General features: G+C 41.3%; 3 protein-coding genes, 1 long non-coding RNA gene and 3 pseudogenes across 11 annotated transcripts; 4 read left to right on the top strand and 3 right to left on the bottom strand.

Annotated features, from left to right (window-relative positions):
• Positions 1 to 49716: 49716 nt before the first annotated feature.
• On the bottom strand, positions 49717 to 58206 carry LOC143273004 (pregnancy-specific glycoprotein 22-like). Of its 2 annotated transcripts, XM_076570766.1 has the most exons (5): positions 57933 to 58206; positions 56076 to 56435; positions 52818 to 53171; positions 51256 to 51606; positions 49717 to 50217 (listed from the first exon to the last, which is right to left on the bottom strand). In XM_076570766.1, the coding sequence occupies exons 1-5, from the start codon at positions 57994 to 57996 to the stop codon at positions 49946 to 49948; spliced, it is 1401 nt and encodes a 466-aa protein (XP_076426881.1). In that variant the 5' UTR covers positions 57997 to 58206; the 3' UTR covers positions 49717 to 49945. The 2 variants fall into 2 exon arrangements, with proteins under 2 accessions (XP_076426881.1, XP_076426910.1); XM_076570795.1 differs by lacking the exon at positions 52818 to 53171 and having other exon boundaries at positions 57933 to 58205.
• Positions 58207 to 66423: 8217 nt separating this feature from the next.
• On the top strand, positions 66424 to 67176 carry LOC143270583 (golgin subfamily A member 7 pseudogene; annotated as a pseudogene).
• Positions 67177 to 85668: 18492 nt separating this feature from the next.
• Positions 85669 to 97737, bottom strand: LOC143272976 (pregnancy-specific glycoprotein 22-like). Of its 7 annotated transcripts, none has more exons than XR_013050718.1 (6): positions 97467 to 97736; positions 95897 to 96256; positions 94982 to 95335; positions 93422 to 93772; positions 92054 to 92382; positions 86728 to 86816 (listed from the first exon to the last, which is right to left on the bottom strand). XR_013050718.1 is itself a non-coding variant. In XM_076570565.1 (6 exons), the coding sequence occupies exons 1-5, from the start codon at positions 97528 to 97530 to the stop codon at positions 92111 to 92113; spliced, it is 1401 nt and encodes a 466-aa protein (XP_076426680.1). In that variant the 5' UTR covers positions 97531 to 97736; the 3' UTR covers positions 86728 to 86816; positions 92082 to 92110. The 7 variants fall into 7 exon arrangements, 6 of the variants coding, with proteins under 6 accessions (XP_076426744.1, XP_076426820.1, XP_076426680.1 ...); XM_076570565.1 differs by having other exon boundaries at positions 92082 to 92382; XM_076570592.1 differs by having other exon boundaries at positions 86734 to 86816; positions 92077 to 92382.
• A 2431-nt stretch (positions 97738 to 100168) lies between these two features.
• LOC143273299 (uncharacterized) lies at positions 100169 to 109941 on the top strand. Its single transcript, XR_013051266.1, has 3 exons — positions 100169 to 100376; positions 104077 to 104141; positions 109292 to 109941. It is a non-coding gene; the product is annotated as an uncharacterized LOC143273299 (long non-coding RNA).
• Positions 105024 to 107392, top strand: LOC143273238 (golgin subfamily A member 7 pseudogene; annotated as a pseudogene).
• An 8464-nt stretch (positions 109942 to 118405) lies between the features above and the next one.
• On the top strand, positions 118406 to 120813 carry LOC102916511 (heat shock protein HSP 90-alpha pseudogene; annotated as a pseudogene).
• Positions 120814 to 128156: 7343 nt separating this feature from the next.
• Positions 128157 to 142609, bottom strand: LOC143273023 (pregnancy-specific glycoprotein 22-like). The gene is made up of 5 exons (XM_076570847.1): positions 142324 to 142609; positions 140667 to 141026; positions 137436 to 137789; positions 135874 to 136224; positions 128157 to 134835 (listed from the first exon to the last, which is right to left on the bottom strand). Exons 1-5 carry the CDS (start codon positions 142385 to 142387, stop codon positions 134564 to 134566), a joined length of 1401 nt encoding a protein of 466 aa, XP_076426962.1. The 5' UTR covers positions 142388 to 142609; the 3' UTR covers positions 128157 to 134563.
• Positions 142610 to 144179: the final 1570 nt, after the last annotated feature.

The raw sequence follows: 144179 nt of genomic DNA, 5'->3' as shown, positions 1-144179 counted from the left end.
TACAGATTAGCAGAATAGTACTCATGTAGCATACACAATTACTTGATTTATCACTGGCACAACACACAAAAAATCCCACTGGACTCTTATGTGTGCACTGAGCCTGAATCTGAGATGTCCCCTGTCTTTATCACCCTGAGCCTGTCTAGCAAGGAGAAGTCCTCCCAGTCCATTCTAGCTCAATGCTGGCCCTGGTTTTATGTGCTTGGGCTAGAACAGAATTCCCTAGCCAGCCTAGGTATCTATGTGGTAAGTTGTGTCAATACCAATGAGTGGCTGAGTGTCCCAGCTCTAAGTGTAGGCAGTTATAGCCATGCAGAAACAGAAATTACTCACAAGTAGCATTCAGGCTAAATGGGTCATGTTGGGTGGCAGCCACTCAACTCATTTCCAGATTACACACTCATAGGATCCTGTGTCAGTTGTGACACTGAGTAAGTGAGAGTCCAGTTGCCCTCTGACAGTTTCAGCCTGTCACCTTCTGACAGGCTTTGACCATTTATCTTCCACAGGTAGGGTGCGTTCTGACACTCATGTATATGCTTTAAAACTACCATCTTCAACTTCCATGGGGTTAGAATTCTCACTTCTGACTCTGGCCTTGAGTAGCAGTGCTGTACAGACAACAGAATGATGATAACATGCTATGGGACCTCTGACCCTTGCAAAGGCCTCTTTCAACCATAGTTGGACTTTCTAACATCCACCCCCAATTCTTGTTCTTGCAGAACCAGGCAGAAGATTAATCAAAAGCAAATGCAGAGGGTTTGAGTTCTCAGAGATAGTGGGTCTCCTGTGCTGTGTGGGAGAAACAGTCTTTGCCATGTGTGCACTGAGCTGCAGAGCTTGGTAATATAGGCCTAGGATCTGGAGTCAGATGTCCATTGTCTCTTCTGGACCTCACTGACACACTGCCTGCCATGCAGCAAAAATTCTGTGTTCTTCTAACTGTACTAATGTCCACCAATGAACCTGGGCCAGTGCCCTCTGAGGCAATGATGTTTGAGGAAATCATACAGATAGGATAGAATAAGACTTCCTATTTAGCTTCCATGAGAAACACCCACAATCAGTCCTTAGGACTTGTATGTACAGAAATCTCACAAGTGAGACCAGGAGTGGGCCTGTAATTCTGCTAACTGAGTAGACTGGATTATAACATAAGCCAATCTTCCTAAGCGTCTGGACTGAGATGAGGTAGGGATCCCCAAAATCAAAGAATCAGTCAGAGAATGATCTAGGAGAGGGAAAATAATGGGTTAAAAATGAGCTTGAAATAGAACCATTCTCTTGGCCTGTGATGCTCTATCATGCACAGTTAACAGCCATAGCAAGACATTTCCTGAAATTCGCGCTGCTGTTTTTCTTCCTTCTTTCTTTCCTTTCATGTGTATAGATATTTTTCCTGAAAGTATGTCTGTAACCACAATTATGCCCCGTGCCCACAGAAGCAAGAAGAGGTCATTGGATACCCTGGAAATGGAATTACAGTTTGGTTATTATATCATGGGTGTGCTGAAAATAGAACTTGGGTCCTCTACAAGAGCTATCAGAGTTATTAACCATTGAGGCATCTCTCTATCACTTCTAGGTGAATGATTTAGAGGCAGATCTGACTGGTAGAATGTAGTGAGCAAGAACATGTGGGATCTCTGGCTAGAAGAGACTTTGGCAGATAGGGGTTAGAAATTCAGGACCCTAATTTTCTTCATATGACACCATTGTTACCAATACCCAGGACTTAAGGCCAATCTCAGAAAGTGTTACTTCTGAAAAGGGCACAACGAAGTAAGATGACAGACAGATGTTATGTTGTTTGAAATCAGTGACTTCCTCATCAGAGAGAGCCCTGTGTTAGATGCATGATCTACTGGAAGGATGAAAGAAAAGCTATATCCTTTCCTTTCTGTAGTAGTAACAGTTGAATGCCAGAAAACAAATGATTTCTTGTCCTGAAATTTTGTAGGAATTCTGCAGAGGCAGGTAGCTTAGATCTAAAGTCAAGTCAAACTATCCATTTGTTTTCACTTCCTGAAACAGACATTCACTCAAGCTGCTGATGACCAAGATTAACATCTATGAAAAACAGTTTCTCCCACTCCACAGACACCCAAGAAGGCCTTCAGGGGAAAAAAACTACATACATGGTTGTACACAGACAACTTTTCGGGCACCCATGGCCTGTGAGAAGCATATGTACATACTGGGGATCTGTGCCTCAGTTTCCTAGTAATAGCACTCATGGTGAATGAATATTGGTTGCCATGGAGATAAGGTAGCCTTAATGTGAACAAGGCTATGACACTGGAACAGGACAGCTGTCCAGATCAGCACCATCAGTTACTACTTCCTGCAAGGGAGAATTCACTAGACTTAATCCCTGTGGACACACAGTCATCAGGAGGAGCTATGCTCTGTCTCTTTCCTTGGGCTCTCAGATTTTCTTGTGAAGTCTCATAAGCCCATCAGAACAGTTGGCTAAGGGACTTGGCACTAGAGCATGTAGGCAGTCCATTCTGAGACTTAGAAGAAGATACCCAGTTGAGGAGTGGAATCCCAGGGACTGTATCAAATTCCTTGGAACTGGAGTTAGGTACCCTTGTGAAGCCGCTTCACATAGGGTCTGGAAACTAAACTCAGATCCACTGGAAGAATAGCTATTAAACACTGGGCCATATCTCCAGTCTTCCTTTCTCATTCTCTTCCTTTTTCCCTTTGTGCTTCCAGTCAAACCCTGAACTCACCTTCTAGATGCCTGTCTGCTTCTGGTGTATTGCAACTAGAGCTTTGGAAGAACAGAATACCCTTGCTGTTTTGGGATGTTCCAGTGCCTGGAAAAGACTCAGACACCTGTGGATGAATGAATGAATGAATAAATGATACAAAAGCACTGATTTAAAGGAATCTTGTTAGATAAGAAAATAGGTTAATGCTATAGTTTGACTTTTAATTTACAATTGCTTATGCAGGCATGTTAGATACATGTGTTAGATGATAGATAGATAGATAGATAGATAGATAGATAGATAGATAGATAGATAGATAGATAGACAGATAGATGAAAGAGAGAATATGTGTGTTTACTCATGCATATATCAGTGTATTGATGAGAAAAATTCATATATATAAATGTTAGATAACATGAGGAAGTTGGCTCTCTGTTTCCACCAAGTTGGATCTGGGATTGAAATCAACATGACAGCCTTAGTAGCAAGTGCCTCTGCCCACTGAGTGAGCCATTTTGGTTGTCAACCCTTCTCTAATTTTCATTTAGAGGGTGACCCTGACATATTGGAAACATCAGTCTTCAGAAAATAATGGCCAATGATAATAAATTTTGGGTGGAAATAATGTGTTTTCCTCTCCTTACTGTTTCCTGTTCACCAAGGGCTTCCTGATGTTGACCCTCTTCCTCTCTTTCCTCTTCCTTTGTACTCAAGAACAAACCCTTAGTCCCCACTCAAACACTGATCAGAGAAGACTCCAGTCATAATCTGACTTACCATCCACTGTCATGGAATGGTCTCTGCAACTTTGTGCTATGACACAGGTTTGCAGATTTATCCCAGGTTTCCACAGCCTTAGTCAGGCCACATCTTCTGCAACTTACTCTAGGCTCTCTGTGCTATGACTTGACTACTCTCAGTTTACAACACCTGGCTTTTCCATGATCCTTGTTATATACACTGCAATGTAGGAAACACATGATGTGAAACTTTCATCTTCCCCTATAAGGTTATAGAAGATCAGACTTTTCCTTTGTGGAGAAGACTGTTCAATGACATTGCCTAGAACCGGAGAGTGCTCTCAGAAGAGGCTCCTTAGATTCGCTCCATGATCAGTCTCATGGCAACTAGTCCTTGTTCTCTCACTCTCTATAGCTCTCTCTTATTTTCACTCCTTTTGAAAGCTTTTTAAAGTATTTTTTGAATTCTCTATGTGCTTATTGTATTTATACCATTATCATTCCTCAGTCTTGCCTTCTACTTCTTCTTCCTATGCCTTCCACTCTCTTTCCAATTCATGCTTCATCTGCAATCATTACCAACATCATCATCCTTATTACACATATATTTATTTATTTTTACTGTTAATGACATTTTATTCTTAGCTGGTTGAGATTTAAAATGTGGCTATTGGAAATCACATCACTTCTATTTTAGATCTGTATTACAGAATATTTACAGAATTAGCTTTGTAGAAATAAATTAATGGCTTTCTTATGATCTTTCAGGGTTTATTATATGTATTTCCAGTTATTTAATGAAGATTTTACACACACACACACATATATATATATATATATATATATATATATATATATATATCACCCAAAACTGGCTGAGTAAGTATTATTCTATGGAATTTGAAGGCTCCTGTATAGACCTAATACTGGCTTTTCTGTACTATATTTTTTTTTAGATAAATGAAGATTCTTTTTTTTACCAAGTGGATTTTATGTTAATGTAGTCCCTTTTTGGAACCCAGGACACTGATGGTCAATTCATCTAGTGGGAATGGTTTACATCAGGTTCTCTGAGAAAGCCTGTGTCAAAAAATAAGGTGGAGAACAATTGAGAAAGACCTATGACATCATGTAGCCTCCTTACCTGAACAAATATATGGACAAGTACACCCATCCACATGCATATGCACACAATCAATAGTCTGTACATGCATGCACAAACACAGAAATTTTAGAAAATGGAAACCTTCATAAAAAACTGGTAGAGAGGATGAATTCTTGATTGTCTAGCTACTAAAGTTGTGGGTGATCTAAATTCAAGGAAATGAAGTTAGATGCTGTGTGAGAAGCAGGCTATTAGCAATTTCTTCAAGTATGCATGAGAACTACCATGTAGGAAAAATATTGGCACAAAAGCCCCTGTATTAGGTTCCTTTGACAAAATAAGGAAATGATGGGGAATAGAAGTCTTATAAATGTGTGCCCTATAAAATCCTGGTTTTCTTTTCATTAATTGAAGGTGTTATAGTACAAGAAGTCTTTATACAGTATATCCTTATGGGAGTAAGGCTCAATGAGTTAAATAAGTTTTTGACAACATTCTACTTGGTGGTGTTAGATGAGTTAGAATAAGTTAGAATAGAACTTATTCAGTTCTGGGTGAGATATATATATATATATATATATATATATATATATATATATATATATATATATATATATATCCTGAAAGGTCACAAGAAAGCCATTAGTTTATTTCTACAAGGCTAATTCTCTAATTATTCTGTAGTACAGATCTAAAATAGAAGTGGTGTGATTTCCAATATTCACACTTTTAAATCCTAACCCACTAAGAATAAAATGCTATTAACAGTAAAAATAAATAAATATATGTGTAATAATGATGATGATGATGATGATGATAATCCCACAGGGGATTGAAAGATCTGAATGTGGATGTTTGATAAATATACACTTGACATAGTATTACAATAAAATGATTAACATCTATAATTTACCTGTGAATTCTATTCAAATATCTAGTGCTTCAAATTGACTCAACTACTTCAGTGACTAAGGTTTAGTTTCACTTATATTTACCTGAAAATAATATAGGATATTGTAAAAATGTCAGAAATATTTGATATTATTGTCAGACTTCAATAATCCCTTTGGATATGATATATAGAAATATACTAGGTTTATAATTTCTTTCAGGATTAATAAGATATAAATTTAATTGTCCTTCATGTTTTGCTGTAACAGTATTAATCTCTCTGAATAAGACAGAATTTAATTTTTATTCAATTTATTCATTTATCTTACATCCCAATGACAGTTTAATCCTTCCTCTCCTTCTATTCCCTCCCCCACCTCCACTCAGCACCCCCATCCACACCTCTGTTTCTGTTCAGAAAGAGCCCAGACTCCCATGGGTGTCATCAAAGCATGGTGTATCAAGTTAAGGTAGGACCAAGCTCCTTCCCTTGTATAAAAAATGGACAAGGCAACCCAGGATGAGGGATAGGATCTCAAAATCCAGCCAAAGCATTAGGGACAGTCCCTGCTCCCATTGCTAGTAGTCCCACAAGTGGACCAAAGAATACAATTGTCACACATATGTAGAGGTCCTAGGTTGGTCCCATGAAGGCTCCCTGGCTGTCAATCCAGACTTTGTGAGCTCCTGTGAGCACAGATTAGTTGGTTCTGGGGGTTTTCTTGAAGTGACCTTGACACCACTGACTCATGCATTCCTTCTTCCCTCACTTCAACAGCATTCCCTGAGCTAGGATCAGTCCTTGGCTGTGCATCTCTGTATTTGTTTCATTGAGTTACGGAATGAAAGCTCTCTCATGAAAATTGGGGTATTCACCAATCTGATCACTGAAGATGGCCAGTTCAGGCTACCTATCCACTATTGCTAGGAGTCTTAGCTAGGGTCAACCTTATAGATTCATGGTAATTTCCCTTGCATCAGGTTTTTACCTGATCACAAATGCCCCCCAAATCAAGGCATCTCTTTCACTAATCTCCCCCTTCATTCATCCCCCAAACCAATCCCTCATGTTTCAATCCCTACCCACTCCTAGTCTACCTGGGAGATCACTTCTATTTCCCTTTCACAGGGAAATCCATGCATCCCTTTGGGCCCTTCTTGTTACTTAGCCTCTCTGGGACTCTGGACTGTAGCATAGTTATCCTTTACTTTACACCTAATATCAACTTATGAGAGTACATACCATGTTTATGTTTCAGGATATAGGTTACTAAACTCAGGACATTTTTTCTGTTCCAATCATTTTTCTTAAATTTCTTGATGTCATTGTTTTTAACATCTGAGTAATACTTCATTGTGTAATTATGCAATATTTTCTTTTTCCATTCTTTCATTGAGGAGCATCTAGGTTGTTTTCAGATTCTGGCTATTATAAATAACAATGCTATAAACATACTTGAGAAAGTGTCCTTGAGTTATGATTGAGCATCTTTTGGGTATATTCCCAAAAGTAATATAGGTGGGTATTCCCAAATTTTTGACAAACTGCCACATTGATTTCCTATGTGGCTATACAAGTTTACATTCTCACTGGCAGTGGAGGAGTGTTCCCCTTGCTCCATGCTCACCAGCATTTCCTGCCATCAGTGTTATTGATCCTAGCCATTGTGACATGTGTAGGATGGAATCTCAGAATCATTTTGATTTGCATTTTACTGATGGCTAAGGAAGTTGAACATTTCTTTCAATGTCTCTGCCATTTGTAACCTCTGTTTAGTTGTGTACCTCATTTTTGATTGGATTATTTGTTGTTTTGATGTGTAGTTTCTTGAGTTCTTTATATATTTTGGAGATCAGCCTTCTGTCAGATATAGAGTTGGTGAAGATCTTTTCCTGTTCTGTAGGCTGCCTTTTTATCCTATTGAGTGTGTCCCCTGCCTTCACAAGCTTTTCAGTTTTATGAGATCCCATTTATTACAAATCTATCTCAGTGTCTGTGATACTAGTGGTCTATTCAGTGGGTTTTCTCCTATACCATGTTTTCAAGGTTACTTCCCACTTTCTCTTCTATCAGGTTCAGTGTAATGGGATTTATGTTGAGGTCTTTGATCCACTTGGACTTGATTTTTGTACAGAATGATAGATATGGATCTATTTGGATTCTTCTGTATGTCAACATCTAGTTATGCCAACAGCATTTTTGAAGATGCTTTCTTTTTTTCATTGTATGATTTTGGCTTCTTTGTGAAAAAGCAAGTATGCATAGGAGTGTGAATTTATATCTATGTCTTTGAATTGATTCTATTAAAATATGTGCCTGTTTTTAATGACAATACCATACTGTTTTAATATTATAGTTCTTTAGTAGAGCTTGAGATCAGGGATGGTGATATCTCTGGATATTCTTTTATTTTACAGGATTGTTTTAGTTCTCATGTTTGTGTATATGTGTTGTTATTTATCTATGTGAAGTTGAGTATTGTTCTTTCTAGGTCTGTAAGAATTATGTTGGAATTTTTATGTGCATTACATTGAATCTGTAGAATACTTTGGTAAGATGGTCATTTTTACTATGTTAATCCTACTGATTCATGAGCATGGGACATTATTCCATCTTCTGATAATTTCTTTCTCCAAAGACTTGAAGTCCTCATATAGGTGTTTCGATTGCTTGGTTAGAGTTGAACCAAAATATTTTATATTACTTGTGGTGACTGTGAATGGTGTTGTTTCCCTGATTTCTTTCTCAGCTTGTTTGTCATTTGTATATAGGAGGCTTCTGATTTATTTTTAGTTAATTTTGTATCCAGTCATATTATTCAAGAAACTAGATAGCAAAATACCAAACAATCCAATTTAAAAATGGGCTAGAGACCTAAACAGAGAAATCTTAACAGACGAATCTCAAATGGCCAAAAGACATTTAAGGAATTGCTCAACATCCTTAGTTATCAAGGAAATGCTAATCAAAACAACTCTAAGATACCATCTCACACCTGTCAGTATGGCTAAGATAAAAATACACTGAAGATAGCTTATGTTGGAAAGGATGTGAAGCAAGGGGAACACTCCTCCACTGTTGGTGGGAGTGCAAACTTGTACAGCCACTTTGGGAACCAGTGTGGTGGTTTCTCAAAAAATTGGGAATTAATCTTCTTCAAAATCCAGCTACACCACTCTTGGGCATATACCAAGGAATGCTCAATCATGCCACAAGGACACTTGCTCAACTATCTTCATAGCAGCATTATTCATAATAGCTAGAACCTGGAAACAACCTAGTTGCCCCTCAACCAAAGAATGAATAAAGACAATGTGGTACATATACACAATAGAGTAATATTTAGCTGTAAAAAATAGTGGCATCATGAAATTTGCAGGCGAAGGATGAAACTAGAAAATGTCATCCTGAGTGAAGCAACCTAGACTCAGAAAGACAAACATGGTATGTACTCACTCATAAGTGAATATAGTTGTAAAGCAAAGGATAATCAGACTGAAATCCACAGCTCCAAAGAAGCTAGGAAACAAAGAGGACCCTAAGAGGGACCCATGTATTGCCTTGGGAAGGGAAAACAGATGATATATCCCTGAATAAACTGGGGGGGGGGAATAGAGAGGAAGGGATGGCGAATAAGAACATGAGGGAACAGAATGGCAGACCTAGGGAAGGGGTAGAATGGGAGAGCAATAAAAGAGATATCTTGATAGAGTAAGAGATTATGAGGTAAGGGGTGCTAGGGAATTACTAGAAATCCACAAGGATGACCCCATCTTATACTGCTAGCAATAGTATAGAGGGTGCCTGAATTGGCCTACCCTGATCATCAGATTGGTGAATACCCTAACTGTCATCATAGAGCCTAATCCAGTAACTGATGGAAGCAGATTCAGAGATCCACAACCAAGCACCAAGCCAAGCTCTTGTAGTCCAGTCAAAAAAAGGGAAGAGGGATTTTATGAGCAAGAGGTGGGGGTCAAGATAATGATGGGAAATCTACAGAGACAACTGACCCAAGCTGGTGAAAACTCATGAAATTTAGACAAAGAGCAGTTTGTGTGGGACAAGACTAGGCCTTCTGCATATGGGAGATAATTGTGTATTTTGGTGTATTTGAGGGGTCCTTGGCATTGGGATCAAGATCTATCTCTAGTGCAGGAGCTGGCTTTCTGGAGCCCATTGCCTATGGTGGGATGCCTTGTTCAGCCTTGGTGCAGGTGGGAGGGGTTTGGTTGCCTCAACTGAATGTACCAAGCTTTTCTGACTCTCCAATGGAGGTCTTATCCTTCAGGGAATTCTTGAGTGTAGCTTCCTTGTCATATGTAGAAGACACAATGTCACAGAAGACATCCTGGTCCTATGACTCCTACAATCACTCCACCTCTTCTTCTGCAATGTTTGCTGAACTTCAATCAATGGGATTGTGATACAAATAAATAAATTGGGGCTTGATACCCTGTGGTGTCTGTTGTTCTATGCATTTAGACTAATTTTGAATTTCTTTACTGGTCTCTATCTATGCAAGTAGAGGATTCTTTGATGACAGTGAGAGCTACACTTCTCTGTGGGTATAAGGATTTGTGCTTAATATTTACTTAGAAATTGTAATAGTTTAGGAAAGTGGCCCATAGTATGTTCTCCTCTAGTATCCATGATGTTATTAGCCAATTTTAGTTGTCTTGGATTCCAATACCAGAAATAATTTTCCTCCTATCAAGCAGATTTTAAATCTAATTAAACAGCTGTTGGTTACCTTCAAGATAAGTGCCACTATTATAACTTAAGAGATATCTTGCCATACTGGTCATTGCTATGGTTTATAGGCATCGCAACTGAATAGGACTACTAATTGTTGCCACTTTGCATAGAAATTTCAAGTACTATAAGATCTATTATTCAGGGAGGAGACTTCTGGGTCAGATCCAGCTGGAATACTCAAAGCCATGTGTCCTATAAGTAAAGAGTATGTTCAAGAGTAAGGACCTATCTTCAAATTCTGGAAGACAACAAAGGGCAACAGTAGTACTATATATTGCATGGAGATTTTCTTGAACTAACCTGATCAACAATTTGAAAGCTGGTCTCTCACCATTGGTACATGGTTTCTATAAGTCAATGCTTCTTGGTGTAGTTATAAGTAGCATAACTACATATATAGGATGTAATTTTAGGTAAGCATAAAAAATATAAATCCCTATAACATTTCAAGCATCCTTAGTATTATTTATCCCTCTTCCAACCTGCTCCCTCTGAATTATACTCATCCCCTTCCCCAATTAAGATCCCTTCTTTTTCCATTACCCCTTCATATCATCTGTACCCTGCTTCTTGTACTTCCATTGTCTCTTTTAACTTTCCTACTTTATCTAGACATCTTGGTTATGTAAATCCATCTGAAGATTTAGAGATGGACACAATGAATGTAGAAGAACATATTGTTTTTCTTGGTCTCAGTTGCCTCAGCCAGTGTATTTGTTTGTTTCACTCATTTACCTGAAAATTTTATGATTTTGTATTTTTTACAGCTGAATAGTTTCACTGGACATATGCACCACATTTAACTGTAAACCACATAATCATCCCGATAGATATAGAAAAAGACTTTGACAAAATTTAACATGCCTTCTTCAAAAAAGTCCTGGAGAGAATAATGATGGGGGATCATACATCAATATAATAATAGTTACATATGACAAAGCCACAATCATCATTATCATCCAAAAGAGAGAAACACTACACAATCTTTAAAGCAGGAATAGAACAGGGATGTCAACAATCTCCATTCCTTTTCAATAAATTGCTGGAAGCACTGACTGGAACAATACAGACAGGCACACAAATAGAAAAAAAGAAGTTAAACTATCCCTATTTGCACCAAAGAAACTCATCCATGGGGCAATTAAAAGATTTAATGCCTATTGTTAAAATCAACACTGCTCTGGATGTCTTTAAGGACAGAACAGTTTCAGTAGATAAAACAAAAAAATTCAATATAGATCACAAAACTAATGTTTTGGCAAACTGCTCTAAATGATCAGAGACCAAAGGTAAAAATACAAATAAATGACATTGAAGGTGAAGGTTTAATAAGACACAGGAGAAAATGTAACCATAATTTCACCAAAATCTTGTCATCCAGATTGGTCTCTTCACGAGGACAATAGTCACCTTCAAAGTATAGGAACTTTATGTCAGGTAAAACAAGATGCAAGATTGATTGAGTGTATAGGCCCAGAAGGACAAATAGAAAAAATAAAGTCATATGTGACTAATAAAGCAATGAATTTATAGAGATATGGTTTGTTGTAGCAGTGGAAAACACAGATTAACATTCCACCAATCTCAGAATAAAACTATAAAATAAAGAACACTTCTGAGAAAAAATTAATAGGTATTATCATGAATAGTTACAGACTACCTAGATTGTTCATTAAGCCACACACAACAGCTGTTGGTCTTTCAAAGGTACCAACTGGCCTACCTTTAAAATGGTTAACTGACAAACCTGCCTGGGTGGAACAATGACCTTTGATGTAAGAAAAATTACAGGCACTAGGGCATGTGGTATAGAAGCAGGTAAATGCTCAACACATTGAAGAATCAAACAGTCCTTGGAATTCTTCTGTATTTGTCATAAAAAGAAATCTGAAAAATGGAGAATATTAACAGGTTTAAGAGTCTTAAATAAGGTGATCCAGCCAATGGGCTCTTTATACGCTGGAATTCCATTGCCTTCTTTATTACCTAAAGGATGGTCCATTATAGTGATTTATTTAAAAGACTGCTTTTTATTATACCTTTATAAGAATAGGATAAAGAAAATTTGCCTTCAAATTTCCTACTTATAATAATGCTCAACCTGTTCAAAGGTATCAGTGGAAAGTTCTTCCACAAGAACTGTTAACTGCCACCACCTTGTGTCAATATTTTGTAGAACGGCCATTAGAAATAACTCATAAACAATTTTATCAATCTAAAAATGATCACATGGATGATATCTTACTGTTTGATTCACATGTTGATGCCTTAGGGAAAATGTGTGATGAAGTAAACAGAATGTTGCCTTGGTGGAGATTACAATTTGCTCCTGAAAAAATACAAAGAGGAAAGTCTAACAATTATCTAGGATGTAATATAGGTATACAGTAAATTCAAACACAGAAAGTACAAATCAGAAGAAATCAATTACAAATTCTTAATGATTTTCAAAAATCATTGAGAAATATTAGCTAACTATAGCCCACAATTGGCTTAACTACTCAAGCGCTAGATAATTTATTTCAAACCTTACAAGGTGATAAGGACTGAAATAGTCCAAGAAAATAATCAGCTGAGTCTGAGAGTGAATTGACTCTGATAGAAAAGAAATTACAGAATGCACATGTGGATCACTTGGATCCAAAGCTTGATTATATTTTAATTATTTTGCATTCTACTCATTCTCCCACAGAGATTCTTATGAAGAGAGAATATAATACCTGAGAAAGGATATATTTAGCCAAAAAAATTAAATTAAATTAAAGTCCTATGAAGAAAAGGTTTCTGAATTGATTCTGAAAGGAAGTGGGACTTTGCCAATTAGCAGGAATAGATCCAGTAGAAATTATGGTACATTTTACTAATGCTAAAATTCCCTCATTATAGGAGAAAATTAACATTGCCAAAGAGCTTGCAATAATTATTGGAAGAGATTAACAACTAATATCCCAAAAGCAAGAGACTTCCATTTATATAAAGATGCTGCCTTGTATAGTAAAAAGGACACCAATTTCTGGAGCCCGTACATTCTATAATGACACAAATATATCAGGAAAGGCAGGATATACATCAGGAAAACTAAGTAAAGTGGCTCAAATCCCTTATGATTCAGTAAAAAAAAATCAGAGCTACATGACATTTTATGGTATTATTGGATTTTCCCAAGTACTTTAATACAGTTACTGACTCTCAATATGCAGAAAAACTTATTTTGCATATTGAAACTGCTGAACTGGTTCTAGATGATTCCAAATAACTTTACTATTTGTTTATCTTTAACAAGTAATCAGAAATAGAAATCATGTATTGCATATGACACATATCAGACCCCATATGGTTCTACCAGGCCCTCTAGCACTAGATAATGATGAAATTGTTCAACTATTAATATGAAATGTGCTAGAAGCTTCAGAATTTAGTATGAAATACCACGTTAACATTAATGGTTTGAAAAAAAGATTTTTCTATCACTTGGCAACAAGCCAAGGAAAATGTAAGGAAATGTCCTTCTTTTTCTTTATATAACCAAACCAAAATAGATTACACATTGTTTTATTAACTTTAAATTTTAAGTGCTAATGAGAAAGGAACAGCTGTAGAGAAACATTGGATAGTAGAAAACTTTTCTGAATTGAATCAGTCTATATATTTTAAAGATGTGTTGGCTTTAGATTGAAAAATGGGATATGTGTTACACTGGGTAGCGGTTTGTTTTGTTTCCATAGGAGAAAAAAAAATCTGTGGATATCATCAAGATTGATAACGATTAGATTTCAACCAGGGAGGCCTCCTAAATAAGCAAAAGCAAGACAGCTTGATCATTCAGTCCAAAACAAATTATAAAGATGAAAAAAATGCCTTTCAAATTATCAGGCATGAAAAAGTAAAAAATAATAATATTTTGAGTGATAATCTACCAGAAGCACACTTGCCTCACTGGAATGAAATAAAAAATTGGTTTTCTTAAACCATATGTCTTAATTCCATGCTAGAATGTTAGACTGTAGATTGCCATATGGCCCAAGCCATCTTGGACAACATCTTTTGAGTTTTCTTCTTAAATAAAGAGGATATTTCTGTTATTTGGCATTTAAAATACAGTTAAGGGAATTAGTGTGCTTTGAGTAAATTCAAAGAGGTACTGCAGTTCTAACTGGTTTTCTAAAGCTCTAAGTATTGTGGTGATTTGGAATGAAGATAAAATATTATATTTGAGCAGAGTGGTTGTATCCCATGCCTTTATCCCAGCAGAGACAGGTGGATTTTATGAGTTAGTTGTTGTCTAAATTCTAGAGTTATAGTGAACAAAGTGGTGGTGGCTTATGACTTTAATCCCACCACCCATGAACAAAACTCAGGTACAGCTCCTAATTCCTATGTTGGCACACTAGAGAAATCACATACAATATTTACACATTGTTATAAAAATTCTGTACAGGGTTAATAGAAAGGCAGTTAATTTCCAATGGTGACAACAAAAAGCAGCCTTTGTGACTGCCAGTAAGTTCTCTGTGCAAGCAACCCTGACCAATACTGAACAAGATGATACCCTAATTATGGATAGCGTATTTATTGGTGAATTGGCAACTGGGGACTCTTCATGTAGCAAAAAGGAATCCACCACAATTTGCCTTTTGGCTTCTATTGCAAATGCTTTCTATATACGGAGAATAAATATTATCTCTTTGAGAAACAAATCTGGACATTTCACAAAATAAAATGGAGAACCTTATACTCAGTCATTGCCAACGACCCTATGGTCATAAGGGTACCATTGGAATGATGGATTGGATCTGTTCGGAGGTGGAGACCTTCATGGGTTTAGCCATGGCAGGAAAGGCATTACAGTGAAACTGGTACCTATCTGAATTCCTTCACGAACAGGCTATGGTAACAAAGGGTTTTGTGCTTTTCTGCCCTGAGAAAATATCAGTTTCCCATAAACCTTATCCCTAAACTTCTCACCCCTCCCCCAAAAGAGGCATCTGTTGGACTGTATCAATGGAATGGTCACAACATTTGGCTAATGCAAGGTTTACTATGGTGCATAAACCACTGATGGAACCAAAACTAATGGAAAGAAGCAGCCCATAAACTTGGGGATGGAATTTCCATTAGTAAGGGGAAAAATCACAAAATCAGCACAGCACTATTGGTTATAAGACAAATAACTAGGAAAGAAAAAAAAAACTATCTTCTCCAATTCATGGTGTGTGTACAATGATAAAACTATATGGTCATCAAAATGGAAAATCAGTACCTAGCAGATAAATGGTCATGGGAGTCATGGATAGAAATGGCAAAACTTAACAAAGACATCAAATTTGATGTAATTCATTGAAATATTCAGGTCTTGCAGTTGGATTTTAGCTGGGCTCTCTTGGTGCCATAGTGCCCTTTCTGTTGTTGATTGTATTTTTACCCTGGTGTTTAGGCTTCTGGGTTTGAGATGATTAGATCTAGGACCCAATTTCTGAGTTTCCCTTTGTAGATTTTGTGTTTTGTTCCTTTGTTTCTATTTGCTCTTTGGTCTTCTAGTCTTTGTGGCATGGTTTTCTGGTCACTGGCATTACCTCTGACCAAGTTCAGAGCTTCTATCCAAGTTGAGAGATGGCCTTCTGTTGACTATCTTGGTGTTTGGTGCAGCAGAAGGTCTGTGTTCTTCTGACTTCAGCCTGAACTGAGGACAGGGACCAAGAGCATGGCAGTTGATATCCAGCAAAAGCTTGGGCTGTATGACAGATCTTTGGGAATAGAATCTCAGGAGTGGGGCTGTTCAGCCGGCAAGCAGGTCACCTACCTGTTCTGAGTATGTGGCCTGTGCCTCAAGATTCTGTTTTCTGTACAGGTGACTTTAGGCTGTGTCAAGGTGATGTTTAAGGTTAACTATGAAACTGCTTCAAACTGTTAATTCCTTGTCCTCCATAGAGAGAATCCATTGAAAGTTCCCTAATCTCCAAGTGAGTGTGTGTCTCTATTTGCCACAGTCATCACAATTGCTACTGTCCATTCAGAACCAGGGTACAGCTTAAGAACATCTTCACAGAATTTCATTTTTCCCACTCTGCAAATTCTGAGCCCAGGGACACTGTGATTTCTACCACAGATATTGTGAAGAGAGAGTTAATGAAAAAGCACCATCAAAACATAAGTTTCATCCTGTCTCAGGACAGGCCTCCCAGGCACAGTCAGCACCTGCTTCTTGTGGCTCCACTGGAATCAGAGCAGAAGTCAATCAACAGCTGAGACAAGACAGGATCTGGGAGCATTAGGGATAAAAGGACATGTCTATGGGTCAGAGTTTGCGTAATCCTTCTGTATCATGGTGATCATGAAAGCAAATTAAGGGGTCATGAAAACATGAATTTACTGAGAGAAAGATAAATCTACCTGACCTTAGTAAAGCTTCTTTACCTGGGAAGTTCTTCTCTCTTGGGAGGAACACACACTATACATTTCAACACCAGTCCAAGATCACCCAAGAGAAATAAGAGATACAAAGAAAGGAGGAAGAATCTTAGAAGGAATCTCATGAGAGGATTGGGATTTGTGTGTGCCCATGACACAGGCTGGGAATTAATTTCCATATCTATTCATAAAACCAAGGCTTTGCCCTAAACCTCAATGATGTCATTTCATGGATCCATTTCCTAAAACCTGTAGTTTTCTTCACTCTGCTGTTATTGATGCCAATGGTCGAGTTCTGGACAAGAGAAATATCTTCAATTATTAGTAGTGATGTTGGGAATAAGGTACTCTTGGCAGGATATCTTGGGCTCCCCACTGAGAAGACAAGAGTACTATGCAGGTAGGTAAAAAGCAACAAGGCAGAAGAGGTTAGAGTTTGATCCTGGATATAAATGAATACATGTGAGGGATATGATCAGGTCATCTTAACAGTCTGGAGCAAACAAAATACAACAGTATGTGATGTCAGCAGAGGAAAGGAGAAATCCTGGTCTATAGAATGTGATCCTATCTCTGGTATAACCTTAGTTGAGCAGGTCCCACCCATAACTGGGTGCAGATTAGTACAAAAGTATTCATGTAGCATGCAGGATCCCTGATCTATCTCCAGTGCAACACACAAAAATAACCCACTATACACTGTACAGTGTACATGTGTGCCCTGAGCCAAGTCTGAGATGCCCCAGTCTCCATCATCCTGAGCCTCTCTGGGTAGAAGAAGTCCCTCTTGCCAATTCTAGCATAATGCTGGGCATGGCTGCATGCGTTAGGGATAGGCAAGAATTCACAAGTCAGCCTAGGTGTCTGTGTGATGGGTCTGTGTCACAAACTTATGAAGAACCAAGTGTCCTGGATCTAGACATCTGCATTTAGGCAGTTGTATCCATGATGAAACAGAAATACTCACAGGTAATGTTCATGTTGAATGTGCCCCTTGGGTGGCATTCATTAAGTTCCCAGTTTTACACTCATGGAGTCCTGTGTAGGTTGTGGTTTTCATTAAAATGAGAGTCCAGTTGCCTTTTGGTAGCTTCAGCCTTTCACCTTCTGTGAGGCTTTGAACATGTGCATGCTTTAAGGCTACCATCCTGTGGGAGCCCATTCTCAGGTTCCTCGTGGCTTTACACAGCAGGTCCAAATAGAGGATGATCAGGACCACGGGCCTGAGTGCAGGTGTCTGAGATGGTCTGCATTTGGCTGTGCTGGGGGAGGAGGTCTTTCGCTCCACCCCTTGGTGTCTCTATAAAAACCCTGGGCCAGAGACAGTTGGGGCCCATTGGAATAGGTTCCAGGCCCTCTCAAGGCTATCCTTTATTTCTTTCTGTTTATCTCCACGATATTCTCTGCAATAAATCCTTCTATCTAATATTTTCTCCTGATCACACTCAAGAAAACTCTGGGGAATTGTGGGGGTGGGGGGTAAATGCCCCACACCATCCTTAACCTTCATTGGGTTAGAATTGCCACTTGTGATGGTGGCCTTTGGTAGCAGTGCTGTGCAGACAACAGAGAGAAGATGGCCCTCTGTGTGACCTCTGACACTTGCAAAGGCCTCTTTCAACCAGTGTTGGTCTTTATAACATCCACCCCCAATCCTTGTCCTTACATAACCAGGCAGAAGATGAATCTGAGTCAAATGTAGGGTGACTTGAGTGCTAAGAGATGGTGGGTCTCCTCTGCTGTGTAGAACAGTCTTTGCCATGTGTGAGCTGAGCTGCAGAGCTTGATGGTACAGACCGGATCTGGAGTCAGATGCCCATTGTCTCTCCTGAACCTAACTGACATGCCTTGCACCAAAGAGTGCTGTGTCCCTCCAGCTTTACTAATGTCCACTGCTGAGCCTGGGCCAGTACCCTCAAAAATACCAATGTTCGAGGAAATCCAACAGGTAGGACAGAATAAGGCTCTCCTTTGAGCTTCCCTGAGAATTACCCCTAGACTGTTCTCTGGACTTGTGTGTATAGAAATCTCAAACATGAGACCAGGAGTGGGCCTGCCATTCAGCTAAATTAACCCACTGGACCATAATATGGGCCAACCTTCCCAGGGGTTTCATGGTGATTGAGATGAGACACAGGTGCCCAAAAGACAAATGAGTCTCAGAATGATCTAGGAAATGGGCAAATAAGTGGTCCATGTGAGCTTGAAGAAAAACGATTGTCTTGGCCTGTAATGCTTTGTCTTTCACAACTAATGACCATAAAGAGATATTTCTTGATATAGGTTGCTGTTTTCTTTCTTTTCTTTTCTTTTCTCTTCCTTTTTATTTATTTTATTCATTTATTATGTCTGTCTGTCTGTCTTTCCATGTGTCTGGTTATTTTTACTGCATGTATATCTATGAGCCACAGGTATGCCTGGTATTCACAGTAGCCATAGGAGCCATTGGATCCTCTGGAACTGGAATTACAAATTGCTAAGGAACTGCTATGGTCTTCTTGGGAACAGAACCTCAGTTCTCTACAAGAGCAATCATTACTCAACCACTGAGCCAACTCTCCAGCACTCCCACATCGATATTTGCAGGGGTAAATAGTGCTATAGAAGGTAGAGGTGTATTTGGCAGAACTAGGATTTTCGACTTCAACATTTTCCATATGAGACCACTGTTACTCATACCAAGACCTAAGGCCAATCCCTGAAAGGATTACTTCTCTAATGAGTACAATGAGATATTAAGAGAGACAGATGCTGAAGTTGTTTGAAATAGTGATTTCCTTGGAAGAGAGAGCCCTGTTTTAGAAGCAGTGTCCATTGGAAGGAAGAAAGCAAGGCCTTGTCCTTTGCTTTTCTGCAGCAGTAGCAGCAGAATTCCAGATAACACATGATTTCCTGTTCAGCAGCCTGGTTGCAGAGTCCAGGAATTTTGCATAAATTCTCCTGAGGCAGGTAGTTTAGTTTCAGAGTCAAATCTAACTGTCCATTTGGTTTTGCTTCCTAGAACAGACATCCCCCCAAGTTTGCAATGACCAAGATTAACATCTCTGATAAAAACATCTCCTTGCCCTCCATAGAAACTTAGGTCTCCAGGGTGAAGATATATACATGGTTGTACACAGACAGCTTCTCTGTCACCAATGGACTGATCATTTCTGTCACCAATGAGGCAGATCTACACCCTGAGATTTCTGTGTTTCAGTTTTCCAGTGATGGCACCCATGGTGAATAAATGTTGCCATGGAAATAAGGTAGCCTCAATATGAACAAGGACCTGACATGGGAACAGAACAGCTGTATAGATCAGCACCATCTGTTACTAATTGCCTGCAGGAAAGCAATCCCTAAGCACAAGCAGTATTAGGAGAACCCAAGTCCTTCCCCTGACTGTCTTGTGAAGTCTCATAAGCCCACAAGAACCACTGGCTAATGGCCTGGGCAACAGTGCAGCTGAAACTCAGAAGGAGATGCCTACTTGACTACTGGGTACCCAGGGATTGTGTGGAATCCCCTGGAGTTGGAGTTGGGTGAGGTTGTGACTCCTCTTCACACAGGTGTTGGGAACTGAACTGAAGTCCTCCTCTGGAATATCAGCAAGTGTTATTAAACACTGGATCATCTACCAACCCCCGCTTCTCATTCTCTTCCTTGTTCCCTTTATGGGCACTGACACTTGAAAGTATCTCATGGTGGTAGATAACAAAATCAGGTAATAGAACAGCTTGACTTTTAGTTTACAGTTACTTTAGTAGTTTATGTATGTGTTTGAGACAGAGAGAGAGAGAGAGAGAGAGAGAGAGAGAGAGAGAGAGAGTATGTGTGTGTGTGTGTGTGTGTGTGTGTGTGTGTGTGTGTGTGTGTGTGTGTGTTTACTCATTCACACATCAATGTATGGGTAAGAAAATGCTACTGTATATATAAGGAGGATAAAGGACAGGAGGGAATTGGTTCTCCCATTAAACCAAGTTGAATCTGGGGCTTGAACTCAGCATGATAGGCTTGGAAGCAAGTGCCTTTACCCATTAGCTATTTTGGTGGCCCTCCTTGCTCTTATTTTTATCTAGAGGAAAACCCTGTCATAGTTGGGAACATCAATCTTCAGAAAATCATTGCCAATGATAATGAACTTTGACTAGAAAACAATCGGGTTCCCCCTCCCCTTACTGCTTCCAGTTCAGTAAGGGCTTCCTGCTACAGAACATCTGTCCCTCTCCATCCTCCCCCTTCAAGGCTGCAAGAACAAACCCTTAGTCCTGTCTCAAGATCCTCGAGGTCTTAGAAGAATTCAGCCATAATCTGAGATTCCATCCACTGGCAAGGCACGGTCCCCACAACTTTGTGTCAGGACACAAACCTGCAGCTTTAGGCCACGTTCCTACAGTTTTAATTAGAGCACATCTCCTGAAGCTCACTCTATGACACAGTGTAGGAGCTCTCTGTGCTGACTCATATACTCTCAGTTTACAATATCTGACTCCTCCATGTTCCATGTCACATACACTGCACTGAATTAAACAGCTGTTGTGAAACTCCTCTCTGTCCCTATAAAATTAGAGCTCACACCTTTCCAATGTTCTGGGGATTGTGAGAAGACTGCTCAATGATACTGCCCAGAAGTGGAGAGTGCTCACAGATGAGGCTCCTTGGACTCTCCCCATGATCAGTCTCACGGCAATTATTTCTTGTTCTCACACTCTCCCTCGGTTTCTCTTATTTTCATTGCTTCTTAAAGCTTTAACAAGTATTTTTTAGAATTTTATACACGCTTATTGTATTTACACCATTTTCATTCCACAGTCTCACCCTCTACCTCCTATGCCTTCCATTCTCTCTCTAATCCTTTTCTATGCCTTTTCTGTTATTATTATTATCATTATACATATATTTCTGTAATATTTTTAATATATGAATACAAACTATTGGGCCCATTTAGTGTTGCTCATGTGTATATGTGTTTATGGCTGATCATTTGGGATAAAATAATCTATCAGAGGCTCATCCATGGAGAACAGATTTTTCCTCTCTCAGTATTCATTAATTACTGTAGCTCTTTTTTATGGGTGCAGCTTTGAGAGATTTCCTCATTCACAATAGCATGTAAGTTGGTGATGTCATTGTTTTGGTCTTGTTTAGGGAGGCATATTGTTGACAATTCTTGATTCTAGCTTCTTTGTTATATATAGAAGACAAAAATCTCACAGTAGACATCTTGGTCCTTTAACTCTTACAACCTCTCTACCTCAACATTTGAGATGACTCCAGAGCTCCAAACAAGAGAATTGTGATACAGATAAATCACTGGGGCTAGATATCCTGTGATGTCTGTTGTTCTGCAAATTTGAACAAGTTTTGGAATTCTTTCCTGGCCTCTATCTTTGTAAATAGAGGCTTCTTTGATGACTATGGGAACTACACTTAGCTGTAGGTATAAGGATGTGTACTTCAATTTACTTAGAAATTATACTAGTTCAAGAAAGTAGCCATAGTATATCCTCCTCTAGGATCCATGACTTTACTAGCCAATTGAAATTTTCTGTAATTCCAATACCAGAAATGATTTCCCTCCTGTCTAGTGGATCTTACATCTAATTAGACAGTTGTTGGTTAAGTCCAAGATATAAATGCTACTCTTACAACTTTAGGTATATCTTCATATGCTGTTTATTGCTGAGGTTTGTAGATATCACAACTGATTAGGAATACTGATTGTTTCCCTCTGTTTCCAGCTTTCATAGAAATTTCAACTACTATAAGATCTATTTTTCAGGGAGAAAACATGTGTCAGATCCAGTTAGATACCTCAAAGCCTTGTGTTGTATTAGTGCAGCATGTCTTCCATAACAAGGACCTAGCTTCAATTTCTAGGAGGCTACCAAAGGCAACACCAGTAGTCTACATTGTTTGTGGATTCTCTTGGACACACCTGAACCAAAATTTGAAAGGATATTTCTCATCCATGGTTCTAGGTTACTATTTGTTGATGGCTCTTGGTGGGGAGCATTATCATCCCAACTAGCACAACTTCATTTAAATATATATGATACAATTTTAGGTAAACATAATATAATAAGATATGAGTCCCCATAACTTTTTAAATATCCTTAATGTTTTTTATCCTTCTTTCTCTATATGGCACTCATTCACCTTCACTTAACTCATTTCAGTTAAGAACTCCCCCTTTTCGATTCCTCATTTATAGCATCTATACAATGCTCCTCCTACCTCCATTGTTTCTGTTCACTTTCTCTGGCTTTCTTGGTTATTGAAATTGCAAATGTGAAAGAATATATGCCTTTCTTGATCTCAGTTAACTTAGTCATTATATTTTCTAGTTCCACTCATTTACCTACAAATTTTATGCTTTCTTTTTTTCTCACAACTGAATAATTTCACTGGTTATATGCACCACATTTAAACATAAACTACATAATCATCACAAAAGATATAGAAAAAGACTTTGACAAAATCTAAAATTCCTTCATGGAAAATGTCCTGGTGAGAGTAATGATGGGAGGAGAATACATCAATATGATACAGGTTATATATCATAAAGCCACATCAACATCATCCAAAAAGAGAAAAATCTTGACATAATCTTATTAAAACCAGGAACAGGACAGGGATGTCCACTGGTATTTGACAAAGATGCCAAATATGTACTAGAGAACAGACAACATCTTCAAGAAGTGCTGATGGGAACAGGGAATGTCCACATATAGAAGAATGCAATTGAGCCAATATTTGTCATGCTGCACATAAGTTGACTCCAAATGGATCATGGACCTCAATGTTAAATATGAAATTCTGAAAGTGCTAGAAGAAAAAATTGGCAGTGCCCTACATGATACAAGGTTATGAAAGGCCTTTCTGAACAGGACTCTATTTAACCCAGGAATTATGAAAACAATTGACAAGTGACACTTCATAGAAATAAAAAGTTTCTTGATATTAAAGAAAATAATCAATCAGCTTAAAAGAGAGTTCATCGAGTGGGAGAAAATGTTTTCAAGTTATGTGTCTCACAGAGGATCAATATGCAGAATATTTTTAAATATCTCAAAAAACTAATATACAAGAAAACAAGCAGCATGCTATGGTACCACTCTCCTTTAACCTCAGTACTCAGAAGGCAGAGATAGGAAGATCTCTGCCTTTGAGTCCAGTTTGGTCTAAATAGTGATTTCCAGGATAGGTAGAGCTATACAGAGAGACATATTATCTCCAAAACCAGAGAGAGAAACATAGTAAGGGAGAGAAAGGGAGAAAGAGAGAGAGGGGAAGAGATGGAGAGAGAAGAGAGAGAGAGAGAGAGAGAGAGAGAGAGAGAGAGAGAGAGAGAGAGAGAGAAGGAAGGAAGGAAGGAAGGAAGGAAGGAAGGAAGGAAGGAAGGAAGGAAGGAAGGAAGGAAGGAAAGAAACAACTGAGCAGTAGCTGAAGTTTTTCTGTGTGTGCCTGGCTCCCACAGCCAGGCAGTACCACAGCCACTCAGACCCAACTAAACACACAGAGGCTTATATTAATTAAAACTTCTTGGCCATTAGCTCGAGCTTACTACAGACTAGCTTTTACATTTAAACTCAGCCCATTTCTGTTAATCTATATGTCGCCACATGGCTATACCTGTGTGTCATTACATGCTTATCCTTGGATAGTGTGCTGGCATCTCCTGACTCAGCCTTCCTCTTCCCAGAATTTTCCTTGTCTGCTTGTTCCACCTATACTTCCTGCCTGGATACTGGCCAATCAGCATTTTATTAAGCCAGTGTACAAAAGCATTATTCCACAGCACTGAGTTTTAATATTGGCTATGGATCTAAACAGAGAGTTCTCAGAAGAAAAAAAAATAAAAATGACTAAGAACTATTTCTAGAAGTATTTATCATCCTCAGCAATTAGGGAAATATAAATTAAAACTACATTGAGATTTCACATTATCCCCATAAGAATGGCTAATAGCAAATGCTGATGGGGATGTTTAAAAATCAGTATGGAGAACTCTCCCCAAAACTAAAAACAAATCTACACATGATCCAACTACACTACTTCTGGCATTTGATCAAAGTACTTGACATCCTATTCCACAGATACATGCTCAGCCATGTTCATTGTTTCTCTATTCACAATAGCTAGAAAATAGAAACTGCTTAAATGTCCTTCAACCAACTAATATGATACAAAAATGTGGTATACATATGCAATGAAATAATATTCTGAGTCTTGATTCTGTGCCCTTAAGTTACCCATTATAGAAAAGTGAACCACCCACATTTTGTGTATTTGGCTCCAAGAAGAACATCCACCAGGCTCAAATATCGTGAGAAATGGCCAAATACTTGAGCACAAGTGAATTGAAGGGCTAGTCATCATGTTAATTGTGACTCCAGAAACTACAGAGTGAATCTAGGGAGAGTTTGTGGTATTTCCTGGTAATTCCTGGTCCAGAGTCAGAAATATTATGAATATAGAAGATGGGCAGACTCAGTGCTTCCAAAATATCATAGGAAAGTCTTGTCATTTTTCTCTTGAGGTCATGGGAGAGGACATCAGAACATCAGGTGCATGTGCACTTGATTGGTCTGTCTCTTGATCTAAGGATGCTAATTGCCTTACAAATGAGTAAGAAGAATATTATTTATGATCCAAATTGATGTGGTGTGTTTTGTGCTCTCAACTGAAGTCCCTGTGTTCTAGTTTTGATTCTGCTGTTGTGTAAACACTATGAAATAAGCAACATAGGGAGCAAAGAATTTATTTGCCTGATACATTGAGGTCAAATCTATCAATGAGTAAGACAGGGTAGAAATACAAGGCAGTCACCTGATGGAAGGAATTGAGGAATAAAGTTGCATACTATCTCTATGTATGTCATATCTCTGTCTCTTCCTCTCTTTCTGTATTTCTCTGTCTCTCTGCCCCTGCCCCTGGCTCAAACTTAGCTAGCTTACTTAGATGACCCAGGATCTCCTGCACAAGAATGGCACTGTCCACAGTTACCTTGGACAATTTACCTCCATCAGGACAATCAAGACAATCCCCCACAAACAATTCTGCAGACTGGCCTGATTAAAATAAAGATTCAGTTGAGACATGGGCTACACAAGGGTCACTTTATGCTATGTCAGTTTAATTCAAATTAGGACAAGAAAGGTAGGTTTATGGAATAAACAAAATGACCCCAAATGTAGAATCAATAACAGAATTTTGTCTTTAGACTGCCATGGTAACCTCCAAAAATACTACCCAAACTAAGGCTAAGAGCATACTCTAGAAGGCAGATGCTTCTGTGTCAAGCACAACAACCTAGATTCCAAGCAAGCAGTCACACATACTGAAAATCCACAATTACATTTGCATGTGTTAAGAGATTCTGAGTTGAATATATCACATTTCTCCATCACAGGTGGTAACCCTAAGTTTTGCCAGGCAGGAAAAGTCCCCTCATGTCATACTTGGCTCCTTGATGGACCTGAATGGATGTGCAAGAGAAAACACAGGATGATTTGGCAAACCTCGGTGTTGATATATGTGGTTTTATATCATGAAAACAGAAGGAACTGAGGAGTCTGTCTCTGGCCCTGTGTAATTACACACTTGTAGCCATGATGGAGTAAAAGTTACTCACATGCAACATTTGTGTTGACTAGGTCACATCATGTTGCACTCAGTGGGTCCCAGGTTATACACCCATAACATTTTGAGTCAGTCCTAATGACAATGAGAAAAGTGAGAGTTCTTTTGATCTCAGACAGCCTCAACCTGACACCTTCTGAGAGGCTCTGACCACTTATCCACCACAGGGTATGTTATACACTGAGACTTGGGCTTACATGTTAATGATACTGAGTCCTCACCTTCCACTGGGCTAGAGTTGTTGCTTGAGGTTGTGCGTATCAGTGCTGTGCAGACAACTGGAGGGATATTACTCTGTGTGGGACCTCTGACACTTACAAGGGCCTGATTCCATGAGTGTTGGCCTCTTACCTCCCTGCCAACCACAGTCTGAAGGAAATAAATGTGAAGATGAATCCCCAGCATATGCAGGAGGGTGTGAGTGATCAGAGATGGTGAGACCTCCTATGCTTTATGGGAAAAACACAGGCTATGTTACATGTGAGCTGAGCTACAGAGCTTGTTGGCAGACAGACCTCAGATGGCCATACAGCCCAAAGTACTTTTTCTCTCAAGATGCAGTGACCACCTCTGCTCAACATGGGTCAGTGTCCACAAAGGGTTTAATTTCTAAGCCTATCCTGCTTTTAGGTGGTGATGAGAGTTCCCATGTTGCTTCCCTGGGAATCCTCACAACCTGTCTTCAGGACTTGATGTGTGAATACAAACCTCAGCCAGGATATCAGGAAAAGGCCTATTTTCATCTCAGTTTTCCAGCTGGACCATAACATGAGACATTCTGTTTAGGCAGAACATGGTGACTGACATGAGCCACTGGTTACCTAAGGATTAAGCATGAATCAATAATTATCTAGGAATGTGAAGGATCCAGAAAGGCTTTCAGCAAAACCAACTTTTTACTCTTTGGTATCAATGTCTCTTCTTACATACACATGGACCATTTAGAGAGATTTTTTTTTGATGTTCAAACAGATACTATGTGAAGTGTAAAACTAAGGGCAATAACTTGTTGAAACTAGACTGATGGGCCAGATGTGTTTGACAGGAGTGCTGATTTTTTGTTGTATCCTAACATAAGGTGAAGATACCTGGTGCCCTCAAGTAAATGCCTCCACCAGCTTGGAGTATGTGTATGTATGGGAACTATTTACTTGCTATAGATTGATGTGTGAGAGTCCAGTGCACTGTGGATATTGCCATTTCTAGGCAGGTGGTCATAGGCTATACATGGAGAAGGTAACTAAGCAAACCAGGGAGAGTATCATTCCTGGAAGTATCATTCCTCCATGGTATCTACTTGACTTCCTGTTTGATGAAATAATGAAAAAATTAAGTAATAATATTTTACAAAATCAATGGATCAAAATTTGGTTGTTGAAAATGATTAACAATATTGACAAATTATAATTAGATTAACTTTATTTTTAAAGGTTAATATAATTAATACTAGAAGAGAAATATGACACCTCACAGTCAATTCTTTAGAATTCTAAGAATGTCATGAGCACTAAATAGTTATTTCCTAGCTGCTGAGTGACCCAGATGAAACAGACACATTCCAAGAAGCAAAAACCTACAGAGATAGAAGCATTAAGATACACAAACTTAATGCTATGAATAACTAAAAAGACTGAATAAATCAATGAAGGTATTTGACAGAAATTAACAGTCCTTATCTTTTTTTGTTTGTTTATTTTTCAAGACAGGGTTTCAATGTGTATGCCTGGATATCCTGGAACTTGCTCTGTAGACCAAAATGGCTAAGAATAAAGATGAGCATCACTGCCTACCAGTTAATGTGGTTAGTTTTTAGGGATAAAACAGGTAAACTAGAGATAAAATATAATGCCAGTGAAGTAGGGGCACACATGAAAACACAGAGCCAACTCTGTACTCAACGGGGACTGTGATTGCCTTCCCTCTAAGACCTGGATCAATACAAGAATGTTGCTATGGTCACTTCTGTTCAGTATTCCATTAGGAGTCCTAGACAGAACAATTAGATAAGACAAATAATTGTAGGTGGCCAGTCAATTGGCTGTAAAATATGTCTACATATGTCATGAACTTATTTGGAGAAAATCCTGAAAATTCCACAGAACTTTCTGGAATTGGGGAGGAAGCACACCCACTGAGCTATTCTTCTGGAAATTAATATTGACCACAATTAGAGGTTCTGTTTTGTCATATGCATAAAGAAAGAAATAGTGGGATTACACAGGGCTGGAGGGAATGAGACAGGTTTAAAAATGCTTTGGGAATGGTGATGGCCACATGATTATATGGATGTGTTCATGCACCTATTTACATTCAAAGTGGGAAATCCCATATGTGTCACAAAAAAATTAACAGGAAAAGGAATCTTGTGTGATGCCACTCTGTGAATGCCACTCTCAGGATAGAAATAGTCCAGGTCAGCCTTTTGCTATGTTTTTTATCAAAACTATTTAGGAACCAGTCATATCCACAAAGAAAGAGGGTGGTCCCTTCTCCTGTCACTCTTCCTCACTTCACAAAGATGATTTGTGTCTAGGCAGCATTGGTGTTATATGAATCAGTTATGCATGAAATGCATATTTGTATATATGAGAGGGTGCAATTATCTCCATGCAAACACTACACAATGTTAACAGGGGACTTGGGGCATCCAGATGTTTGGGGACTCATGAAATTAATTTCCATGGATTCTGTGGATTGTCTATATATTTGTTCCAAACCTAACCTCTTAAAGCCTTTGCAGCTCTGTTAACTACATAGATGTCTTCTATTCCCCTTTAGAAATGGAGTCATTGTGTCCTGGCCTTTTCTTGTACATGGCTTTACCAAAGGATTACAGGAATGTGTCACCATGCTGGTTGTACCTGAGTGGTGACTGATCATACTCACCACATAACTTTTCTCCCTGTTGTACCCCATCAATAAAAATGTCCCTTTACCTGGTACCTTGAAGCCCCAGCCAGATGGGACCTACTAGACTGAGCGTATATGGTATGGGGTAGAGAGGGGGTGGGGGAAGAGGCAAAATGGTTCAGGACCTGTGTACACAGGCATATCTGAAGAGATGAAACAGCTAGGGAGCAGGCTGAGATGTTGTGGGAGCTGATCCCTTGAGCAGCAGCCACAGAGGAGAAAGCAAGCCCTGCACCTTGTCTGGGCAGCACAATCATGGATGACCCTGTTGATGAGAGAATAGGTGAGACTGTGAGCATGGGAGACCCAGTCTCACCCCTCATTTGTCACATGGCCACATGGGCTGGGGAGATTTGTCCATCCTCTACCCTCACCCATCAATGCCTAAGATAGGTAGGAGAGTTGACTCTTTGGTAATAAGAGTGGGAGAACTGTCCCTGCCCCTCACAGACTGCAATACTCAGAAGAGCAGGCTCTACACCTCCCCAGGAGAGCACAATAGACCAAACCCTGTTAGCAGAGGTGTGGGCAGGGTCAGCTCTGAAGTTGAGAACATGGGAGAGCTGTTTGTGGCAACATGGGCATGGGAATGATGTCCTTCCCCCTACCCATCAAGGCTTGGGGCAGGTGGGAAGCTGGCTCCAATGTCACAAGAGCTGAAGATCAGGGCCTGGACCTTGTCTGGGAAAAACAATAAACCCAACCCTGTTGATGAAGGTGTGGGTGAGCCAACCCCAAAGTAGTGAGTAAGGGAGAGCTGTCCCTATTACTCATCTGTTTTGAGGGTGCATGGGCTGGAATGAATTGCCATCTCCCCAGCCCATCAATTCCTGAGCAGGTGGGAGAACTGGCCCTGTGGTCATAAGAGTTCAAGAGATGTCCCTGACCCCCACCAGCTGCAACACTCAGAAGAGCAGGCCCTGTGCCTCACCAAAGAAGCACAATAGAGCCAACCCTGTTAGTGCACTTGTGGGTGATCCGGACCCAAAGTTGTGAGCATGGGAGAATTGTCCCAATCACTCATCTGTCTGTGATCATATGGGTGGGGGAGAGAGGCCCTCCTCAACACACCCTGACCAATCGGCACCTAAGGCAAATGTGAGAGCTGGTTCTGTGGACCTAAGAATGTGAGCTATCTCTGACCCCCACCAGCTATAACATTCAGTAGAGCAGGCCCTGCACCTTGCCTGGGCAAAAAAGGGAGCCAAAACCATGTTGGCATAGTGTGGATGAGCGAGCCCTGAAGAGGTGAGCAATGGAGAGCTGTCTCCATCACCCATCTGTCCTCTGATGGCATGGACAGGGGACAGTTTTCCTTACTCCCCCTGCCTATCAATGCTTGAGGCAAGTGTGACACCAGGCCCTGAGGTCACAAGATCAGGAGATCTGTCCCTACCCCCCTCACACACACACCAGCAGCAACACTTTGGAGATCAGGCCCTGCACATCACCTGGGAAACATAATAGAACCAACCTGTTGGTGGAGGCTTGGGTGAGCCAGCTCCAAAGTTGTAAGCAATGGAGAGCTGTCTCTACTAGATGTCTGTCATGTGGTTGGGGGGGTGAAAGATGCCCCCACTTATGACCTGAAACAGATGAGAGAGCTGACCCATGTCCTTTCCATTTGCAGCACTCGGGAAATAGTCCTTGCCTCTCATCTAGGTAGCACAGAAGAGCTACCCAGTGGTGGGAGTTAAGGGTAACACAGCCCTGAGGTTATTAGCAAAGGAGAGCTGTCCCCATTACTCATCTGACATTTGGTAGCATGGGTGGAGGAGAGATACCCTCACCTCTACCTCCCACCCATCAACTCCTGAGACAGGTGGAGGAGATGGCCCTTGGATATAAGAGTGGGAGGGCTGTCTCTACCCATTACCAGATGCAGAATGAGGAAGAATGATCCCTGTATCTCACCAGGACAATTAGAGCTGGCCCTAATGAAATAGGTGTGGGAAGAGTATAGAAAACGAGGTTGTGAAGTCTGGATAACCAGCCCCATCTCTCCCTCATTTCTGCAAGACATGAATTTGTAGAGGTAACCATCTTGTTAAATAAGAAACACAGAGCCAAATACAGAGTTAAAAGCCAAGAGGTCAGAGCAATAGCTAAGAACTACAAACCTTACCCTTCACTGCTGCTGCTGTCCTACCTCTCCGCTAGAGACCTACTTCCTGTGTGTTTGTCCTTTTTATTGACTTTCTGTTCTGCCTTCTCATTGGTTGTAAACCCAACTACACGACCTCCTCATCACTGCCTGTCAGTACAAATAAAATATCATCATATGAATTGACTGGGGCAATGATGAAGAGCTCAGCCTGGTGGTGAGGACAGGGGAGATCTGGCTGGCAATGAACCCTACACCTGCCAAGGTCCAGAACCAGGGTTATGACTTGGCATGCCTCAATGTCCACCTCATCTATGATTTCCTGGAACATGTGAAGGGACCTGACCTGCAGACTCAAAACTGTGGGATCTCCACAATACAGATCAACAACAGGGTATCCAAGAAGATAGAAACAAAAGGGCTTGAACCAGACCCATGATTCTTTGCAAAGAACAATTGCAAGTAAAGATAGATGGACAAAGGGGATTACTGCATGACTCCCTGTGTCACACTGCAGCTTCCATGATGATATTGTTGTGCCCAGATCGTGACCCCCAGAGAGACTACCAAAGACGAGCATGCCAGAATGCAAAAGCAAGGTTTAATTCTGGATATCCAAAAGCAATACAAGCCTAGGCAGGGACTTCGTTCAATACATCCAACGCAGTGGAGGCTGGAGGAAGTGCCCACCTATCTGCAAGCTCAGCTTTTAAAGGGAAAAAAATCACAAGGTTACATCATTTAGGGGTGCTAGTACGGGTACAATTCTGATTGGCTCGCTTCTAGGGACTTCTAGAAATTACTTCTAAGGGAGTGGTTGCCTGCCACCATTTCTTATTGGCTGCCCTCAGGTGGAGGCATTTCTGTGATCAGTTACCCTGGAAACCAGGTAGAGGACATTCCATAGTCTGGCAGGCATTACCTCGTGACTACCTTGTGACTCTGTACTTTTATACTTCCTGGTTTCTGGAATCTGAACTGACTGGTTTCAGTAACTAATGGCCTATTCCCAAAAGGAGAAATCTTAGGCCTTAGTTTTTGGGTGAAAGCATTTCTAAGATGGCTCATTTTGGTCTCGCAATATCTTTAATTTTTCACTTTTTTAATTTTTTTCTTTTGAATTTTGTTTTATTTTAGGAGGGTGGATGGGAAAGGGCAGGGAAATGAATGTGATCACAATACATGATGTAAAACATGCATAGAATAAATAAAAAGAAAAAACAAAACAAAGTACAAAAAGAAAGAAATGTCCCCACTCTGCTTTAGGATGAGATGAGAGAGGTCATTTGTTCATCAAGGCCAGCCTGACTGGGAGACTAGGCTTTGAGTTGACTGGGTTGGAGACCACACCACCATCCTCCTTCCTGACAGAATCTAAGCTGAGTGAGCATATTTTCAGGGAGAGTGTCAATCTTTCTGAGCTATAGGCTCTTGTTATTGAAGATCCACTGAGTGGAGATTCCAAAGTCTGCTGAGAGGCAGGTGAGGACAACAGAGCTTTGTACCGTTACTGTGATGTCTGTAACTTGAACAAATGGGTTTGTCACAGACTGCAAAGAAGGAAAGGAGGGGAAATGTGACAATAGTCCTTCAGGTATCTCCAACAGCCCCTCTGTAGTAAAAAGACACTTACAAAAGCTTTGAGTTTGGAGACATCAGGGTTGTGACAGCAGAGAGATTACTTGTGGTTCAGATCTAACACCCAGGCCTGTGTGACCCTGATTCAGCCACTCATTCCTGGGTCTCTATGTCCCTTCACTAGTGCAAACAGTGCGTGATCATTGAGGTGTCCGTTAGCAAGCTTAGAAATGAACAATGGCCTGCCCTTGAGATGGGGGAAGCAGCTCAAGTCAGCAGCATTTGTTAGTATTTATCTGCAGGAGATAATTCTCTAGGTTGGATCCCTGAAGAAAAGCAGCTGCCTGGAGTAACTTTCTCCTCTGTCCCCCACCTTGGGTACCCTGACCTTCTTGTGAAGCCTCTTAAGCCCATCAGAAATGTTAGCTTATGTCCTGGGACCTGTCCATAAAGGATGCCCCAGCATACTTTTATTAGTGGTCATTCTATTCCAAGCAATTTCACCTCTCTTAACAGTGATTAGTCCTTTGTACCAGAAGCAGTATTGAAGGATCTCTGGGATATTATGAACTAGTAGAGGAGCATTTTCCCCTTCAAAAACAATGGGCAGCATTGATTCAATAGTGAGCTGTGCAGTGGTGGGAGGGTGCTTACACACTGAAAGGGAAGAGGGAAGAGAAGAGAGACAAATTCATCAATAATGTGACCCTTGTCTTTGGAGGAAAGGTTGGGTCTATGTACTGAGAAGTTTAGATCTATTGCTCAGCTAAGGTGGGTGGGAGTGTCTGTCCATTTCACAGGAAGTAAGCAAATGACCTCCATGACCTCAGTGCACCTCACTGTATCACTTCCTCTGTAGAACTCTCTCCTCATGTGTTGCTTGGATCCTAATGGCTCCCTCGGGTGAGGGGGTAAGAAGGTGTGGCATTGAAAGCAAATAACAAACTAATTTATTCAATCACAGGGAAGGCCTTATACACCCTCCTCCCAGTGCCCAGTCTGTGTGGTCATCCCTCATTGGCTGTGCACAATCAGGAACTCTGATATCACGACTGTTGCTAGGCCTTCTGGAAGGCTCTGCATGATCAGGAACTCTGATATCGACTAGGAACTCTGACAGTTCCTGTTCCTAGGCCCTCCGGCAGACTCCAGGTTAGCTTTTTTTGTTGTTGTTGTTTGTTTTTTTGAGACAGAGTTTTTCTGTGTAGCTTTGGAGTCTTTCCTGGAACTCACTCTGTTTCCCAGGTTGGCCTCGAACTCACAGAGATCTGCCTGCCTCTGCCTCCTGAGTGCTGCAATTAAAGGTGTGTGCCACCACCTCCCAGCTCCAGTTTGGCTCTTAATGAGTACATTGTGTGCATGCCTTGGCTACTCTTCTGAGACAATTTCCTTGACCCTACGGGCCTATCCTACTACACTCGTGTGTTTCCACACTCCCTGTTCTCACAGGCCTGCTCACAATCAGAAAATGTGATCAGAAGTGTTGTCACTGACATCTTCTTCTACGGGTCACCAGTCTTCACATTCTGGCCTCTTTGATCTCTTCTGTCTATGTATGCAGTCAACCCCTGACTTCCCTTATAGATTAGCCTCCTGGTCTGTCTTCCAGTCCAATCTGACTAGGGCCTTGTTAGGAAAAACTAATTTGATCCTTCTGGAAGGTGCTCAGATACCTGTACAGACTCAGATACATGTGGGTCCATAGAAGAATGAATGAATGTCCCAGGGCCTTGCATGTCCAGGTGATAATGAAATTCTCATGTGTGGAATCTACTGAGACCATTTACAACTCCAGCTTACATTAACTTATGCATGTGCAGGGAGTGTGGGAATGTAGGGGGGCATGAGTGTGGGTGTTTGTGCAGGTATAGGCCATCCTGTGTATGAGTGAGTGTGCCAGTCAAAGCACTTAGGTGGAAGACAGGAGACAGCTTGAAGGAGTCTTCCTGTCCTTGAACCTTAGAAGATTCCAGCCAATCTCTGAGCACCCCTCTTCCTGTACACTATCAGGAAGTGTTCTCACCTGTGAGCAGGAGCCACTACAAGAGACTGCACAATTTATAGGGCCTCCATGGAGACTTCTGCTTGCTCTGTCCTCCCTTGGTGGAAGATAACTTTTGCTCCAGCCCTTGTCCCCAAGCTCTGCAGCCTTCCTCCATCTGAGCTCATCCTTCAGAGAGGGTAAACCTGACTCTTGTCAGGATGGTGTCCAAGGCCATTTTCTGTCCCTTCAAATCAGTCCTGCCTAGTGTCCCACTCAACAATGAGCAACAAGGCTTATAATCATTTCTTTGCCTTAGGACAACAGCTAAGGCATTTGTTCTCCCAAAATGTCCTTTATGACACAGAATCTCAGCTGAGCCCCTGGGTTCTCAAACCTCTGAGAATGTGGAATGCAGAACCTAAAGGAAGGTGTCCGATATGTCTGAGAAAGTTGGAAAGTGATCACTTGAGTGATGCCTGAGAAAGGGGAAAGACCCATTCTCACTAGAGTCACCAGTCAGGATGCATTGTCGTGGAGGATTTGTGTGAGAAGATGCATGTGAGTATGAACCAGGAGGTGAGGTGAGTCCTGGAGAGAGGATGGTGGCTCCATCATCCTAGGGAGATTTTCAGAGGGAAGTTCCAACTTCCTGTGATGGCTGATTCATTCCTTGGATTTCCTATGTCTTTTCTAGGATGAAGCTAAGATCTGTAAGTGAATTTCCCATGGGGGATGGTAATTGGTATCCTCTGGTAGAATAGTATGATTAGAAACTCAGGAAACAGATTGATTCACAGCTTTCTGAGAAACCCCTATACAGATTTCCAAAGTGGCTGTATAAGTTTGCACTCCAACTAGCACTGGAGAAATGTTCCCCTAGCTCTACATCCTCTCCAACATAAGCTGTCATCAGTGATTTTTATCTTATTCATTCTGACAGATGTAAGATGATATCTCAAAGTTATTTTGAATTCCATTTTCCTGATGGCTAAGGATGTTGAGCAATTCCTAAAATGTTTTTTGGCCATTTGAGATTCTTCTGTTGAGAATTATCTGTTAAGATCTAGACCCCATTTTTAATTGGGTTATTTGGTATTTTGATGTCCAGTTTCTTGAGACTTTTGTATATTTTGGAGATCAGCCCTCTGTCAGAGATGGATTTGGTGAAGAGATTTTCCCATTCTGTAGGCTGTTGTTTTCTCTTATTGACAGTGTCCTTTGCCTTACAGAAGCTTCTCAGTTTCAAAAGGTCCCATTTATTAATTGTTGCTTTTAGTATCTGTGCTACTGCTGTTATATTTAGAAAGTGATCTCCTGTTCCAAATAGTTTAAAGCTACTTCCCACTCTCATTTCTATCACATTCAGTGTAACTGGTTTTATGTTCAGGTCTTTGATCCTCTTAGACTTGAGTTATGTGCATTGTGTCATATGGATCTATTTGCAATCTTCTGCATGTTGACATCCAGTTATGCCAGCACCATTTGTTGAAGATGCTTTCTTTTTTCATTGTACAATTTTGGCTTCTTTGTCAAAAATCAGGTGTTCACAGGTGTATGGATTAATGTCAGATTCTTCAATTGATCCATGTGTCTGTTTTTGTGCCAATTTTATAGTAGAGCTTGAGGTGAGGGATGGTGATGCCTCCAGAAGTCTTTTTTTTTTGGTTTATTATTATTATTATTATTATTATTATTATTATTATTATTATTATTATTATTTTACAACACCATTCAGTTCAACATAATAGCCACAGAATCCCCTGTTCTCCCCCTCCCGCCCACCCCTCCCCCCAGCCCACCCCCCATTCCCACCTCCTCCAGATCAAGGTCTCCCCCGAGGACCGGGGTTGACCTGGTAGACTCAGTCCAGGCAGGTCCATTCCCCCCTCCCAGACCGAGCCAAGTGTCCCTGCATAAGTCCCAGGATTCAAACAGCCAACTCATGCAACGAGCCCAGGACCTGGCACCAATGCACAGCTGCCTCCCAAACAGATCAAGCCAAATGACTGTCTCACCTATTCAGGTGGCCTGATCCAGTTGGGGGCCCCCCAGCCCTTGGTTCACAGATCCTGTGCCTCCATTCATTTGGCTATTTGTCCCGGTGCCTCATCCAACCCTGGCTTCAACAATTCTCGCTCATGTAAATCCTCTTCTTACTCACTAATTAGACTCCCAGTGCTCCACCAGGGGCCCAGCCATGGATGTCTGCCTTCAGATTCCTCAGTCCTTGGATGGGGTTTATGGCACCACTATTTGGGTGTCTGGCCATCCCATCACCAGAGTAGGTCAGTTCCTGCCGTCTCGCGACCAATGCCAGCAGTCTTTTGAGGGGGTATCTTATTGTGCAGGATTGTTTTGGCTATCCTGGGTTCTTTGTTTTTCCATATAAAGTTGAGCAGTGTTCTTTCAAAAATTTGTGAAGAATTGTGTTGGGATTTGATGGAGATCACATTGAATCTGTAGATTACTTGTGGTAACATTGTCATTTTTACTATGCTGATCCTACCTATCCAAGAGCATGGGAGATCTTACCATTTTCTGATATCTTCTTCAATTTCTTTATACAAAGACTTAAAGTTCTTGTCATATAGGTCTTTCACTTGTTTGGATATAGTTACCCCAAGATATTTTGTGTTATTTGTGGCTATTGTAAAAGATGATATTTCTCTGATTTCTTTGTCAGCTCATTTATCATTTGCATATAGGAGTGCTACTGATTTCTTTTTTAGTTAATTTTGTATCCTGCCATATTACTGAAGGTGTTTATCAGCTGTCAGATTTTCCTGGTAGAATTTTTGAGGCCACTTATGTATAGTATCCTATCATCTGAAAATAGAGAAAGATTGACTTCTTCCTATCCAATTTATATCCACTAGTATTTTATTGGGTATTTTTGCATCAATGTTCATGAGGGGAGATTGATCTGTAATTCTCTCTCTTTGTTGCATCTTTGTGTGTTTTGGGTATCAGGGTAACTATAGCCTCATAAAAAAGACTTTGACAATGTTCCTCTGTTTCTATTGTGTGTAACAATTTGAGGAGTATTGGTATTAACTTTTCTTTGAAATTCTGGTAAAAGTCCATGGTGAAACCATCTGGCCCTGGGCTCTTTTTGGTTGGGAGATGTTTAATGAGTGGTTTTGTTTCCTTGGGGACTATTGGCCTATTTAAATTGTTTATCTGATCTTGATTTAATTTTAGTAAGTGGTACCTATCCAGAAAATTATCAATTTCTTTTAAATTTTACATTTTTGTGGAGTACAGTCTATTGAAGCATGATCTAATGATTCTCTGGAGTTCCTTAGTGTCTGTTTTTATGTCCCCATTTTCATTTCTGATTTTGTTAATTTTGATATTACCTCACTGTCTTTTGGTTACTTTGTATAAGTGTTTGTCTAACTTGTTTATTTTCTAAAAGAACAAATTCTTTGTTTCATTGATTCTTTGTATTGCACCCTTGTTTCTATTTTATTGATTTCAGTCCTTAATTTGATTATTTCCTGGTATCTATGCCTCCTGGGTAAGTTTGTTTCCTTTTGTTCTAGAGCTTCAGTGTGCTGCTAAATCACTAGTGTGAGATTTCTCCAACTTCTTTATATAGGCATTTAATGCTATGAATTTTCCTCTTAGTACCTTTTTCATAGTGTCCCATAAGTTTGGGTATGTTGTACACTTATTTTCATTGAATTCTGGGAAGTGTTTAATTTCTTCCTTTATTTCTTCCTTGACCCAGTAGTGATTCAGTTGAGCATTATACAGTTTCCATGCAATTGTTTGCTTTCTGTAATTTGTGCTGCTGTGTTGTTGAAATCTACCTTTTTTGCATTATAGTTTATTTTTTATTATTAAGAAATTTTCTATTCATTTTACACACCAACCACAGATCCCCCTCCCTACCTTGACTTGGAGGAGGTGAGAATGGGGGATGGGTTGTGGGGGAAGGCTGGGATATCTAACTTTAAGCCATGGCAATCCAATAAAATACAGGCTGGGATATCTAACTTTAAGCCATGGCAATCCAATAAAATACAGGAGGTTATTCCAATTTTTTTTTGTATCTGTTGAGATTTTATTTTGACTGAGTATGTGGTCAATTTTAGAAAAAGGTTCCATGGGGTGTTGAGAAGAAGATATATTCTTTTGTGTTTAGAATGATCTGTAGATATCTAGTAAGTCCATTTGAGTCATAATATCTATTAGTTTGCTTATTTCTCTGTTAAGATTTGTCTGTTGGTGAAAGTGGAGTGTTGAAGTCTCCCACTTAGTGTGTGACTTAAGCTTTAGTAATATTCCTTTTACAAAAGTTGGTACCCTTTTATTTGGGGCATAAATGTTGAGAATTGAGAATTCATCTTGATGGGTTTTTCCTGTAATAAATATGTAATGTCTTTCCCAATCTTTTTTTAAAAAATAATTTTTGTATTCTTTTTACATAACAATCACAGAGCCCCCTCTTCCCTCCTCTGGCCCATCCAGCCTTCCTCCACAACCCACCCCCATTCCTTCCTACAATGTGATTTTTTGGATACATTTTCTGTGCCTTTGAATTGATATTCTTCTCCTTCTATTCATATTATTCTTAGCTTTGGCCTTTTTATGGTGTCCAAGCTTTCCTAGACATTTTGTGTTATGACTTTTTTGGCTTTGGTGTTTTCTTTGACTAATGAATTTTTTCCTCTATTGTATCCTCTATACTAGAGATTCTCTCTTCCATCTCTCATATTTTGTTGCTTATGCTTGCATTTGTAGTTACTGTTTATTTACTTGGATTTTCTGTTTTCAGCATTCCCTTAGTTTTTATCTTCTTAATTGTTTCTATTACTTTTTTCCAGGTTCTGTTGACTATAATATTTTTTCTTTTCTCCTTTTTATTATTTATTTATTTATTTATTTATTTATTTATTTATTTATTTATTTATGTTTTGGATATCCCTGATGATTAGGGGTTTTGAGCAATTCCTTAAATGTCTTTCAGCCATTTGAGTTTCCTCAGTTGAGAATTCTCTGTTTAGTTGTATAGTGCATTTCTTAATTGGACTGTTAGTCATTTTGATGTCTAATTTCTTGAGTTCCTTATATATTCTGGAAATCAGTCCTCTGTCAGATGTGGGGTTGGTGAAGACCATTTCTCATTCTGTAGGCTGTCGCTTTGCCTTGTTGACCATATCCTTTGCTCTACAGAAGCTTCTCAGTTTCAAGAGGTCCCATTGATTGATTGTTTCTCTCAGTGTCTGTGCTACTGGTGCTATATTTAGGAAGTGATTTCCTATGCCAATGTATTCAAGACTACTTCCTACTTTCTCTTTTAGCAGGTTCAGAGTAGCTGTATTTATGTTGAGGTCCTTGATGCACTTGGACTTAAGTTTTGTGCAGTGACAGATACAGATCTATTTGCAGCCTTCTACATGTTGATATTCAGTTATGCCAGCACCATTTGTTGAAGATGTTTTCTTTTTTCCATTGTAAACTTTTGGCTTCTTTGTCAAAAATTATATGTTCATAGGTGTATGGATTAATGTCAGGGTCTTCAATTCGATTCCACTGGTCCACCAGTCAGTTTTTATGCCAATACCAAGCTGTTTTTATTACTGTAGCTCTATAGTAGAGCTTGAAGTCAGGGATCATGATGCCTCCAGAGGTTGTTTTATTGTACAGGATTCTTTTGGCTATCTTGGGTTTTTTGTTTTTCCATACAAAGTTGAATATTATTCTTTCCAGGTCTGTGAAGAATTGTGCTGGTATTTTGATGGGGATTGCTTTGAATCTGTAGATTGCCTTTGGTAAAATTTCTATTTTTACTATGTTAGTCCTACCTATCCATGAGCATGGGAGATCTTTCCATTTTCTGACATCTTCTTCAATTTCTTTTTTCAGGGACTTAACAGCACACCTGAAAGCTCTAGAACCAGAAGAAGAAAAGTCTCCCAGGAAGAATAGATGCCAGGAAATTATCAAAGTGTGAGGTGAAATCAATAAAATAGAAACAAAGAGAACAATACAAAAAATTATTGGAACAAAGACTTGGTTCTTTGAGAAAATCAACAAGATAGACAAGCCCTTATCCAAACTAACCAAAAGACAGAGAGAGAATACAAATCAACAAAATCAGAAATGAAAAGGGGGACATAACAACAGACATTGAGGAAATCCAGAGAATTATCAGGTCATATTTCAAAACCTTTATTCTACAAAACTGGAAAACCTAAAAGAAATGGATACTTTTATGGATAGGTACCACATACCTAAGTTAAATCAAGACCATATAAACTATTTAAATAGTACAATAACCCAAAGGAAATAGAAACAGTCATTAAAAGTCTCCAAACCAAAAAAAGCCCAGGATGAGATGGTTTCAGTGCAGAATTCTACCAGATCTTCAAAGAAGAGTTATTACCAATACTCTCTAAATTGTTCCACACAATAGAAACAGAAGGAACATTACCAAATTCCTTCTATGAGGCTACAATTACCCTGATTCCTAAACCAAACAAGGATACAACAAAGAAAGAGAACTACAGACCGATCTCCCTCATGAACTTTGATGCAAAAATACTCAATAAAATACTGACAAACAGACTCCAAGAACACATCAAAACAATTATCCACCATGATCAAGTAGGCTTCATCCCAGGATGCAAGGGTGGTTCAACATATGAAAGTTCGTCAATGTTATACACGATATAAACAACTCAAAGAAAAAACCACATGACCATCTCACTAGATGCAGAAAAGGCATTTGACAAAATCCAACACCCCTTCATGATAAAGGACTTGGAGCGATCAGGAATACAGGGAACATGCATAAATATAATAAAGGCAATTTACAGCAAGCCAATAGCCAACATCAAATTAAATGGAGAGAAACTCAAAGCAATTCCACTAAAATCAGGAATGAGGCAAGGATGTCTGCTCTCCCCATACTTATTCAATAAAATACTTGAAGTTCTAGCCAGAGCAATAAGACAACATAAGGAGATTAAGGGGATACAAATTGGAAAGGAAGAAGTCAAGCTTTCCGTTTTTGCAGATGACATGATAGTATACTTGAGTGACCCCAAAGATTCCACCAAGGAACTGATAAAGGTTATAAACACCTTCAGCAACATAGCAGGATACACAATCAACTCAAAAAAATCAGTAGCCCTTTTATATACAATGGACAAAGAAGCTGAGAAGGAAATCAGAGATACATCACCCTTTGCAATAGCCACAAATGAACTAAAATACCTTGGGGTAACACTAACCAAGCAAGTGTAGGACTTATATGACAAGAACTTTAAGTTCCTGAAAAAAGAAATTGAAGAAGTTGTCAGAAAATGAAAAGATCTCCCATGTTCATGGATAGGCCGGACCAACATAGTAAAAATAGAAATTTTACCAAAAGCAATCTACAGATTCAATGCAATCCCCATAATAATACCAACACAATTCTTCACAGACTTGGAAAGAATTGTTTATATTTCAATTTCCTTTACCTATTTAATTCCTTTTCATGGTTTTCTTGGCTTTCTTTAAGGGATTTATTGATTTCTTCTAAATTTTGTTTGTCTTTTCCTCAATTTCTTTAAAGGATTTTTTCATTTTCTCTTTTAAGACCTATATCATCTTCACAAAGTTATTTTAAGGTCATGTTCTTCTGTTTCTTCTATGTTTGGATGCTCAGTTCTTCCTTTTGTAGAACCACAAAGTTCTGGTGATGCCATATCACTCTTTATTTGGTTGAACTTATTCTTGCACTGGCATGTACACATCTCTTTCTCCAATTAGTACAAGCAGCATCTGTGTCTAAGGGAGTCCCTGGTGCCTTGGTAGATGGGTGAGTTTGTGGGATAGAATCGCACTTGTAGATTACAGCATCTGATGGGGCATGGGAAGGCCTATCAGTAAGATTCTCCTTGCTGGCCTACATCTGGGCCTGCAATGGATGGAGTTGGGGTTACATGAAGTATACTCCTAGGGCTTAGAGACTGGACTCATGATCTGGGAGAACAATCACTCACCTCTTTGTCTAATCAGAGCTGACAGAGTCTGTGTCTCAGGGAACCACTGGGGTCTAAGGGGTGGGGAATTTGGGGGACAGAATGGGGTTTGCAGTTTATAGGGTCTGATGAGGGGTGTTGGTGGCAAGGCCTACCTTCCAGAGTCTTGCCTGCTGTCCTACAACTGGGCTGGAATCAGATTGTAATCACCTTACAGGAACATGGTCACTTGATAATGTAAGTATTGATGATAAAGCTTTGCATAAAGAATTTTTAACAATTCAACATTCAAAGATATATAAATTACCCTCCTGCATTTCTGGATAAAGCCTGGCAAAAAAATTAATCATTCTTTTTCTGTATTAATTGGAAATCTAAATGTCTCTATAAATTTTTTTCTTAGTTGTACTGGAAATCATTATAACCCTGAGAATGATTTGCTACTCCATTTCTGCTTTAAAGACTGACTTGCATACCCTGATTAACAACTGAAAAAGTAGAAACTTCAGGAAACCATGGAGTTGGCATGTTCTAACTGGCTTGAGAGGCATGTAACATAGATTTTTCAGGTTAGAGTCCATGGTTCCCAGGGTACTGTGTGCCTTTCAGTTCCTGAGAAACTGAGGCATTCCCTCTGGCAGTGAAGCATCCAGACCACTTTGTGTTCTCTATGTTCCCTTAAAAGTCAAGGAAGCATATAGTTTGATAGGACAGTTGGTCTGAGACATTAATCTTCAGTACCCTGAATAACCTGGATATATCATTGCATGCTGGCAACTACAACTGTATTGATACTGTCAATTGACACTATATTCTGCTTCTGATAAGGGTATGATAATTCTGATTACTCTCAACAAAATAGTCACAGCCTCAGTCTTGCCATGTTCCCTCCAACCTGAACCTGATTAATTCCTTGACCAGGCATAACAGGTAACCATGTATCTTAGTTAGGGTTTCTATTGCTGTGAAGAGACACCATGGCCATGGCAATTCCTATAACATGTAATTTAAGGAAAACATTTCATTGGTGGTGGCTTACAGTTTAAGTTGTTTAGTACATTATCATCATGGCAGGACATGGTGCTGAAGAAGGAGCTGAGAGTTCTATATCTTGATCCTGAGGCAGAAGAAGGAAATTGTGTACCACACTACACATAGCTTGAGCATATAAGTCTACAAAGCCTGGCCCAATAGTGACACACTTCCTCCAAGAAGGCCATATCCTATGGTCCAAGCATTCAAACACATGACTCTATGAGGCCATACCTATTAAAACCAACACACCTTGGCATAGTAAGTAAACAGGTGTACTTATAGCATGGGAGATATAGTGGATTCAAACAGAACCATTGCTTTGTTTATAGCCAGCAATGTACTGTCTCAAACAGTTAGGAAACACATAGAGATATTTCCTGAAATGCCAGTGGCTGTTTTCTTTCTTTAATTTTTTTTATGTATGGCATTTTTGGCTGCATGTATAACTGTGACCACAAACAAATCTACTGTCCACAGAAGCCAGAAGAGGACACTGGATCCCCTAGAACTGGAGTTATAAATGGATATGAGTTACCATGTGTGTGCTAAGAACTGAACTTTGGCCCCCTATGAAAGCAGTCACTGAGCCATCACACCAGCCCTTCCAGGTGAATGTTTTCAAAAGTGGATCTGACTGGTAAAGGTAAAGAGCAAGAACTTGCTAGGACTCTGGCTGAAAGGAACGGCTGTGTTTTATAGATCTTGGCTAGTGATTTGGGATGCTAATTCATTCCATATGTGACTATTGCTACTAATGCCCCACATCTAAGGCCAGTCAGTGCAAGGGTTATTTCTATAAAAAGCACAATAGGGTATGATGAGAGGCAAATGCCAAAACTGATTGATTCAGTAACTGCTTCAGCACAAAGTCCCTGTGCTAGATACAGTATCTAGTAGAAGGGATAAAAATAAGTCATATCTTTTAGCAACATACAGGAAAATACATCATTTCCTGTCCAATAAATGGGCTGGGCAGACCTGAAATTCTGCAGAAACTCTCCAGATGTAAGTGGCTTAGTTCTAGAGTCAAATCTAACTGTCCACTTGTTTTCATTTCCTAGACCAGACATCCCCTTAAGCTGCTGGTAACAAAGATTAACTTCTCTGAAAAACAGCTCTTCCCCCTCCACAGACACTTGAGAAGGCCTCTAGAGTGGAGACACTGGATATGTAGCTGTAGACAGACAGCTGGTGCTTCACATCTGCCAGTCATGATCTGTGTGAGCCCAATTTGACCACTGCGTTTTCTGTGGCTCAATATCAGTGATAATATCATGTATGGTAAATGAATGTGGCCATAGCAGTAAGGAAGGCTAAATATGATTGAGGACCTGACATTGGGACCGGAAAGCTGTCCGCATTAGCCATGTCTGTTATTATTTACCTATAGGAGAGAGTTCACTAGACTTATTGCCCGAGGACATGTAGTCATCAGGAGGACCTATGTCCTGTGTCCATTCATTCCCTTGGGGATCATGACATTCCTGTGAGGTCTCAGAAGCCCATCAGAAAAATTGACTAAGTACCTGGACACCTGTGCAGCTGTGTTCACCATGCTGATACTCCGTGTGACATGCCCAGGTGACCTAGACTAACTTCGATTTTCATGACAACACTGGCTGGTTCCATGAGCTAGGAGATTCAGACAGCTGTTAAATCATTCTTCTCTGTTAGCTCTAACAGGTCAGATTGCAAGTCTGCCCACACTCCCCAGCTCACCTGGAGTCAGGAATCTGGAACAATGATAGGGAGCCAGGATGTCCTGGTGGTAGGTCTCTGCCTTAATAAGATTCTATAGTTCCCTAATCTAGACCCTCCCTGAGTCCCAAGGTTTTTGTTAGGGCTACATTTATGGCAAGATTTACACAGTCTGGGCTTCTTCTGATCCTTTGGGTGAGTTGTCCCACCATACATCAGCAGGGTGGATTCAGATACAAGATTGACATTGCAATTGGTCTACATTGAGTATGCCTGCACTAAATGCTTAAACCCTAGTGTGGACTAAAAATAAAATAAAATGAAATAAAAATTTAAAAATAGCATGTATCCATTGGAATGTTGTTGAAAACAGCAAAAATCCAGTCATGCGTATTGTCTCTTTGGCACTATGTGGAGACCCCAGTAAGTGCTGATTGATAGCTATTAGTGCTGACTTGTCCGTAAATGTTGACCACAGTTGCCCCTTTTCATCAGTAAAACTTTATTCATACTGAAAAAAATTTTAATTTTTACTTTTTTGCTTTTACTGTCATTCCTAAGGAGTAAAAATAGAATGCTATTGGTTTCACATGCCTTTAATACCAACATTCAATAGGCAGAGCCAGGTAGATGTCCTAGTTCAAGGCCAGCCTGGTCTATATAGAGTGAGGTCCAGGAAAAATATGGCTACACATAGAAACCCTGCCTTGAAAAAAAATACAAAATGAACTAATAATAGACTCTTCTCCCCTTCAGCTGCATTGTACAACAGTTTTTTTTTTTTGAGACAGGATTTCTCTGTGTAGCTTTGCGCCTTTCCTGGAACTTGCTTTGTAGACCAAGCTGGCCTCGAACTCACAGAGATCCGCCTGCCTCTGCCTCCCAAGTGCTGGGATTAAAGGTGTGTGCCACCACTGCCCGGCACAACAGTGATTCTTAACAGTGATGCCCAACAGTGAGTTAAGAAGTATGGGTAGGGAACCAGCAGATTGAAAGTAAGGCTAGAAGCTGGATAAAACAAAGGATTCTTAGTTAAGAGCATTAGATACTCTTTCAGAAGATATGGGTTCAATTCCCGGTACCCACAGGGTGTGTGAAAAAAGAGTATAGTCAATAAAAGGGAGACAGTTCATTCTTTTAAATTATTAAGAAATTTTCTGTTCATTTTACATATTCCACACAGGTACCCTTTTCCTCCCTCCTCCTGCCTCACCTCCAACTACCACTATTTCTACCTTCTCCAAGGCAAGGGTTCTTATGTGGACTCAGCAGAGCATGGTACATTCAGCTGAGGCAGTTCCAAGGCCCCCCCTTGACTCAAGGAGGTGTAAGGTGTCCCACCATAGGCACTGGGCTCTCCATGAGCAAACTGGGTTGGGGAAGCAATGGAGGGTAGGTAATAGAGGAGGAGAACATAAGGGAATGGGATGATTGAGCTGGAACAGGGACAGAGTGGGAGAGCAAGGAAAGATACAATGATAGATGGATACATCAAGGAATCAGGGTGCTAGAGAATTTCCCAGGAATCTACAAGCATGACCCTGCCTTAGACTACTAGAAATAGTGGAGATGGTGCCTAAACTGTCGTGCTCAGGTTATCAAGATGGGTGAATACCCTACTTTTCATCACAGAGCCTCCATCCAGTAACTGATGGCAGCAGACGCAGAGATCTGCAGCCAAGCATCAAGCAGAGCTCTGGGAGTCCATTTGAAGAAAGAGATGAGAGATTATATGAGCAAGGGGAGTCAAGATCACAATGGGGAAATGTACAGAGACAACCAAACCAAATTAGTGGGAACTCATGAACTGTGGACCAATAGCTATTGAGCCTCCATGGGACTGGACTAGGCCCTCTGCATAGGTGAGAGAGTTGCTTAGCTTGAACTGCTTAAGGGGCCCCTGGCAGTGGGACTAGGATCTGTCTCTGCTGCATGAGTGGGCTTTCTGGAGGCCAGTGCTTATGGTGGGACACCTTACAAAAAGGTCATTCTTCAAAGTGATTAATGGCATTGACAACATTTTATCAGATTAACTTTGATTTAGAAGACTAACATTAACACTAGAAATGAAATTTGAGGCCTTGCTGTCCATTATTCTGAATACTAAATTTTCCTGATTACCCAATATTGATGGGGGTAACTTTGACTGACTTACATGAAACAGACAAATACCTAGAGATCCAACATCTACAGAGGTGGAAGCATGGAGAAACACAAAACTGATTCCATTTCTAAGTCATAAACCTGAAACAATAAAGACCTTTGACAAATTTGAAGAATTGGTAATGATGAAAATGACAAACCAGGGGTAGAGGATAGGCCCATTTTCCCTTGAATAAGAAGGTCAACACAAAAATGCTGTGGGGGCCAATTTTCTTCAGCATTCTCCTAAACGTCCTAGAGAGAGCAATTAGGCAACACAAATACATAAAATGTGGTCAGTTAATTGGCTATAAAATAGATCTCCAGATGATATGAACTTATTTTTGTAAAATCATAAAGATTCTACATATGTTTCTGGAACTGGTGAAGGAACACACCCACCTGAACTCTACTTCAGTAAACTATTATCTCCACAAACAATTAGATGTCCTGTTTTGTCACATGCATAGAGAAGCTGAGTAACAAGGAAGACTCAAGTGGGACCCATGTGTCTCCTTGGGAAAAAAAAGAAATAGAAAAGATTTTTTAGATGAATGAGGGGTATGTGGGGATGAGAAGAGGAGAAAACAGTTGGGGAAAGGTGAGATAGGAGGAGAGAGGACTTGCAGTAATGACTCGAATAGTGGGACATTTTGGGAGCAATGTGGAAACCTACCACAGTGGAAAATCCCTTGAACCTACAAGATTGACCCTAGTAAAGACTCCTGGTAGTGAGGGATAGATAGCCTTTACCCGGATCCTTCTATAACCACAGAAGACTTGTAGCAGTGGGACTGGGACACCAATCCAGCCAGAAAACATTTGATCTACAATCTGTCCTTCATGAAATATGTACTGGTGTAATAGTGGAAAAGAATTTGTGGGCCAAATTAAATGATTGGCCCAAATTAAAGCCCATGCCATGAGAGGGAAACCAGATCTGACTTTGACTGGATGGCCAGGAATCAGAGGCTGGACAGTCTAAATATTCAGAATAGAATCAAACATGACTAGAAAAACATTTCAATGAAATGATTACTAATAATATTCTGTTATACTAGTAGAACAGTGTCCAGCCTAAGAGGCATCCAAGAGGCATCATCCAGCAACTGATGGGAATAGATGCAGAGACACACCACCAAACACTTGGCTGCACCAGAGGAACGTCAGAGAATAGGGGGATGGTGGATTATAGTTACCAGAGGAAACAAGGATACAATGAAAACATCAAAGACAGAAACAATTAAGCAGGGTTTAGAAAGGAGCAAAAGACTGAAGAGATAATCACAGACCCTGTGTGGGCTTTTCCTTGGGCCTCTGCATGTATGTTATGGTAATATAGATGGGTGTAGTGGTAGTAGGTAACACCTCTGACTCTTTTGCCTGCTATTTGGACCATTCCTTTCACAGCTCTGATATGAGGGATTGTGGCAAGTCTAATATAATTTGCATGCCACGTTCTATAGATATCCCTGGGAGGTTTGATCATTATTTGAAGGAAAACAGGAGAGGAATGGATCTGAGGGACAGAGGAAGTGGGATTTAGGGAGGAGTTGGGGAGGGGAAACTGTGGTCAGGGTGTAATATAAGAGAGGAAAATAAAAAAAAAGGAAGAAACACCTATCATCAGGAAAAAAACTCATGTGCAAGGTCCCACTGTGAATGCCACTCCAAGGATGAAAACAGTATGATCTGCCCTTACATGAAGGATTTTACATCTGTGCATTAAACAAAATGTGGATCAAAGATTTTTACAAACCGCTATGTCCAGACTGAAACAGGGCAGACCCTTCTCCTGTCACTCTTCCTCACTTCACAAGGATGGCTGGTGCGCAGGCAGCATTAGGCCTAGGTGAATTAGTTAAACAGGGAATGATTTGAGCAAATGAGGGGATATTTTTCTCTAAGCAAAAAATGCACCATTTTCACAGCAGACTCGGAGCATCCAAAACTTTGAGGGATGCTGAAATTAGTTCTCAGAAATTCTGAGGGATCATTATATACTTGAAGCACAACCTAGGACCTTTGAATTTTTGTTTACTGTATTGATGTCTTTATTTTCCTTTCAAGTAAACCTCACTTTAAATCTTGGCCATCTTTGTACACAGGTGTATCCCAAGGTTATAGGCATGAGTCACCATGCTGGCTGTACCTAAGTAGACACTGATGAGTTTCACCAAAAAACTTTTCTCCATTACGTACCCTGTGAATAAGAAATGACCAACTCCATGGTAAGATGAGAGGACAGGACACTACTCATCATGGCCAGAAGACTGGGGGACTGGTCTTTGAACTGAATCGGTTGGAAACCTCACACTTATACTCTCCAGCATTCTCTCTTTTGGCAGAATCTATTCTGAGTCCACACTTTGTCGGGGACAGAGTCATACTCTCTGTGAGCTTCAAATTCTGGTTATTGAAGATCCAACGGATAGAGATATCAGTGTCACGTGAAATGCAGGAGAAGGTCACAGATCTCTGCCCTGCGATTACAGTGTCAGTGATTCGTACAAAGGGCTGTGTCACAGACTCTGTGAAGAAAGAGTGGAGGGTACTTAATGACAGGAGTCCAGGGAGCTCAACCAGGCTGACTTTAGTTCAGACTTTATAAAGCTTCCAGGGGGAGAATTAGGAGTCATTACTATAGACAGGTCTTGTGTTCTAGATCTGCTGCCTAGGGAATGTGTAACCCTGATTCAGGCACTGTTTCTTGCATCTTAGTTTCCCTGTAATAGCACACACAGTGCATGATCATTGCTATGTACGTAAATAAGCTTAGTTATGAGCAATGATCTGACCGTGGGATAGGGAGCTGCTCATATAAGCAGCATCTGCTACTATTGACCTGCAGAAGAGAATGTCCAAGGCTGGACCCCTGAGGAGAAGGCAGAATCTGGAATATCTGCCCACTCTGATTCTTCTCTCAGTGTTTGACCTTCCTCTAAAGTCTCATAAGCCCATCAGAACAATAGGCTAATGGTCCAGACACCTGTCCACTGAGCCTCAGGAGAAGGAGATGCTCAGGTGACCTACCTAACTGCAGCTGTCATGGCAGTACACAGCTGATTCTACACTCTGTGGAATAGTCCCATGACTGGAGCGTCAGGAAGCTTTACTCCCTGTCAGCTCTCACACGAAATATAAACAAACATATAAAAAGCTCCCCAGTGTCACCTTGTGTCCAGCCAGGGGCAAAGTTTTCAAGTCAGGGCTTCCTGTTTCTCTCTGTGAGAATCCCTTTGGCTTCCTCAGCCAGGGACTGCCTGACATGCACAGATTCTTTATGGGGATGTGTGCTGGTGAGAGCTCTAAGTGTCTGGGCTGCAGCTGCTATCCTAGGGCAGATTTTACCCAGTACAGATCCTCTGTTCTGCAGGTAATGAGAGGTGAGGGGTTGTGATCTATTACACTTTGTCTACCCAATGTGTGTCCTGCAGTAGTGGCCTGTACCCCAGTGCGAGCACACAATGCAGTGGGGGAGATAGCAGGCACAGGCCAATCTAGACAGTTTACTGTATGAAGCTAGATAAGCCATATCCAGTAGTTGGAGACCAAAGAGAGTCACTTACTATTTACATGAAGTTCCACCTCTGCTTTTTCAATTTCATGATGTTTTGTTGAAAAGAGTAGTGTGTACTTTCCATTATCTTTCACAGTGATACCCCGGAGCATCAGGGATCCATTATTGTACAACATCCATCCTCTTTTTCTGTATGTAGGAAACCAAGAGACAGAATTCCTGCTTCTGAAGTATTGTACAATTCTAGGATTCAGGCCGATATACCAGTAAAAGGCTTCCACATCTTCTGGAAGATTATGAACTTCGAAAAGAACGCTTTCCCCTTCAGAAGGATACCGAGGCACTGGTTGGATCATGAGTGGGGAGGCAGTAAGAGGATTACAGAACACAGAAAGAGAAGCTGGGAGGGAAAAGAGAAAAAAGCCATCACATTGGGATCACTGTGCTTGGTGAAAAGATGGTGATCTCCATCCTGAGCAGATGGATTTGTCACTCAGCCTAGAGTTGCAGGTGTAGGTCTGTGTGTGGGGGTGGGGGCGGTTGGTCTAGCCCACCTATAAAGAGCAGAAACATGACTTCCTCCTTTCCAACAGTGACCGTGAAAGGTTCATCTCCCTTGCTTGGTACTGTCCCCTTTGTTATCTACATGGCTGTTCCCTCACTGCCCTCAGTCAGACACTGAACACACTCATGCACACTGGGGTTTGAGATGATTTCTCTCCTGAACTCAAAAGGCCTGGAACTTTCATGTTTTAGTTTATTCTTCAGTTTCTTTTGAGGCAACACTCAATTCTTGATCCCACCTAATAGATGCACTTGCTGCTCTGTCAAGTATCCCTTAGGTCTGGGGCTGTGTGAGGGCTGTGAGCAGTCTCATTTTCAAGGCTGGCTCAGGGCTTTAAAATACCTGGGTACTAGGCTGGCTGGTTTTATGACAATGTGACACAGATTACAGTCATTCTGCAAAACAAGGCCTTAGTTGAAAATGCCACCAGATTGGCCCATGGGCAAAAATACAGTAAATATTTTTTAACTCATGATTGATGCAAAAGAATCCAAACAAATGTAGGCATTTCAAGTCCTGGGCTACGAGTCCTGGATAATATAAGAGAGCTGACTGAGCAATTATAGAGAGCAAGTAAATAGGAAGGACTCTTCAGTGGCCTCTAGATCAGTTCCTGGATTTTATTTATGACACTCTCAATTTGGAGTTAATAAATACCCCCAGTTTGACATGGATGTCCTAAAAACATTGTTCCCTACCAACTTTGGACCTGGAAAGCATTAGAAAAAATGCTCCCCTGGATCACTTTATTCCAGCCTTGGAAGAATGACAGGATTCAGTGATCCCTGGTCTAGTGCCCCAAGAGCCTGGGCTGACTCGGACATCTTAGGCTGAGTTACTTTCCATCAAGGTCTTCCCTGATGCAGGTAGAATCAGAGGATGTAAGATGATCTATGGATATTTGTCTCTCCCAGTGTGTCCTGTCCTAAGTTCTCAAACCTCCTCATGGGGACACAATGCAGAGGGGAGGGAGACAGAGGCTAAGCATGACAGTCCCATGTGTCTAAGCTCTACCCAGCACTAGACAATCACAGAGAATCACTTACCATCCACCTGGACTTTCACAGTTATTTCTTCTGTTTCTCGAAATGTTCTCTGAATTTGTATACAGTAAGATTCTTCCTGAGTGACACTGCGAAGCAGCAGGGTTCCATCACTATACCATGTCTCTCTGCCAGTGTATGCAGGGCCCAGCTCAGTTGATTTCTTGTCTACTATATATCGGCCAACCTCAACTCTCGAGAATGAATTCATCCATTTGTACCAGATAAAGCCTACCATATTCTCCGGTGGACTGCGAACAACTAGAAAAAGGTTCCCCCCATGAGGAACACTGGGAGGCACTGACTCAATAGTGGGCCTGGGAGAGAAGGTAAGGCATCCACATGTCCAAAGGATGTCTAGAAGGGAAGAGAGAGATCCATCTAAATAGAAACTTTTGTATTTGACTGACATGGGCCCCTGTGTCCTGAGCACTTGTGTTAACTGCTCATCCTAGGTGTGGGAGTGTCTCCCTGTCCCACCTGGTGGAGGTCATCAAGTGACCCCCATGTTCAGAGTGCCCACACTTGTCATTTCCACTCAGTTGTGCTCTCTCCTCAGTTGTCAACATGGCCCTGTCTTACTGCCATCGACCCCTGCTCACATTCACAATGTTGGTGTTAGGGTGATGCCTGCCAGACCTCTTCCCTTACATACCCCACATCTTCACTCTCTGACTTTGTTGTCACTGTTATTCTGTTCCTCCTGGGCTTCCAATCAACACCTGACGTCTCCTTCTAGCTTGTTTTTTCAAGTCCATTAAGACTGGGGCATCAAAAAAAAACTTTATTTGTCTTATTTTAAAAAAATACTGCATGGACATAAACTTGGATATCTGTAGAGAATGAATGAATAAAAAAATGAATGAATGATGTTCTACAATCCTGCCTGTATGCCTATGAATTTAATTACTAATTCATAGGCTATGGGATACAGTATTGAATCAATCCATTTCCTTTTATTTTTTAACTAGTTCACATATTATATCTGCATGTGAGTTTGTATCAGGACCAGTCTCAGCATGGGTGGGTGGGTGCAGGACACAGCACTTGAGTGGAGGTCTGAGGACAACTTGGTTCATGGGCATCAGCATGTCAGAAAAACAAGCAAATGCCTTATACATTGGCCCATGTCACTGGTCCACACCATTTTGATTTTTTTATTTATGACATCAATCTGAGAATATTCTTCTTCAGAATGTTGGGGCCATGCCTATTAATTCTGTGTAAGAACAATGTCTCTCCCACCCTTGCCTTCTACTGTTCTCCCTTATTGTTTAATGTTAATGTCCTGAGCCTCTGGATTGCCCTGTCTTCTCCCCTGCAAACACTGAAACTCTTCTCACGTCCTTGTCCCTCTTAGGAGACTCCAGACAGTAGTTCAGTCCTCTCCTCTCACACACAGTCAACTCTTGGTCTCCTCGCCTGTGAACAGGAGCCCATGAAAGGAGATACATCCTTTGCAGAAGGAAACAGAGAGCGTTTCTGTGGTGTCTGTAGGCTGATCTGTCTTCCCCCTGTGGCACATCTGCTCCAGCACAGCTCCCGAGCTCTGCTGTCCTTCCCCCATCTGAGCTGAGCCACTTCCAGGAAGGAGCACCTCCCAGATTGCCAGGGGCTGTGGTGGGGCTGTGGGTGGGGCTGTGGGTGGGGCTGTGGGCGGGGCAGTGTTCCAAACACTGCTCTGCCCCTTCTACCTTCAGTGCTGCCTGGTGTCCTCTCCCCTTCTCTGTCCCCAGAACACACACTGAGTGACAAGTATAATGACCTTTCCTGTGACATGAGAGAATAACATCTGACCCTGGGGCTGCACCCTGCTGTTTCCTGGCCTTGGTCTCTAGTCACCAAAGGGAAAATCTGCACACCTGTGTGGCACAGAAACCCAGCTGGGCACCCAGTCTGCCCTGTGTTCTCAATCCTCAGCAAACATGGAATTTGCTCTTAGCAGAAAGTGACAGAGATATCTGTGAGGCCTCAAAAGGGACCAGATGAGTGATGAATGGGGAAGAGAACAAACCTGTTCTCAATGGAGCCATCAGTCAAAGTTCTGACCCAGGATGTGTCAGGAATCTCACATCCAGGATGTATGGGAGGAGGTGATCTGATTCCTGGACAAAGGCTGTGAGCTCCTTTGTCCCAGGCAAGATTTCAAGACCATGCTCCCACTTCCTGTTTGCTGAACTGTGCAATGGGTCTGCCCATGAGCATCATGGTCTTTCTGAGATAATTTGGACCTCTGTTTAACTGATTCCCCTTGGATATTGTATATTTCCCAAAGGAAACACATAAAGGGGAAAATGGAACATGATCACCTGGCAGTGTAGCAGACACATTAAGAAGCCAGGAGGTCTGAGAATGCTGGGTCCATAATTGCCAGGTCTGAAAAAAAGAGTGTGGAACCCAGGCTACTGAATAATGTCCTGATTCACGCAAATTCTTTTCCACGTGTTTATTGTGTGTCCTGATGCCACCTCTTGTGATCACTAGAGCAGCTGCAGTTCATGTCTGGGATGCTGTCAGATCAGCAAGGCCTGTACCCATTTACCTACAGGAGACAATTCCCGAGCTGGACCCCAAGGACACTTGTCAAAAGGACCTGTTTCCTCTCTCACTGTCCTTGGTTGCCCTGACCTTCCTGTGAAGTCTCATAAGCCCATCAGAACATAAAGTAATGGCCTGGGCACCTGTCAGGCTAAGCTCTCCCTGTTCAGTCTCTGGAGAAGATGTCCAGGGGAACTAGACTAACTATATTTCTCATGACAGTGCACTGGCTGGTTCCAAAGGAGCAGGACTTGGACTACTAAAAAGCATTGTTCCCTGCCATCAGGAGATCAAAATCCAAACTTGGTGAAATGCTTCTCAGAGCTACCTGGAGCTGAGTCTGGAACAGAGGTCTGGAATCACGGCGTCTTTGTTCTCACATCTCTGTGAGGACCACAAATTTTTCTCTACCATGCCCAAAGTTGATTCCATCAGGGTCTTTCTCAAGGACACATTCCTATGAGAACCCCAAGACTCTAGACAGAGGCTGTTATCCCAGGCTGAGTTACCCATCGTCCATTAAGCTGTCTGTAAAGTGAAGTCAAATGAAGGACTATGATCTATTACCATATATTATTCTACACCATGTGTGTCCTGCACTTAATACTAAAACCCCAACATGGTGATGCAACGCAGAGGGGAGGAAGGCACAGGACACTCGACTGTGTGTGTCCGATGGAATCAATGCCACCCAGAGCCCAGAATTCACAAAGAATCACTTACTGTTCACGTAGAGGTATGTGCCTATTTGTGACACAGTATCTGTGCGTCTATGAAAAGCTAGTAGAGAATAGAATCCTGTGTCCTTCTGGTTGACATTTTGGATGAGCAGGGATCCATTTCCATACACTGTCTCTCTACCACTGTGAAAACGCCCTGGCACAGTTAAATTTATGTTTGGTACATATACTATGATTGCATCATTCATGCTGGTTTTCCCTTTGATCCAGGCGAAGGATAGAAGATTCTTTGGCAGATTGCGGACAAGGAAAAGGATGCTGTCTCCGTTGGCCACATAGAGTGGGACAGTTTGCACAGCAAAACGATCAGTGGTGGAAAGGTGCCAGCAGGTTAAAATGGAGGCTAAAAGGGAATAGAGAGAAAGTATCAATATTGAGCGGATGTGATCATCACTCTGCTTAGGTGTGTGGATAGTGGTGTGACTACACTTGGTAGACATGAGCAACATGACTTCCATTCCTTCAGAACTTCTGACTGTGTTATTAACACTCTTGGAATCCTCTGCTCAGGTATCTGCCTATATGCCCCTCACTGGGGTGAGTAGCAATGCATCTCTGAACTCCTACCCCTGGAGAGTCCTCACTTTCTGTTGTTTTTCTCTCTTCCCATTGTGATTCCCGTCAACCCATGACTTCATATTGCAGATGAGCTGACATCAGGTCTGCTAGAACACGGACATTGTGAGGACAGGTATTAGTCCAATTAATTTCCTGAAAAAAATTCAAATAAGAATGGATAAAGGAAAAGAGATGGAAAGAAGGAGCCGGGCGGTGGTGGCGCACGCCTTTAATCCCAGCACTCGGGAGGCAGAGCCAGGCGGATCTCTGTGAGTTCGAGGCCAGCCTGGGCTACCAAGTGAGCTCCAGGAAAGGCGCAAAGCTACACAGAGAAACCCTGTCTCGAAAAACCAAAAAAAAAAAAAAAAAAAAAGAGATGGAAAGAAGGAAGGAAGGGAGGGAGGGAGGGAGGGAGGGAGGGAGGGAGGAAGGAAGGAAGGAAGGAAGGAAGGAAGGAAGGAAGGAAGGAAGGAAGGAAAGAAGGAAGGAAAGGAAGGAAGGGAAGGAAGAAAGAAAGAAGGAAGGAAGGAAGGAAGGAAGGAAGGAAGGAAGGAAGGAAGGAAGGAAGGAAGGAAAGAAGGAAGGAAAGAAGGAAATAGGAATGTTTCCCCATGGGAATATCTACATAGTTCCCAAATTTTGAGTTAATGACAATAATTATATTACACTGTGATTTAAGTTATCTTAGATTTACTCATGTATTGTATATGTATATTTCTCAAGGCAGGTATCTCAATGTGTGCATGTGAAGGTGTGTGCCACAAATCTGTGTGGAGGGAAATGTCTCAGTCATATGTGGGTGTATTTCACATCACCTGTGTGGACTGAGGGGTCTCAGTTCGCTCAATGCAGGTGCATGCCACAGCACCTGTGTGGAGGGCAGAGAAGAGACTACAGGATTCTGTTCTCTCCATCTGCCCTGTGGGAGCTAAGTATTAAATTCAGGTTTTCATGTCTCCACACACTGTGCCATTTCAAAGACCCATTTCCTCTTGATTTCTATTTGGAGTCACCCAGTCACAGTTTGGGACATCAATCTTCAGAACATTGCAGCCAATGTACTGACTATGGACACCGAGTGTTTGAAGCTTTTCTCTTCTCCTCATCACCTCCTACTGCTGAGAATCTCAGGCTGCTGAGCCTCTGTTCCTCACTGTACCTTCTGCCCTATGACTGCAAACAGAAACCTGAGTCTCCTCTCAGGCTCCTGTCCTCTTTAGGACACTCTAGACTGCCTCCTGTTTCCTTTCCACCCACACAGTCAGAGAGTGGGCACACTTACCTGTGAACAGGAGCCCTTGCCAGGGGGTGCATCCCTTGCAGGGAATCATAGAGGACACCTCCATCTTTCTTCTCACTGTGCTGTCCTCCCTCTGAGGAGAAGAGATACAGCTCTAGCAAGGTGCTCAGGCTTTGCTGTTCCTTGTTTCCTTTGAGATGAGTTTCCTCTCCTACTGGAGAACTTCCCAGAACCCAATGGACTGTTGGTGGTGGGATCTATGTCCAAGGCACTGCTCAATCACTTCCACTCTCAGTGCTGTCCTGCATCCCTCTCAACTTCCCTTTATGTTTCTCCTCCAATAACATATTGAGCAACAAGGCTGATAAGCATCCCCACACCCTCAGAGAAAAATGGCTCATCCCAGGGCTGAAACGTGCTGTGTCTTACCTTGGGTGTGTCAGCACCAGAGGGAGCCTCCATCCTGCCTACGTGTCTTTGTGACACAGACACCCAGCTGAACACACAGTCTGCTCTGTGTCCTCAATGCTTTCAGAAAATGGTATCTTTTTAATCCTAGGAGGAAAGTGACAGAGATGTCTCTGAAGGCTAGAAAGAGACCAGCTGAAGGATAACGCAGGATGAAGATGAATCTTTTATCACTAATGTCACCATCCAAAGTTCTGAACTAGAAACAGTCCAGGAGCATTTGTGTGAGGAGTCCTCAGGAGAAGAGGTGACCAATTGTCTTTGAAAGGACTGAAGGCTCCATCTTATTATAAAGGGTTTCAAGTCTACATTCCCGCAATTTGTGTTGGCTGAGCCGTGTGTCTATGTCCTTCCTGATCTTCCTGGGTCACCTTTCACCTTTGCCTATGTGATTCCTTGGTGGTAATTCTGTCTTCCCCTATGAGAGATGCCAGGATAGAGGGGGTTGTTCATGTTTTCCATGCAGAAAGGTGTTTTCAGAAAGAGCAAGCAGCCAGTAGGTGTGAGAAGAGGCAAGCGGGGGGGGGGGCGCTGGGTTAGTAGGGACTGGGAAGAAAACAAGTCTGTTAGACAAGATCATGCCTTGCTCAGGGAAGCAATTTTCTGACAGTGAATTGGGCCCTGATATCACCTCTTGGAGAGCACTGGGAGAACTGCAATCTCATGTCTAGGGTTAAGGAAGGCAAGGCCAACAAGTCAACTGTGATCTGCCCTGATACCTTCAACACAGGTGGGATTCAGGGTCTGTCATTCTGCTCACTATAGTCTCCACAATTACTAATACCAACTAGGGTAGGATAGGTCTAGGCAGGGTTCCAGATTTGTCCTAGGAAGCCCAGAACTGAAGTTGGAAGCAATGTTATCAAGAGGATGCGCATCCTCAGGAGAAGTATTGTGGTCAGAAAATGTCAAAGTAAAATCCTTGGACATTTCTCTTCAGAGTAAAAAGAGAGGACACAGGTGGACATTTTGGGCTGTGTATGTACTCACAGCACTTGGGAGGTAGAGGCAGGCAGATCTCTATGATTTCAAAGCCAGCCAGGTTTACTAAGCAAGTTCCAGGACAAATAGAGCTATTAGACAGGGAAACTTAATCTTGAATAAAAGGAGAGGATATTAATGTAGAGGTTGAACATGAATGTCTAATGTCATCACTGGTGTCTAAACCCTTCCTTTTCTTTACTCACAAGGTTCCTTCACAAGTCTGCTCTTGAGTACAGGGAACATTGATTTAAATGGATGCATCATCTGCTCTTCCTGGTACACTTATCTATGTTTCTTTCTCTCAATTGATTTAAAATAAATGCAATGGGCAAGATCAGCTTAGGGGAGAGTAAGGGTCCATTTCCTTCTGGGGCTGTGTCATAGTGTAGCACTGAAGGAAATCAAGGAGAAAACATGCTGCTTGCTGTCTCATTCACTGGCTCACTCCATGGTTCATGCTTAGCTTTCTATCTCTTACAACCAAGGACCATCTGCCTAGGGATGGTGTTGCACACAATGGCATGGGCCCTCCTGCACTAACTAAGGCAATCCCTCACAGACATGTCCACAGCCAGATCTGATAAAGACTCTGTTGGGACTCTTTTCCCTCAGGCAATGGTAGACTATATTAAGGTGATAGTTAATGCTAACTTGCATACTGTTTCAAGGTGCTAAGTCCTCCTCCTCCACAGGAAGATTTCAAAGTGAGTCCCCCATCCTCCAAGGGAGTATCCCCCTTGCTTTGTTGAGGTCATCACATGTCCTTGTGTCCACGGTCCACCACAGAAATTTTGAAGAAGTGAAACAATGTCATCAAAATATGAGTTTCATACAGTCATTAGTTGGACACTCCCACAAATTTTGTGATACCTTTACCACAGCACATCTTATAGAAAGGACAAATTATAGTTCAAAATTTTTGTGGCTATGTTGGTGTCCCAATCACTCCATTCTATATCCCCATTATTAGTAGTTTTAGCTAGGATCACCTTCTTAGATTCCTTGGAATTTCAGTTACACTAGATTTCTAGCTCCTCTCAGAGATATCACCAGATTTCAGTTGTCTCTCCCAGTATTTTCTCTATCTCACTCTGTCATTCCCTCACAAGAGCCCTCCTGTCCCTATCTCCACACTCCCACCCAAATTCCAGCCACTTTTCACCCATAATGTCTATTTTATTTCCACTTCATAGGTATGGCCTTGTTGGAGGAGGTGTGGTCTTGTTTGATAAAATGTGTCACTGTGGAGACGGGCTTTGAAGTCTCATATATGCTCAAGCAACACCCAGTGAGAAAGACCATTTCATGTTGCTTCTACATCAAAATATAAGGATTCTCAACTCCTGTTCCAGAACCATAATGACACCACGATGTACCTTGATGATAATGGACTAAACCTCTGACAATGTAAGCCACCAAATAAAATGTTTTTCCTTTATAATAGTTGCCATGGTCAAGTTTTCTTTTCCCAAAAATAAAAACCTAGTTAACACAGGTATGTCCCTTGTATCCCTGACCTCTTCAAGACTTTTATCATGAAGGGGTATTGGATTTTATCAAAATCATTTTCAGTATCTAATAAGATGATCATGTGTTTTCTTTTCTTTCAGCGTGTTTGTGTAGTAGGTCACATTGACAGATTTTTGTATGCTCAACCATCCTTGCATCTCTAGAATGAAGCATAGTATATCATGTCCAATGATATTTTAATGTGTTCTTGGATGTGTTTTGCAGGTATTAGTTTAGGAATTTTTGAATCTATGTTCATGATCAAGATTGGTCTGTAATTCTCTTTATTTGTTGAGTGTTTGTGTGGTTTGAGTATCAGGGTGAATGTGACCTCATAAAATGAATGTGGCAATGTTCATTCTGTTTCTATTTTGTGGAATAATTTAAGGAGCAATCATCTTAGCCCTTTGAAATTGGTAGAATTCTGTGCTAAAATCTTCTGGCTCTGGGCTTTTTTTTCAGTTGGGAGAATTTTAATGAGTACTTCCATTCCTGGGAGAATATAACTATATTTGAATTGTTTACTTGATCTTGATGTAACTTTGTTAAGCACTATATATTGAAAAAATGTCCATTTCTTTTAGATTTTTACAATTTTAAAGTTCAGGTTTTTGAAGTATATAACTATATTTGAATTGTTTACTTGATCTTGATTTAACTTTGGTAAGCATTATATTTAGAAAAAATGTCCATTTCTTTTAGATTTTTTCCAATTTTGTAGTTCAGGTTTTTGAAGTATAACCTAATGATTCTTTGTGTTTCTTCACTATCTGTTGTTATAACACCATTTTTATTTTGCTTATGTTAAATTCAATATTGATTCCTTGCCTTTTAGTTAGGATAGATAAGGGTTTGTGTAGGGTAAAAAAGCCAGCCAAAGAAACACAACCGGACCCTGAAACCAGAGCCAAAGAAACACACTCTGCCCTGACCAACAAAGCACAAAAACCAAGCAATACTTGAGCATGAGATCTAAGCTTGTCTAAGCTCAGGGATTGAAGTCTATCCAATTCCCACCGTGAAATTCTTCACCTGGAAAAACTAGGCCACTAAGAAATCCTATATAGGCTCTGTACCTGTTTAGTTTAAATCTGCCTTTTTCTACCCTGTCAGAGGCAGCCACCCTCTGGGATTTTTTTCTGCCAATAACTCTCTTGAAGAAAGCTTGAGTCACAACCTTTTTCACCCCAGTAGAGTGGGGCAGAGAATTAATAACTTACACTGGAGCAGAACAGAGCTGTAATTGCTCTTGCCAGAGAGGAGCAAAACTGCTACATTTCTGTGTGGAAAGTCTCTTAGCAGAGAAGAGAGGAGCTCTTCCAACTCTCACCTGAGAGGTGTAGAACTGATACATTCCTACAGGGAAGCCAACCTCCACTGGAAAAGAGCTGTGGACACTGCCTAGCATCCAGTGGCTAAACTGTGTTTCCCTCATTGAACCTTGCCAAAATTAACCACATATTTGATCACGAAAGCAAGTCTCAACAGTTACAAGAAAATTGGAAAAAAAAAACATGGACCCACTCTCTACTGGTATATGACACTTACAGTTTATCTCTCTTGTTGATTTTCTCAAAGAAACAACTCTTGGCTTCAGTGGTTCTTTGTATTGTTACCTTTGTTTCTATTTTATTGATTTTATCTTTCACTTTGATTATTTCCCGCGGTCCTCTGCTCCTCTTGGTTATATTTGCTTATTTTTGTTCTAGAGCTATGAGGTGTGCTGTTAAGTTGCTAGTTTGAGCTCTCTCTAATTTCTGTTTGAAAACACTTAATGCTATGAACTTTCCTGTTAGCACTGCTTTCATTGTGTGCTATGACTTTGGGTATTCTGTACATTGATTTTCACTAAATTCTAGGAAGTCTGATTTCTTTCTTCATTTCTTCCTTGACTCAGTGGTAAGTCAGTAGAGAGTTGTGTACCATTCCCATGACTACGTAGGGTTTCTGTTGACATTAAAATCCAGATTTAATCTATGGCAATCTGAAAATATACATGAAATTTTTTTCAATTGTCTTGTATTTGTTGAGACTTGCTTTTGTGACCAAGTATGTAGTCAGTTTTGGGAAGGGTCAATTATGTGCTGAGAAGGAGTTATATTATTTTGTGACTTGCTGAAATGTTCTGTCCATATTTTAGGTTCATTTGAACCAAAACCTCTGTTAGTTCCATTATTTCTCTGTTTAGTTTCTGATTGCGCAACCTGTCTATTGGTGAGAGTGTGGCACTGAAGTCTCACACTATTAGTGTATGGTCTTCACTATTTGATTTGAGTTTAATAATGTTTCTTTTACAAATGTGGATGCCTTGCATTTTGGGTATAGATGATCAGAACTGAGATGTCTTCCTGGTAGATATTTCCTTGAATGCTTATGAGATGACATTAATCTTGTTTGATTAATTTAGTTTTGAAGTTTGTTTTGCTAGATATTACTAAAGCTGCACCAGAATGCTTCTTAGGTAAATTTGATTGGAAATTTTTTCCCAACCATTTACTCTGAGACACTGTCTATCATGGATTTTGAGGTGTGTTTCCTATATGCAGCAGAAGGATTCATGCTGTTTTTGCAACCATTTTGTTATCCTGTATCTTTTTATTGGTGAATTGAGTCCATTTATATAGAGATATTAATGACCAGTAATTGTTTAATCCTGTTATTTTGTTGTAGATTGTGATGCTGATTGTGTGTGTGTGTGTGTGTGTGTGAATGTGTGTGTGTGTTTGGATTTGCATTCTGGATTTTTGTGTTACTTTTTAGATTTACCATTTTCGTTAACTAATAAATTTAAGTGTTCTATGATATCTTCAATGTCTGAAATATTCTCTTCCATCTGTTTTATTCTGATGGTGATGTGTACATCTCTAGTTCCTGTTTGCTTACTCAGATATTCCATTTCCACAGTTCCTGCAGCTTCTGTTTCCTTTGTTGCTTCTATTTCATGTTTCAGGTATTGAATAATTTCCTTCACCAGGTTGTTTGTTCTTTCTTGGCATTATTAAGGAATTACTATATTTCCTACAATTACAATTACCTTTTCCTCAAATTTTTTATGGGTGTTTTTCACTCTTTTTAAAGGAATACTATCATCTTCTTAAAGTTGTTTTTAAGATCATTTTCTTGTGCTTTGACATAATTGGAATATTTAGGTCTTGCTATCATAAAATAGCTGGGTTCTAGCGGTGACATATATCCTGAGTGTTGTTCATTGTATCCCTGCACTAATGTTCAGGCATCTGGGTTGGTGATAATTAGGCATAGGACTTTATTTCTCTTTGTTTTTCTATTAAAAAAGGTTTTTCTTTGTAGGATTGGTTTTTGCTCCTTGGTTTCTGTTTCCTCCTTGGTCTTCTGGTCTTTGCAGCCTAAATTTCTGGTGGCCAGCATGACCACTGATCTAGTAGGGAGCCTCTGTCCAAGTTGAAAGCTTGGTGTTTAGTGAAGCAGGGGTGTCTCTGTCCTTCTGACTGGCGTGGCCTATATCTGTTTTTTAGATTGGTGTGGACTGTACATCAATATCAGAATTCAGCAAGAATTGAGGACAGAAACAGAAAACAAGGTGGGTGATGAGCTGGGAAACATTGGGTTGTGGAATGGGACTTTGGAAACAGAAGCTAGGGAGTGGGGCATTTCATTAGACAGATGGGTCACTCATTTATTCATCTGATTGGTGTAGCCTGTGCTTCAAAACTCTGTTCCCCCACCCAAAGATGACTTTGGGCTAAATCAAGGTGACACCAAATGCCAACTAGGACACTGTTTTAATCTGTTACATGCTCATCCTCTACAGAGAGAATCCATATGAAGTTCTCCATTCTCCAAGTGAGCCTCTGATTCTGTTTGTTGTGGTCATCACAAGTGTTTGTGTCCACTCAGGGTACAGGTCAAGAACATCTTCCCTGAGCCTCACTTTTCCCACTTCCCATATCCTGAGCTCAGGGATAATGTTATGTCCACCACAGACACTGTGAAGAGTTAATAAATCAGCATCATCAAAACAGAAGTTTTATCTTTACTCGGAGAGGCCCCCTCAGGCATGTTCATCACCTGTCTCTTTGCATCCATTTGAATCAGACCAAAAGCCAATTAATAGCTAGAAAGGACAGGAGCTGGGAACATTTGGATTAAAGGAACATGAGCATGGTTCAAAGCTTTGCATAATCCTTCTGGGTCATGGCAATCATAAAAGCAAATGTATGAGATAGAAATATTTGAGTTAATTATAGGAAAATCTACTTGACCTAAGGTCAAGTATACAAAGAAACCAATTGCTTACTGCCTGGAAAGTTCTTCTCTCCTGGGGAAATACCCCACTTCACATTCCAATACCATTCCAAGGTGATCCAAGAGAAATCAGAGATGCAAGGATAGAAGGAAAAATCACAGCTGGAATGTCATGAGAAAACTGGGATTTGTTCATGCCTGTGACACAGGCTGAGAATTATTTTCTGTATCTATCCATAAAACCAAGGCCTGACCCCAAAGCTTGATGTCATTTAAAGGATCCACTACAAAGATTCATAATTCTCTTCATGTATGTCCTACAGACACAAACATTCTAGTTCTCCACAGGGGATACATAGGATATGTAATTATTAATAGTGATGTTGGGGAGAAAGTACTCTTGGCAGGATATCTGGGGTTTTCCTTTGATAAGCCTGTAGCATAGTGTAGGTGGGTGAAAGGCAACATTTGAGGAAAATTTGAGGGTTGACTCTGGATGCAAATGAATATATCTAAGAGGGATATGACCAGGTTGTCTGAAGCATCAGGAGCAAACAGAATAAAGCACATGTGGAGTCAGCAGTGGGAAAGGGAAATCCTCTTCTGTAGAAGGCTATGGTATCTGGACAGTAACATTGGTTGAGCACTTCACACCCAGCACCGGTGCAGATGAGTAAACAAGTATTGATGTAGCATGCATAAGACCTGATATATCTCCAGATACACTACACATATCATGTGTCCATGAGCCTGAGTCTGAGATGTCCATGTCTCCATCATTCTGAGTCCCTCTAGGCAGGATACATCCCTCAAAGGCCTGGCCAGCCTAGGTGTCTTTGTGGTGAATCTCTATCATGAACTCAAGAGGGATCAGGTATCCTGGTTCTAGCTATGTACATTTAGGCAGTTGTAGCCATGGTGAAAAAAATTAATCACAGCTAATATTCAGGTTGAATGGGTCTCTTTGGCACTCACTAAGCTGCATGTTTTATACTTAGAGAGTTCTGCATGACTCATAACATTTCATAAAATGAGAGTCCAATTTCCCTCTGGCAGCTCAGACTATCACCTTCTGAGAGTCTTTGACCTTTTTTCCTCAACAGGTATATTGTATTCTAACTCTCATGTTCATGTTATAAGGCTACCATCTTCACCCTCCAGGGGGCTACAATTGTTTCTTGTGGTGGTGAACTTGGGTAGCAGTTCTGTGCAAAAAACAGAGAGAAGTTTGCCCCTGTGGGAACTCTGACCCTACCAAAGGACTCTTTCAACTAGTGTTGTTCATTCTAACATCAACTCCTAATCCATGTCTTTGCAAACTAGGTAAATGATGACTCAAAATCAGATGATGAAGGAAGTGAATAATCAGAGGTGGTGGTTCTCGTGTGCTGTGTGGGAGAAACACTGTTGCCATGTGTGAGCTGAGCAGCAGAGCTTGGTGGTACAGACCTGGGATCTGGAGTCTGATGCCCATTGTCTCTCCTGGACCTCACTGACCCACTCCTGTCTGACACCTGAAAGTGCTCTGTCCCTCCTTCTGTACTGATGTCCACTGCAGAGCCTGGGGCAGTGGCAGTGCCCTCTGAGGCACTGATGTTCAAGAAGCCTACAGGATAGACACATGGCCAGAGAGAGAAGAGGAAGACAAGTGATTCTGTAGAGGAGTGGCGGGTTGTATCCTCGCCATGAGGCCCCAGCAGGCAAAGGTGTCTGGGAAGGTGTTCATTCAGTGAGACTACAGCAGTAGCACACTCTGCCAGTTGCAGACCAAGGTCCCCATGGAGCTGGAGAACAAGATTGATAAACAGCAGTTTGAAGACACAATTTGAACTCTAAATAACCTTTATAAAGAAGCAGAGAAACTTGGAGGCCAGTCATAACTTGAAGGCTGTTTGGCTTGTTTAACAGTGTATACCATGTTTTTATGCATGGAAACTCATTTAGAAAAGGTCTTGAAGAAATTCACCAAATACATTCAAGAACAGAATGAGAAGATATATGCTCCCTAAGGCCTCCTCCTAACAGACACCATTGAGAGATAATTTCGAGTTTTTAGATTGAAATCACCATCTATGAAGATAGATCTTACACAACAGTGTAAGATAAACCATAGAATTAAATATCCCGCCTCCAGCTGGGACCTTCATCTATCCACTGGCGGATGGCCCTACCTCCTCTACAGAGTGTAATTCTTTTGTATCTGCTGCCAGAGCCACAGTGCCACACCTGGAGTGACCTCTCATCACTCAGTATCTACTTTGTGTCTCCCAGTTGTGTAGACTCTGTAATCTTTTGATTCATTTCCAAGAAAATACAAAGAAGCATTTCACATTCTAAAATTCAAAGCCATTTAAACCATATGCTGTTGGTCAGCCTAGGACAAAGTCTTTTTCTTACCTGATACCAGTATCATTGGTTCTAGCCAGTTCCCTAGGTGCCTATATTATTTAACAAGTAATGTCTTAGCACAGTTATTCCCCCCAGATTAGTGACAGGTTTTGTCACACCTGTGCTTTGGCTAATGCACCACTCAGATCTCCCAAAACTGCCAGTCCTGATGTGAATCCGATCTTAAAAATGATTTCTGCTGCTTAATTCCAGAAACTGGAGAAAATAATATATGTTATTTGTTTAGTGTTGCAGGTATTATTAAGGCAGTATTAAATGCAATTCAGGTTATTTCTTTGAAAATATTTATGTTAATGTGCATTACCTCGAAATGTTGGGAAGATGTGTGTGCTGCTTGTTCATTACACACATAAGTAAGCACAATAAGTAGATGCCCAGCCATCAGATATGCCTGTCCCTGCTCTGCCCCAAGTGTGTAATAAGCAATTGTTCTAATAAACAATGATATTTAACTCTAGTTTTGTTACAAATATAACTTAGGAGAAGAAGTTGATAGGAATTATACTGTATGTTGCTAATCTGTTGCCTACTCATGAACTCTGATTCATTGCCTCCTCACATACAGTATTCAGGGCACAGAAATCTTTGGTTTGACTCAGTAAGTTTCAGCTTCCACATTAAACATGCAAGTTCAAGTCAATTTCCCCAGCTCTTATTTATCTCTATACTCATAGTATTGGAATTTTTATGTCCTTTCTTTCATGAGTTTGAGAGCACTCTATTTGGGAGAAAGTTAAGAAATCTAAAAAAGGAGTGAAGCAGGTATAGAGGTATTGTAGGTACTAATACTGGATTTCATTTTTCAGATTTAATTTGTATTCTGGGCCTTGTAGTTATTCACTAAACCCCATAGAGTTATGTATTAATTTAGATGTATGAATCTCATATGTTCCTTTAAAGGCTATACTAGTCTGTCTGCCTTTTAAACTCTTTGCAATAACTTTGCTGAAATACTAACACTTAGTAACACTTTTTTTTAAATAAAATAAAGTCCTATAGATTGCACAGAATAAGATTTCTCACTGAGCTTTCCTGAGAATCACTCACAGGCTGTCTTCAGGACTTAATATGAGCAGAGACATCTCACACATGAGACCAGGGGTGGGCCTGTCATTGATCTAACTACCCAGGTCTTTGATGATGACTGAGATGAGACATGAGTCCCCAAAAGCCAAATGATGAGTCTCAGAATGATCTAAGAGAGGGAAGAATATGGAGTATAGGTCAGCTTGAAAAAAACCACTGTCTTGCCTATTATGCTCTCTATTACAAAATTAAGGACAATAGAGAGATATTTCCTGAAATTAAGGTGGATATTTTCTTCATTCCTTTCATTATTCCTTCATATCTTTCCTTCTTTCTCTCTTTCTTTCTTCTTTAAATTCTTTTTTTCTTGGAGTGTAAATAGTCATTTTACTGCATGTATATCTGTACAAGATAAGTGTGCCTGGGAACTGGCCAAAAAAGGGAATTGGATCCCCTGGAAATAGAATTACAGACTGGTTATGAGCTGCCATGCCTGTACTGGAAATAGAACAAGTGTCCTCTACAAGAGCAATCAGTGTTTTTAACCACTGAATCATCTCTCCAACACACCCAGGTAGATGTTTTCAGAAGCAGATCTGACTGAAAGAAGGTAGTGAGCAAGAACTAGCTGGAACTTTGGCTGGAGGGACAAGTGTGTTTGGCAGATCTGGGCTAGGGATATGGGATGCTAATTGTCTCCATGTGAGACAATTGTTACTAATACCCAGGATCTAAGGCCAATACCCAAAATGATTGCTTCTCTAAAGATCACAATGAGGTATGATGAGAGAGAGATGCTAGAGTTGTTTGAATTCAGTGTCTTTCTGAGAAGAGAGAGCCCTGGTTAAGATGCAGGATCTTTTGCAAGGTACAAAGCAAAGCCCTTTCCTTTGCCTTTCTGGAGTAGTGATATCAGCATGACATAAAACACATGACTTCCTGTCCAATATGTGTGCCTTGGAGTATTAGAATATAGGAGAAATTCTCCAGAGTTGGGTAGTTGAGTTCTAGAGCCAAATCTAACTGTCCATTTGTTTTCACTTCATAGAACAGACATCTCCTCAAGCTGCCAATGGCCAAGATTGACTTCTGTGAAAAACAGCTGTTCCTGTTTCACATAAACCTGAGAAGGTCTCCAGGGTGAAGACACTAAATTCATGTTCATACACAGACAGCTTGTCTGTCACCCAGGATGCATGAGACAGATGTACACATTTTTTTCTGTGTCTATTTTCCAGTGATAGAACACATTGCTAATGAATATTGCCATGGTGATAAGGTAGCCTCAGATATGAAATAGGCTTGACACTGGAATAGTACAGATGTCCAGATCAGCAACATCTGTTCTTGCTTGCTTCCAGAAGACAATTTGCTAGTCTTAAACCTGGAAACATGGAGTCATCAGAAGGAACGCTGGCATCTCCTCCCTCCCTTTTGGGATCCCAGCTGTCCTGTGACATATCATAAAACCATCAAAACAGTTAGTTAACAGCCTGAGAACTGGTACAGCTTGGTTCTCCATGATGCATCTAAGAAGGAGATGCCCCGGTGATTAGTGGATAGCCAGGGACTGTGTGGAATCACCTAGAGCTGGAGTTAGGTGAGGTTCTGTAGCCTCTTCACATATGTGCTTGGAACCTGAATTCAGGTACTCAGGAAGATCATCGTATGCTATTAAATGTTGGGATTTCTCCCCAGCCCTCCTTTGTCCATTACTTCCTTGTACCGTTTGTGCTTCTATTCAGTAGCTGAATTCACCTTCTAGATACCTGTCTGCCTTCTGACCATTGCAATCAGGGCTTTGGGAAAACAGAATTCCCCCCCAACTGTTTTGGATGTACTAGTGCCTAGAAAAGGCTCAAACACCTGTGGATGAATGAATGAATGATGATACAAGGGCACTGATTTGTAGGAACCTCATGTTGGTAGATAACAAAATAGGCTAATATCTCAGTTTGACTTTTAATTTAAATTTAATTATGCATTTTATATATTTGGAAAGTGAGAGAGAGAGAGAGAGAGGGAGAGAGAGAGAGAGAAAGAGAGAGAGAGAGAGAGAACCAAAAACATCCTTATGTCTTCAAATGAAGAGGAGCAAGACATTCATGTACGGGGTATGAGATACATTAACCTTAAGCAGACACCAGCCCTAGTTGGAAATCACATTGTATGTGTTTGTGAGAGAGAGTGAGACAGAGAGACAGAGGGAAACATAGATAGAGACAGAGACACAGAGAGAGAATATTGTGTGCTTACTCATGCATACATCAGTGTATGGGTAAGAAAATGCTATTGTACATGTATGGAGATTTGAAGATGTGAGAGAATTCTTTCTCTAATTCCATGAAGTTGAATCTTGGAATTGAGGTGAGCATGTCAGCCTTGGCAGCAAGTGCCTTTACCCAGTGGCCCACCCTGCCCTGATTTTCATTTAGAGGGGCACCCAGTTGTTGCTGGGAACATTGTCTTTCAGTAAATAATGGCCAATGAGAAAAAACTTTGAGTAGAAATCATTGTAGCTCCAAATCCCCTGACTGTTTCCAGTTCACCAAGGGCTTCCTGCTGCTAAACCTCTATCCCCCTCTGTCCTCTCCTTTGGAGCTCTGAGAAAAAAACCCTGGTCCCTTCTCAAGTTCTATCTTAGAAGACTTCCGTGATACTCTGTGTTTCCCTGCTACTGTCTGATGGGGTCTCAGCAACTTTGGTAGGACACAGGCCTGAGGCTTTAGCCCGGGTTACCACAGCCTTAATTATGCCACATCTCCTGCAGCTCACTCTAGGCCACAGTGTAGGGGTTCTCTGTGCTGTGACCTTACTCCACTCAGTCTGCCATAACCAGTTGCTGCATGCTCCTTGTCCCTTACACTACACTGAACTAAATACATAGTGTGACACTTCTATCAGCCCTATATGTTTATAGAAGATCAGACCTTTTCTTTGTGCTCGGGTTTGACACAAGCAAGACTCCTCAATGATGCTGCCCAGAAATGGAGACTGTTTTCAGTAGTGGTTCCTTAGGTCTCTGATTCATGATCACTTACATGGCACCTATTTGTTGTTCTCTCACTCTCTGGACTCTCTAATATTTTAACTCATTTCTAAAGCTTTTTAATTTTTTTTACAATTTCCTATATGCTCATTGTATTTATACCATTTGCATTCCTCAGTTTTATCCTCTTCATCCTCTCATGCCTTCCACTTTCTCTCAAATTTAGGTCTCTTCTGCAAATTATTACTGTTATTAATATTATTATACATTTATTTTGGAGAGATAACTATATAAATATAATATGCTGTGCCCATTTACTATTTTTCATGTGTATATGTCTATGACTGACTATTTGGGATTGGATATTTTATCAAGTGCTCATCCATTAAGAGTACAGACTTTCCCTCAGCACTCATTATTTACTATAGCTCTTTAAGTACAGGTGGAGCTCTTTGAGATTTCCTCATCCATGGTGGCATGTATGATGGTGCTTTCATTGCTCAGCTCTAGTTCAGGCAGCCATGTAGCTGAGAATTCTTGGGTGCAGCTTCCTTGTCATATATAGAACACACAGTCTCGTGCTAAACATCCAGGATACTGATACTGATACTTACAATCTTTCCCCCTCCACTTCTGAAATGTCCCCTGACTCAAACAATGGCATTATAATGTAGTTTTAAAAAGGGGTGCTGGACACCCTTTGCTGTCTGTTGGTCTACGTATTTGAACAATTTTGGATTTTTTTGCTGGACTCCATGTATGCAAATACAGGCTTTGATGATGACTATGGCAGCTACACTTAGTGGTGAGCATAAGAAACTGTTCTTAAAATCTACCTAGAAATTACACTAGTTTAGAAAAGTAGCCATAGTATGTTCTCCTCTATGATCTGTGAGGTTACTAGCCAATTGTAGTTGTCTATAATTCCAATCCCAGAAATCATTTCACTTCTGTCAAGCATGCCTTAAGTCTACTTAGACAGTTGTTGGTTACGTCCAAGACATAAGAGCCACTTTTGGACCTTCAGGGATATCATGCAAAGCTGATCATTTCTGTGGTTTTTAGACATCACAACTGAGTAGGACTACTGACAGTTTCCCTCAGTTGTTAGCTTGCAAAAACATCAGTGATACAAGGTCTAGTTCACAGCAAGGAGTTTCTGGGAACAGACACTGTTACACTCCTCAAAATCTTGTGTTCTGTAAGTGCAGGGTGTCTTCAATAATAAGGACCTATATTCAAATACTAAGAAACAACCAATGGCAACAGTAATAACCTATATTGTTTGTGGAATATTTTGGTCTTCCAACAATATGTAGGGAGGTTTCTCATCCCTCATAATGGGTTTTTGTAAATCTTGGTTGGGAGCATTCTCACCACAAGTAGTGCAACTTCATTTAAAATATATTTGACATTTATACATTTTATATGATGTAATTTTAGGTAAACATAAGATTATATGAGTCCCTATGACTTTCAAACATTTATGTTATCTATCTCTTCTTTTTTCTTCTATATGGCCCTTATTCCTCTTCCCCAATTAAGACTGGACCATTATCTATTTCCCCCTTTATAGCATCAGTACCCTGTTCCCTCAGCCCCATGATATCTTTTAACTTTCCTAGTTTTCTGGCTATCCTGTTATGTCCACCCATTTGAAGATTCAGAGCTGGGAACTACAAATGTGAAAACACATATGGGTGTATTTCTTGGTCTCAGTTGCCACAGTCATATTTTTCTAGTTTCACTCATTTACCTGCAAATTTTATGTTTTTATTTTCTTATAGCTGAATAGATTCACTGGGATATGGACCACATTTAAATGTAAACCACATAATCATTCCAATAGATGTTGAAAAGGCTTTAACAAAATATAACAGGGCTTCATGGAAAAAGTCATGGGTAGAGTAATCATGGGGGGAGCATATATCAATATAATTAGCGCTACATAAGACAAAGCCATACTCAATATCATTCCACAAGAAAGAAACACTTGGCATAATCCCATTAAATCCAGGAATAGGACAGGGTTTTCTACTATCTCCACTCCTTTTCAATATTGGTCTAGGAACACTGTCTAGAAAAATCATAGAAGAGACAGAAATTAAAGGCAAACAAATAGGAAACAGAAGTTACTCTATTTGCAGACGATATTATGTAATACAGAATAGACCACAAAATTACACTTGAAAATCAACAATTTTACCAACATTTCAGGATACAAAACCAAATGATAAAAATGAGTGTTTTCCTAGATGCCTCTCAACCAAAGAATGGAAAAAGAAAATGTGGTACATATACACAGTGGAGTACTATTCAGTGGTGAAAAACAATGATATCTTTAATTTGCAGGTCAATAGATGGAACTAGAAAAAATCACTCTGAGTGAGGTATTCCAGACTCAGAAAGACATATATGGTATGTACTCACTCATTAGTGGATAGTAGATGTAAAGCAAAGGATAACCAGACTAATGGCCTACAGTTCCAGAGAAGCTAGCTAACAAGGAGGACCCTAAGAGGGTTGCATGGATTACCCTGGGAAGGGAAAATATATGAAATCTGAGTAAACTGGGACAAGTTAGTGGAATCAAGGATAGGGGATGAGAACATAAGGGAAAAGGAAGGTTGAGCTGGATCATGGACTGAGTGGAAAGGCAATGAAAGAGATATCTTCATAGAGAGAGAGATATCATGGAGTAATGCTGAAACCTGGTGCTAGGGAAGTTCCCAGAAATCCACAAGGATGATCTCACTATATACACCTAGCAACAGTGGAGAAGATGCCTGACCTATCCTACACTAGTAATTAGGTTACTGAATACCCTATCATCATAGAGCCTTCATGCAGAAATTGGTAGAATCAGATGCAGAGACCCACAGCTGAGCACTAGGCAGAGCTCCAGGAGTCCAGTTGAAGAGAGCAAAGAGTGATTACATGAGTAAGAAGGATCAAGATCATGATGGGGGACTCTACAGAGACGAGCAAATCAAGCTACTGGGAACTCACAAACTGTAGAATAATAGCTGTGGTGCCTGTGTGGAACTGTACTAGGCCCTCCAAATAAGCAAGACAGTTGTGTAGCTTCTCCTGTTTAAGGCGCTGCTGGCAGTGGGACCAGGATCTATCCCTGGTGCTTCAGTTGGCGTTTTGGAAGCCATTACCTACAGTGTGACACCTTGCACAGCCTTGATGAGGGGAGAAGGGTTTGGACCTGCCTCAACTGAATGAGTCAGGTTTTGCTGACTCTCCTTGGGAAACCTTATATTTTGGACGAGGGGATGAAGGATAAGTTGGCTGGAAAGGCTCTAGAGGAGTGGGAGGAGGGATGACAGAGTTATCTGTGGTTGGTATGTAAAATGAATTTACAATTTTTTAAATGAAAATTATTGTTTTCTCTATCCACTGACCTTAAGCACACTAGGAAAATTATCATGGCTAAAGTCTCATCCACAGTGGCCTCAGAAATATAGGAATAAATATAATGGCGGTATAAAACCTCTGCAATAAAAACTTTAAATCTTTGAAGAAAAAGATTGAGGAAGACACAAAAACTGAAAAGACATGCTAATGGATTGGTATAATAAGTATTGTGAAAATAAACATTTGCAGACTCAATGCAATCCCAATCAAAACCCCCATAACTTTTTCACAAAAAAGTCCTAAAATCCATGTGGAACAGCAAAAGACCCTAAGTATCCAGAGCTATCCTGAGCAAAAAGACCAATGCTGCAAGAACTGCAATTCCAAATTTCAAAAATATTACAGAGATAAAATAATAAGAACAGTATTGAGTTGAGTATTGTTCTTTCCAGGTCTGTGAAGAATTGTGTTGAGATTTTGATGGGGATTGCATTGAATCTGTAGATTGCTTTTGGTAAGATTGCCATTTTTACTATGTTAATCCTACCTATCCATGAGCATGGGGGATCTTTCCATTTTCTGATATCTTCAATTGCTTTCTTCAGGGACTTACAGTTCTTGTCATACAGGTCCTTCACTTGTTTAGTTAGAGTTACCCTGAGGTATTTTATATCATTTGTGGCTATTGTAAAGTGTGATGTATCAAGCTTACTCAAGAAACAGCTATACCACTCTTGGGCATATACCCAAGAAATGCTCAATCATACCACAAGGACACATGCTCAACTATGTTCATAGCAGCATTATTTGTAATAGCCAAAACCTGGAAACAACCTAGATTCCCTTCAACTGAAGAATGGCAAAATAAAATGTGGTACATATACACAATGGAGTACTACTCAGCAGAGAAAAACAATGACATCATGAGGTTTGCAGGCAAATGGATGGAATTAGAAAATATTAACCTGAGTGAGATAACCCAGACTCAGAAAGACAAACATGGTATGAACTCACTCATAAGTGGTTACTAGATGTAAAATAAAGGATAACCAGATTGCTGCTCACAGCTCTAGGGAGGCAACCTAGTAAAGAGGACCCTAAGAAACACACAGGGATCACCCAATGACAGAGAAATGGATGAGATCTACATGAGCAAACTGCGGGTGAGTGGGGGTTAATGGAGGGCAAGGATCCGGGGAAAGAGACCTTAGGGGAGCAGGAGGTCCCAGCTGGATCATGAACAGAGTGGGAAAACAAGCAAAGAGATACTATGATGAATGAAGACCCCATGGGAATAGAAAGAAGCAGAGTGCTGGAGAGGTCCCCAGAAATCCACAAAGATACCTTCACTATAGACCACTGATCAAAAGAGTACCTGAGCTGACTTACTCTGGTGATCAGATGGCCTAACACCCTAACTGTCATGATAGAACTCTCATCCAGTGACTGATGGAAGCAGATGCAGAGATCCACGGCCAAGCCCCAGGTGGAGCTCCAGGAGTCCAATCAGCAAGAGAGAGGAGGGATTATAGGAGTAAGAGATATTGAGACCAGGATTGGAATTATCCCTCTGGATAAGTGAGTCAGATAATTAGCTTGAACTGTTTAGGAGAGGCCCCCAGGCAGTAGGACCAGGACCTGCCTTGGCACATGAGCTGGCTTTTTGGAACCTAGGGCCTATGCTGAGACACTTTGTTCAGCCTTGTTGTAGGGAGAAGGGGACTGGATCTGCCCCAATTGAATCTACCAGGCTGGGTTGACTCCCCAGGGGAGATCTTGCCTTGGAAGAGGTGGGAATGGCAGGTGGATTGGGGGGAAAGCTAGGGGGGGTGGGAGGAGGGAGGACAGGGGAATCCATGGCCGATATGTAAAATTTAATTAAATATAAAGTAAAAATATTTATAAAAGAACTGTATGGTTCTGGCACAAAACAGACTTGTAGACTAAGGGAACAAAATGAAAGATACAAAATATGAATACACATCATTATATCCATCTGATATTTGACAAAGATGATAAAAGCATGCACTGGAGATGAGACTTCTTCCACAGCTGCTTCTTGGAAAATGGAATATCAACATGTGCAAGAATGAAATTAGACCAATATCTATCACCCTGAATAAAAACTAACCACAAGTGGGTCATTATACACAAATTTTCTTTGGAATTCCAGCTCACAATTACTGATACAGAGACTTCTTATTAGTTATAAAACTTTGTCATTAACTTAAGCCTGTTTCCAACTAGCTCTTAAAATGTAAATTAATCCATTTATATTCATCTATGTTTGGCCATTTTCAAGCATAACATTTCAGAGGTTTTCTCAGTCTGGACCTGTCTTTATGCATACCATGGCTCCAGGAAAATATTGCAAAGACCTTCCGTGCATCTGCAGGTTCCCTCTATGGCTTTGTTAAGCACAAGGTGCTGGTAGCTGGCTCTGTTCCACTTGAGTCCTTGAGATCAGAGCCTGATACACATGGACACCAGCAGGGAGCCATGCCTACCTGCCCGACCTCTGGAAAGTTACTGATCCCACTCTGAGGTTGGCAGGAAATCAGATCAGGGTGGGCCACTGGGTAAAGGCACTTGCTGCCAAGGCTGACATGCTGACCTCAATTCCAATATTCAACTTCATGGAATTAGAGAATGAATTCCCTTACTTCTTCTAACCTCCATACCTGTAACAGAAGCATTTTCTTACCCATACACTGATGTATGCATGAGTAAAAAACATACACATATATTTTCTCTCTCTTTCTCTTTCTCTCTCTCTGTACTTTTCTCTCTCCTCCTCTTTCCAATATATAAAATGCATAATTAAATGTAAATTAAAAGTCAAACTGAGGCATTAGACTATATTGTTATCTACCAACATGACATTCCTTCAAATCAGTGCCCTTGAGTCATCATTAATTCATTTATTCATTCAATCACAGGAGTTTGAGCCTTTTCCAGGCACTGGAATATTCCAAAATAGCAGGGACATTCTGTCTATACAAAGCCCTGGTTGAAATGGACTAGAAAGCAGACAAACATCTAGAAGGTGAATTCGGCTCTTGTATAGAGCCACAAATGGAACATGGAAGAAAATGAGAAAGCAATGCTGTGGAAGTGTCTCAGGATTAAATAGCACATGCTGATCTCCCAGACTACCTGAGTTCAGTTCCCAGCACTTATGTGAGGAGGATTCTGAACCTCAGCTAACTCCAGAGGATGCCCAGGTGACTCCACACACCCTGGGCATCCACTAATCACCCGGGCATCTCCTTCTGAGACAGCATGGATAACACAGCTGCACCAGTTCTCAAGCATTTAACCAACTGCTCTGATGGTTTTATGATGTGTCACAGGATAGCCAGGATCCCAAAGGGGGGTGGGGGACAAGAGGCCAGAGTTCCTTCTGATGACTCCATGTTTTTAGGTATTAAGACTAGCAAATTGTCTCCTGGGGGCAAGCAATAACAGATGTTGCTGATCTGGACTGCTATACTATTTCAGTGTCAAGCCTTTTTCATATCTGAGGCTACCTTGTCACCATGGCAATATTCATTAGCAATGTGTCCTATCACTGGAAAAGAGACACAGAAAAATATGTGTACATCTGTCTCATGCATCATGGGTGACAGACAAGCTGTCTGTGTATGAACACGTATCCAGTGTCTTCACCCTGGAGGCTTTCTCAGGTTTATGTGAAGCAGGAACAGCTGTTTTTTTACAGAAGTCAATCTTGACCATTGACAGCTTGAGGAGATGTCTGTTCTGTGAAGTGAAAACAAATGGACAGTTAGATTTGACTCTAGAACTCAACTACCCAACTCTGGAGAATTTCTCCTATATTCCAGGACTCCAAGGCACACATATTGGACAGATAGTCATGTGTTTTATGTCATGCTGATATCACTACTCCAGAAAGGCAAAGGAAAGGGCTTTGCTTTGTACCTTGCAAAAGATCCTGTATCTTACCAAGGGCTCTCTCTGCTCAGAAAGACACTGAATTCAAACAACTCGAGCATCTGTCTCTCATATACCTCATTGTGCCCTTTAGAGCAGTAATTACTTTGGGGATTAGTCTTAGATCCTGGGTATTAGTAACAATTGTCTCATATAGAGACACTTAGCATCCCATATCCCTAGCCCAGATCTGCCAAACACATTTGTCCCTTCCAGCCAGAGTTCCAGCTAGTTCTTGCTCACTACCTTCTTTCAGTCAGATCTCCTTCTGAAAACATCTACCTGGGTGTGTTGGAGAGATGGTTCAGTGGTTAAGAGGACTGATTGCTCTTGTAGAGGACACTTGTTCTGTTTCCAGTACAGGCATGGTAGCTCATAACCAGTCTGTAAATCTATTTTCAAGGGATCCAATTCTTCCGTTTGGCTTCTGTGGGTACCAGGCATACCTGTGTTGCACAGATATACAGGTAGAAAAATAACCATATGCATGCCAAGAAAGAAAGAAGCAAAGAAAGAATGAAAGAGAGAAAGGAAGAAAAAAAAGAGAAAGAAAGAAAAAAGAAAGGAAGGAAGTAGGAAAGAAGAAAGAATTAAAGGAGGAAAGAAAAATAAAGAAAACAGCCACTTGATTTTCTTTTTTAATTTAATTAATTTTTTTTCATTTTACATAACAACTACAATTCCCCATTCCTCCTCTCCTCCCACTCTTTCCTATCTATCTACCCACATTTCAACCCCCAGCCACTCCTCAGTTATGGTAAGGACTCCCATGGGGAGCTGACAAAGTCCGGCATATCAAGTTGTTGCAGGACAAAGCCCCTTCCCTTTTTATTAAAGCTGAGTAAGGTATCCCTCCATAGAAAATGGGCTCCAAAAAGCCAGAACATGCACTAGGAATAATTTCTGGTCCCTGTTCCATGGGCCCCAGAAACTGACCTTGCCACACACATTCAGAGGGCCTAGTTCTGTCTCATGCAGCTTGTGCAGCTGTCAGTCCTGAGTCAGTGAGCTCCCACTAACTCAGGTCAGCTGTCTCTGTGGGTTTTACCATCATGATCTTGACCCCAACCCCAACCCCCACTTGTAATCCCTCCTCCCTCTCTTTGACTGGACTATACATGCTCAGCCCAGTGCTTAGTTGTGGATCTCTGCCTCTGCTTCCATCAGTTACTGGGTGAAGGTTCTGTGATAACAATGAGGGTAGTCATCACCTTGAGTACAGAGATTCGCCTGTTAAGGCACCATCTCCACTAATGATAGGATTCTGAGCTATGGTCATCCTTGTAGATTCCTGGGGATTTCCCTATCACCAGGACTCTCCCTATCCTCATAATGACTCCATCTGTCAAGATATCTTTCCTTGCTGTCCCCCTTCATCCCTTCTACAACTGAACCTTCTTGTTCTCTCATGTTCACATTTCCCATCACCCCTCCCCGCAACCCTGCACTTGCAGTTTACCCAGGAGATCTTATCTATTTCCCCTTCCTAGGGCGATCTATTCATGTTCCTCTTAAGGTCCTCTTTGTTACCTAGCTTCTCTAGTATTGTGGATTGTAGCATGATTATACTTTGCTTTATGTATAATATCCACTGATGAGTGAGTACATACCATGTTTGTCTTTCTGAGTCTGGGTTATATCACTTAGAAAGTTTTTTATAGTTCCATCCATTTTTCTGCAAATTTCATGATGTCATGTTGTTTTGTTTTGTTTTTTTATTGTTTGTTTGTTTGTTTGTTTTTAACCGCTGAGTAGAACTCCATTTAATAAATGTACCACATTTTCTTTATCAGTTCTTTGTTTGAATGGTGTTAGGGACCATTTAGGCGTTACCCATCAGGTTTGCATAAAGAGAATGATTGTACCGTGGGACTGATTATAAGTGTGTGAGATGGTCTGCACTTGGCTGTGCTGGGGGATGGTCTTTTGCTCCACCCCTTGGCATTTCTTTAAATACCCTAGGGCAGAGACATTTAAAGCCCAATAGATTAGGATCCAGGCCCTCTGGAGGATATTCTGTATTTTCTATCTTTCTCTCCTCTATCCTTCTAACTAATATTTGCTATGGCTCCTACTCAAGAGTACTCTGAGGAAATGTGGAGGTGAAGGATGCCCCCCTCCACAGATTGTAACAGTGAACAGGAATAAATACAAAAAGGAATAGATAGATAGATAGATAGATAGATAGATAGATAGATAGATAGAGTGTGTGTGTACTTGATGAGAGTAAGAGTGAGGTCCTGCCAGTTACAGAAGAGGCATCAGTCGAGTTTTGTAGTAAAAAAAAAAAAAAAGTTAAATGTGGCAGGATTTTATCCTTGAGAGAAAAAAGAAAAAAACAGACTGGAAAGATGTCTGAGTATAAGGCTGTAGCACAGAAACTTCTCCATCAAGATTTCTCTTTCAGCTGGGCAGAGGTGGCACATGCCTTTAACCCCAGCACCCAGGAGGCAGAGCCAGGTGCATCTCTGTGAGTTTGAGGCCAGCCTGGACTACCAAGTGAGTTCCAGGAAAGGTGCATAGCTACACAGAGATACTCTGTCTCGAAAAAAACAAAAAAAAATCTCTTTTTGTCTCTCTTTTAATTTCTATCTATGAAAAATAGGAAAGTAGGAAATTATATATATATATAGAGAGAGAGAGTAAAGTAGAATAGGAATGAAGGAAAATGGCATTAAGACAACTTAGAATATGTTAAGCTACAAAACAGAGAAACTAGGTCTTTAATTTTCTAGCTTTGGGGCTATGAACACAAACTCAGGAAAAAAAATCTATCCTCTTTGAAAGAAAATCATGAAAAAGCAATGAAATGAATGAAGGAAAGAGTCCAAGACCTGAAAAGGAAAATAGAAAAAATGAAGAAGACACAAACAGAGGGAATGCTGGAAATAGAAAATCTGAGTAAACGATCGGGAACTTCAGATGCAAGTATAACCAACAGAATGTAAGAGATGGAAGAGAGGATATCTGGCGTTAAAGATACAGTAGAAGAAATAGATCCATCAGTCAAAGAAAACAGTAAAGCCAACAAAGTCATGAACCAAGATGTCAATGAAATGTGGGACACGAAATGACCAAACCTACAAATTATAGGGATAGAAGGAGAAGAATACCCACTCAACGGCACAGAAAATATATTCAACAAGATTATAGAAGAAAACCTTCCCAACTTAAAGAAGGACATGCCTATGAAGATACAAGAAGCCTATAGAACACCAAATAGACCCCCCCAAAAAGTCCCCTTGCCACATAATAATTAAACAAACAAATGTATGGAATAAAGAATATTAAGAGCAGCAAAGGAAAAAGGCCAAGTGACTTATAAAGGCAAACCCATCAAACTAACACCCGATTTATCAATGGAGACTTTGAAAGCCAGAAGGACCTGAACAGATGTAATGCAGACACTAAGAGACCATGGAAGCCAGCCCAGATTAATATACCCAGAAAAATTTCAATCATCATGGATGGAATGAACAAGACATTCCTAGACAAAGCCAGATTTACACAATACTTATCCACAAACCTAGTCCCACAGAAAACACTAGATGAAAATTCCAACCTAAGGAAGACAGATACACCCTGAAAAACACAGGCAATAGATAAAGCCAAAGTAGTAAACCCCAAAGAAGAGACTTACACACACACTACCATCAAAAAATAACAGGGATGAATAATCACTGGTCATTAATATCCCTTCATATCAATGGACTTAATTCACCTATTAATAGACATAGGCTTACAGAATGGATAGGAAAGCAGCACCCATCTTTCTGCTGAATACAAGAAACACATCTCAAATTCAAAGATAGACACTACCTAAGAATAAAAGGCTGGGAAAAGACTTTCCAATCAAATGGTCTTAAGAAACAAGCAGGTGTAGCTATCCTGATATCCAGGAAAACAGAATTCAAAATAAAATCAATCAAAAGAGATCAAGAAGGGCATTACATACTCATCACAGGAAAGATCGACCAAGATGAAGTTTCAATTCTGAACATATAAGCCCCAAATACAAGGGCACCCACATATGTAAAAGAAACATTACTAAAGCTTAAACCACATATAAAACTCCACACATTAATAGTGGGAGATCTCAACACCCCACTTTCACCACTGGACAGATCTCCCAAATCAAAACTTAACAGAGAAATAAAGGACTTAACTGATATCATGACCCAAATGGACCTAATAGATATCTACAGAACATTTCATCCTAACAAAAAGAATATACCTTATTCTCAGCGTCCCATGGAACCTTCTCTAAAATCAACCAAATACTTGGCCACAAAACAAATCTCAACAGATACAGAACAATTGGAATAACCTCCCGTGTTCTATCAGACCACCATGGTTTAAAGTTAGATTTCAACAACAACAAAAACTACAGAAAACCTACAATCTCATGGAAACTGAATAATGCTCAACTGAATCACCAATGGGTTCAGGAAGAAATAAAGAAAGAAATAAAGACTTCTGAGAGATCAATTAAAATGAAGACATGACATACCCAAAATTATGTGACACTATGAAAGCAGTGGTAAGAGGGAAATTCATAGCACTAAATGTCCACATAAAGAAGTTGGAGAAATCTCACAGTAGTGACATAACAGCACACCCGAAATATCTAGAACAAGAAGAAGCTAAGTCTCCCAGGAAGAATAGATACCAGGAAATTATTAAATCAATAAAACTCCAATTCTGGGGAAGCCAATGCCTCTACTGGACTCTGCATGCATTACATGCAGGTGGTACACAGACACACATGCAGGCATAACATTGATGGACTTTAACAAACCATGTAATATTCTTTGAAAAATAAATTAATCCTAAGACTAGGGGGAAGCGAGAGGAATCTTGGTCTCTTTGCATTTCCTGGATTGCTAGGCCTATTTCCTAAGCAGGTGTGATCATCCCTTAGCTACAGTGAGGGTCTGGGTGGTTCTACAGAATATGGTGGAGCAAAGCAATGTGACATGACCTCATTTCAATTAGTGCTCCTGAAGAAGTCATTCACAGAGTATGGAATAATATTCTCAGGTTTCTGAATTGTTCAACCTGTCTGCTTTCAGATGTGCTCACAATTAAGAGCACTTTGTGGGTGCACCTCCCTTATCTATTTGCTACCGCGAGAGTCCCTAGGCCATATCTTTCTTATTTTATTATTATAAAATTTATTTTACTTTCATATATGCATATGCTTATGTACATACTGTGGAAGAGCATTCTGAGGCCAGGGGATTTTGTGGAATCCCCTAGAGCTGGAGTCACAGAAGGTTGGTTGTGAATCCACCTAACATAAATCCTAGAAACTGAACTCAGGTTCACTGGAAGAGCAACAAGTGCACTTAACCACTGAGCCATCTCCCCAGGCCTCCTTTTTCATTTTCTTGGTCTGTAAATGGGAAAATTCTACTGCAAAAGTATGAACGTTATAAGACATGAGGGAGTCGTGTCTATCCCTCTACAATGTAGGATCTGGGGATTGTCTCAGCATGTCAGCCTTAGCAGCAAGTGCCTTACCCACTGAGTCATCTCTTTGGCCCACCCTGGTTGTGCTATCACTTAGAGGATCATCCTATCACAGTTGAGAGCAGTAGTCTTCAAAACATAATGGCCAATTGTGATTAACTTGGAGTAGGGAACATTCTGGCATTTCCCAATCTTTTTAACATTTCCTTATCAACAAGAGCTTCCTGCTGTCTCCCTCTGTCCTCTCTCTGTACTCTGCAAGCACAAACTCTGAGGCCCCTCTCAAGCTCTTATCTTAAGAAATTACAACTATTTTCTGAGTTCCCCTTCTCTGACCCACCATCAACTCACGGTCACCTCACCTTTGTGTGAGGACACAGGGCTGCAGTGTTAGGCCAGATTCCCACAATCTTAATTAGGCCACATCTCCTGCAGCCCACTCTAGGACAGGGTGTAGCAGCTGTCTGTGCTGTGACCTGACTACTCTCAGTTTACAACACCTGGCTCCTCCATGCTCCTTGTCACTTACACTACACTGAACTATGTCACATGGTATGAAATTCCCCATCACTGCTAAAAGGTTATAAAAGATCAGACATGTCCTTGGTTCTGGGGATCAATAGAGGGTGTTCAGAAGAGGCTCCTCAACTTCCCTCCATGATCACTCACAGGGTAGCTATTTCTCATTCTCTCTCTCTCTCTAATGCTCTCTTATTTTCATTCTTAATTTAAAGATTTTAAAAGTACTTCTTTTAGAATTTTTCCACATGAATATTTTATTTACATTACATACTTTCCACCCAACTGTCTCCCACCCTACCTCCTCCTAGGATTTGACTCCTTCTCAACTTCATGGATATTTCTTTAATTATGATTATTACTACATATATTTGTGTATAAATCAATAAGTATATAAATGCAATCTGTTAGGTCCATTTAGTGATATCCATGTGCATATGTGATTGTGGTTGACCATGTGGGATTAGATCACTTATCTGAATCTCTGGAGAACACTGACTCTCCCTCTCTCCAAACTCATTAATTATCTGGAACTCTTTAAGTAGGAGTGGAATCTCTTGAGATTTTCCCATGTATCCTGCTATGTCAATTGGCGTTGTCATTTTTCAGGTCTATTTATGCAGCCATATCATTGAATTTTCTTCTGTGTACCTTCCCCACAATATATAGAAGACACAATGTCACAGTAGACATCCTTGCATTCTGCCTCTTTCAGTATTTCCAATCCTTTTCTGAGGTGTGCCCTTGAACATCAAATGAGGGGGTTGTGTTATAGATAGATCAGGTTGGACTGGAAACCCCATATTGTGTCTCTTAGTTAGGGTTTTTTGCTGTGAAGAGACATGGAGGCCATGGCAACTCTTACTAAGGAAAACATTTAATCAGGGCTGGCTTACATTTTCAGAGTTTTAGTACATTATTTCTTAACAAAAACATATACAGGCAGGCTTGGAACTGGAGAAGGAGCTGAGATTTCCACATCTTGATCCTCATGCAGCAGAAGGAGACTGCACACAAAGTGACATGACTATGTGAAGCTTCAAAACCTGCCCCCACAATGACAAACTTCCTCCAACGAGTAGACAAATACCCAAACAAGGCCACACCTCCTAGAAGTGCAACTCCCTAAGGGCCAAGCATCCAATGCATGAGTCTCAGGGAACATTCCTTACATACCACCTGTGGTGATATATTTGGTGGCCTAATAATAATTACCCAGAGATCAAAGAAGCAAACAATTCCCAGCCACCACCTCTTACATCACCAACTACTCAGCTTGAAAGAGCCTCACCAATAGACCTCTAGCCGAATGAGCTTCCTCAGCCAAAAAGGCTTCAGCCAAAAAGAGCCTTTAGCTGAAAGGGACACTTCTGTCAAAAAAAGCCTTTAGTTCCTGTCTCCTCACACTTTATATACCTTACTCCGCACAGCCCAGCCATCACTTCCTGGGATTAATGGTGAGTGTGCTTCCCAGCACTGGGATTAAAGGTGTGTGCTATCACTGCCTGGCTCAGTTTTCTCTCCTAGACTGAGTCAACCTCGTGTAGTTCAGGGCGGCTTTGAACTCACAAAGATCCAGGTGAATCTCTGCCTCCTGAGCACAAGGATTAAAGGTGTGTGCTACCACTGCCTGGCATTTATATTTAATCTAGTGGCTTGTTCTGTTCTCTGATCTTCAAATAAATTTTATTAGGGTACAACCACCAAGCATTGTTCACTGCATTTGAATTCAATTTGGATTTCTTTGGTGACCTCTATGCAAACAACAAAACAAAACAAAAAACACCCTTCAATGGGCTAGAGTGACATTTGTACATTTGTCTGTGGAAATAAGGATGTGTATTTAGCATGAACCTAGGAATTAAACTGGTTTAGGAAAGTGGCCATTATAGGTTCTCCACTAGGATGCATAAAATTAGTATCCATGTACAGCTGATTGCATTCCAATACCAGCTGTGATTTCTCTTCTTTTGTGCATTCTGGAGTCCATTTAGACAGCCTCTGGTTACCTGCAAGAGAAAACAGACACTCTCACACATTTAGGAATATCTTTCCATGCTGGCCATTCTTACCATTTGTAGGGAGCTCAACTGGGTAGGACAATTAATTGTTTTCTTCTGTTATCACCTTGCATGGAATCTTTAAGTACAATAAGGTCTAGTCCCCAGAGAGGAGGGTTCTGCATCAGATACAGCTAGATTCTGCTGTATTCATGGAGCATTTCCTTATCCAGTCAACATCAGAGGCTTCCTTTGGCAGCAGATGGGAAGAGAACAGATGCAGACACCCACAACAAACACCATGTGTGTAGGGTAAAAGGAAGTACTATAAGGTGTACTCCTCAGAGAAGAGATTTCTTCCTCAGATCCAGCTAGATTCTGCTGTATTTGTCTATCATTTCCTCATCCAGTCATCATCAGAGAAGCTTCCTTTGGCAGCAGATGGGAAGAGAATAGATGTAGACACCCACAACAGATACCATGTGTTTAGGGGGAAAGGTCAGCCAAAGAACACACTCTGATGCTGAAACCTGAGCCAAAAAGTTATAACAGGCCAGTGAAAGAAAAAAGAGTCAAAGAAATACACCCTGACACTGACCAACTCAGTATGAAAACCAACTAATTCCAGAGCATAAAAACCACACCATCCTGGAGCACAAAAACCTGACCAATCTCTGAGCAAAAATTCCACTCAGTTTCTAAGGTTATCCAAGCTCAAGGATTCCAATCCAATCAACTCCTACCCTGAAAATCTTCACCCTGAAAAAAAATGCTGCCCCTAAAAAACTGTACCTATTCAGAGTGAAGCTGCCTTTTCCCACCATAGCAGAGACAGCTACACTCCTGGATTCCTCCCTACCAATAAATCTCTTGAATGAAGTTAGGGTGAAAACCTTCTTTCATCTGAGTGGAGCTGGGCAGAGAAGTAACAGCTTTAGCCTGAGCAGGAGCAGAACTGCTACATTTCTGCAGGGGGGCTCCCTTAGCAAAGCAGAGCAGAAGTGTAATGGCTCTTGGTGGAACAGGAACAGAATTGCTACATCTCTACAGGGAAACTCCCCTAGCAGTGTAGAGCAAAGCAGAGCAGGCTTGTAAAGGCTCTGCTGGAGATGAGTAGAACTGCAACATTCCTGCAGGGATACTGTGCCCCACTGGAACAGAGCTGCAGGTATTGCCTGGCTTCCTACCAGGATACCTTACCCTTCCAAGCTGTAGGTATTATCTGGTTTCTGACAGCCAGGAGACATTTCCGTTCAGAACTGCAGGTATCACCTGGCTTCCAACAGCCAACATACATTCCCCTTCACAGCTGTAACACTTACAGGTATTACTTTGATTCAAGTGGCCGGATAACTTCCCCTTCAGATCTGTAACACTTACAGGTATTGCCTGCCTTCTAATGGCTGGGATACATTTCCATCCAGAGCTGTAACACTTACAATGTGGACAGTCTAAATTAGAATGTCTCCATCAAATAAATCTATATCCTTAGAGCTCCAGGAATCCCTCAGAAGAGGAGGCAGAACCAGAATAAGAGCCAGAGAACATGGAGCACCCCAGGAGGACAAGGCACTACTAATTAACTAATCAAGGCACAAATGAAGTGATAGAGACCAAATCAGCATGCCCAGGGCTACACGAATCAGAAGCAAGTTCTCTGCATGTGTATTATAGCTATTACCTTAGTATTTTATAAGACTATTATGTCTGTTCTTGGGACTCTTTTGCTCCTGTTGGGTAGCAGGGTCCAACAACAATATGTTAGTTTTTGCCTCAACTTAATAATTTTTTTTTCATATTTTGTTATTATCTCTTGAGGCATAATCTTCTCTAAGGAGAAAAAGAAAAGTAGTGGAGCCTCCATAGTAGGGGATATGGAGAGGAACTGGGATGTGTTGAGAGAGTGGGAACTATAAACAGTATACATTGTGTGAAAAAAGAGTATAGTCAATAAAAGGGAGAAAGTTCATTCTTTTTAATTATTAAGAAATTTTCTGTTCATTTTACATACTCCACACAGGTACCCTTCTCCTCCCTCCTCCTGCCTCGCCCCAACCTTCCCCCCAACTACCCCTATTTCTACCTTCTCCAAGGCAAGGAATCTAATGTGGACTCAGCAGAGCCTGGTACATTCAGATGAGGCAGTTCCAAGGCCCTCCCCTTGACTCAAGACTGTGGATGGTGTTCCACCACAGGCACTGGGCTCTCTATGAGTAAACTGGAGTTGGTGAGGCAATGGAGAGTAGGTAATGGAGGAAGAGAACATAAGGGGATGGGATGATTGAGCTGGAACAGGGACAGATAAGAGAGCAAGGAAAGATTCAATGATAGAGGTATACATCAAGGAAACAGAGTGCTAGAGAATTTCCCAGGAATCTACAAGCATGACCCCGCCTTAGACTACTATAAATAGTGCAGATGGTGCCTAAACTGCCCTGCTCAGGTTATCAAGATGGGTGAATACCCTACTTTTCATCACCTAGCCTCCAACCAGTAACTGATGGCAGCAGACACAGAGATCCACAGCCAAGCATCAGCCAGAGCTCTGGGAGTCCATTTGAAGAGAGAGAGAAAGGATTATATGAGCAAGGGGAGTCAAGATCACAATGGGGAAATGTACAGAGACAACCAAACCAAATTAGTGGTAACTCATGAACTGTGGGCCAATACCTCTTGAGCCTCCATGGGACTGGACTAGGCCCTCTGCATAGGTGAGAGAGTTGCTTAGCTTGAACTGCTTAAGGGGCCCCTGGTAGTGGGATTAGGATCTGTCCCTGCTGTGTGAGGGGGCTTTCTGGAGGCCAGTGCTTATGGTGGGACACCTTACAAAAAGGTCATTCTTCAAAGTGATTAATGGCATTGACAACATTTTATCAGATTAACTTTGTTTTTAAAAGACTAACATTAACACTAGAAATAAAATTTGAGGCATCGCTGTCCATTTTTCATATTACTAAACTTTTCCTGATTACCCAATATTGATGGGGGTAACTGTAGACTGACTTACATGAAACAGACATATGTCCAGAGATTCAGCATCTACAGAGGTGGAAGCATGGAGAAACACAAAACTGATTCCATTTCTAAGTCATAAAGCTGAATCAATAAAGACCTTTGACAAATTTGAAGAATTGGTAATGATGAAAATGACAGGGGTAGAGGTTAGGCCCAAGAAGCAGGGGCGCATGTGGAACACCACAGCCAACTCAGTACTCAGTGGGGACACTGACCACTTTCCCTTGAATAAGAGGGTCAACACAAAAATGCTGTGGGGGCCACTTTTCTTCAGCATTCTCCTAAAAGTCCTAGAGAGAGCAATTAGGCAACACAAATAAATCAAATGTGGCCAGTTAATTGGCTGTAAAGTAGATCTCCAGATGATATGAACTTATTTTTGTAAAATCATAAAGATTCTACATATGTTTCTGGAACTGGTGAATGAACACACCCACCTGAGCTCTACTTCAGTAAACTAATATCTCCACAAACAATTAGATGTCCTGTTTTGTCACATGCATAGAGAAGCTGAGTAACAAGGAAGACTCAAGTGGGACCCATGTATCTCTCTGGGAAAAAAAAAGAAATAGAAAAGATATTGTAGATGGATGAGGGTTATGTGGGCATGAGAAGAGGAGGAAACAGTTGGGGGAAGGTGAGATAGGAGGAGAGAGGACGTGCAGTAATGACTGGACTAGAGGGACATTTTGTGAGCAATGTGGAAACCTACCAGAGTGTAAAATCCCTTGAACCTACAAGATTGACCCTAGTAAAGACTCCTGGGAGTGAGGGATAGAAGCCTGAACTAGCTATCTTCTATAACCACTTTTAGCAGTGGTATTGGGACACCAATCCAGACAGAAAACATTTGATCTACAATCTGTCCTTCATGAAATATGTACTGGTGTAATAGTGGAAAAGAATATGTGGGAGTGGGCAACCAATGATTGGCCCAAATTAATTCCAATGCCTTGAGAGGGAGACCAGATCTGACTCTGACTGGATGGCCAAGAATCAGAGGCTGGACAGTCCAAAAATTCAGAATAGACTCAAACATGACTAGAAAAACATTTCAATGAAATGATTACTAATAATATTCTGTTATACTAGTAGATCAGTGTCCAGCCTAAGAGTCATCCAAGAGGCATCATCCAGCAACTGATGGGAACAGATGCAGAGACACACCACCAAACACTTGGCTGCATCACAAGAACCTTAGAGAATAGGGGAATGGTGGATTGTAGTTACCAGAGGGAACAGGGACACAATGAAAACATCAAAGACAGAAATAATTAAGCAGGGCTTAGAGAGGAGCAAATGACTGAAGAGATAATCACAGACCCTGTGTGGGCTTTTCCTTGGGCCTCTGCATGTACGTTATGGTAATATAGATGGGTATAGTGGTAGTGAGTGACATCTCTGACTTTTTTGCCTGCCATTTGGACCATTCCTTTCACAGCTCTGATATGAGGGATTGTGTCAACTCTAATATAAATTGCCATGCCACGTTCTATAGATATCCCTGTAGGCCTGATCATTATTTGAAGGAAAACAGAAGAGGAATTGATCTCAGGGACAGAGGAAGTGGGATTTAGGGAGGAGTGGGGGAGGGGAAACTGTGGTCAGGATGTAATATATGAGAGGAAAATAAAAAAGGAAAGAAACACATATCATCAGGAAAAACACTCGTGCACAAGCTCCCACTGTGAATGCCACTCCCAGGATAAAAACAGTATGATCTGCCCTTACAAGAAGGATTTTACACCTGTGCATTAAACAAAATGTGGATCAAAGCTTTTTAGAAACCAGCTATGTCCACTGAAACAGGGCAGACCCTTCTCCTGTCATTCTTCCTCACTTCACAAAGATGGCTGGTGCTCAGGCAGCATTGGGCCTAGGTGAATCAGTTAAACAGGGAATGTATTTGAGCCTATGAGAGGATGTTTTTCTCTAAGCAAACAGTGCACTATTTTCATAGAAGACTCAGAGCATCCAAAACTTTGAGGGATCCTGAAATTAGTTCTCAGGAATTCTGAAGGATCACTATATACTTGAACCACAACCTAAGAACTTTGAATTTTTGTTTACCATATTGATGTCTTTATTTTCCTTTTAAGACAACCTCACTTTAAATCTTGGCCATCTTTGTACACAGGTGTATCCCAAGGTTGTAAGCATGAGTCACCATGCTGGCTGTACCTGATTAGACATTGATCAGTTTCAGCACATAACTTTTCTCCATTACGTACCCCATTGATAAGAAATTACTAACTCTACCATAAGATGAGAGGACAGGACACTACTCATCATGGCCAGAAGACTGGGGGGCTGGTCTTCGAACTGAATCGGTTGGAAACCTGACACTTATATTCTCCAGCATTCTCTCTTGTGGCAGAATCTATTCTGAGTCCACACTTTGTCGGGGACAGAGTCATACTCTCCGTGAGCTTCAAATTCTGGTTATTGAAGATCCAACGGATAGAGATATCAGTGTCACGTGAAATGCAGGAGAAGGTCACAGATCTCTGCCCTGCGATTACAGTGTCAGTGATTCGTACAAAGGGCTGTGTCACAGACTCTGTGAAGAAAGAGTGGAGGGTACTTAATGACAGGAGTCCAGGGAGCTCAACCAGGCTGACTTTAGTTCAGACTTTATAAAGCTTCCAAGGGGAGAATTAGGAGTCATTACTCTAGACAGATCTTGTGTTGTAGATCTGCTGCCTAAGGAATGTGTGACCCTGATTCAGGCACTGTTTTCTGCATCTTAGTTTCCCTATAATAGCACACACAGAGCATGATCATTGCTATGTACTTAAATAAGCTTAGTTATGAGCAATGGTCTGACCATGGGATGGGGAGCTGCTCATATCAGCAGCATCTGCTACTATTAACCTGCAGAAGAGAATGTCCAAGGCTGGACCCCTGAGGAGAAGGCAGAATCTGGAGTATCTGCCTCCTCTGATTCTTCCCTCAGTGCCTTGACCTTCCTGTGAAGTCTCATAAGCCCATCAGAACAATAGGCTAATGGCCCAGACACCTGTCCACTGAGTCTCAGGAGAAGGAGAAGCTCAGGTGACCTACCTAACTGCAGCTGTCATGGCAGTACACAGCTGGTTCTACACTCTATGGGATAGTCCCATGACTGGAGTGTCAGTAAGCTTTACTCCCTGTCAACTCTCACAAGAAATATAAACAAACATATAAAAAGCTCCCCAGTGTCACCTTGTGTCCAGCTATGGGCAAAGTTTTGGAGTCAGGGTTTCCTGTTTCTCTCTGTGAGAATCCCTTTGGCTTCCTCAGCCAGGGACTGCCTGACATGCACAGATTCTTTATGGGGACGTGTGCTGGTGAGAGCACTACGTGTTTAGGCTGCAGCTGCTATCCTAGTGCTGATTTTACCCAGTACAGATCCTCTGTTCTGCAGGAAATGAGAGGTGAGGGGTTGTGATCTATTACAATTTGTCTACCCAATGTGTGTCCTGCAGTAGTGGCCTGTACCCCAGTGCAAGCACACAATGCAGTGGGGGAGATAGCAGGCACAGGCCAATCTTGACAGTTTACTGTATGAAGTTGGATAAGCCACATCCAGTAGTTGGAGACCAAAGAGAGTCACTTACTCTTTACATGAAGTTCCACCTCTGCTTTTTTAAATTCAGAACCTTTTGTTGAAAACCCTAGTGTGTACTTTCCATTATCTTTCACAGTGACACCCCGGAGCAACAGGGATCCATTATTGTACAACATCCATCCTCTTTTTCTGTATGTAGGAGACCAAGAAACAGAATTCCTGCTTCTGTAGTATTGTACAATTCTAGGATCCAGGTCGATATACCAGTAAAAGGCTTTCACATATTCTGGAAGATTATGAACTTCGAAAAGAACGCTTTCCCCTTCAGCAGGATACCGAGGCACTGGTTGGATTATGAGTGGGGAGGCAGTGAGAGGATTACAGAACACAGAAAGAGAAGCTGGGAGGGAAAAGAGAAGAAAGCCATCACACTGGGATCATTGTGCTTGGTGAAAAGATAGTAAAAACATCCTGAGCAGATGGATTTGTCACTCAGCCTAGATTTGCAGGTCTATGTCGGTGTGTGTGTGTGTGTGTGTGTGTGTGTGTGTGTGTGTGTGTGTGTGTAGCCCACTTAATGAAGGGCAGAAACATGACTTTCAAACAGTGACCCTGAAAGTGTCATCTCCCTTGCTTGGTACTGTCCCCTTTGTTATCTACATGGCTGTTCCCTCACTGCCCTCAGTCAGACACTGAACACATTCATGCACACTGGGGTTTGAGATGATGCCTCCCCTGAACTCAAAAGGCCTGGAACTTTCATGTTTTAGTTTATTCTTCAGTTTCTTTTGAGGCAACACTCAACTCCTGATCCCACCTAATAGATGCACTTGCTGCTCTGTCAAGTATCCCTTAGGTTTGAGGCTGTGTGCGGGATGTGAGCAGTCTCATTTTCAAGGCAGGCTCAGGGCTTTAAAAGGCCTGGGTACTAAGCTGTCTGGTTTTATGACAACTTGACACAGGCTACAGTCATTCTGCAAAACATGGCCTTAGTTGAAAATGCCACCAGATTGGCCTATGGGCAAAACTACAGTAAATATTTTTTTAACTCAGGATTGATGCAAAAGAATCCAAAGCAATGTAGGCAGTTCATGCCCTGGGATAAGAATCCTAGATGATATAAGAGCTGATTGCGCAAGTATAGAGAGCAAATAAATAGGAAGGACTCTTCAGTGGCCTCTAGACCAGTTCCTGGATTTTATTTATGACACTCTCAATTTGGAGTTAATAAATACCCCCAGTTTGACATGGATGTCCTAAAAACATTGTTCCCTACCAGCTTTGTAAGAGGAAAGCATTAGAAAAATGCTCCCCTGGATCACTTTATTCCAGCTTTGGAAAAATGACAGGATTCATGCCTCCCTGGTCTAGCGCTCTAAGAGCCTGGGCTGACTCTGACATCTTAGGCTGAGTTACTTTCCATCAAGGTCTTCCCTGATGCAGGTAGAATCAGAAGATGGAAAATGATCTATGGACATTTGTCCTGTGCTAACTTCTCAAACCTCCTCATGGGGACACAGTGTAGAGGGGAGGGAGACACAGGCTAAGCATGACAGTCCCATGTGTCCTAGCCCTACCCAGCACTGGACAATCACAGAGAATCACTTACCATCCACCTGGACTTTCACAAGTATTTCTTCTGTTTCCAGAAATTTTCTCTGAATTTGTATAAGGTACAACTCTTCCTGAGTGACACTGCGAAGCAGCAGGGTTCCATCGCTATACCATGTCTCTCTGCCAGTGTATGCAGGGCCCAGCTGAGTTGTTTTTTTATCTACCATATATCGGCCAACCTCAACTCTCGTGAATGTATTCATCCATTTGTACCAGATAAAGCCTACCATATTCTCCGGCAGATTGCGAACACGTAGAAAAACATTCCCCCCATGAGGAACACTGGGTGGCACTGACTCAACAGTGGGTCTGGGAGAGGGGGTAAGGCGTCCACAGGTCCAAAGAATATCTAGAAGGGAAGAGAGAGATTGATCTAAATTGGGACCTTAGTATTTGACTGACATGGGTCTCCCATGACAGTGCATTTGCTGGTTCCAAAGGTGCAGGACTTGGACTACTAAAAAGCATCCTGCCATCAGGAGGTCAAAATGCAACCTTTGTGAAATGCTTCTCAGCTACCTGGAGCTGAGCCTGGAACAGAGTTCTGAAACCAAGGCATCTTTGTTCTCATATCTCTGTGAGGACCTCAAATTTTTTTCTACCATGCCCAAAGTTGATTCCATCAGGGTCTTTCTTAAGGACACATTCCTATGAGAACCCCAAGACTCTATACAGAGGCTGTTATCCTGGGCTGAGTTACCCACCATCCATTAACTTGTCTGTAAAGTGAAGTCAAATAAAGGACTGTGATCTATTGTCATTATTCTACACCATGTGTGTCCTACACTGAATAATACAACCCATCATAGGGATGCAATGCAGAGGGGAGGAAGGCACAGGACACTCTACTGTGTGTGTCCAAATGGAATGAACGCCACCCAGAGCCCAGAATTCACAAAGAATTACTTACTGTTCACGTAGAGGTATGTGCCTATTTGTGACACAGTATCTGTGCGTCTATTAAAAGCTCGTAGAGAATAGACTCCTGTGTCATTCTGGTTGACATTTTGGATGAGCAGGGATCCATTTCCATACACTGTCTCTCTACCACTGTGAAAACGCCCTGGCACACTTAAGTTATTGTTTGGTATATATACTATGATTGCATCATTCATGCTCGTTCCCCCTTTGATCCAGGCAAAGGATAGAAGATTCTTTGGCAGATTGCGGACAAGGAAAAGGACGCTGTCTCCATTGGCCACATAGGGTGGGACAACTTCCACACCAAAATGATCAGTGGTGGAAAGGTGCCAGCAGGTTAAAATGGAGGCTAGTAGGGAACAGAGAGAAAGCATCAATATTGAGTGGATATGATCATCACTCTGCTTAGGTATGTGGATAGTGGTGTGACTACACTTGGTAGACATGAGCAACATGACGTCCATTCCTTCAGAACCTCTGACTGTGTTATTAACTCTCTTGGAATCCTCTGCTCAGGTATCTGCCTATATGCCCCTCACTGGGGTGAGTAGCAATGCCTCTCTGAACTCCTGCCCTGGAGAGTCCTCACTTTCTGTTATTTTTCTCTCTTCCCATTGTGATTCCAGTCAACCCATGACTTCATCTTGCAGATGAGCTGACATCAGGTCTGCTAGAACAAGGACATTGTGAAGACAGGTATTAGTCCAGTTAAGTTTCCAGAAAAGATTCAAACAAGAAAGGATAAAGGAAAAGAGATGGAAAGAAAGAAGGAAGGAAGGGAGGGAGGAAGGAAGGAAGGAAGGAAGGAAGGGAAAAAAGAAGGAATGAAGTAAGTAAGTAAGTGAGGGAGGGAGGGAGGGAGGGAGGGAGGAAGGAAGGAAGGAAGGAAGGGAGGGAGGGAGGGAGGGAGGAAGGAAGGAAGGAAGGAATGTTTCCCAATGGGATTATCTACATAGTTCCCAAATTTTGATATACATAATGTATATGCATATTTCTCAAAGCAGGTATCTCAATGTGTGCATGTGAAAGTGTGTGCCACAAAACTGTGTGGAGGGAAATGTCTCAGACATATGTGGGTGTATTTCACATCACCTGTGTGGACTGAGGGGTCTCATTTCACCCATGTGCAGGTGCATGCCACAGCACCTGTGTGGAGGGCAGAGAAGAGACTACAGGAGTCTGTTCTCTCCATCTGCCCTGTGGGAGCTAAGTGTTAAATCAGGTTTTCATGTCTCCACACAATGAGCCATTTCAAAGACCCATTCCTTCTTGAATTCTATTTGGAGTCACCCAGTCACAGTTTGGGACATCAATCTTCAGAACATTGCAGCCAATGTACTGACTATGGACACGAAGAGTTTGAAGCTTTTCTCTTCTCCTCATCACCTCCTACTGCTGAGAATCTCAGGCTGCTGAGCCTCTGTTCCTCACTGTACCTTCTGCCCCGTGACTGCAAATAGAAACCTGAGTCTCCTCTCAGGCTCCTGTCCTCTTTAGGACACTCTAGACTGCCTCCTGTTTTCTTTCCACCCACACAGTCAGAGAGTGGATACACTTACCTGTGAACAGGAGCCCTTGCCAGGGGGTGCATCCCTTGCAGGGAAACATAGAGGACACCTCCATCTTTCTTCTCACTGTGCTGTCCTCCCTCTGAGGAGAAGAGATACAGCTCTAGCAAGGTGCTCAGGCTTTGCTGTCCTTGTTTCCTTTTAGATGCGTTTCCTCTCCAACTGCAGAACTTCCCAGAACCCAATGGACTGTTGGTGGTGGGATCTATGTCCAAGGCACTGCTCAATCACTTCCACTCTCAGTGCTGTCCCGCATCCCTCTCATCTTCCCTTTATGATTCTCCTCCAATAAACATATTGAGCAACAAGGCTGATAAGCATCCCCATGCCCTCAGAGAAAAAATGGCTCATCCCAGGGCTGAAACTTGTTGTGTCTTGCCTTGGGTGTGTCAGCACCAGATGGAGCCTCCATCCTGCCTACGTGTCTTTGTGACACAGACACCCAGCTGAACCCACAGTCTGCTCTGTGTCCTCAATGCTTTCAGAAAATGGTATTTTTTAATCCTAGGAGGAAAGTGACAGAGATGTCTCTGAAGGCTAGAAAGAGATCAGCTGAATGATAACTAGGGATGAAGATGAATCTTTTATCACTAATGTCACCAGCCAAAGTTCTGAACTAGAAGCAGTCCAGGAGCACTTTTGTGAGGAGTCCTCAGGAGAAGAGGTGACCAACTGTCTTTGAAAGGACTGAAGGCTCCATCTTATTATAAAGGGTTTCAAGTCTACATTCCCGCAATTTGTGTTGGCTGAGCCGTGTGTCTATGTCCTCCCTGATCTTCCTGAGTCACCTTTCACCTTTGCCTATGTGATTCCTTGGTGGTAATTCTGTCTTCCCCTATGAGAGATGCCAGGATAGAAGGGGTTGTTCATGTTTTCCATGCGGAAAGCTGTTTTCAGAAAGAGCAAGCAGCCAGTAGGTGTGAGAAGAGGCTAGTGGGAGCTCTGGGTTAGTAGGGACTGGGAAGAAAACAAGTCTGCTATACAAGTTCATGCCTTGCTCAGGGAAGCAATTTTCTGACAGTGAATTGGGCCCTGATATCACCTCTTGGAGAGCACTGGGAGAAATGCAATCTCATGTCTAGGGTTAAGCAAGGTCAACAAGTCAACTGTGATCTGCCCTGATACCTTCAACACAGGTGGGATTCAGGGTCTGTCATTCTGCTCACTGTAGTCTCCAGAATTACTAATACCAACTAGGGTAGGATAGGTCTAGGCAGGGTTCCAGATTTGTCCTAGGAAGCCCAGAACTTAAGTTGGAAGCAATGTTATCCAGAGGATGCGCATCTTCAGGAGAAGTATTGTGGTCAGAAAATGTCAAAGTAAAATCCTTGGACATTTCTCTTCAGACTAAAAAGAGAGGACACAGCTGGGCATGGTGGTCCTTGTATGTACTCACAGCTCTTGGGAGGTAGAGGCAGGCAGATCTCTATGAATTCAAAGCCAGCCTAGTCTACTAAGCAAGTTCCAGGACAAATAGAGCTATTAGACAGAGAAACTTAATCTTGAATAAAAGGAGAGGATATTAATGTAGAGGCTGCACATGAATATCCTGGCCCATCACTGGTATCTAAATCCTTCCTTCTCTTAAACCACAAGGTTCCTTCACAAGTCTGCTCTTGAGTACAGGGAACATTGATTTAAATGGATGCATCATCTGCTCTTCCTGGTACACTTATCTATGTTTCTTTCTCTCATTAGAATTTTTAAAAAATGAACTGGGCAAAATCAGCTTAGGGGAGAGTAAGGGTCCATTTCCTTCTGGGGCTGTGTCATAGTGTAGCACTGAAGGAAATCAAGGAGAAAACATGCTACTTGCTGGCTCATTCACTGGCTCACTACATGGCTCATGCTTAGCTTTCTATCTCTTACAACCAAGGACCATCTGCCTAGGGATGGTGTTGAACACAATGGCATGGGCCCTCCTGCACTAACTAAGGCAATCCCTCACAGTCATGTCCACAGCCAGACCTGATAAAGACTCTGTTGAGACTCTTTTCCCTCAGGCAATGGTGGACTATATTAAGGTGGTAGTTAATGCTAACAAGCATACTGTTTCAAGGTGCTAAGTCCTCCTCCTCCACAGGAAGATTTCAAAGTGAGTCCCCCATTCTCCAACGGAGTATCCCTCTTTCTTTGCTGAGGTCATCACATGTCCTTGTGTCCACGGCCCCACACAGCTGGATCCTCAGAGCCAGGGCACAACTCAAGGACCTATATCCTAGGTTTCACTTTTCCCACTTACCAGATCCTGAGCCCAATGACACTGTGATGTCCACCACAGAAATTGTGAAGAAGTGAAACAATATCATCAAATTATGAGTTTCATACAGTCATTGGTTGGACACTCCCACAATTTTTGTGATACCTTTACCACAGCACATCTTATAGAAAGGTGAATTGTAGTTCAAAATTATTGTGGCTATGTTGGTGTCCCAATCACTCCATTCTATATCCCCATTATTAGTAGTTTTAGCTAGGATCACATTCCTAGATTCCTTGGAATTTCAGTTACACTAGATTTCTAGCTCCTCTCAGAGATATCACCAGATTTCAGTTGTCTCTCCCAGTATTTTCTCTACCTCTCTCCGTCATACCCTCACAAGAGCCCTCCTGTCCCAATCTCCACACCCCCACCCAGATTCCAGCCACTTTTCACCCATTATGTGTATTTTATTTCCACTTCATAGGTGTGGCCTTGTTGGAGGAGGTGTGGTCTTGTTTGAGAAAGTGTGTCACTGTGGAGAGTGGCTTTGAAGTCTCATATATGCTCAAGCAACACCCAGTGAGAAAGACCATTTCCTGTTGGTTCTACATCAAAATATAAGGATTCTCAACACCTGTTCCAGAACCATAATGACACCACGATGTACCCTGATGATAATGGACTAAACTTCTGACAATGTAAGCCACCATATGAAATGGTTTTCCACTATAATAGTTGCCATGGTCAACTTTTCTTTTCCCAAAAATAAAAACCTAGTTAACACAGGTATGTCCCTTGTATCCCTGACCTCTTCAAGACTTTTATCATGAAGGGGTATTGGATTTTATCAAATCAAAATCATTTTCAGCATCTAATAAGATGATCATGTGTTTTCTTTTCTTTTTTTTTTTTTTTTTTTTTTTTTGGTTTTTCGAGACAGGGTTTCTCTGTGTAGCTTTCCGCCTTTCCTGGAACTCACTTGGTAGCCCAGGTTGGCCTCGAACTCACAAAGTTCCGCCTGCCTCTGCCTCCCGAGTGCTGGGATTAAAGGCCTGCGCCACCAACGCCCGCTTGTGTTTTCTTTTCTTTCAGTGTGTTTGTGTAGTAGGTCACATTGACAGATTTTTGTATGCTCAACCATCCTTGTATCTCTAGAATGAAGCCCAGTATATCATGTCCAATGATATTTTTAATGTGTTCTTGGATGTGGTTTGCAGGTATTAGTTTAAGAATTTTTGAATCTATGTTCATGATCGAGATTGGTCTGTAATTCTCTTTATTTGTTGAGTGTTTGTGTGGTTTGAGTATCAGGGTGAATGTGGCCTCATAAAATGAATGTGGCAATGTTCATTCTGTTTCTATTTTGTGGAATAATTTAAGGAGCAATCATCTTAGCCCTTTGAAATTGGTAGAATTCTGTGCTAAAATCATCTGGCTCTGGGCTTTTTTTTCATGGGAGAATTTTAATGAGTACTTCCATTCCTGGGAGAATATAACTATATTTGAATTGTTTACTTGATCTTGATGTAACTTTGTTAAGCACTATATATTGAAAAAATGTCCATTTCTTTTAGATTTTTACAATTTTAAAGTTCAGGTTTTTGAAGTATGACCTAATGATTCTTTGTGTTTCTTCACTATCTGTTGTTATATCACCATTTTTATTTTGCTTATGTTAAATTCAATATTGATTCCTTGCCTTTTAGTTAGGATAGATAATGGTTTGTGTAGGGTAAAAAAGCCAACCAAAGAAACACAACCTGACCCTGAAACCAGAGCCAAAGAAACACACTCTGCCCTGACCAACAAAGCACGAAAACCAAGCAATACTTGAGCATGAAATCTAAGCCTGTCTAAGCTCAGGGATTGAAATCTCCCCAATTCCTACCCTGAAATTCTTCATCTGGAAAAACTAGGCCACTAAGAAATCCTATATAGGATCTGTAACTGTTTAGTTTAAATCTGCCTTTTTCTACCCTGGCAGAGGCAGCCACCCTCTAGGATTTCTTTCTCCCAATAATTCTCTTGAAGAAAGCTTGAGTAATAACCCTTTTCACCCCAGTGGATTGGGGCAGAGAATTAATAATTTTCATTGGAGCAGAACAGGGCTGTAATTGCTCTTGCCAGAGAGGAGCAAAACTGCTACATTTCTGTGTGGAAACTCTCTTAGCAGAGCAGAGAGGAGCTCTTCGAACTCTCACCTGAGAGGTTTAGAACTGATACATTCCTACAGGGAAACCAACCTCCACTGGAAAAGAGCTGTGGACACTGCCTAGCATCCAGTGGCTAAACTGTGTTTCCCTCATTGAACCTTGCCAAAATTAACCACATATTTGATCACAAAAGCAAGTCTCAACAGTTACAAGAAAATTGAAAAAAAAAACATAGAACCACTCTCTACTGGTATATGACACTTACAGTTTGTCTCTCTTGTTGATTTTCTCAAAGAAACAACTCTTGGCTTCATTGGTTCTTTGTATTGTTACCTTTGTTTCTATTTTATTGATTTCACCCCTCACTTTGATTATTTTCCGCTGTCCTCTGGTCCTCACGGTTATATTTGCTTGCTTTTGTTCTAGAGCTATGAGGTGTGCTGTTAAGTTGCTAGTTTGAGCCCTCTCTAATTTCTGTATGAAAACACTTAATGCAATGAACTTTCCTGTTAGCACTGCTTTCATTGTGTGCTATGACTTTTTGTATTCTGTACATTGATTTTCACTAAATTCTAGGAAGTCTGATTTCTTTCTTCATTTCTTCTTTGACTCAGTGGTAAGTCAGTAGAGAGTTGTGTACCATTCCCATGACTACGTAGGGTTTCTGTTGACATTAAAATCCAGATTTAACTTATGGCAATCTGAAAAGATACATGAAATTTTTTCAATTGTCTTGTATTTGAGGAGACTTGCTTTTGTGACCAAGTATGTAGTCAGTTCTGGGAAGGGTCAATTATGTGCCGAGAAGGAGTTATATTCTCTTGTGACTTGCTGAAATGTTCTGTCCATATTTTAGGTTCATTTGAACCAAAACTTCTGTTAGTTACATTATTTCTCTGTTTAGTTTCTGACTGGGCAACCTGTCTATGGATGAGGGTGTGGCACTCAAGTCTCACACTATTAGTGTGTGGTCTTCACTATTTGATTTGAGTTTAGTAATGTTTCTTTTACAAATGTGGATGCCTTGCATTTTGGGTATAGATGATCAGAACTGAGATGTCTTCCTGGTAGATATTCCCTTGAATGCTTATGAGATGACATTAATTTTGTTTGATTAATTTAGTTTTGAAGTTTGTTTTGCTAGATATTACTAAAGCTGCACCAGAATGCTTCTTAGGTAAATTTGATTGGAAATTTTTTCCCAACCATTTACTCTGAGACACTGTCTATCATGGATTTTGATGTGTGTATCTTATATGCAGCAGAAGGATTCATGCTGTTTTTGCAACCATTTTTTTATCCTGTATCTTTTTATTGGTGAATTGAGTCCATTGATATAGAGATATTAATGACCAGTAATTTTTTAATCCTGTTTTTTTTTTTGTAGATTGTGGTGCTGATAGTGTGTGTGTGTGTGTGTGTGTGTGTGTGTGTGTGTGTGTGTGTGTGTGTGAATGTGTGTACGTGCGTGCGTGTGTGGACTTGCATCCTGGATTTTTGTGTTACTTTTTTAGATTTAACATTTTCTTTAACTAATAAATTTAAGTGTTCTATAATAATCTTCAATGCCTGAAATACTCTCTTCCATCTGTTGTATTCTGATGATGATGTTTACATCTCTAGTTCCTGTTTGCTTACTCAGATATTCCATTTCCACAGTTCCCACAGCTTCTGTTTCCTTTGTTGCTTCTATTTCATGTTTCAGGTATTGAATAATTTCCTTCACTAGGTTGTTTGTTCTTTCTTGGCATTATTAAGGAATTACTATATTTCCTACGATTACAATTACCTTTTCCTAAATTTTTTTAAGTGTGTTTTTCATTCTTTTTAAAGGAACACTATCATCTTCTTAAAGTTGTTTTTAATATCATTTTCTTGTGCTTTGACAGAATTGGAATATATAGGTCTTGCTATCATAGAATAGCTGGGTTCTAGAGGTGACATATATCCTGAGTGTTGTTCATTGTATCCCTGCACTAATGCTCAGGCATCTGGGTTTGGGATAATTAGGCATAGGACTTTATTTCTATTTGTTTTTCTACAAAAAGTTTTTCTTTGTAGGATTGGTTTTTGCTCCTTGATTTCTGCTTCCTCATTGGTCTTCTGGTCTTTGCAGCCTAGATTTCTGGTGGCCAGCATGACCACTGATCTAGTAGGGAGCCTCTGTCCAAGTTGAAAGCTTGGTGTTTAGTGAAGCAGGGGTGTCTCTGTCCTTCTGACTGGTTGGCCTATATCTGTTTTTTAGATTGGTGTGGACTGTACATCAATATCAGAATTCAGCAAGAATTGATGACAGAAACAGAAATTAAGGTGGGTGATGAGCTGGGAAACATTGGGTTGTGGGATGGGACTTTGGGAAGAGAAGCTAGGGAGTGGGGCAGTTCATTAGACAGATGGGTCACTCATTTATTCATCTGATTGGTGTAGCCTGTACTTCAAGACTCTGTTCCCCCACCCAAAGATGACTTTGGGCTAAATCAAGGTGACACCAAATGCCAACTAGGACACTGTTTTAATCTGTTACATGCTCATCCTCTACAGAGAGAATCCATATGAAGTTCTCCATTCTCCAAGTGAGCCTCTGATTCTGTTTGTTGTGGTCATCACAAGCGTTTCTGTCCACTCAGGGTACAGGTCAAGAACATCTTCCCTGAGCCTCACTTTTCCCACTTCCCATATCCTGTGCTCAGGGATAATGTTATGTCCACCACAGACACTGTGAATAGTTAATAAATCAGCATCATCAAAACAGAAGTTTTATCTTGACTCGGGAGAGACCCCCCAGGCATGTTCATCACCTGTCTCTTTGCATTCATTGGAATCAGACCAAAAGCCAATTAATAGCTAGAAAGGACAGGAGTTGGGAACATTTGGATTAAAGGAACATGAGCATAGTTCAAAGCTTTGCATAATCCTTCTGGGTCATGGCATTCATAAAAGCAAATGTATGGGATAGAAATATTTGAGTTAACTATAGGAAAATCTACTTGAGTATAAGGTCAAGTATACAAAGAGACCAATTGCTCACTGCCTGGAAAGTTCTTCACTCCTGGGGAAATACCCCACTTCACATTCCAATACCATTCCAAGGTGATCCAAGAGAAATCAGAGATGCAAGGAGAGGAGGAAAAATCATAACTGGAATGTCATGAGAAAACTAGGATTTGTTCATGCCTGTGACACAGGCTGAGAATTATTTTCTGTATCTATCCATAAAACCAAGGCCTGACCCCAAAGCTTGATGTCATTTAAAGGATCCACTTCAAAGATTCATAATTCTCTTCATATAGGTCCTACAGACACAAACATTCTAGTTCTCCACAGGGGATACATAGGACATGCAATTATTAATAGTGATGTTGGGGAGAAAGTTCTCTTGGCAGGATATCTGGGGTTTTCCTTTGATAAGCCTGTAGCACAGTGTAGGTGGGTTAAAGGCAACATTTGAGGGGAAGTTGAGGGTTGACTCTGGATGCAAATGAATATATCTAAGAGGGATATGACCAGGTTGTCTGAACCATCAGGAGCAAACAGAATAAAGCACATGTGGAGTCAGCAGTAGGAAAGGGAAATCCTCTTCTGTAGAAGGTTATAGTGTCTGGACAGTAACATTGGTTGAGCACTGCACACCCAGCACCGGTGCAGATGAGTAAACAAGTATTGATGGAGCATGCATAAGACCTGATATATCTCCAGATACACAACACAGCCCTAGGACAATATCATGTGTCCACTGAGCCTGAGTCTGAGATGTCCATGTCTCCATCATCCTGAGCCCCTCTAGGTAGGGTACATCCCTCAATTGCCTGGCCAGCCTAGGTGTCTTTGTGGTGAATCTCTATCATGAACTCAAGAGGGATCAGGTATCCTTGTTCTAGCTATGTACATTTAGGCAGTTGTAGCCATTGTGAAAAAATTAATCACAGCTAATATTCAGGTTGAATGGGTCTCTTTGGCACTCACTAAGCTGCATGTTTTATAGCTAGAGAGTTCTGCATCACTCATGACATTTTATAAAATGAGAGTCCAATTTCCCTCTGGCAGCTCAGACTATCACCTTCTGAGAGAATTTGACCTTTTTTTCCTCAACAGGTATATTGTATTCTAACTCTCATGTTCATGTTATAAGGCTACCATCTTCACCCTCCATGGGGCTACAATTGTTTCTTGTGATGGTGAACTTGGGTAGCAGTTCTGTACAAACAACAGAGAGAAGTTTGCCCCTGTGGGAACTCTGACCCTACCAAAAGACTCTTTCAACTAGTGTTGTTCATTGTAACATCAACTCCCAATCCATGTCTTCACGAACTAGGTAGATGATGACTCACAATCAGATGATGAAGGAAGTGAGTAATCAGAGGTGGTGGGTCTCGTGTGCTGTGTGGGAGAAACACTGTGTGAGCTAAGCAGCAGAGCTTGATAGTACAGACCTAGGATCTGGAGTCTGATGCCCATTGTCTCTCCTGGTCCTCACTGACCCACTCCTGTCTGACACCTGAGGGTGCTCTGTCCCTCCTTCTGTACTGATGTCCACTGCAGAGCCTGGGGCAGTGGCAGTGCCCTCTGAGTCACTGATGTTCAAGAAGACAACAGGATAGACACATGGCCAGAAAGAGAAGAGGAAGACAAGTGATTCTGTAGAGGAGTGGTGAGTTGTATGCTCACCATGAGGCCACAGCAGGCAAAGGTGTCTGGGAAGGTGTTCATTCAGTGAGACTACAGCAGTAGCACACTCTGCCAGTTGCAGACCAAGGTCCCCATGGAGCTGGAGAACAAGATTGATAAATAGCAGTTTGAAAACACAATTTGAACTCTAAATAACCTTTATACAGAAGCAGAGAAACTTGGAGGCCGGTCATAACTTGAAGGCTGTTTGGCTTCTTTAACAGTGTATACCATGTTTTTATGCATGGAAACTCATTAAAAGAAGGTCTTGAAGAAATTCTCCAAATACATTCAAGAACAGAATGAGAAGATATATGCTCCCTAAGGCCTCCTCCTAACAGACCCCATTGAGAGATAACTTCGAGTTTTTAGATTGAAATCACCATCTATGAAGAGAGAGGTGTGACAGTGTAAGATAAACCATAGAATTAAATATCCCGCCTCCAGCTGGGACCTTCATCTATCCACTGGCCGATGGCCCTACCTCCTCTACAGAGTGTAATTCTTTTGTATCTGCTGCCAGAGCCACAGTGCCACCCCTGGAGTGACCTCTCATCACTCAGCATCTACTTCGTGTCTCCCAGTTGTGTAGACTCTGTAATCTTTTGATTCATTTCCAAGAAAATACAAAGAAACATTTCACACTTTAAAATTCAATGCCATTTAAACCATATGCTGTTGGTCAGCCTAAGACAAAGTCTTTTTCTTACCTGATACCAGTATCATTGGTTCTAGCCAGTTCCGTAGGTGGATTTATTATTCAACAAGTCATGTCTTAGCACAGTTATTCCCCCAGATTAGTGACAGGTTTTGTCACACCTGTGCTTTGGCTAATGCACCACCCAGATCTCCCAAAACTGCCAGTCTTGATGTGAATCCGATCTTAAAAATGATTTCTGCTGCTTAATTCCAGAAACTGGAGAAAATAATATATGTTATTTGTTTAGTGTTGCAGGTATTATTAAGGCAGTATTAAATGCAATTCAGGTTATTTCTTTAAAAATATTTATGTTAATGTGCATTACCTCGAAATGTTGGGAAGATGTGTGTGCTGCTTGTTCATTACACACATAAGTAAGCACAAAAAATAGATGCCCTGCCATCAGATATGCCTGTCCCTGCTCTGCCCCAAGTGTGTAATAAGCAATTGTCCTAATAAACAATGATATTTAACTCTAGTTTTGTTACAAGTATAACTTAGGAGAAGAAGTTGATAGGAATTATACTGTATGTTGCTAATCTGTTACTTACTCATGAAATCTGATTCATAGCCTCCTCACATACAGTATTCAGGGCACAGAAATCTTTGGATTGACTTAGTAAGTATCAGCTTCCACATTAAACTTGCATGTTCAAGTCAATTTCCCCAGCTCTTCTTTATCTCTATACTCATAGTATTGGAATTCTTATGTCCTTTCTTTCATGAGTTCGAGAGCAGTATATTTGGGAGAAAGTTAAGAAATCTAAAAAAGGAGTGAAGCAGGTATTGTAGAGGTATTGTAGGTGCTAATACTGGATTTCATTATTCAGATTTAATTTGTATTCTGGGCCTTATAGTTATTCACTAAACCCCATAGAGTTATGTATTAAATTAGATGTATGAACCTCATATGTTCCTTTAAAGCCTATACTAGTCTGTCTGCCTTTTAAACTTGTTGCAATAACTTTGCTGAAATACTAACACTTAGTAACACTTTTCTTAAATAAAAAAGTCCTATAGATTGCACAGAATAAGATTTCTCACTGAGCTTTCCTGAAAATCACTCACAGGCTGCCTTCAGGACTTAATATGTGCAGAGAAATCTCACACATGAGACCAGGGGTGGGGCTGTCATTGATCTAACTACCCAGGTCTTTGATGATGACTGAGATGAGACATGAGTCCGCAAAAGCCAAATGATGAGTCTCAGAATGATCTAAGAGAGGAAAGAATATGGAGTATAGGTCAGCTTGAAACAAACCACTGTCTTGCCTATAATGCTATCTCTTACAAAATTTAGGACGATAGAGAGATATTTCCTGAAATTAAGGTGGATATTTTCTTCCTTCCTTTCATTATTCCTTCATATCTTTCCTTCTTTCTCTCTTTATTTCTTCCTTTACTTCTTTTTTTCTCAGGGTGTAAATAGTCATTTTACTGCATGTATATCTGTGCAAGATAAGTGTGCCTGTGAACTGGCCAAAAAAGGGAATTGGATCCCTGGAAATAGAATTACAGACTGGTTATGAGCTGCCATGCCTGTACTGGAAACAGAACATGTGTCCTCTACTAGAACAATCAGTCCACTTAACCACTGAACCATCTCTCCAACACACCCAGGTAGATGTTTTCAGAAGCAGATCTGACTGAAAGAAGGTAGTGAGCGAGAACTAGTTGGAACTCTGGCTGGAAGGGACAAGTGTGTTTGGTAGATCTGGGCTAGGGATATGGGATGCTAAGTGTCTCTATATGAGACAATTGTTACTAATATCCAGTATCTAAGGCCAATCCCCAGAAGGATTGCTTCTCTAAAGAGCACAATGAGGTATGATGAGAGACAGATGGTAGAGTTGTTTGAATTCAGTGTCTTTCTGAGAAGAGAGAGCCCTGGATAAGATACAGGATCTTTTGCAAGGTACAAAGCAAAGCCCTTTCCTTTGCCTTTCTGGAGTAGGGATATCAGCATGACATAAAACACATGACTTCCTGTCCAATATGTGTGTCGTGGAGTCCTGGAATATAGGAGAAATTCTCCAGAGTTGGGTAGTTGAGTTCTACAGTCAAATCTAACTGTCCATTTGTTTTCACTTCACAGAACAGACATCTCCTCAAGCTGCCAATGGCCAAGATTGACTGCTGTGAAAAACAGCTGTTCCTGTTTCACATAAACCTGAGAAGGCCTCCAGGGTGAAGACACTAGATACGTGTTCATACACAGACAGCTTGTCTGTCACCCATGATGCATGAGACAGATGTACACATATTTTTCTGTGTCTGTTTTCCAGTGATAGCACACATTGCTAATGAATATTGCCATTGTGATAAGGTAGCCTCAGATATGAAATAGGCTTGACACTGGAATAGTACAGATGTCCAGATCAGCAACATCTGTTATTGCTTGCCTCCAGAAGACAATTTGCTAGCCTTAATACCTGAAAACATTGAGTCATCAGAAGGAACTCTGGCTTCTTGTACCTCCCTTTTGGAATCCTGGCTGTCCTGTGACACATCATAAGACCATGAAAACAGTTAGTTAACAGCCTGAGAACTGGTACAGCTTGGTTCTCCATGATGCATCTAAGAAGGAGATGCCCCGGTGATTAGTGGATACCCAGGGACTCTGTGGAATCACCTAGAGCTGGAGTTAGGTGAGGTTCTGTAGCCTCTTCACATATGTGTTGGGAACCTGAATTCAGGTACTCAGGAAGATCATCGTATGCTATTAAATGTTGGGATTTCTCCCCAGCCCTCCTTTGTCCATTACTTCCTTGTACCGTTTGTGCTTCTATTCAGTAGCTGAATTCACCTTCTAGATACCTGTCTGCCTTCTGACCATTGCAATCAGGGCTTTGGGAAAACAGAATCCCCCCCAACTGTTTTGGATGTACTAGTGCCTAGAAAAGGCTCAAACACCTGTGGATGAATGAATGAATGATGATACAAGGGCACTGATTTGTAGGAACCTCATGTTGGTAGATAACAAAATAGGCTAATGTCTCAGTTTGACTTTTAATTTAAATTTAATTATGCATTTTATATATTTGGAAAGTGAGAGAGAGAGAGAGAGAGAGAGAGAGAGAGAGAGAGAGAGAGAACCAAAAACATCCTTATGTCTTCAAATGAAGAGGAGCAAGACATTCATGTATGGGGTATGAGATACATTAACCTTAAGCAGACACCAGCCCTAGTTGGAAATCACAATGTGTGTGTTTGTGAGAGAGAGTGAGACAGAGAGACAGAGGGAAACATAGTTAGAGACAGAGACACAGAGAGAGAATATTGTGAGCTTACACATGCATACATCAGTGTATGGGTAAGAAAATGCTATTGTACATGTATGGAGGTTAGAAGATGTGAGGGAATTCGTTCTCTAATTCCATGAAGTTGAATCTTGGAATTGAGGTGAGCATGTCAGCCTTGGCAGCAAGTGCCTTTACCCAGTGCCCCACCCTGCCCTGATTTTCATTTAGAGGGGCACCCTGTTGTTGCTGGGAACATTGTCTTTCAGTAAATAATGGCCAATGAGAACAAACTTTGAGTAGAAATCATTGTGGCTCCAAATCCCCTGACTGTTTCCAGTTCACCAAGGGCTTCCTGCTGCTAAACCTCTATCCCCCTCTGTCCTCTCTTTTGGAGCTCTGAGAAAAAAACCCTGGTCCCTTCTCAAGTTCTATCTTAGAAGACTTCAGTGGTACTCTGTGTTTCCCTGCTACTGTCTGATGGGGTCTCAGCAACTTTGGTAGGACACAGGCCTGAGGCTTTATCATGGGTTACCACAGCCTTAATTATGCCACATCTCCTGCAGCTCACTCTAGGCCACAGTGTAGGGGTTCTCTGTGCTGTGACCTTACTACACTCAGTTTGCCATAACCAGTTGCTGCATGCTCCTTGTCCCTTACACTACACTGAACTAAATACATAGTGTGACACTTCTATCAGCCCTATAAGATTATAGAAGATCAGACCTTTCCTTTGTGCTCGGGTTTGACACAAGGAAGACTCCTCAATGATGCTGCCCAGAAATGGAGACTGTTTACAGTAGTGGTTCCTTAGGTCTCTGATTCATGATCACTTACATGGCACCTATTTGTTGTTCTCTCACTCTCCGGACTCTTAATATTTTAACTCATTTCTAAAGCTTTTTAATTTTTTTTACAATTTTCTAAATGCTCATTGTATTTATACCATTTGCATTCCTCAGTTTTATCCTCTTCATCCTCTCCTGCCTTCCACTTTCTCTCAAATTTAGGTCTCTTCTGCAAATTATTACTGTTATTAATATTATTATACATTTATTTTGGAAAGATAACTATATAAATATAATATGCTGTGCCCATTTACTATTTTTCATGTGTATATGTCTATGACTGACTATTTGGGATTGGATATTTTATCAAGTGCTCATCCATTAAGAGAACAGACTTTTCCTCAGCACTCATTATTTACTATAGCTCTGTAATTACAGGTGGAGCTCTTTGAGATTTCCTCATCCATGCTGGTTTGTATGATAGTGTAGTCATTGCTCAGGTCTAATTCAGACAGCCATGTAGTTGAGAATTCTTGGGCACAGATTCCTTGTCATATATAGAACACACAGTCTCATGCTAAACATCCAGGATACTGATACTGATACTTACAATCTTTCCCCCTCCACTTCTGAGATGTCCCCTGACTCAAACAATGGCATTATAATGTAGTTTTTAAAAGGGGTGCTGGACACCCTTTGCTGTCTGTTGGTCTACGTATTTGAACAATTTTGGATTTTTTTGCTGGAATCCATGTATGCAAATATAGGCTTTGATGATGACAATGGCAGCTACACTTAGTGGTGAGCATAAGAAAGTGTGCTTAAAATCTACCTAGAAATTACACTAGTTTAGAAAAGTAGCCATAGTATGTTCTCCTCTATGATCTGTGAGGTTACTAGCCAATTGTATTTGTCTATAATTCCAATCCCAGAAATCATTTCACTTCTGTCAAGCATGCCTTAATTCTACTTAGACAGTTGTTGGTTACGTCCAAAACATAAGAGCCACTTTTGGACCTTCAGGGATATCATGCAAAGCTGATCATTTCTGTGGTTTTTAGACATCACAACTGAGTAGGACTACTGACTGTTTCCCTCAGTTGTTAGCTTGCAAAAACATCAGTGATACAAGGTCTAGTTCACAGCAAGGAGTTTCTGGGAACAGACACTGTTACACTCCTCAAAATCTTGTGTTCTGTAAGTTCAGGGTGTCTTCAATAATAAGGACCTATATTCAAATACTAAGAAACAACCAATGGCAACAGTAATAACCTATATTGTTTGTGGAATATTTTGGTCTTCCAACAATATGTAGGGAGGTTTCTCATCCCTCATAATGGGTTTTTGTAAATCTTGGTTGGGAGCATTCTCACCACAAGTAGTGCAACTTCATTTAAAATATATTTGACATTTATACATTTTATATGATGTAATTTTAGGTAAACATAAGATTATATGAGTCCCTATGACTTTCAAACATTTATGTTATTTATCTCTTCTTTTTTCTTCTATGTGGCCCTTATTCCTCTTCCCCAATTAAGACTGGACCATTATCTATTTCCCCCTTTATAGCATCAGTACCCTGTTCCCTCAGCCCCATGATATCTTTTAACTTTCCTAGTTTTCTGGCTATCCTGTTATGTCCACCCATTTGAAGATTCAGAGCTGGGAACTACAAATGTGAAAACACATATGGGTGTATTCCTTGGTCTCAGTTGCCACAGTCATATTTTTCTAGTTTCACTCATTTACCTGCAAATTTTATGTTTTTATTTTCTTATAGCTGAATAGATTCACTGGGATATGGACCACATTTAAATGTAAACCACATAATCATTCCAATAGATGTCGAAAAGGCTTTGACAAAATATAACAGGGCTTCATGGAAAAAGTCATGGGTAGAGTAATCATGAGGGGAGCATACATCAATATAAATAGGGCTACATAAGACAAAGCCATACTCAATATCATTCCACATGAAAGAAACACTTGGCATAATCCCATTAAATTCAGGAATAGGACAGGGTTTTCTACTATCTCCACTCCTTTTGAATATTGGTCTAGGTACACCAGCTAGAAAAATCAGAGAAGAGACAGAAATTAAAGACATAAAATAGGAAACAGAAGTTACTCTATTTGCAAATAATATTATGTTATACAGAATAGACCACAAAATTACACTTGAAAATCAACAATTTTACCAACATTTCAGGATACAAAACCGAATGATAAAAATGAATGTTTTCCTAGATGCCTCTCAACCAAAGAATGGAAAAAGAAAATGTGGTACATATACACAGTGGAGTACTATTCAGTGGTGAAAAACAATGATATCTTTAATTTGCAGGTCAATAGATGGAACTAGAAAAAATCATTCTGAGTGAAGTAATCCAGACTCAGAAAGACATATATGGTATGTACTCACTCATTAGTGGATAGTAGATGTAAAGCAAAGGATAACCAGACTAATGACCTACAGTTCCAGAGAAGCTAGCTAACAAGGAGGACTCTAAGAGGGTTGCATGGATTACCCTGGGAAGGGAAAAATATATGAAATCTTCTGAGTAAACTGGGACAAGTTAGTGGAATCAAGGGTAGGGGATGGGGGATGAGAACATAAGGGAAAAGGAAGGTTGAGCTGGATCATGGACTGAGTGGAAAGGCAATGAAAGAGATATCTTCATAGAGAGAGATATCATGGAGTAATGCTGAAACCTGGTGCTAGGGAAGTTCCCAGAAATCCACAAGGATGATCTCACTATATACACCTAGCAACAGTGGAGAGGATGCCTGACCTAGCCTACACTAGTAATTAGGTTACTGAATACCCTATCATCATAGAGTCTTCATGCAGTAATTGGTGGAAGCAGATGCAGAGACCCACAGCTGAGCACTAGGCAGAGCTCCAGGAGTCCAGTTGAAGAGAGCAAAGAGTGATTACATGAGTAAGAGGGATCAAGATCATGATGGGGGACTCTACAGAGATGAGCAAATCAAGCTACTGGGAACTCACAAACTGTAGAATAATAGCTGTAGTGCCTGTGTGGAACTGTACTAGGCCCTCCAAATAAGCAAGACAGTTGTGTAACTTCTCCTGTTTAAGGCGCTGCTGGCAGTGGGACCAGGATCTATCCCTGGTGCTTCAGTTGGCCTTTTGGAAGCCATTACCTAGAGTGTGACACCTTGCACAGCCTTGATGAGGGGAGAAGGGATTGGACCTGCCTCAACTGAATGAGTCAGGTTTTGCTGACTCCCCTTGGGAAGCCTTATATTTTGGACAAGGGGATGAAGGATGAGTTGGCTGGAAAGGCTCTAGAGGAGTGGGAGGAGGGATGAGAGAGTTATCTGTGGTTGGTATGTAAAATGAATTTACAATTTTTTAAATAAAAATTATTGTTTTCTCCATCCACTGACCTTAAGCACACTAGGAAAATTATCATGGCTAATGTACCATCCACAGTGGTCTCAGAAATATAGGAATAAATATAATCATGGCGGTATAAAATCTCTACAATTAAAACTTTAAATCTTTGAAGAAAAAGATTGAGGAAGACACAAAAACTGAAAAGACATGCTAATGGATTGGTATAATAAGTATTGTGAAAATAAACATTTGCAGACTCAATGCAATCCCAATCAAAACCCCCATAACTTTTTCACAAAAATAAAAAAAAGTCCTAAAATCCATGTGGAACAGCAAAAGACCCTCAGGATACAGAGCAATCCTGAGCAAAAAGACCAATGCTGCAAGAATTGCAATTCCAAATTTCAAAAATATTACAGAGATAAAATAATAAGAACATTATGGAGCTGAGTATTGTTCTTTCCATGTCTGTGAATAATTGTGTTGAGATTTTGATGGGGATTGCATTGAATCTGTAGATTGCTTTTGGTAAAATTGCCATTTTTACTATGTTAATTCTATCTATCCATGAGCATGGGGGGTCTTTCCATTTTCTGATATCTTCAATTGCTTTCTTAAGGGACTTAAAGATCTTGTCATACAGGTCCTTCACTTGTTTAGTTAGAGTTACCTCAAGGTATTTTATATCATTTGTGGCTATTGTAAAGGGTGATGTATCAAGCTTACTCAAGAACCAGCTATACCATTCTTGGACATATACCCAAGAAATGCTCAATCATACCACTAGGACACATGCTCAACTATGTTCATAGCAGCATTATTTGTAATAGCCAAAACCTGGAAACAACCTAGATGCCCTTCAACTGAAGAATGGAAAAATAAAATGTGTTACATATACACAATGGAGTACTACTCAGCAGAGAAAAACAATGACATCATGAGATTTGCAGGCAAATGGATGGAATTAGAAAATATTAACCTGAGTGAGGTAACCCAGACTCAGAAAGACAAACATGGTATGTACTCACTCATAAGTGGTTACTAGATGTAAAGCAAAGGATAACCAGATTGCAACTCACAGCTCTAGGGAGGCTACCTAGTAAAGAGGACCCTAAGAAATACACAGGGATCACCCAGTGACAGAGAAATGGATGAGATATACATGAGCAAACTGGGGGTGAGTGGGGGTTAATGGAGGGCAAGGATCTGGGGAAAGAGACATTAGGGGAGCAGGAGGTCCCAGCTGGATCAGGAACAGAGTGGGAAAACAAGAAAAGAGATACCATGATGAATGAAGACCCCATGGGAATAGAAAGAAGCAGAGTGCTGGAGAGGTCCCCAGAAATCCACAAAGATACCTTCACTATAGACCACTGATCGAAAGAATACCTGAGCTGACTTACTCTGGTGATCAGATGGCATAACACCCTAACTGTCATGATAGAACTCTCATCCAGTGACTGATGGAAGCAGATGCAGAGATCCACGGCCAAGTCCCAGGTGGAGCTCCAGGAGTCCAATCAGCAAGAGAGAGGAGGGATTATATGAGTAAGAGATATTGAGACCATGATTGGAATTATCCCTCTGGATAAGTGAGACAGTTGATTAGCTTGAACTGTTTAGGAGGCCCCCAGACAGTAGGACCAGGACCTGCCTTGGCACATGAGCTGGCTTTTTGGAACCTAGGGCCTATGCTGAGACACTTTGTTCAGCCTTGTTGTAGGGAGAAGGTGACTGGATCTGCCCCAACTGAACCTACCAGGCTGGGTTGACTCCCCAGGGGAGATCTTGCCTTGGAAGAGGTGTGAATGGAGGGTGGATTAGGGGGAAAGCTGGGGGTGGGAGGAGGGAGGACAGGGGAATCCATGGCCGATATGTAAAATTAAATTACTTATAAAATAAAAATATTTTTAAAAGAACTGTATGGTTCTGGCACAAAACAGACTTGTAGACTAAGGGAACAAAATGAAAGATACAAAATATGATTACACATCATTATATCCATCTGATATTTGACAAAGATGACAGAAGCATGCACTGGAGATGAGACTTCTTCCACAGCTGCTTCTTGGCAAATGGAATATCCACATGTCCAATAATGAAATTAGACCAATATCTATCACCCTGAATAAAAACTAACCACAAGTGGGTCGTTATACACAAATTTTCTTTGGAACTCCAGCTCACAATTACTGATACAGAGATTTCTTATTAGTTATGAAACTTTGTCATTAACTTAAGCCTGTTCCCAACTAGCTCTTAAAATGTAAATTAATCCATTTATATTCATCTATGTTCGGCCATTTTCAAGCATAACATTTCAGAGGTTTTCTCAGTCTGGACCTGTCTTTCTGCATGCCGTGGCTCCAGGAAAATGTTACAAAGCCCTTCCGTGCATCTGCAGGCTCCCACTATGGCTTTGTTAAGCACGAGGTGCTGCTAGCTGGCTCTGTTCCACTTGAGTCCTTGAGAGCAGAGCCTGATACACATGGACACCAGCAGGGAGTCATGTCTACCTGCCCAACCTCTGGAAAGTTACTGATCCCACTCTGAGGTTGGCAGTAAACCAGATCAGCGTGGGCTACTGGGTAAATGCACTTGCAGCCAAGGTTGACATGCTGACCTCAATTCTAATATTCAACTTCATGGAATTAGAGAATGAATTCCCTCACTTCTTCTAACCTCCATACCTGTAACAGAAGCATTTTCTTACCCATACACTGATGTATGCATGAGTAAAAAACAAACACATATATTTTCTCTCTCTTTCTCTTTCTCTCTCTCTGTACTTCTCTCTCTCCTCCTCCTCTTTCCAATATATAAAATGCACAATTAAATGTAAATTAAATGTCAAACTGAGGCATTAGCCTGTGTTGTTATCTACCAACATGACATTCCTTCAAATCAGTGCCCTTGAGTCATCATTAATTCATTTATTCATTCATCCACAGGAGTTTGAGCCTTTTCTAGGCACTGGAATATTCCAAAATAGCAGGGACATTCTGTCTATACAAAGCCCTGGTTGAAATGGACTAGAAAGCAGACAAACATCTAGAAGGTGAATTCTGCTCTTGTATGGAGCCACAAATGGAACATGGAAGAAAATGAGAAAGGAGTCCTGTGGAAATGTCTCAATATTAAATAGCACATGCTGATCTCCCAGACTACCAGAGTTCAGTTCCCAGCACTTATGTGAAGAGGATTCTGAACCTCAGCTAACTCCAGAGGATGCCCAGGTGACTCCACACACCCTGGGCATCCACTAATCACCCGGGCATCTCCTTCTGAGACAGCATGGATAACACAGCTGCACCAGTTCTCAAGCATTTAACCAACTGCTCTGATGGTCTTATGATGTGTCACAGGACAGCCAGGATCTCAAAGGGGGTTGGGGGACAAGAGGCCAGATTTCCTTCTGATGACTCCATGTTTTCAGGTATTAAGACTAGCAAATTGTCTCCCTCGGGGGCAAGCAATAACAGATGTTGCTGATCTGGACAGCTGTCCTATCCCAGTGTCAAGCCTTTTTCACATCTGAGGCTACCTTATCACCATGGCAACACTCATTAGCAATGTGTGCTATCACTGGAATAAAGACACAGAAAAAATGTGTACATCTGTCTCATGCATCATGGGTGACAGACAAGCTGTCTGCGTAGGAACACGTATCCAGTGTCTTCACCCTGGAGGCTTTCTCAGGTTTATGTGAAGCAGGAACAGCTGTTTTTCACAGAAGTCAATCTTGGCCATTGACAGCTTGAGGAGATGTCTATTCTCTGAAGTGAAAACAAATGGACAGTTAGATTTGCCTCTAAAACTGAACTACCCAGTTGCTTCAGTGTGGTGGTGCAGCCGGTCACGTCCCGTGCGTGGTCACTCCGCAAAGATGCCTGAGGAAACCCAGACCCAAGACCAACCCATGGAGGAGGAGGAGGTCGAGACTTTCGCCTTTCAGGCAGAAATCACCCAGTTGATGTCCTTGATCATCAATACTTTCTATTCAAACAAAGAGATCTTTCTGAGGGAGCTGATTTCAAATTCATCAGATGCTCTGGACAAGATCAGATATGAGAGTCTGACAGACCCTAGTAAACTAGACTCTGGGAAGGAGCTGCACATTAATCTTATTCCCAACAAACAAGATCGAACCCTTACTATTGTGGATACAGGAATTGGAATGACCAAGGCTGACCTGATCAATAACCTTGGTACTATTGCCAAGTCTGGTACCAAAGCCTTTATGGAGGCTTTGCAGGCTGGTGCAGATATCTCTATGATTGGCCAGTTTGGTGTTGGTTTTTACTCTGCATATTTGGTTGCTGAGAAAGTGACTGTGATCACCAAACATAATGATGATGAGCAGTATGCCTGGGAATCCTCAGCAGGGGGCTCATTCACAGTGAGGACTGACACAGGTGAACCAATGGGCCGTGGAACAAAGGTTATCTTACACCTGAAAGAAGACCAAACCGAGTATTTGGAGGAACGGAGAATAAAGGAGATTTTAAAGAAACATTCTCAGTTTATTGGCTATCCCATCACTCTCTTCGTGGAGAAGGAAAGTGATAAGGAAGTCAGTGATGATGAAGCTGAAGAAAAAGAAGATAAAGAGGAAGAGAAAGAAAAAGAAGAAAAGGAGTCAAAGGACAAGCCTGAAATAGAAGATGTTGGTTCTGATGAAGAAGAAGAAAAGAAAGATGGTGACAAGAAGAAGAAGAAGAAGATAAGAGAAAAGTACATTGATCAAGAAGAACTCAACAAAACAAAGCCTATTTGGACCAGAAATCCTGATGACATTACTAATGAAGAATATGGAGAATTTTACAAGAGCTTAACCAATGATTGGGAAGAACATTTGGCTGTGAAGCATTTTTCTGTTGAAGGACAATTGGAATTCTGGGCCCTTCTTTTTGTCCCAAGACGTGCTCCTTTTGATCTGTTTGAAAACAGAAAGAAAAAGAACAACATCAAGTTGTATGTGCGCAGAGTTTTCATCATGGATAACTGTGAGGAGTTAATCCCTGAGTATCTGAATTTCATTAGAGGAGTGGTGGATTCTGAGGATCTTCCTCTAAATATTTCCCGTGAAATGTTGCAGCAAAGCAAAATTTTGAAAGTTATCAGAAAGAATTTGGTCAAGAAATGTTTAGAACTATTTACTGAACTGGCAGAAGATAAAGAAAACTACAAAAAGTTTTATGAGCAGTTCTCAAAAAATATCAAGCTTGGGATTCATGAAGACTCTCAAAATCGGAAGAAGCTTTCAGAGCTGTTGCGGTACTACACATCTGCTTCTGGAGATGAGATGGTTTCTCTCAAGGACTATTGCACCAGAATGAAGGAAAACCAGAAGCACATCTACTTTATCACAGGTGAGACCAAGGACCAAGTTGCTAACTCGGCCTTTGTGGAACATCTCCGAAAGCATGGCTTAGAAGTAATCTATATGATTGAGCCCATTGATGAGTATTGTGTGCAACAGCTGAAGGAATTTGAGGGTAAGACCTTGGTGTCAGTTACCAAAGAAGGACTGGAACTCCCAGAAGATGAAGAGGAGAAAAAGAAACAGGAAGAGAAAAAGACAAAATTTGAAAACCTCTGCAAAATTATGAAAGATATTTTGGAAAAAAAGGTTGAAAAGGTGGTTGTATCAAACCGACTGGTGACATCCCCATGCTGTATTGTCACGAGCACATACGGGTGGACAGCAAACATGGAGAGAATCATGAAAGCTCAAGCCCTCAGAGACAACTCAACAATGGGTTACATGGCAGCAAAGAAGCACCTGGAGATAAACCCTGATCACTCCATTATTGAAACCCTACGGCAAAAGGTGGAGGCTGACAAGAATGACAAGTCTGTGAAGGATCTGGTCATCTTACTGTATGAAACTGCACTCCTGTCTTCTGGCTTCAGTCTGGAAGATCCCCAGACACATGCTAACAGGATCTACAGGATGATCAAGCTTGGTCTAGGTATTGATGAAGATGATCCTACTGTGGATGATACCAGTGCTGCTGTAACAGAAGAGATGACACCCCTGGAAGGAGATGACGACACATCACGCATGGAAGAAGTAGACTAAACTTCACCAGAACTTTGACGCTTACCTTCATTCCTTCTCTGATAATATATTTTCCAGGATTTTTGTTTATTTTTGTTAACGTTTAAAACATCTGTGTGGCATGTAAACTAAGGGGAAGATAAAATTTCTTTCTACTTGTGATACTGTGATACTATAGGTTTAATTCAACAGGTTGGTAGAACGTTTGTTGTAAGACGTAATGTAACCTATTAACTTTGTGGTCTGAAGTGTTTAGCTGTTCAGAAGCTGGATTCCTTAGTAGACCAAATAATTTGTCACTTGGGAGTATTCTGAGATTTAGCTTCATGTTTAAAAGGAAAAAAATTAAGATGGCTTAAGTTTCATCTTAAAATTTTTCATCCCCTGTAGTCATTCTGCATGTTGTAGTCTTAGAAGAACACAAGCTAAAACAGAAGAATTCCCCATGTGGCTTGTTTTCCAAAGTACCGAGAACAAAACCCTATGCTTCCCTAGGGCTTGTAACCCTTCAAGTCTGAATGGAAATATAGTGCTTGGTCATATTCTACTTTAAAAGGTAAATACAGATGAGATTAAAAAAAAACTGAACTACCCAACTCTGGAGAATTTCTCCTATATTCCAGGACTCTAAGGCACACATACTGGACAGGAAGTCATGTGTTTTATGTCATGCTGATATCACTACTCTAGAAAGACAAAGGAAAGGGCTTTGCTTTGTACCTTGCAAAAGATCCTGCATCTTACCCAGGGCTCTCCCTGCTCAGAAAGACACTGAATTCAAACAACTCTAGCATCTGTCTCTCATCGTACCTCATTGTGCTCTTTAGAGCAGTAATCATTTTGGGGATTGGTCTTAGATCCTGGGTATTAGTAACAATTGTCTCATATAGAGACACTTAGCATCACATATCCCTAGCCCAGATGTGCCAAAAACATTTGTCCCTTCCAGCCAGAGTTCCAGCTAGTTCTTGCTCACTACCTTCTTTCAGTCAGATCTGCTTCTGAAAACATCTACCTGGGTGTGTTGGAGAGATGGTTCAGTGGTTAAGAGGACTGATTGCTCTTGTAGAGGACACTTGTTCTGTTTCCAGTACAGGCATGGTAGCTCATAACCAGTCTGTAAATCTATTTTCAGGGCATCCAATTCTTCCTTTTGGCTTCTGTGGGTACCAGGCATACCTGTGTTGCACAGATATACAGGCAGAAAAATAACCATATGCATGCCAAGAAAGAAAGAAGCAAAGAAAGAATGAAAGAGAGAAAGGAAGAAAAAAGAGAAAGAAAGAAAAAAGAAAGAAAGGAAGGAAGTAGGAAAGAAGAAAGAAGTAAAGGAAGAAAGAAAATAAAGAAAACAGCCACTTGATTTTCTTTTTTATTTAATTAATTTTTTTCATTTTACATAACAATTACAATTCCCCCTTCCTCCTCTCCTCCCACTCTTCCCTATCTATCTACCCACATTTCAACCCCCAGCCACTCCTTAGTTATGGTAAGGCCCCCCCATGTGGAGCTGACAAAGTCTGGCATATCAAGTTGATGAAGGACAAAGTCCCTTTCCCCTTTATTAAAGCTGAGCAAGGTATCCCTCCATAGAAAATGGGCTCCAAAAAGCCAGAACTTGCACTAGGAATAATTTCTGGTCCCTGTTCCATGGGCCCCACAAATTGACCTTGCCACACACATTCAGAGGGCCTAGTTCTGTCTCATGCAGCTTGTGCAGCTGTCAGTCCTGAGTCAGTGAGCTCCCACTAACTCAGGTCAGCTATCTCTGTGGGTTTTACCATCATGATCTTGACCCCAACCCCAACCCCCACTTGTAATCCCTCCTCCCTCTCTTTGACTGGACTATACATGCTCAGCCCAGTGCTTAGTTGTGGATCTCTGCCTCTGCTTCCATCAGTTACTGGTTGAAGGTTCTATGATCACAATGAGGGTAGTCATCAACCTGAGTACAGAGATTTGCCTGTTAAGGCACCATCTCCACTAATGATAGGATTCTGAGCTATGGTCATCCTTTTAGATTCCTGGGGATTTCTCTATCACAAGGACTCTCCCTATCTCCATAATGGCTCCATCTGTCAAGATATCTTTCCTTGCTGTCCCCTTTCGTCCCTTCTACAACTGAACTTTCTTGTTCCCTCATGCTCACATTTCCCATCACCCCTCCCCCCAACCCTGCACTTGCAGTTTACCCAAGAGATCTTATATATTTCCCCTTCCTAGGGCAATCTATGCATGTTCCTCTTAAGGTCCTCTTTGTTACCTAGCTTCTCTAGTATTGTGAATTGTACCGTGAACACACTTTGCTTTATGTATAATATCCACTGATGAGTGAGTACATACCATGTTTGTCTTTCTGAGTCTGGGTTATATCACTTAGAAAGTTTTTTATAGTTCCATCCATTTTTCTACAAATTTCATGATGTCATGTTGTTTTGTTTTGTTTTTTGTTTGTTTGTTTGATTGATTTAACCGTTGAGTAGAACTCCATTCAGTAAATGTACCACATTTTCTTTATCAGTTCTTTGTTTGAATGGTGTTGGGGACCATTTAGGCTTTACCCATCAGGTCTGCATAAAGAGGATGATTGTACCTTGGGACTGATTATAAGTGTGTGAGATGGTCTGCACTTGGCTGTGCTGGGGGATGGTCTTTTGCTCCACCCCTTGGCATTTCTTTAAATACCCTAGGGCAGAGACATTTAAAGCCCAATAGATTAGGATCCAGGCCCTCTGGAGGATATTCTGTATTTTCTATCTTTCTCCCCTCTATCCTTATAACTAATATTTGCTATGGCTCCTACTCAAGAGTACTCTGAGGAAATGTGGGGGAGAAGGATGCCCCCCCCCAGATGGTAACAGTGAACAGGAACAAATAAAAAAGGAATAGATAGATAGATAGATAGATAGATAGATAGATAGATAGAGTGTGTGTGTACTTGATGAGAGTAAGAGTGAGGTCCTGCCATTTACAGAAGAGGCATCAGTCGAGTTTTGTAGTAAAAAAATTTAAATGTGGCAGAGTTTTATCCTCGAGAGAAAAAAGAAAAAACAAAAAAAAAATAAAAAAAAAAACAAAAACACAAAAAAAAGAAAAAAAAAAGAAAAAACAGACTGGAAAGATGTCTGAGTATAAGGCTGTAGCACAGAAACTTCTCCATCATGAATTCTCTTTCAGCTGGGCAGAGATGGCACATGCCTTTAACCCCAGCACTCGGGAGGCAGAGCCAGGTGCATCTCTGTGAATTCAACGCCAGCCTGGGCTACCAAGTGAGTTCCAGGAAAGGTGCAAAGCTGCACAGAGATATCCTGTCTCGAAAAAACCAAAAAAAATCTCTCTTTTTGTCAAAACAGAGAAACTAGGTCTTTAATTTTCTAGCTTTGGGGCAATGAACACAAACTCAGGAAAAAAATCTATCCTCTTTGAAAGAAAATAATGAAAAAGCAATGAAATGAATGAAGGAAGGAGTCCAAGACCTGAAAAGGGAAATAGAAAAAATGAAGAAGACACAAACAGAGGGAATGCTGGAAATAGAAAATCTGAGTAAACGATCAGGAACTTCAGATGCAAGTATAACCAACAGAATGCAAAAGATGGAAGAGAGGATATCTGGCGTTGAAGATACAGTAGAAGAAATAGATCCATCAGTCAAAGAAAACAGTAAAGCCAACAAAGTCATGAACCAAGATGTCCATGAAATGTGGGACACGAAATGACCAAACCTACAAATTATAGGGATAGAAGGAGAAGAATACCCACTCAAAGGCACAGAAAATATATTCAACAAGATCACAGAAGAAAACTTTCCCAACTTAAAGAAGGACATGCCTATGAAGATATAAGAAGCCTATAGAACACCAAATAGACTAGACCCGCCCAAAAAAGTCTCCTTGCCACATAATAATTAAACAACTAAATGTACAGAATAAAGAATATTAAGAGCAGCAAAGGAAAAAGGACAAGTGACTTATAAAGGCAAACCCATCAAACTAACACCCGATTTATCAATGGAGACTTTGAAAGCCAGAAGGACCTGAACAGATGTAATGCAGACACTAAGAGACCATGGATGCCAGCCCATACTAATATACCCAGAAAATTTTCAATCATCATGGACGGAATGAACAAGACATTCCTAGACAAAGCCAGATTTACACAATACTTATCCACAAACCTAGCCCCACAGAAAGCACTAGATGAAAATTCCAACCTAAGGAAGACAGATACACCCTGAAAAACACAGGCAATAGATAAAGCCAAAGCAGTAAACCCCAAAGAAGAGACTTACACACACACTACCACCATAAAATAACAGAGATGAACAATCACTGGTCATTAATATCCCTTCATAACAATGGACTTATTACACCTATTAATAGACATAGGCTTACAGAATGGATAGGAAAGCAGCACCCATCTTTCTGCTGAATACAAGAAACACATCTCAAATTCAAAGATAGACACTACCTTAAGAATAAAAGGCTGGAAAAAGACTTTCCAATCAAACAGTCTTAAGAAACAATCAGGTGTAGCCATCCTGATATCCAGCAAAACAGAATTCAAAATAAAATCAATCAAAAGAGATCAAGAAGAGCATTACATACTCATCACAGGAAAGATCCATCAAGATGAAGTTTCAATTCTGAACATTTATGCCCCAAATACAAGGGTACCCACATATGTAAAAGAAACATTACTAAAGTTTAAACCACATATAAAACTCCACACATTAGTAGTGGGAGATCTCAACACCACACTTTCACCACTGGACAGATCTCCCAAATCAAAACTTAACAGAGAAATAAAGGACTTAACTGATGTCATGACCCAAATGGACCTAATAGATATCTACAGAACATTTCATCCTAACAAAAAGAATATACTTTCTTCTCAGCACCCCATGGAACCTTCTCTAAAATCGACCAGATACTTGGCCACAAAGCAAATCTCAACAGATACAAAACAATTGGAATAACCTCCTGTGTTCTATCAGACCACCATGGTTTAAAGTTAGATTTCAACAACAACAAAAACTACAGAAAACCTATTATCTCATGGAAACGGAATAATGCTCAACTGAATCACCAACGGATTCAGGAAGAAATAAAGAAAGAAATTAAAGACTTCTGAGAGATCAATGAAAATGAAGACACCACATACCCAAACTTATGGGACACTATGAAAGCAGTGGTAAGAGGGAAATTCATAGCACTAAATGTCCACATAAAGAAGTTGGAGAAATCTCACAGTAGTGACATAACAGCACACCCGAAATATCTAGAACAAGAAGAAGCTAAGTCTCCCAGGAAGAATAGATACCAGGAAATTATTAAGGTGAGAGGTGAAATCAATACAACTCCAATTCTGGGGAAGCCAATGCCTCTACTGGACTCAGCATGCATTACATGCAGGTGGTACACAGACACACATGCAGGCAAAACATGGATGAACTTTAACAAACCATGTAAAATTCTTTGAAAAATATATTAAGCCTAAGTCTAGGGGGAAGCAAGAGGAATCGTGGTCTCTTTGCATTTCCTAGATTGCTAGGCCTATTTCCTAAGCAGGTGTGGTCATCCTTTAGCTTCAGTGAGTGTCTGGGTGGTTCTACAGAATTTGGTGGAGCAAAGCAATGTGACATGACCTCATTTCAATTAGTGCTCCTGAAGAAGTCATTCACCCAGTATGGAATAATATTCTCAGGTTTCTGAATGGTTCAACCTGACTGCTTTCAGATGTGCTCACAATTAAGAGCACTTTGTGGGTGGACCTGCCTTCTCTATTTGCTACCTCGAGAGTCCATAGGCCATATCTTTCTTATTTTATTATTATAAAATTTATTTTACTTTCATATATGCATATGCTTATGTACAAACTGTGGAAGAGCATTCTGGGACCAGGGGATTTTGTGGAATCCCCTAGAGCTGGAGTCACACAAGGTTGGTTGTGAATCCACCTAACATAAATCCTAGAAACTGAACTCAGGTTCACTGGAAGAGCAACAAGTGCACTTAACCACTGAGCCATCTCCGCAGGCCTCTTATTTCATTTTCTTAGTCTGTGAATGGGAAAATCCTACTGTAAAGGTATGAAGGTTAGAAGACATGAGGGAGTCGTGTCTATGCCTCTACAATGCAGGATCTGGGGATTGTCTCAGCATGTCAGCCTTAGCAGTATGTGCCTTACCCACTGAGTCATCTCTTTGGCCCACCCTGGTTGTGCTATCACTTAGAGGATCACCCTATCACAGTTGAGAGCAGTAGTCTTCAAAACATAATGGCCAATTGTGATTAACTTGGAGTAGGGAACATTCTGGCATTTCCCCATCTTTTTAACATTTCCTTATCAACAAGAGCTTCCTGCTGTCCCCCTCTGTCCTCTCTCTGTACTCTGCAAGCACAAACTCTGAGGCCCCTCTCAAGCTTCTATCTTAAGAAATTCCATCTATTTTCTGAGTTCCCCTCCTCTGACCCACCATCAACTCACGGTCACCTCACCTTTGTGTCAGGACACAGGTGTGCAGCTTTAGGCCAGATTCCCACACCCTTAATCAGGCCACATCTCCTGCAGCCCACTCTAGGACAGGGTGTAGCAGCTGTCTGTCCTGTGACCTGACTATTCTCAGTTTACAACACCTGGCTCCTCCATGCTCCTTGTCACTTACACTACACTGAACTATGTCACATGGTATGAAATTCCCCATCACTGCTAAAAGGTTATAAAAGATCAGACATTCCCTTGATTCTGGGGATCAATAGAGGGTGTTCTCAGAAGTGGCTCCTCAGCTTCCCTCCATGATCACTTACAGGGTAGCTATTTCTCATTCTCTCTCTTTCTCTCTCTAATGCTCTCTTATTTTCATTCTTATTTTAAAGCTTTTAAAAGTACTTCTTTTAGAATTTTTCTACATGCATATTTTATTTACATTACATCCTTTCCACCCAACTGTCTCCCACCCTATCTCCTCCTAGGATTTGACTCCTTCTCAACTTCATGGATATTTCTTTAATTATGATTATTATTACATATATATTTATGTATAAATCAATAAGTATATAAATGAAATCTGATGGGTCCATTTAGTGATGCCCATGTGCATACATGTTTGTGGTTGACTATGTGGGATTAGATCACTTATCTGAAGCTCTGGAGAACACTGATTCTCCCTCTCTCCAAACTCATTAATTATCTGGAACTCTTTAAGGAGGAGTGGAATCTCTTGAGATTTTCCCATGTATCCTGCTATGTCAATTGGTGTTGCAGCCATATCATTGAATTTTCTTCTGCGTACCTTCCCCACAATATATAGAAGACACAATGTCACAGTAGACATCCTTGTGTTCTGCCTCTTTCAGTATTTCCAATCCTTTTCTGAGGTGTGCCCTTGAACATCAAATGAGGGGGTTGTATTATAGATAGATCAGGTTGGACTGGAAACCCCATATTGTGTCTCTTAGTTAGGGGATTTTTTTTGCTGTGAAGATACATGGAGGCCATGGCAACTCTTACTAAGGAAAACATTTAATCAGGCTGGCTTACATTTTCAGAGGTTTAGTACATTATTTCTTAACAAAAAGCATGGTGCTATACAGGCAGGCTTGGAACTGGAGAAGGAGCTGAGATTTCCACATCTTGATCCTCATGCAGCAGAAGGAGACTGCACACAAAGTGACATGACTATGTGAAGCTTCAAAACCTGCCTCCACAATGACAAACTTCCTCCAACGAGAAGACAAATACCCAAACAAGGCCACACCTCCTAGAAGTGCAACTACCTAAGGGCCAAGCATCCAATGCATGAGTCTCGGGGAACATTCCTATACGTACCACCTGTGGTGATATATTGTGTGGCCTAATAAAATTTACCCAGAGATCAAAGAAGCAAACAAGTCCCAGCCACCACCTCTTACATCACCAACTACTCAGCCTGAAAGAGCCTCAGCCGATAGACCTCTAGCTGAATGAGCTTCCTCAGCCAAAAAGGCTTTAGCCAAAAGAGCCTTTACCTGAAAGGGACACTTCTGTCAAAAAAAGCCTTTAGTTCCTGTCTCCTCACACTTTATATACCTTTCTCCACCCAGCCCAGCCATCACTTCCTGGGATTAATGGTGCGTGTGCTTTCCAGCACTGGGATTAAAGGTGTGTGCTATCACTGCCTGGCTCAGTTTTCTCTCCTAGACTGAGTCAAACTGTGTAGTCCAGGGCGGCTTTGAACTCACAAAGATCCAGGTGAATCTCTGCCTCCTGAGCACAAGGATTAAAGGTGTGTGCTACCACTGCCTGGCATCTATGTTTAATCTAGTGGCTTGTGTTCTCTGATCTTCAAATAAATTTTATTAGGGTACACAATATATCACAACAACCACCAAGCATTGTTCACTGCATTTGAATTCAATTTGGATTTCTTTGGTGACCTCTGTAAAACAACAAAACAAAACAAAAGAAAACAAAAAAAAAAAACACCCTTCGATGGGCTAGAGTGACATTTGTACATTTGTCTGTGTGAATAAGGATGTGTATTTAGAATGAAGCTAGGAATTAAACTGGTTTAGGAAAGTGGCCATTATAAGTTCCCCACTAGGATGCATAAAATAAGTATCCATGTACAGCTGATTGCATTCCAGTACCAGCTGTGATTTCTCTCCTTTTGTGCATTCTGGAGTCCATTTAGACAGCTTCTGGTTACCTGCAAGAGATATCTGACACTCTCATACATTTAAGAATATCTTTCCATGCTGGCCATTCTTACCAGTTGTAGGGAGCTCAACTGGGTAGGACAATTAATTGTTTTCCTCTGTTATCACCTTGCATGGAATCTTTAAGTACAATAAGGTCTAGTCCCCAGAGAGGAGGGTTCTGCATCAGATACAGCTAGATTCTGCTGTACTCATGGATCATTTCCTTATCCAGTCATCATCAGAGGCTTCCTTCGGCAGGAGATGGGAAGAGAACAGATGCAGATAACCACAACAGATACCATGTGTGTCGGGGAAAAGGAAGTACTATAAGGTGTACTCCTCAGAGAAGAGATTTCTACCTTAGAACCACCTAGATTCTGCTGTATTTGTCTATCATTTCCTCATCCAGTCATCATCAGAGAAGCTTCCTTTGGCAGCAGATGGGAAGAGAACAGATGTAGACACCCACAACAGGTACCATGTGTTTAGGGGAAAAGGTCAGCCAAAGAACACACTCTGATGCTGAAACCTGAGCCAAAAAGTTATAAAAGGCCAGTGGAAAAAAAAAAGAGTCAAAGAAATACACCCTGACACCGACCAACTCAGTATGAAAACCAACCAATTCCAGAGCATAAAAACCACACCATCCTGGAGCATTAAAAACCTGACCAATCTCTGAGCAAAAATTCCACTCAGTTTCTAAGGTTAATCAAGCTCAAGGATTCCAATCCAATCAACTCCTACCCTGAAAATCTTCACCCTGAAAAAAATGCTGCCCCTAAAAAACTGTACCTATTCAGTGTGAAGTTGCCTTTTCCCACCACAGCAGAGACAGCTACACTCCTGGATTCCTCCCTACCAATAAATCTCTTGAATGAAGTTAGGGTGAAAACCATCTTTCATCTGAGTGGAGCTGGGCAGAGAAGTAACAGCTTTAGCCTGAGCAGGAGCAGCACTGCTACATTTCTGCAGGGGGGCTCCCTTAGCAGAGCAGAGCAGACTGTAATGGCTCTTGCTGGAACAGGAACAGAATTGCTACATCTCTACAGGGAAACTCCCCTAGCAGTGTAGAGCAAAGCAGAGCAGGCCTGTAAAGTCTCTGCTGGAGATGAGTAGAACTGCAACATTCCTGCAGGGATACTGTGCCCCACTGGAACAGAGCTGCAGTTATTGCCTGGCTTCCTACCGGGATACCTTACTTACCCTTCCAAGCTGTAGGTATTATCTGGTTTCTGGCAGCCAGGAGACATTTCCCTTCAGAGCTGTAGGAATCACCTGGCTTCCAACAACCAACATACATTCCCCTTCACAGCTGTAACACTTACAGGTATTACTTTGATTCAAGTGGCCAGGATAACTTCCCCTTCAGATCTATAGCACTTACAGGTATTGCCTGCCTTCTAATGGCCGGGATACATTTCCATCCAGAGCTGTAACTCTTTCAATTTGGGCAGTCTAAATTGGAATGTCTCCATCAAATCTATATCCTCAAAGCTCCAGGAATCCCTCAAAAGGGAGGCAGAACCAGTATAAGAGCCAGAGAACATGGAACACCCCAGGAGGACAAGGCACTGCTAATTAACTAAGCAAGGCACACATGAACACATTGAGATCAAATCAACATGCTCAGGGCTACATGAGTCAGCAGCAGGTTCTCTGCATGTATATTATAGCTATTACCTTAGTATTTTATGAGACTCTTATGTCTGTTCTTGGGACTCTTTTGCTCCTGTTGGGTTGCAGGGTCCAACAACAATATGTTAGTTTTTGCCTCAACTTAATATTTTTTTTCATATTTTGTTATCTCTGGAGGCATAATCTTCTCTAAGGAGAAAAAGAAAAGTAGTGGATCCTCCATAGTAGGGGATATGGAGAGGAACTGGGATGTGTTGAGAGAGTGGGAACTCTAAACAGTATACATTGTGTGAAAAAAGAGTATAGTCAATAAAAGGGAGAAAGTTCATTCTTTTAAATTATTAAGAAATTTTCTGTTCATTTTACATATTCCACACAGGTACCCTTTTCCACCCTCCTCCTGCCTCACCCCCAACTACCCCTATTTCTACCTTCTCCAAGGCAAGGGTTCTTATGTGGACTCAGCAGAACCTGGTACATTCAGCTGAGGCAGTTCCAAGGCCCTCCCCTTGACTCAAGGCTGTGGACGGTGTTCCACCATAGGCACTGGGCTCTCCATGAGCAAACTGGGTTGGGGTAGCAATGGAGGGTAGGCAATGGAGGATGAGACCATAAGGGAATGGGATGATTGAGCTGGAACAGGGACAGAGTGGGAGAGCAAGGAAAGATACAATGATAGATGGATACATCAAGGAATCAGGGTGCTAGAGAATTTCCCAGGAATCTACAAGCATGAACCTGCCTTAGACTACTAGAAATAGTGGAGATGGTGCCTAAACTGTCGTGCTCAGTTTATCAAGATGGGTGAATACCCTACTTTTCATCACAGAGCCTCCATCCAGTAACTGATGGCAGCAGACGCAGAGATCTGCAGCCAAGCATCAAGCAGAGCTCTAGGAGTCCATTTGAAGAGAGAGAAGAGAGATTATATGAGCAAGGGGAGTCAAGATCACAATGGGGAAATGTACAGAGACAACCAAACCAAATTAGTGGGAACTCATGAACTGTGGGCCAATACCTCTTGAGCCTCCATGGGACTTGAATAGGCCCTCTGCATAGGTGAGAGAGTTGCTTAGCTTGAACTGCTTAAGGGGCCCCTGGCAGTGGGACTAGGATCTGTCTCTGCTGCATGAGTGGGCTTTCTGGAGGCCAGTGCTTATGGTGGGACACCTTACAAAAAGGTCATTCTTCAAAGTGATTAATGGCATTGACAACATTTTATCAGATTAACTTTGATTTAGAAGACTAACATTAACACTAGAAATGAAATTTGAGGCCTTGCTGTCCATTATTCTGAATACTAACTTTTCCTGATTACCCAATATTGATGGGAGTAACTGTTGACTGACTTACATGAAACAGACAAATACCTAGAGATCCAACATCTACAGAGGTGGAAGCATGGAGAAACACAAAACTGATTGCATTTCTAAGTCATAAACCTGAAACAATAAAGACCTTTGACAAATTTGAAGAATTGGTAATGATGAAAATGGAAAACCAAGGGTAGAGGATAGGCCCATTTTCCTTGAATAAGAGGGTCAACACAAAAATGCTGTGGGGGCCAATTTTCTTCAGCATTCTCCTAAACGTCCTAGAGAGAGCAATTAGGCAACACAAATACATAAAATGTGGTCAGTTAATTGGCTATAAAATAGATCTCCAGATGATATGAACTTATTTTTGTAAAATCATAAAGATTCTACATATGTTTCTGGAACTGGTGAAGGAACACACCCACCTGAACTCTACTTCAGTAAACTATTATCTCCACAAACAATTAGATGTCCTGTTTTGTCACATGCATAGAGAAGCTGAGTAACAAGGAAGACTCAAGTGGGACCCATGTGTCTCCTTGGGAAAAAAAAGAAATAGAAAAGATTTTGTAGATGGATGAGGGTTATGTGGGCATGAGAAGAGGAGGAAACAGTTGGGGAAAGGTGAGATAGGAGGAGAGAGGACTTGCAGTAATGACTCGAATAGTGGGACATTTTGGGAGCAATGTGGAAACCTACCACAGTGGAAAATCCCTTGAACCTACAAGATTGACCCTAGTAAAGACTCCTGGTAGTGAGGGATAGATAGCCTTTACCCGGATCCTTCTATAACCACAGAAGACTTGTAGCAGTGGGACTGGGACACCAATCCAGCCAGAAAACATTTGATCTACAATCTGTCCTTCATGAAATATGTACTGGTGTAATAGTGGAAAAGAATTTGTGGGCCAAATTAAATGATTGGCCCAAATTAAAGCCCATGCCATGAGAGGGAAACCAGATCTGACTTTGACTGGATGGCCAGGAATCAGAGGCTGGACAGTCTAAATATTCAGAATAGAATCAAACATGACTAGAAAAACATTTCAATGAAATGATTACTAATAATATTCTGTTATACTAGTAGAACAGTGTCCAGCCTAAGAGGCATCCAAGAGGCATCATCCAGCAACTGATGGGAATAGATGCAGAGACACACCACCAAACACTTGGCTGCACCAGAGGAACGTCAGAGAATAGGGGGATGGTGGATTATAGTTACCAGAGGAAACAAGGATACAATGAAAACATCAAAGACAGAAACAATTAAGCAGGGTTTAGAAAGGAGCAAAAGACTGAAGAGATAATCACAGACCCTGTGTGGGCTTTTCCTTGGGCCTCTGCATGTATGTTATGGTAATATAGATGGGTGTAGTGGTAGTAGGTAACACTTCTGACTCTTTTGCCTGCCATTTGGACCATTCCTTTCACAGCTCTGATATGAGGGATTGTGGCAAGTCTAATATAATTTGCATGCCACGTTCTATAGATATCCCTGGGAGGTTTGATCATTATTTGAAGGAAAACAGAAGAGGAATGGATCTGAGGGACAGAGGAAGTGGGATTTAGGGAGGAGAGGGGGAGGGGAAACTGTGGTCAGGGTGTAATATAAGAGAGGAAAATAAAAAAAAAGGAAGAAACACCTATGATAAGGAAAAAAAACTCATGTGCAAGGTCCCACTGTGAATGCCACTCCAAGGATGAAAACAGTATGATCTGCCCTTACATGAAGGATTTTACATCTGTGCATTAAACAAAATGTGGATCAAAGATTTTTACAAACCGCTATGTCCAGACTGAAACAGGGCAGACCCTTCTCCTGTCACTCTTCCTCACTTCACAAGGATGGCTGGTGCGCAGGCAGCATTAGGCCTAGGTGAATTAGTTAAACAGGGAATGATTTGAGCAAATGAGGGGATATTTTTCTCTAAGCAAAAAATGCACCATTTTCACAGCAGACTCGGAGCATCCAAAACTTTGAGGGATGCTGAAATTAGTTCTCAGAAATTCTGAGGGATCATTATATACTTGAAGCACAACCTAGGACCTTTGAATTTTTGTTTACTGTATTGATGTCTTTATTTTCCTTTCAAGTAAACCTCACTTTAAATCTTGGCCATCTTTGTACACAGGTGTATCCCAAGGTTATAGGCATGAGTCACCATGCTGGCTGTACCTAAGTAGACACTGATGAGTTTCACCATAAAACTTTTCTCCATTACGTACCCTGTGAATAAGAAATGACCAACTCCATGGTAAGATGAGAGGACAGGACACTACTCATCATGGCCAGAAGACTGGGGGACTGGTCTTTGAACTGAAACGGTTGGAAACCTCACACTTATACTCTCCAGCATTCTCTCTTTTGGCAGAATCTATTCTGAGTCCACACTTTGTCGGGGACAGAGTCATACTCTCTGTGAGCTTCAAATTCTGGTTATTGAAGATCCAACGGATAGAGATATCAGTGTCACGTGAAATGCAGGAGAAGGTCACAGATCTCTGCCCTGCGATTACAGTGTCAGTGATTCGTACAAAGGGCTGTGTCACAGACTCTGTGAAGAAAGAGTGGAGGGTACTTAATGACAGGAGTCCAGGGAGCTCAACCAGGCTGACTTTAGTTCAGACTTTATAAAGCTTCTAGGGGGAGAATTAGGAGTCATTACTATAGACAGGTCTTGTGTTGTAGATCTGCTGCCTAGGGAATGTGTAACCCTGATTCAGGCACTGTTTCCTACATCTTGGTTTCCCTGTAATAGCACACACAGTGCATGATCATTGCTATGTACTTAAATAAGCTTAGTTATGAGCAATGGTCTGACCGTGGGATAGGGAGCTGCCCATATAAGCAGCATCTGCTACTATTGACCTGCAAAAGAGAATGTCCAAGGCTGGACCCCTGAGGAGAAGGCAGAATCTGGAATATCTGCCCACTCTGATTCTTCCCTCAGTGTTTGACCTTCCTCTAAAGTCTCATAAGCCCATCAGAACAATAGTCTAATGGTCCAGACACCTGTCCACTGAGTCTCAGGAGAAGGAGATGCTCAGGTGACCTACCTAACTGCAGCTGTCATGGCAGTACACAGCTGATTCTACACTCTGTGGAATAGTCCCATGACTGGACAGTCAGTAAAGCCTTATTCCCTGTCAACTTTCACAAGAAATATAAACAAACAGAAAAAAGCTCCCCAGTGTCACCTTATGTCCAGCCAGGGGCAAAGTTTTCAAGTCAGGGCTTCCTGTTTCTCTCTGTGAGAATCCCTTTGGATTACTCAGCCAGGGACTGCCTGACATGCACAGATTCTTTATGGGGACGTGTGCTGGTGAGAGCTCTAAGTGTCTGGGCTGCAGCTGCTATCCTAGGGCAGATTTTACCCTGTACAGATCCTCTGTTCTGCAGGTAATGAGAGGTGAGGGGTTGTGATCTATTACACTTTGTCTACCCAATGTGTGTCCTGCAGTAGTGGCCTGTACCCCAGTGCGAGCACACAATGCAGTGGGGGAGATAGCAGGCACAGGTCAATCTAGTCAGTTTACTGTATGAAGCTAGATAAGCCACATCCAGTAGTTGGAGACCAAAGAGAGTCACTTACTGTTTACATGAAGTTCCACCTCTGCTTTTTCAATTTCATGATGTTTTGTTGAAAAGACTAGTGTGTACTTTCCATTATCTTTCACAATGACATCCTGGAGCATCAGGGATCCATTATTGTACAACATCCATCCTCTTTTTCTGTATGTAGGAGACCAAGAAACAGAATTCCTGCTTCTGTAGTATTGTACAATTCTCGTATTCAGGCCAATATACCAGTAAAAGGCTTTCACATCTTCTGGAAGATTATGAACTTCGAAAAGAATGTTTTCCCCTTCAGCAGGATACTGAGGCACTGGTTGGATCATGAGAGGGGAGGCAGTGAGAGGATTACAGTACACAGAAAGAGAAGCTGGGAGGGAAAAGAGAAAAAATCCATCACATTGGGATCACTGTGCTTGGTGAAAAGATAGTAAAAACATCCTGAGCAGATGGATTTGTCACTCAGCCTAGAGTTGCAGGTGTATGTCTGTGTGGGTGGGCAGGGGCGATTGGTCTAGCACACTTAATGAAGGGCAGAAACATGACTTCCTCCTTTCCAACAGTGACCATGAAAGGTTCATCTCCATTGCATGGTACTGTCCCCTTTGTTATCTACATGGCTGTTCCCTCACTGCCCTCAGTCAGACACTGAACACACTCATGCACACTGGGGTTTGAGATGATGCCTCCCCTGAACTCAACAGGCCTGGAACTTTCATGTTTTGGTTTATTCTTCAGTTTCTTTTGAGGCAACACTCAATTCCTGATCCCACCTAATAGATGCACTTGCTGCTCTGTCAAGTATCCCTTAGGTCTGGGCCTGTGTGAGGGCTGTGAGCAGTCTCATTTTCAAGGCGGGCTCAGGGCTTTAAAATACCTGGGTACTAGGCTGGCTGGTTTTATGACAACGTGACACAGATTACAGTCATTTTGCAAAACATGGCCTTAGTTTAAAATGCCACCAGATTGGCCCATGGGCAAAAATACAGTAAATATTTTTTAACTCAGGATTGATGCAAAAGAATCCAAACCAATGTAGGCAGTTCAAGTCCTGGGCTATGAGTCCTGGATAATATAAGAGAGCTGACTGAGCAATTATAGAGAGCAAGTAAATAGGAAGGACTCTTCAGTGGCCTCTAGACCAGTTCCTGGATTTTATTTATGACACTCTCAATTTGGAGTTAATAAATACCCCAGTTTGACATGGATGTCCTAAAAAACATTGTTCCCTACCAGCTTTGGAACTGGAAAGCATTAGAAAAAATGCTCCCCTGGATCACTTTATTCCAGCCTTGGAAGAGTGACAGGATTCAGTGATCCCTGGTCTAGTGCCCCAAGAGCCTGGGCTGACTCTGACATCTTAGGCTGAGTTACTTTCCATCAAGGTCTTCCCTGATGCAGGTAGAATCAGAGGATGTAAGATGATCTATGGATATTTGTCTCTACCAGTGTGTCCTGTGCTAAGTTCTCAAACCTCCTCATGGGGACACAATGCAGAGGAGAGGGAGACAGAGGCTAAACATGACAGTCCCATGTGTCTAAGCTCTACCCAGCACTAGACAATCACAGAGAATCACTTACCATCCACCTGGACTTTCACAGTTATTTCTTCTGTTTCTCGAAATGTTCTCTGAATTTGTATACAGTAAGATTCTTCCTGAGTGACACTGCGAAGCAGCAGGGTTCCATCACTATACCATGTCTCTCTGCCAGTGTATGCAGGGCCCAGCTCAGTTGATTTCTTGTCTACTATATATCGGCCAACCTCAACTCTCACGAATGAATTCATCCATTTGTACCAGATAAAGCCTACCATATTCTCTGGTGGAGTGCGAACAACTAGAAAAACGTTCCCCCCGTGAGGAACACTGGGAGGCACTGACTCAATAGTGGGCCTGGGAGAGAAGGTAAGGCGTCCACAGGTCCAAAGGATGTCTAGAAGGGAAGAGAGAGATCCATCTAAATAGAAACTTTTGTATTTGACTGACATGGGCCCCTGTGTCCTGAGCACCTGTGTCCACTGCTCGTCCTAGGTGTGGGAGTGTCTCCCTGTCCCACCTGGTTGAGGTCATCATATGACCCCCATGTTCAGAGTGCCCACACTTGTCATTTCCACTCAGTTGTGCTCTCTCCTCAGTTGTCAACATGGCCCTGTCTTACTGCCATCGATCCCCTGCTCACATTTACAGTGTTGGTGTTGGGGTGATGCCTGCCAGACCTCTTCCCTTACATACCCCACATCTTCATTCTCTGACTTTGTTGTCACTGTTATTCTGTTCCTCTTGGGCTTTCAATCAACACCTGACTTCTCCTTCTAGCTTGTTTTTTTTTCAAGTCCATGAAGACTGGGGCATCAAAAAAACCCTTTATTTGTCTTATTTCAAAAAAATTACTGCATGGACATAAACTTGGATATCTGTAGAGAATGAATGAATGAAAAAATGAATGAATGATGTTCTAGAACCCTGTATGCCCATGAATTTATTTAATAATTCATAGGCTACGGTATACAGTATTGAATCAATCCATTTCCTTTTATTTTTTAACTAGTTCACATATTATATCTGCATGTGAGTTTGTATCAGGACCAGTCTCAGCATGGGTGGGTGGGTGCAGGACACAGCACTTGAGTGGAGGTCTGAGGACAACTTGGTTCATGGGCATCAGCATGTCAGAAAAACAAGCAAATGCCTTATACATTGGCCCATGTCACTGGTCCACACCAGTTTGATATTTTTATTTATGACATCAATCTGAGAATATTCTTCTTCAGAATGTTGGGGCCATGCCTATTAATTTGGTGTAAGAACAATGTCTCTCCCACCCTTGCCTTCTACTGTTCTCCCTTACTGTTTAATGTTAATGTTGCTGAGCCTCTGGATTGCCCTGTCTTCTCCCCTACAAACATTGAAACTCTTCTCACGTCCTTGTCCCTCTTAGAAGACTCCAGACAGTAGTTCAGTCATCTCCTCTCACACACAGTCAACTCTTGTTGTCTCGCCTGTGAACAGGAGCCCATGAAAGGAGATACATCCTTTGCAGAAGGAAACAGAGAGTGTTTCTGTGGTGTCTGTAGGCTGATCTGTCTTTCCTCTGTGGCACATCTGCTCCAGCACAGCTCCCGAGCTCTGCTGTCCTTTCCCCATCTGAGCTGAGCCTCTTCCCAGGAAGGAGCACCTCGCAGAGTGCCAGGGGCTGTGGGTGGGGCTGCGTTCCAAACACTGCTCAGCCCCTTCCACCCTCGGTGCTGCCCGGTGTCCTCTCCCTTTCTCTCCTTATGCTTCTGTCCCCAGAACACACACTGAGAGACAAGGGTAATGACCTTTCCTGTGACATGAGAGAATAACATCTGACCCTGGGGCTGCACCCTGCTGTGCCTTAGCCTTGGTCTCTAGTCACCAAAGGGAAAATCTGCACACCTGTGTGGCACAGAAACCCAGCTGGGCACCCAGTCTGCCCTGTGTTCTCAATCCTCAGCAAACATGGAATTTGCTCTTAGCAGAAAGTGACAGAGATATCTGTGAGGCCTCAAAAGGGACCAGATGAGTGATGTGTGGGGAAGAAAACAAATCTGTTCTCAATGGAGCCATCAAAGTTCTGACCAGGATGTGTCAGGAATCTCACATCCAGGATGTATGGGAGGAGGTGATCTGATTCCTGGACAAAGGCTGTGAGCTCCTTTGTCCCAGGCAAGATTTCAAGACCATACTTCCATTTCCTGTTTGCTGAACTGTGCAATGGGTCTGCCCATGAGCATCATGGTCTTTCTGAGATAATTTGGACCTCTGTTTAACTGATTCCCCTTGGATATTGTATATTTCCCAAAGGAAACACATAAAGGGGAAAATGGAACATGAACACCTGGAAGTGTAGCAGACACATTAAGAAGCCAGGAGGTCTGAGAATGCTGGGTCCATAATTGCCAGGTCTGAAAAAAAGAGGGTGGAACCAGGCTACTGAATAATGTCCTGATTCAGGAAATTCTTTTCCACGTGTTTATTGAGTGTCGTGATGCCTCCTGTGGTGATCACTAGAGCAACTGCAGTTCATGTCTGGGGTGCTGTCAGTTCAGCAAAGCCTATAGCCATTTACCTACAGGAGACAATTCCCGAGCTGGACCCCAGAGGACACTTGTCAAAAGGACCTGTTTCCTCTCTCCCTGTCCTTGGTTGCCCTGACCTTCCTGTGAAGTCTCATAAGCCCATCAGAACAAAAAGTAATGGCCTGGGCACCTGTCTGGCTAAGCTCTCCCTGTTCAGTCTCTGGAGAAGATGTCCAGGGGAACTAGACTAACTATATCTCTCATGACAGTGCACTGGCTGGTTCCAAAGATGCAGGACTTGGTCTACTAAAAAGCATTGTTCCCTGCCATCAAGAGATCAAAATCCAACATTTGTGAAATGCTTCTCAGAGCTACCTGGAGCTGAGTCTGGAACAGAGGTCTGGAACCACGGCAACTTTGTTCTCACATCTCTGTGAGGACCTCAAATTTTCCTCTACCATGCCCAATGTTGATTCCATCAGGGTCTTTCTCAAGGACACATTCCTATCAGAACCCCAAGACTCTAGACAGAGGCTGTTATCCCAGGCTGAGTTACCCATCGTCCAGTAAGCTGTCTGTAAAGTGAAGTCAAATGAAGGACTATGATCTATTACCATATATTATTCTACACCATGTGTGTCCTGCACTTAATACTAAAACCCCAACATGGGGATGCAATGCAGAGGGGAGGAAGGCACAGGACACTCGACTGTGTGTGTCCAATGGAATCAATGCCACCCAGAGCCCAGAATTCACAGAGAATTACTTACTCTTCACGTAGACATAGGTGCCTATTTGTGACACAGTATCTGTGTGTCTATGAAAAGCTAGTAGAGAATAGAATCCTGTGTCCTTCTGGTTGACATTTTGGATGAACATGGATCCATTGCCATACACTGTCTCTCTACCACTGTGAAAACGCCCTGGCACACTTAAATTTATGTTTGGTACATATACTATGATTGCATCATTCATGCTGGTTCTCCCTTTGATCCAGGCAAAGGATAGAAGATTCTTTGGCAGATTGCGGACAAGGAAAAGGATGCTGTCTCCGTTGGCCACATAGAGTGGGACAGTTTGCACAGCAAAACGATCAGTGGTGGAAAGGTGCCAGCAGGTTAAAATGGAGGCTAGAAGGGAACAAAGAGAAAGCATCAATATTGAGCAGATGTGATCATCACTCTGCTTAGGTGTGTGGATAGTGGTGTGACTACACTTGGTAGACATGAGCAACATGACTTCCATTTCTTCAGAACCTCTGACTGTGTTATTAACTCTTTTAGGAATCCTCTGCTCAGGTGTCTGCCTATATGCCCCTCACTGGGGTGAGTAGCAATGCATCTCTGAACTCCTGCCCTGGAGAGTCCTCACTTTCTGTTGTTTTTCTCTCTTCCCATTGTGATTCCAGTCAACCCATGACTTCATATTGCAGATGAGCTGACATCAGGTCTGCTAGAACAAGGACATTGTGAGGACGTGTATTAGTCCAGTTAATTTCCTAGAAAAGATTCAAATAAGAATGGATAAAGGAAAAGAGTTGGAAAGAAGGGAGGGAGGGAGGAAGGAAGGAAGGAAGGAAGGAAGAAAGGAAGGAAGGAAGGAAGGAAGGAAGGGAAGAAAGAAAGAAAGAGAGAGAGAAAGAAAGAAAGAAAGAAAGAAAGAAAGAAAGAAAGAAAGAAAGAAAGAAAGAAAGAAAGAAAGAAAGAAAGAAAGAAGGAAGGAAGGGAAGAAAGAAAGGAAGGAAATAGGAATGTTTCCCCATTGGATTATCTACATAGTTCCCAATTTTGAGTTAATGACAATAATTATATTACACTGTGATTTAAGTTATCTTAGATTTACTCATGTATTGTATATGTATATATCTCAAGGCAGGTATCTCAATGTGTGCATGTGAAGGTGTGTGCCACAAATCTGTGTGGATGGAAATGTCTCAGTCATATGTCGGTGTATGTCACATCACCTGTGTGGCCTGAGGGGTCTCAGTTCACTCAAGTGCAGGTGCATGCCACAGCACCTGTGTGGAGGGCAGAGAAGAGCCTACAGGATTCTGTTCTCTCCATCTGCCCTGTGGGAGCTAAGTATTAAATTCAGGTTTTCATGTCTCCACTGAGCCATTTCAAAGACCCATTCCTTCTTGAATTCTATTTGGAGTCACCCAGTCACAGTTTGGGACATCAATCTTCAGAACATTGCAGCCAATGTACTGACTATGGACACCGAGTGTTTGAAGCTTTTCTCTTCTCCTCATCACCTCCTACTGCTGAGAATCTCAGGCTGCTGAGCCTCTGTTCCTCACTGTACCTTCTGCCCCGTGACTGCAAACAGAAACCTGAGTCTCCTCTCAGGCTCCTGTCCTCTTTAGGAAACTCTAGACTGCCTCCTGTTTCCTTTCCACCCACAAAGTCAGAGAGTGGGCACACTTACCTGTGAAGAGGAGCCCTTGCCAGGGGGTGCATCCCTTGCAGGGAATCATAGAAGACACCTTCATCTTTCTTCTCACTGTGCTGTCCTCCCTCTGAGGAGAAGAGATACAGCTCTAGCAAGGTGCTCAGGCTTTGCTGTCCTTGTTTCCTTTGAGATGCGTTTCCTCTCCTACTGGAGAACTTCCCAGAACCCAATGGACTGTTGGTGGTGGGATCTATGTCCAAGGCACTGCTCAATCACTTCCACTCTCAGTGCTGTCCCGCATCCCTCTCAACTTCCCTTTATGTTTCTCCTCCAATAAACATATTGAGCAACAAGGCTGATAAGCATCCACATCCCCTCAGAGAAAAATGGCTCATCCCAGGGCTGAAACTTGTTGTGTCTTGCCTTGGGTATGTCAGCACCAGAGGGAGCCTCCATCCTGCCTACGTGTCTTTGTGACACAGACACCCAGCTGAACCCACAGTCTGCTCTGTGTCCTCAATGCTTTCAGAAAATGGTATTTTTTAATCCTAGGAGGAAAGTGACAGAGATGTCTTTGAATGCTAGAAAGAGACCAGCTGAATGATAACTAGGGATGAAGATGAATCTTTTATCACTAATGTCACCAGCCAGAGTTCTGAACTAGAAGCAGTCCAGGAGCACTTGTATGAGGAGTCCTCAGGGGAAGAGTTGACCAATTGTCTTTGAAAGGACTGAAGGCTCCATCTTATTATAAAGGGTTTCAAGTCTACATTCCCGCAATTTGTGTTGGCTGAGCTGTGTGTCTATGTCCTCCCTGATCTTCCTGAGTCACCTTTCACCTTTGCCTATGTGATTCCCTGGTGGTAATTCTGTCTTCCCCTATGAGAGATGCCAGGATAGAGGGGGTTGTTCATGTTTTCCATGCAGAAAGCTGTTTTCAGAAAGAGCAAGCAGCCAGTAGGTGTGAGAAGAGGCTAGTGGGAGCTCTGGGTTAGTAGGGACTGGGAAGAAAACAAGTCTGCTAGACAAGTTCATGCCTTGCTCAGGGACACATTTTTCTAACAGTGAATTGGGCCCTGATATCACCTCTTGGAGAGCACTGGGAGAACTGCAATCTCATGTCTAGGCTTAAGGAAAGCAAGGTCAACAAGTCAACTGTGATCTGCCCTGATACCTTCAACACAGATGGGATTGAGGGTCTGTCATTCACTCACTGTAGTCTCCAGAATTACTAATACCAACTAGGGTAGGATAGGTCTAGGCAGGGTTCCAGATTTGTCCTAGGAAGCCCAGAACTGAAGTTGGAAGCAATGTTATCCAGAGGATGCGCATCCTCAGGAGAAGTATTGTGGTCAGAAAATGTCAAAGTAAAATCCTTGGACATTTCTCTTCAGACTAAAAAGAGAGGACACAGCTGGTCATGGTGGTCCTTGTATGTACTCACAGCTCTTGTGAGGTAGACGCAGGCAGATCTCTATGAATTCAAAGCCAGCCTAGTCTACTAAGCAAGTTCCAGGACAAATAGAGCTATTAGACAGAGAAACTTAATCTTGAATAAAAGGAGAGGATATTAATGTAGAGGCTGCACATGAATATCCTGGCCCATCATTGGTATCTAAATCCTTCCTTCTCTTAAACCACAAGGTTCCTTCACAAGTCTGCTCTTGAGTACAGGGAACATTGATTTAAATGGATGCATCATCTGCTCTTCCTGGTACACTTATCTATGTTTCTTTCTCTCATTTGATTTTTTAAAAAATGAACTGGGCAAAATCAGCTTAGGGGAGAGTAAGGGTCCATTTCCTTCTGGGGCTGTGTCATAGTGTAGCACTGAAGGAAATCAAGGAGAAAACATGCTACTTGCTGGCTCATTCACTGGCTCACTACATGGC

Source organism: Peromyscus maniculatus, chromosome 1 (genome assembly GCF_049852395.1).
Source record: "Peromyscus maniculatus bairdii isolate BWxNUB_F1_BW_parent chromosome 1, HU_Pman_BW_mat_3.1, whole genome shotgun sequence".
NCBI lineage: Eukaryota > Metazoa > Chordata > Mammalia > Rodentia > Cricetidae > Peromyscus > Peromyscus maniculatus.
Note: the sequence above shows the minus strand (reverse complement) of the source record. Positions and strands in the feature narration are given on the sequence as shown.

Coding starts and splice junctions, on each gene's coding strand:
- LOC143273004 (XM_076570766.1), bottom strand. CDS start 57,996: ATGGAGGTGTCCTCTATGATTCCCTGCAAGGGATGCACCCCCTGGCAA. Junction 53,172..56,075: donor CACATACCTCTACGTGAACA/GTAAGTGATTCT, acceptor CTTCCCTTCTAG/ACATCCTTTGGACATGTGGA. Junction 51,607..52,817: donor TGTGAAAGTCCAGGTGGATG/GTAAGTGATTCT, acceptor TTTCCCTCCCAG/CTTCTCTTTCTGTGTTCTGT.
- LOC143272976 (XM_076570565.1), bottom strand. CDS start 97,530: ATGGAGGTGTCCTCTATGTTTCCCTGCAAGGGATGCACCCCCTGGCAA. Junction 96,257..97,466: donor GCAAGGGCTCCTGTTCACAG/GTAAGTGTATCC, acceptor GTTCCCTACTAG/CCTCCATTTTAACCTGCTGG. Junction 92,383..93,421: donor GGTGGAACTTCATGTAAAGA/GTAAGTGACTCT, acceptor CTTTCTTCACAG/AGTCTGTGACACAGCCCTTT.
- LOC143273023 (XM_076570847.1), bottom strand. CDS start 142,387: ATGAAGGTGTCTTCTATGATTCCCTGCAAGGGATGCACCCCCTGGCAA. Junction 141,027..142,323: donor GCAAGGGCTCCTCTTCACAG/GTAAGTGTGCCC, acceptor GTTCCCTTCTAG/CCTCCATTTTAACCTGCTGG. Junction 137,790..140,666: donor CACCTATGTCTACGTGAAGA/GTAAGTAATTCT, acceptor CTTCCCTTCTAG/ACATCCTTTGGACCTGTGGA.